Source organism: Delphinus delphis, chromosome 4 (assembly GCF_949987515.2).
Source record: "Delphinus delphis chromosome 4, mDelDel1.2, whole genome shotgun sequence".
Classification (NCBI taxonomy): Eukaryota; Metazoa; Chordata; class Mammalia; order Artiodactyla; family Delphinidae; genus Delphinus; species Delphinus delphis.
The window spans coordinates 109072913-109217091 of record NC_082686.1 but is presented as its reverse complement, the minus strand read 5'-3'; positions in this window follow the sequence as shown (position 1 = coordinate 109217091).

The window sequence follows — 144179 nt, the reverse complement described above, 5'->3', positions numbered from 1 at the left end:
GCCAAGTTTACATTCCGTGTATTAGTGATATCTTATGATGTTTCTTTTCTGTGTGACTTATTTCAGTTAGAATCATCCTACCTGAATCCACTCATTATGCTGCTACGGGCCTGATGACATAGATTTCATTGCTGAGTGATATTGCATTGTACGTAAGTACCACAACTTCTTTACCCAGTTTTCGCTCTCTGCGATATTGAACTTGTACCGTAAATGAGGTTCTAGTAAACAGAGCCGTCCCAAACTTTGGGGTGGCTGTGTCTTTTTGATTTTAATTTCCCTAAGCCTTAGGACCATAAGTGGAAGTGCCCTAGGCTCTGTTGCTTTGTTTTTTCGATGTTTCAGGAAACACCACACACTTCTCCAGAGTGGCGGGTGGCAATTTACATCCCGCCCATCAGCATAACAAGGCCCCCAGTTCTCCATGGACTGTCCTGCCTTTCTGGATTTTACACTTTTTTCAGATGGCCCTTTTGACCGGGGGGAAGTGAGACTTCATTGTAGTGCAGATTGCCTTTGCAAGCTCGCAGGGTTGGCCAAAAAGTGCGTATGCGTTTTTTCCTAGGAAAACGCATACGCTCTTTTTGGCCAAGTGCATCACTGTGGACGTTCTGCCTCTTTTCCTATGCTTTAAATGCAATTCCAGTCTACCTCCTGAAATCGGTTTCCTGCAATTCTGCCCCGCTTTCAAGTCCTCTTGGCAGCCTTACTTCAATATATTTTTGGACGATAGCTGTCATTTATAACTCTGCAGGTTTGTGAATTACAGTGCCCCTGAGCTCCTTTCTTCAACTCGCTTTCTTGTGAGCTGGCCGCAACACCGCAGGATTGCTTCAGGCCCTAATCTGGTTCCGGCACGGCATGCTGAGCCTTTGGTTAATTCCTCTTCCTGGTGGGAAATGAGAGTCAATTTGCCCATCCAGACACCTCCAGCTAGTCTCTCATTGGTTCTCCCTATTCCTTTTCATCCTCCACAGAAATTGCAAACTGGGCCAAACAGGAGGTTCAAGGCACTGACTCTCCAAGTGGGGAGAGTGTTAGTAAAGCGTCTGGAATGTTGCACCCGAGTACCAGGGGACGAAAACTGAGACACATTTGAACACGTTTCCCGATCACACGGTGGATCATACTCTGGGTTCCACATGCATGTTTTAGCTGAAGGAAGAATCCCTTCAACCTGGAGAGTTGAGACCCATGGAATGGCTACCATGCAATATGACTTCAAAGGGTCTGCATTTGCTCACCGAACCTCACCAATCCTATCACTGTTGCATTTATGCCGCTGTACACACACTTCATTCTCTTTCGGAGACATATCCATCCATAGGTTTCAAGATTCTTACTAGTCAGGTATACTCTTAGGCGTTTAATATGGGGTGTTGAGTCCATTTCGTTGAGCAAGGAGTAGCTCTTGTCTATTACATATTTGGCTTATGGAACGGTATCTGTGCTCATTTCAATCTCTGGTTTTATGGAGCACCCTAACTCACCTTTCCCCTTAAGCAAGCATAAGTTGGTTTTCTAAATTTGAGACCCTGTTCTGTTTTGTAATTCACTTCCTGTGTAGCCAAGTTTACATTCCGTGTATTAGTGATATCTTATGATGTTTCTTTTTCTGTGTGACTTATTTCAGTTAGAATCATCGTACCTGAATCCACTCATTATGCTGCTACGGGCCTGATGACATAGATTTCATTGCTGAGTGATATTGCATTGTACGTAAGTACCACAACTTCTTTACCCAGTTTTCGCTTTCTGCGATATTGAACTTGTACCGTAAACGAGGTTCTAGTAAACAGAGCCGTCCCAAACTTTGGGGTGGCTGTGTCTTTTTGATTTTAATTTCCCTAAGCTATAGGACCATAAGTGGAAGTGCCCTAGGCTCTGTTGCTTTGTTTTTTCGATGTTTCAGGAAACATCATACACTTTTCCAGAGTGGCGGGTGGCAATTTACATCCCGCCCATCAGCATAACAAGGCCCCCAGTTCTCCATGGACTGTCCTGCCTTTCTGGATTTTACACTTTTTTCAGATGGCCCTTTTGACCGGGGGGAAGTGAGACTTCATTGTAGTGCAGATTGCCTTTGCAAGCTTGCTTGGTTGGCCAAAAAGGGCGTATGCGTTTTTTCCTGAATATATTCAGGAAAAAACGCATACGCCCTTTTTGGCCATGTGCATCATTGTGGACGTTCTGCCTCTTTTCCTATGCTTTAAATGCAATTCCAGTCTACCTCCTGAAATCGGTTTCCTGCAATTCTGCCTTGCTTTCAATGTCTCTTCATAGCCTTTCCTCAATATACTTTTGGAAAATAGTTGACCTTTATAACTCTGCAGGTTTTTGAATTGCAGTGGCCCTTATCTCCATTTTTCAGCTCTTATTTTTGTGATCTTGCCTCATAACCACAGGATTCCTTCGGGCCCTATTCTTCTTCTGTGGCGCCTTGCTGTGCCTTTGGTTAATTCTTCTTACTGCTGTGAAATTAGAGTGACATGTTCCCATTGAAACCGCTACAGCTAATTTCTCACTGGTTCCCCCTGTTCCCATTCATCCTCCGCACTAACTGCAGACTGTGCGATACCGAAACTTAAAGGCATTGACTCTCCATGTGGGGTTGTTGTTAGTAAAGCGGCTGGAATGTCGATCCGGAGCCCCAGGAGAGGAACAATGAGGTGCGTTTTAGAAACCTCTCCCGATCATATGGTATACCAGTCGCTGGGTTTCCCAAGCATGGTTTAGCTGTAGGAAGATTCCCTTCAACCTGGGGTGTTGGGACCCTTGGAATGAGTAGCATGAAGTATTGCATTAAACTTTCGGCAGTTGCTCACCAAAGCTCACCAATCCTCTCAGCCCCAAATGTCCAGCCTTATGTCTTATCCAGCTGTGGGTTTATATGTGGTCAATCGAGGTTGCATCACAGCCCCTGAGCGAATTTTGTACGAATTTTTCTCTCTTTCATTGTTTCTGCGTTTTGTTTTTAAAATTTATTTCTATAATGGGGTTTAGCTCATTTTCACTGCTGTGTTTGTGCCGCTCTGCACACCCTTGATTCCCTTATGGAGATATATCAATACATGGGTTTTAAGATTCTTATTACTCAGATATATTTCTCTGCGGTGTATAGGGTGTGTTGAGGCCAGTTCATTGAGCAAGGTGTAGATCTTGTCTAATACCTATTTGGTTTATTGAATGGTATCTGTGCTAATTTCAAACTCTGGTTTTATGCATCACCCCACCTCTCCTTTCCCCTTAAGCTGACATAAGTGTGTTTTCTAAATGTGAGACACTGTTCTGTTTTGTAATTCATTTTTTGTGCAGCCATATTTACCCTCCCTCTATAAGTGATATCTTATGATATGTTTCTTTTTCTGTTTGACTTATTTCAAGTAGTATTATCGGACCTAAATCCACTCTTTATCCTTCTACTAGCCTTATTACATTGATTTCATGGTGAAGAGATATTCCATTGTACATAAGTACCACATCTTCTTTATCCGTTGTTCTCTTTCCTGGGATATTTAAGGTGTACTGAAGTTCAGGTTCTTGTAAACAGAGTAGCCCTAAACTGTGGTGTGCTTGTGTCTTGTTGATTTTTAAACTTCCCTAGATATACTCCCATGATTGGAAGTGTCCTATGCTCTGTAGCTCTGTTTTTTAGATGATTTAGGAACCACCATACACTTCTCCAGAGTGGCTCTCGGCAGTTCACACACTGCCCATCAGCGTATAAAGGCTCCCTGTTCTTCATGGCCTGTCCTGCATTTCTGGTTTTTACAATTTTTTAGGATGGCCCTTTTGACCGGTGGGAAATGAGACTTCTTTGTTGTGCACATTTGCATTGCTTGCTTGCTTCATTGCCCATAAGGTGCGTATGCGTTTTTTCCTGGATATAATCAGGAAAAAACGCATACGCCCTTGTGGGCCAACTGCATCATTGTCGAAATTCTGCTGCTTTTCATGTGCTTTAAAGACGAGTCCAATCTATCTCTTGAAATCTGTTTCTTGCAATTCTGTCTTGCATTCAGATCCTCTTCTTTGCCTTACCTCAACATATTTTTGGATGTTAGTTTTCATTTATAACTCTGCAGGTTTGTGAATTGCAGTGACACTGAGCTCCATTTTTTAAGTTGCTCTTTTGTGAGCTGGCCTCAAACCCGCAGGATTGCTTCAGGCCCTATTTTGGCTCCGGCGAGATGGGCTGAGCCTTTTTTTAATTCTTATTCTTAATAGGAAATTAGAGGGATATGTGTCCGTCCAAACCCCTACAACTATTCTCTCATTGGTTCCCCCTCTTCCCGTTCATCCTCCTCACAATTTACAAAATGTGTGAAACAGAAGTTTAAATGTGCTGATTCTCCAAGTGGGGAGATTCTAAGTAACGTGGCTGGAATGGTAAACAGGAGCACCAGGAGAGGATAAATGAGGTGCATTTTAGACACATCTCCCGATCACATGGTGTACAGTCCTCTGGGTTTTCCATGCATGTTTTAGCTGTAGGAAGATCCCTTGAACCTGCAGATTTGGGACCCATTGAATGGTACCAGGTAGTATTACTTTAAAGGGTGTGCATTTCCTCACCCAACCTCACATTTCTCTTAGCGCAAACAGTTTCCAGCTTTATGTCTCATCCTGCTGTGGGTCTAGATGTGTTCAAACCATGTTGCATCACCGTCCCTGAGGAAAAGTTGCAAGAGGTTTTCTCTGTCTCTCTGTCGTTTATTTTTTTCAATTTATTACTATATTGGTTACAGCTGATTTTCAAAGCTCTGTTTCTTGCTGCTGTACATCCACTTGATTCACGTACAGAGAGACATCAATAAATTCTTTTTCAGATTCTTACCAGTCGTATATATTCTTTTCCGGTGACTTGAGTGTGCTGAGTACAGTTCTTTTAGCTACCGTGTAGACCTTGTTGATTATCAGTTTGGTATTTGGAATGGTATCTTTGCTAATTTCAACCTCCTGGATGATGCCTCACCCCTCCCCACCTTTCCCGTTTAGCAGCCTTATGCGTGTTTTCTACATATTTGACTATGTTTTTGTTTTGTAATTTATTTCATGTGTAGCCATTTTGGATTCCACCTTTAAGTGATATCTTATGATATGTGTCTTTTTCTTTTTGAATTATGTCACTTAGAATGATCATACGTAACTCCTCCGGAGTTGTTACAACTGGCCATATTTCATTGATTTCCAGGCTGAATAATATTCCACTCTACCTAAGTACCACATCTCTATCCATTTTTTCCCTCCAGAGACATTTAAGTTATATCCTAGTTGAGGATCTTTAAAACAGAGAGGCGGTAAACATTGGGGTGGCTGTGTCCTCTCGATTTTTGTTTTTGCCAAGATATACGCCCATGAGTGCAAGTGCCCTATGCTCTGTAGTTCATTTTTTAGATGCTTTAGTAAACACAATACACTTCTCCAGAATGGCCGTTGGCAATATACATTTCCACTATAAGTCTCACAGGGCTCCCTCTTCTCCTTGCCCTGTCCTGCATTTCTGTTGTTTACACTTTATGAGGATGGCTCTTCTGACTGATGCGAAGTGATATCTTTTGTAGTATTGATTTCCAGTGCCCACCTGTTTGGTTGGCTAAAAAAGTGTATACCCTTTTCTTGAATATATACAGAAAATAATGCATACACTCTTTTTGGCCAACTGCAATGTTGGCAATGTTCAGCCCCTTTTCTTGTGCTTAATGGCGAGTCCTTTCTACCTCCTCAAATCCCTTTCCTGCCATTCTCCCTTGCTTACAAGTCCTTTTCTCTGACTTTCCTCAAGACATTTTTCAGTGATAGATATTTTCAACTCTGCAGTTTCGTGAATTTTACTGCCCCTGAATTCCATCGTTCAACTTGTGTTTATGGGAACTGGCCACAAAGCAGTGGGGTTTCCTCAAGCCCTATACTGTTTCCATGGGCAAACCTAGCCTTTGGTCAATTCGTCTTCCTGATTGGAAATTAGAGTGACATGTGCCTGTCTGAACACCTAGGACTTGTCTCTCATTGTTCCTCATCCTTCCGCTTCATCCTTTGGACAAATTCCAAACTGTATGCAACAGGATGCTGACAGTGCTGACATCTCCAAGTGGGGAGACTGTTAGTAAAGACGCTGGAGGGGTGAACCCGAGTACCAGGAGATGAGGAGATGAGATGCCTTTTCCAAACTCTTCCCGATCAGACGGTATACCATCCTCTGGGTGTGACAGACATGTTTTAGCAGTAGGAAGAGTCCCATTCATGTAAGGAGAACACCAGGGCTTTTTCAAAATCATTGTCTCCCCGAAACCCAAACTGGGGAATTTTTTAAGCTATGGCTACACATATGTTCATTAAGGGCCTTGGGAAGTAGACAGAGTCCAAACTTTAGATGATTGAAGTCTTCAGAGTCAGAAGCACTCACTACCAGCTTCCCTTAGGTTACACTTTAACTGTCATTGATAGATGATGTCAATAAAAATATCTATTCTTTTTCAAATTATTTCCCCTTGTAGGTTATTGCAAAATGTTGAGTGTAGTTCCCTGTGCTATACAGTAGTTCCTTGTTGATGATCTATTTTATACATAGCAGTGTGTATGTGTTAATCCCAAACTGTTAATTTATCCCTCCTCCCACCTTTCCCCTTTGGTAATAATAAATTATAAGATTTTATACTTCTCAGAAATGGGGGAGCTGAAAGAGAGGTATCATTTTCAATGGAAAAGCATTTAAAACAAGATTGAAGCTTTAACCAAGATTATTAGATGTACATCCTTGGAAAGAAATCACTTCGTTTCTCTAATATTGACCTGACAAATAAGACAAACCTTTTCACTGAACTTGCTTATAATAAAGTGATGGAAATATCAAATGGAAGTGTTAGAAACATCTTATTTTACCCGAGCCTTATACACTGTTCTATGTTAACTACAGTTTGGCTCACACATCTGTTCATTGAAGTTACAATAGTCTCAATTTCTGTTACTGATCCTCCAGAGTGGACCCCAACAAGTGTCCCCCTGCCCAGTGTCATTGGGGCCAACAGATCGAGACTGAGTTTGGTTCACAAGCAAAGGAAACTTTATATTTTGATCAGAGAATGGAGAGGTGAGAGCATGCACTACCCCGTGGGCTGTGGGCTGGGCTGCTGTGTAGAGATCCTGTCAGAGTCAGTGGGAGGGAGGGGGCGGAGCTCTCGAGGGCCGGGCTGGCTGTAGCTCAGGCTCTATATCGCGGAGTCTGCACTGGGCCCCAGGAGCTGAGGTGTCGACCCAGCCATTCTGCACTAGGAAATCTGGTCTGAAGTGCCAGGTGTGGAACCTCTGCATGCGGGACCCTAGGAGCACGTGAAATTAGACAAAGCACAAAGGATAAAAAAGGTTAGACTTGACTTTATTGCCCAGATTCTATTTTTATCTCCCAGGGATTTTTAATGGGCTTTGCTGGGGACAAAACCCTCCTCTGCCTTTTGTCCCGTTCCTCATTCTTGGAGTGCTGAGGGTGCAGACCCTTCTTCTGTAACTGCTGAGTGCTGAGTTGGGAGCCCTCATACCCGGGGGCGAGGGTCAGAACTTCTCCCCAGCAGCCTCCAGGTGACGTTGATTGTCCCCAGGCCCCCTGCCTCCCTGCTCGTCCACCTGAGCACCAGCATTGGAAGTGTTATAGATTCTAATGACCTTTAAGGGTCCAGGAAAGAGATGTGCAGAGACGCTGTGGGGGCCGGTTTCACCCCGCCCCACATTTGTTCGGCCACCTTAGGCTGACCGTTTCTGCCAGCCTAGATGCTCTGACCAGTAGTCTGCGCTTTCTTCAATTAGGCCCCTGAATTAACGTACAAACAGCACCAGGTGTCAGAGCCCTGCCCGCTCAACTCCCAGACAGTCCAGGGTCAGTGGTGATCAAGGACCATGATGGCCACTGAGTCAACAGCCTTTTGAAGTAAACAGGAGTCCAGCCGGTCTTATTGGCCACCATCATCACGGTGTCTGTAGGCTTTTCTATGGTGACAGTGTGATATACGGTTCCCCTGCCAAGATTATTAGCTCCCCTCTGGGTGCAGTAAGTCCTGCAAGCAGTAGTCTACTCTTTTGGGACACACTCTTGTTGTTTTATGAGAGAAACTCCAGGTCAAGTGCTGTTCACACGAGTCGTCATGGTGCCCAGTTGCCCCCGGTTATCTCTCTGGATGTTGGAGTTGGAGGGCCTCCTCACTCGAGGTCGGTGTGCCCACGGAGCGACCCTGCAACTTCAGGGCATGGTTGGTGGTTAGGATCACCACGTGGGGTCCTTTTCCCTTAGGAGGGAGGTGGCCTTTTGGGCTGCTGATTTCCAGGTTTTTAGATACCACCAGTATCTTGGCCAGATGTGGCAGTGTGCCAAACCCCTTGGTGACCGTAGTTTATCCTACCTGAATGGCATTCTTGCGTTGTTCCATTCCAAGTGGTCCCAGTTTTTGCACTAATTCTCCAATGGCGATTCACCTTTCACCGGGAATGTAAAGGTCAAAGGGTTTAGCTAAATTAGGGAGTTCCAGGGCAAGGGTCTGAATTGACTGCTCTTTCCATTCTTGAAAGGCCACTTCTGGATTCTATTCAAAAGGATCATCATCTTTTCCTTTCAGTGTTTCATATAGAGGCCCAGCTAGTAGACTGTAGTTAGGGATCCAGAAGCAGCAAACCCTGGCCTCCCCAGGAACCCCTAAGCTGTCTTCTAGTTTTAGAAAGGGGTAAGGCTGCAAATGGTTTCTTCCCTTTCCTGGGATGGGCTTCTCCGACCTTCTGTGAGAATGAAGCCCAGGCAGGTCACCGCAGTCTGTGATATTTGAGCTTTTTCTTGGACAACTTCTATCCTTTATTGGCTTGGTAGTTCAGAGGCCTCCTTAGTAGGGCTGGCGATCAGAATGTCCTCTGCGTATTGAAGGAGGGTTTCCTTTTCCAGAGGTAGAACTTTTAGGTCTTTAGCTAAGCTTTCCCCAAAGATGGTGTGGGAAGTTTTGAACCCTTGGGGCAAGACGCCCCGGAAGTATTGTTTTAGTTGTATGTTGAGTCCTGCCACTCACCAGCCGAAATTTCTTGTGACTCTGGGACTAATGGAATACAAAAGAAGGCATCATTGAAGACTAATACAGAATACCATGTCCTGGTGGTTGGTAGAATGACCAGCAGGGTGTAGGAATTAGGAGCAACTGGAGGTATATCCTCGGTGGCTTCACTGACTGTCCTGACATCCTTTATCAGGTTCCCAGCAGCCCATGGGGCTCTCGTGGTCAGACCAATCCCAGGATATGGAGCTCACCTGGGCAGGTACCCCACCCCCACCCCAGCCCACAGGGCTCTCATGGTCAGGCCCCTCCCAGGATACAGAGCTACCCTTGCAGGTACCGTGGCAGGGCTGGGCACACAGGAACCATGCACATAGCCCTCATTGCAGAGCACCCCCAGCTCACCTGTCACTCAGCTGACACAGAGCACCTCAGAGCAGGACTTGAAATAACAAACAGCAGCTGCGACAGGTCTGTCACCCTGGGCATCACTCTGTGCGGCCTCCCTCCACCTGGTCTTCCAGAGACTTCCACTGCACCCGGGGCACCAGGCCTCTGTCTCCAACCACGACCCACCCCTCCTCTCCCTGACTCCTGGGTTCCTCTCATTAGGAGAGGGTTTTCTTGAAGTTGTCTCCCACTCATGGGCCAGATAAAATGATTAGAAAACAAGCCAAAGCTGCAGCCCCTTGGCTATCCTGACTCTCAGGAGCCCACACCTGTTCCTTGGACCCGGCCAGTTCAGCAAGTTCCATTTCCTGCAACTGTGAGCCCCTGAGGGGTGATGATTGGCTGACCTGGGCAGCCTTACCGTGCCTGCCAGCCCTCCCCAGGTGTGCCTGGGTTGAGATTAATATAAATGCCACTCCAGGCAGCAAGAGCCCCTGCAGCTGTGCCTGACGCCATTTTGTCTGCCCTGTCAGCAGTCTCCGGGCTGGGCTGGTGGGAGGGAGTGAGAGGCCACGGCTTTGTGGGTGGCCCAGTGTGAGTGGGGCTCTGCTGGACTTTCTGCAGCAGTTGCCAGGCTGCCACCTGCTAAAGAAGAGGATGTGTCACCCATACCTGCTGCTGGAATTTCTCCCTGGGCAGAAGTGAGGAAGGAAAAAAGCAGTGGGGGCAGGGACAGGACGGGTATCTCAGGCAGGGAAACGGAAATCTTCCAGAAGAGCACCCAGGGCCAGGACCATCCTGGCTGGCCTGCAGGCACCAAGTCGGCTGGCATGCTGTCACTCGTGTGGCTCCATGGCCCTTCCTCTAGGCTTTCAAGTCCTTGTACATATTCAGGTGTTTTACCTGGGAAGGGTGGGAACAGTTCAGCAGAAGCTGGCCTGGGGCTCATCTCACGTTTACTCACAGACGCCTCGGCACGGTGCCCCAGGCTTGTAATGAGGACACTCCTTGTGGGGGGGCTGCTGGCTGCATGCAAGATGATTCCCCACCTCTGACCAACTTCAGAATTGTCTACCACTGGAGCAAGTGCCCTGATAGGGTTTTCATCTGTATAACTGGTGAGTTCTGTTTTGTTTTTTTCTTTTTTGGTTCAAGGTAGGTTTTATTCCTCTTTTTTGTACTTATAGATGTAAGCATGGAAATAATTCATTCATATAAATACATGTATGTGAAGGGAATAACTTCTGTTTTTTAAAAAATTTTATTTTTCATTTTATTTTATTTATTTTTTATACAGCAGGTTCTTATTGGTTATCTATTTTATACATATAAATGTATACATGTCAATCCCAATCTCCCAACTCCTCCCACCGCCACCCCCCCCCATGGCTTTCCCCTCTTGGTGTCCATACATTTGTTCTCTACATCTGTGTCTCTATTTCTGCCCTTCAAACTGGTTCATCTGTACCATTTTTCTAGGTTCCACATATATGCGTTAATATACAATATTTGTTTTTCTCTTTCTGACTTACTTCACTCTGTATGACAGTCTCTAGATCCATCGACGTCTCTACAAATGACCCAATTTCATTCCTTTTTATGGCTAATAGTCCATTTTATATATGTACTACATCTTTATCCATTCGTCTGTCTGTGGGCATTTAGGTTGCTTCCATTACCTGGCTATTGTAAATAGTGCTGCAATGAACATTGTGGTGAATGTGTCTTTTTGATTTATGGTTTTCTCTGGGTATATGCCCAGTAGTGGGTTGCTGGATCATATGGTAATTCTATTTTTAGTTTTTTAAGGAACCTCCATACTGTTGTCCATAGTGACTATCAATTTACATTCCCACCAATCGTGGAAGGGGGTTCCTTTTCTCCACACCCTCTCCAGCATTTGTTGTTTGTAGATTTTCTGATGATGCCCATTCTAACAGGTGTGAGGTGATACCTCATTGTAGTTTTGATTTGCATTTCTCTAATAATTAGTGATGTAGAGCAGCTTTTCATGTGCTCCTTGGCCATCTCTACGTCTTCTTGGAAGAAATGTCTATTTAGATCTTCTGCCCATTTTTGTATTGGGTTGTTTGTTTTTTTTAATATTGAGCTGCATGAGCTGTTTATATATATTGGAGATTAATCCTTTGTCCATTGATTCAGTTGCAAATATATTCTCCCATTCTGAGGGTTGTCTTTTTGTGTTTGTAGTTTCCATTGCTTTGCAAAAGCTTTTACGTTTCATTAGGTCCCATTTGTTTAGTTTTCTTTTTTATGGCATTACTCTAGGAGGTGGATCAAAAAAGATCTTGCTGTGATTTATATTAGAGTATTCTTCCTATGTTTTCCTCTAAGAGTTTTATACTGTCCGGTCTTACATTAAGGTCTCTAATCCATTTTGAATTTATTTTTGTGTATGGTGTTAGGGGGTGTTCTAATTTCATTCTTTTACATGTAGCTGTCCATTTTTCCCAGCACCACTGATTGAAGACATGTCTTTTCTCCATTGTATAGTCTTGCCTCCTTTGTCATAGATTAGTTGACCATAGGTGTGTAGGTTTATCTCTGGGCTTCTTTCTTTTTTATTTTCCTTTTACACCTTTATTGGAGTATAATTGCTTTACAATGGAGTGTTAGTTTCTGCTGTATAACAAAGTGAATCAATTATACATATACATATATCACCATATCCCCTCCCTCTTGCATCTCCCTCCCACCCTCCACATCCCACCCCTTTAGGTGGTCGCAAAGCACCGAGCTGATATCCCTGTGCTATGTGGCTGCTTCCCAGTAGCTATCGATGTTACATTTGGTAATGTATATATGTCCATGGCACTCTCTCACTTCGTCCCAGCTTACCCTTCCCCCTCCCCGTGTCCTCAAGTCCTTTCTCTACGTCTGTGTCCTTAATCCTGTCCTGCCCCTAGGTTCTTCATAAACTTTTTTCTTTAGATTCCATATATCTCTGTTAACACACGGTATCTATTTTTCTCTTTCTGACTTACTTCACTGTGTAGGACAGACTCTAAGTCCATCCCCCTCACTACAAATAACTCAGTTTTGTTTCTTTTTATGGCTGAGTAATATTCCATTTATATATGTGCCAGATATTCTTTATCCATTCATCTGTCGATGGACACTTAGGTTGCTTCCATGTCCTGGCTATTGTAAGTAGAACTGCAATGAACATTGTTGTATATAACTCTTTTTGAATTATGGTTTTCTCAGGGCAAATGCCCAGTAGTTGGATTGCTGGGTCACATGGTACTTCTATTTTTAGTTTTTTAAGGAACCTCTATACTGTTATCCCTAGTGGCTATAGCAATTTACATTCCCAGCAACAGTGCAAGAACGTTCCCTTTTCTCCAGTAAGGGCCTCTCCAGCATTTATTGTTTGTAGATTTTTTGATGATTGCCATTCTGACTGCTGGGAGGTGATACCTCACTGTAGTTTTGATTTGCATTTCTCTAATGATTAGTGATGTTCAGCATCCTTTCATGTGTTTATTGGCAATCTGTATATCTCCTTTGGAGAAATGTCTATTTAGGTCTTCTGCCCATTTTTGGATTGGGTTGTTTGTTTTTGTGATATTGAGCTACATGAGCTGCTTGTAAATTTTGGAGATTAATCTTTTGTCATTTGCTTCATTTGAAAACATTTTCTCCCATTCTGAGGGTTGTATTTTCGTCTTGTTTATGTTTTCCTTTGCTGTGCAAAAGCTTTGAAGTTTCATTAGGTCCCATTTGTTTATTTTTGTTTTTATTTCCACTTCTCTAGGAGGTGGGTCAAAAAGGATCTTGCTGTGATTTATGTCATAGAGTGTTCTGCCTATGTTTCCCTCTAATAATTTTATAGTGTCTGGTCTAACATTTAGATCTCTAATCCATTTTGAGTTTATTTTTGTGTATGGTGTTATGGAGTGTTCTAATTTCATTCTTTTACGTGTAGTTGTCCAGTTTTCCCAGCACCACTTACTGAAGAGACTGTCTTTTCTTCATTGTATATCTTTGCCTCCTTTGTCATAGATGAGTTAGCCATACGTACGTAGGTTTATCTCTGGGCTTTCTATCTTGTTCAATTGATCTATATTTCTGTTTTTGTGCCAGTACCATATAGTCTTGATTAATGTAGCTTTGTAGTATAGTCTGAAGTCAGGAAGTCTGGTTCCTCCAGCTCTTTTAATTTCCCTCAAGACTGCTTTGGCTATTCGGGGTCTTTTGTGTCTCCATACAAATTTTAAGATTTTTTTGTTCTAGTTCTGTAGAAAATGCCAGTGTTATTTGATAGGGATTGCATTGAATCTGTAGCTTGCTTTGGGTACTATAGTCATTTTCACAATATTGATTCTTCTAATCCAAGAACATGGTTTATACCTCCATATGTTTATATCATCTTTGATTTCTTTCAGCAGTGTCTTATAGTTTTCTGAGTGCAGGTCTTTTACCTCCTTATGCAGGTTCATTCCTCCGTATTTTATTCTTTTTGTTGCAATGGTGAATGAGATTGTTTCCTTAATTTCTCTTTCTGATCTTTCATTGTTAGTGTATAGGAATGCAAGAGATTTCTGTGCATTAATTTTGTATCCTGTAACTTTACCAAATTCATTGATTAGCTCTAGTAGTTTTCTGGTGGCATCTTTAGGATTCACTATGTGTAGTATCGTGTCATTTGCAAACAGTGACAATTTTACTTCTTCTTTTCCAATTTGTATTCCTTTTATTTCTTTTTCTTCTCTGATTACTGTGTCTAGGACTTCCAAAACTATGTTGAGTAATAGTGGTGAGAGTGGACATCCTTGTCTTGTTCCTGATCTTAGAGGAAATGCTTTTAGTTTTTCACTATTGAGAATGATGTTTGCTGTGGGTTTGTCATATACTGCCTTTATTATGTTGAGGTAGATTCCCTCTATGCCCACTTTTTGGAGACTTTTAATCATAAATTGGTGTTGAATTTTGTTGAAAGCTTTTCCTGCATCTATTGGGATGATCATATTTTTATTCTACAATTTGTTAATATGGTGTATCACATTGATTGATTTGTGTATATTGAAGAACTCTTGCATCCCTGGGATAAACCCCACCTGATCATGGTGCATGATCCTTTTAATGTGTTGTTCAATTCTGTTTCCTAGTATTTTGTTGAGGATTTTTACATCTATATTAATCAGTGATATTGGTCTCTAATTTTCTTTTTCTGTAGTATCTTTGTCTGGTTTTGGTATCAGGGTGATGGTGGCCTCATATAATGAGTTTGGGAGTGTTCCTTCCCCTGAAAAGTTCTGAAGAGTTTGAGAAGATTGGGTGTTAGCTCTTGTCTAAATGTTTGATAGAATTCACCTCTGATGCCATCTAGTTCTGGACTTTTGTTTGTTGGAAGATTTTTAATCACACTTTCAATTTCATTACTTGTGATAGGTCTGTTCATATTTTCTATTTCTTCCCGGTTCAGTCTTGGAAGGTTATACCTTTCTAAGAATTTGTCCATTTCTTCCAGGTTGTCCATTTTATTGGCATAGAGTTGCTTGTAGAGGTCTCTTAGGATGCTTTGTATTTCTGTGGTGTCTGTTACAATTTCTCCTTTTTCATTTCTAATTCTATTGATTTGAGTCCTCTCCCTCTTTTACTTGAGTCTGGCTACAGGTTTATCATTTTTGTTTATCTTCTCAAAGAACCAGCTTTTAGTTTTATTGATCTTTGCTATTGTTTTTATTTCATTTATTTCTGCTCTGATCTTTATGATTTCTTTCCTTCTATTAACTTTGGGTTTCGTTCTTCGTTCTCTAGTTCCTTTAGGTGTAGGGTTAGATTGTTTATTTGAGATTTTTCTGGTTTCTTGAGGTAGGCTTTTATTGCTATAAACTTCCCTCTTAGAACTGTTTTTGCTGCATCCCATAGGTTTTCGATCATCGTGTTTTTGTTGTCATTTGTCTCTAGGTAGTTTTTGATTTCCTCTTTTATTTCTTCAGTGATCTCTTGGTTATTTAGAAACGTATTGTTTAGCCTCCATGTGTTTGTTTTTTACGTTATTTTCCCTGTAATTGAGTTCTAATCTCAGCATTGTGGTCGGAACAGCTGCTTGATATGATTTCAGTTTTCTTAAATTTACTGAGGCTTTATTTGTGATCCAAGATGTGATCTATCCTGGAGAATGTTCCGTGTGCCATGGAGAAGAACTTGTAGTCTGCTGTTTTTGGATGGAATGTCCTATAAATATCCATTAAATCTATCTGGTCTATTGTGTCATTTAAAGCTTGTGTTTCCTTATTAATTTTCTGTCTGGATGATCTCCATTGGTGTAAGTGAGGTGTTAAAGTCCCTTGCTATTATTGTGTTACTGTTGATTTCCTCTTTTATAGCTGTTAGCAGTTGCCTTATATATTGAGGTGTTCCTGTGTTGGGTACATATATATTTATAATTGTTATATCTTGGATTGATCCCTTGATCATTATGTAGTGTCCTTCCTTGTCTCTTGTAACATTCTTTATTTTAAAATCTATTTTATCTGATATGAGTATTGCTACTCCAGCTTTCTTTTGATTTCCATTTGCATGGAATATATTTTTCCATCCCCTCACTTTCAGTCTGTATGTGTCCCTAGGTCTGAAATGGGTCTCTTGTAGACAGCATATATATGGATCTTGTTTTTGTATCCATTCAGTGAGCCTGTGTCATTTGGTTGGAGCATTTAATCCATTCATGTTTAAGGTAATTATCAATATGTATGTTCCTATTATTATTTTCTTAATTGTTATGGGTTTGTCTTAGTGGGTCCTTTTCTTCTCTTGTGTTTCCCACTTAGAGAAGTTCCTTTAGCATTTGTTGTAGAGCTGGTTTCATGGTGTTGAATTCTCTTAGCTTTTGCTTGTCTGTTAAGTTTTTGATTTCTCCATCAAATCTGAATGAGAAAAAAAAAAAAGAAAAAAATCTGAATGAGATACTTGCTGGGTGGAGTACTCTTGGTGGTAGGTTCTTCCCTTTCATCACGTTAAATTTATCATGCCACTCCCTTCTGGCTTGTAGATTTTCTGCTGAGAAATCAGCTGTTAACCTTATGGGAGTTCCGTTGTATGTTATCATTTTTCCCTTGTTGCTTTCAATAATTTTTCTTTGTCTTTAATGTTTTCAGTTTGATTACTGTGTGTCTCGGCATTTTTCTCCTTTGGTTTATCCTGCCTGGGACTCTCTGCGCTTCGTGGACTTTGGTGGCTATTTCTTTTCCCATGCTAGGGAAGTTTTCAACTATAATCTCTTCAGATATTTTCTCGAGTCCTTTCTCTCTCTCTTCTCCATCTGGGACCCCTATAATACGAATGTTGTTGCATTTAATGTTGTCCCAGAAGTCTCTTAGGTTGTCTTCATTTATTTTCATTCTTTTTCTTTATTCTGTTCCATGGCAGTGATTTCCACCTTTCTGTCTTCCAGGTCACTTATCTGTTCTTCTGTCACAGTTATTCTGCTACTGATTCCTTCTAGTGTATTTTTCATTTCAGTTATTGTATTGTTCATCTCTGTTTGTTTGTTCTTTAATTCTTCTAGGTGTTTGTTCCTTAATTCTTCTAGGTCTTTGTTAAGCATTTCTTGCATCTTCTCGATCTTTGCCTCCATTATTTTTCTAAGGTCTTGGATCATCTTCACTATCATTATTCTGAATTCTTTTACTGGAAGGTTACCTATCCCCACTTCATTTCGTTGTTTTTCTGAGGATTTATCTTGTTCCTTGATCTGGTATAAAGTCCTCTGCCTTTTCATTTTCTCTATCTTTCTGTGAATGTGGTTTTCCTTCCACAGGCTGCAGAATTGTAGTTCTTCTTGCTTCTGCTGTCTGCTCTCCAGTGATTGAGTCTATCTGAGAGGCTTGTGCAAGCTTCCTTATGCGAGGGACTGGTGGTGGGTAGAGCTGGGTGTTGCTCTGGTGGGCAGAGCTTTAATCTGCTTGTCTGTGGATTAAATAAAAGTTTAATCCGTTTGTCTGCTGATGCATGGGGCTGGGTTCCCTCCCTGTTGGTTGTTTGGACTGAGGCGACCCAGCACTGGAGCCTACCTTGCTCTTGGTGAGGCTAATGGCGGACTCTGGGAGAGTTCACGCCAAGGAGTATTTCCCAGAACTTCTGCTGTCAGTGTCGTTGTCCCCATGGTGAGCCGCAGCCACACCCCACCTCTGCAGGAGATCCTCTAAAACTAGCAGCTAGGTATGATCATTCACCTATGGGGTGACTGCTCCTTCCCCTGGGTCCTGATGTGCACACTACTTTGTGTGTGTCCTCCAAGAGTGGAGTCTCTGTTGAGACTCTGAGTCTCTGAGTGCAGTTGAGACTCTGAGTGGAGTCGCACAGACTCTGGGTCCTGTGAAGCTTCGATGTTTTGTGGTTCTAGAAATCCTATAGGAGACGGTCCACAGCAGGTGAAGCTAATGCTGTCATAGAGGTGGTGAAACCAAAGATCTGCAGTTCCGACTAGAGGTGCTGATGTACAAACAGGACAAAATCATCTCATGTGAATGTAGTTCAGGCATGTTTAAAATGAATGCAGTCATGTTAATGCCTAACATCTTCTATCTTGTGCCTCTCCTCAAGGACCCCCTCCTCAGTTCCTGAGGCTCCTGTAAGTCATGTACAGGGGAATGGAGAGTGGGCTCTGTCCAGTCTGAGCCCTGAGTTACCCTGTGTGTATCTTAGGATACTTTGTATTTCTGTGGTGGCTCTTGTAACATCATCTCTTTCAGTTCTGATTTATTTGGGCCCTCTCTTTTAAAAAAAATACTACTGTTGTCTTTTATTCTTTACAGAAGTTTAATAAGTGTTTGATCTACTACCCTTACTCTATGTATACTTTTTGCCGTGAGATTTTTACTTTTGTTTGTTTTCTTGTTACTGTCAATAATTAGTGAGAATTCTTTTAAGCTACCTTCAACATTACTTATAAAGCTGCTTTATTAGTGATGACAGAGCTTTAATGGAAGTCGTGTTCTGGTTGTAAACTGGAATGCAATGTGCCAGCAAAAAGTCCCTTAAGTGTATGTCTCATTACTTCTTGTTCTTTTTTTTTCCTTTTTTCTCTCTTTTTTTTCTTGTTCTTTTTTTTAATTTTTATTTTTTATCAGAGCAAATTTGATTAAAATGTTTTGTTTGTTCTAGGTGTGTAAGATGTGGTTCTTTTACACATATACATGTATCTATACTTCTTCAGATCGTTTTCTCATGTAGCTTGTGACACAATGTTGAGTAGTCTTCTCTTGGTATTCCGTAGGTCTTTGGTGATTATATATTTCACATGTGTTTCTATATCTATGTTAACCCCAATATCCTAATATATCCAGTCCTCACACCTTTCCATTTGGTGAACCTTAACTTTGTTTAATGAATCTGTGATTGCCTTTCTCTGTGGAAATATCTTCATTGGTATCAATTTTTAGCTAACACCTATAAGTGATATTATAGGATATGTGTCTTTTGCTGTCAGACTTAGTACAATTTGCCTGATTACCTCTAGAATCATCTACGGTGCTGCAAATGGCATTGTTTCATTTTTTTCCCTAGATAATATTCCATCTGTACATGTACCAGTTCTTCTTTGTCCACTCACCTCTTGATGGACTTTTTGTTGCCCCCATGTCTTGGCTATTGTAATACTGCTGCACTGCACATTTGCCTGCCTGTGTCTTTCCAATTCTGTCTTCTTATGTTATAGGCCCAAGAGTGGGCCTCCTGTATCATATAGTATCTCAGGGTTTACCGTTTAAATGCACCACGATTCTGTGCTCATTAGTGGCTCTTTCCAGGTTACATCCCACTTAAAGTTGAGGGTATACATTTCTCCACAACACCTTCAGCATTTATTTATTTATTTATTTTTAACATCTTTATTGAAGTATAATTGCTTTACAATGGTGTGCTAGCTTGTGCTTTACAACAAAATGAATCAGTTATACATATACATATGTTCCCATATCACTTCCCTCTTGCGTCTCCCTCCCTCCCACCCTCCCTCCCCTCCAGGCGGTCACAAAGCACTGAGCTGATCTCCCTGTGCCATGCTGCTGCTTCCCACTAGCTATCTACCTTACGTTTGGTAGTGTATATATGTCCATGCCTCTCTCTCCCTTTGTCACAGCTTACCCTTCCCCCTCCCCATATCCTCAAGTCCATTCTCTAGTAGGTCTCTGTCTTTATTCCTGTTTTACCCCTAGGTTCTTCATGACATTTTTTTTCTTAAATTCCAGGTATATGTGTTAGCATACGGTATTTGTCTCTCTCTTTCTGACTTACTTCACTGTGTATGACAGACTCTAGGTCTATCCACCTCATTACAAATAGCTCAATTTCGTTTCTTTTTATGGTTTCAGCATTTATTGTTTGTAGTTTTCTTGCTGATGGATATTCTGACTGGTGTGAGCTGATACCTCTTTGTGGTTGAATTTGCATATGACTCATAATCCTTTGAAATTGCGCTTTAAGGCATGTCCTTTTTATTTTTCAAACTGTGATTACAGCTTAGCTCTTCAAAGTGTTTTCTAAAGTATGTGTTACATTTTGAAATTTATTGGCCATTACCTCCCTCAAAACATTTTGAGGGCAGGTTTCATTTACAGCCCTGCAGTACTTGTTCACATGAAGTGACCATTAACACAGGCTTTAAAGCTGTTTTTGCAGGTAACGGCCAGATTGCGGCAGCCTTTCTTTGTTCCCCATGCTGGTACTAGGGAAACAGAGCTTCCGGCCAGTGGTCTTCCTCGGTTATAAATTAGAGTGGAATGTGCCCGGATAAACCCCCAAAGGCTGATGTCTCCTTACTTTTGTTTGTTTTTTAAATTTAATTTATATTTTTATCGGAGTAATATTCCATTGTGTATATGGACCACTTCTTGGTGCATAGCTCTGTTGAGGGACATTTTCATTGCTTCCAAGTGTTGGCTATATTAAATATTGCTGGAGTGCAAGATTGCCAGCCTGTGACTTTTTGATTCTCATTTTCTCAGGTGATAGGCCCAGCAGTGGGTGTGACTGATTGACTAGTGGCTCAATGTTTACCTTTTCAAAGCACCTCCATTGTGTTTTCATTAGTGGCTCTTACCATGTCTCCCTTAGAACCGAGGGTACGAACTTCTCCACAATCCCTTCAGCATTTATAGTTTGCAGCATTTTTGCTAATGGCCAATCTGACTGCTGTGACCTGATAGGTTTTTGTAATTTGGGTTTGCATGACTTTAAAAATTCCTAAAATTCATCATTTTCCACGCCTTTTTCCTTTCTGTTAAAAATCAAGTGTGAGTACAATATATCTCTTGAAGCTGTCTTCTTGGAAGGTTGCCCTCTTTTGAATTTTTGGTGGATATTCGACCCCAGGATTTTTTTGGAGGGCAGATGTCATTACAGAACTGCAAATTTGGTGAATATTTAGTGACCATTAGCACTGGGTTTAAAGCTGCTGTTGTGGGAAACGGTCACAAGGAGGCAGCATTTATCCTTTCCCAAATCTGAGTAGTAGGGCAGCAGAGCCTTTCTGGAAGTCGTGGTCCTAAGTTTTAAGTTAGAATGGAATGTGCCAGGAGGAACGCCCATAAGTTTATGTCTCATTACATCTTGGTTTTTAAAATTTATTTAATCGGGGTAATGATTAGATATTGTTTGTCCAGATGTACACAATCTGGTTCATTTGTACAATATATATGTCTATTCATGTTCAGATCCTCTTCCCATGTAAAATATTACAGTGTTCTGTAGACCTCCCTTGCTATATGGTCCATCTTTTTGAAATATGTTTATTATATGTATTTGTATACGTATGGTAACGTTAATCTTAATTTATCCATTCTGCCCACCTTTCCTTTTAGATAAGCATACTTAATTTCTAAGTCTGTGAGTGTCTTTCTCTGTGGAAATATGTTCATTTGTGTTAGTTATTAGATAACGCCTATAAGTGATATCATAGGATATAGGTCTTTTGCTTTCTGACTTACCTCATATTCTGTGATTATCTCCAAGCTCATCTATGGCACCTCAAATAACAGTGTTTCATTGTTTTCCATGGCTAATATTCTATTGTGAACGTGGACCACTTCTTCTTCATCCATACATCTGTTGATGGACATTTTGGTGGCTTCACTGTCTTGGCTATTGTGAATAAGGCTGCAGTGCAGCTTTTGCAGCCCGCGTCTTCTCGATTCTGGTCTTCTCAGGTGAGAGGCCCAGTGGTGTGACTGCTGCATCAAATGGTATCTCAACTTTTACTTTTAATCGTAGCTCCTTTCTGTTCTCATTATTGGCTCTTACCACGTTACATCTCACCAGCAGCTAGAGGGTACACAGTTCTCTAAAACCCCTTCAGAATTTATTGTTTATAGACCTTTTGCTGATGGTCAGTCGACTGGTGTGAGTTGAACCTTTTTGTACATTAGATTTGCATGAGTCTAATAATTCCTGAGGTTGAGCTTTCACCCATTTTCCTTTTTCTAAACAAGAGAGTGAGTCAAACTTACCTCTTCATACTATCGTCTTGAAAAATTTGTCAGTTTTGAATTTTATTGTCCATTCCCTACCTCAGTACAGTTGTTTAGGGCAGGTGTCCTTTGCAGCCCTGAGTCCTTGTGAATGTTAAGAGAACATTAGCTGTGGGCTTAACGCTGCTCTTGCGGAAAACGGCCACAAGGCAGCAGAATTTCTACATTTCCAACTCTGGGTTTTTGGGTAGCAGAGCCTTCCTGGAAATCGTGTTAGTAGGCTGCAAATTAGAGTGGAATGTGCCAGAGCACATCCCCAAGAGCTTATATCTCCTTACTTCTTGTTTGTTTTATAAACTTAATTTTTATTAATTATCAGAGCAAACTTGATAAAAATATTTTGTTTCTCCTAGGTGTACAGAATCTGGTTCATTATATCAATGTATCTGTCATTTATCTTTGCATTCTTTACCGTGTAGGTTATTACAGAGTGTTGCCTAGACCTCTCTTGGTATTCCATAGGTATTTTGTGATTATATATTTCATATGTATTAGTACATGTCTGTTAACCCTCATAGCCTAATTCACACATTCCTTACACTTTTCCATTTGGTTAAACATACTTTTTTTTTCTTAATCCATGCTTTTCCTTCTCTTGGAAATAAGTTCATGAGTATCAACTTTTAGGTAACACCTAGAAGTGATGTCATAGGATATCTGTCTTTCACTTTCTTTCTTTAATTTGAGTGATTATCTCTAGGTCCTTATATGGTGGTGCAAACGGCACTGTTTCATTGTTTTCCATGGCTAATATTCCATTGTTTACATGGACCACTTCCTCTTTGTGCATTTTTCTGTTGATGGACATTTTGGTTTCTTCCAAGTCTTGGCTATGTTAAATATTCCTGCAGTACAGGATTGCCAGCCTGTGTCCTTTCCATTCTGCTCTGCTCAGGTGATAGGCACATCAAAGGACCTACCAGATCACATGGTAGCTCAATTTTTACCCTTAAACACACCTCCATTATGTTCTCACCACTGGCTGTTACCAGTTTACATCCCCCCAGCAGCTGGAGGGTACACAGTTCTCTGAAACCCCTTCAGCATTTATTCTTTGTAGACTTTTTGCTGAAGAACATTCTGACGGCTGTGAGGTGAACATTTCTGTAATTGGATTTGCATGGCTTTATTCATTGCTGATGTTGCGCATTTTTCAATTTCCTTTTATTTTAAAGAGAAAAAAAAGAAAAGACAAAATGTGCGTAAAATATGCCTCTTGACATTGTCTTCTTGAAATGTTGACGTCTTTTGAATTTTCTGGTCGATTACGATCCCAGGACATTTTTTGAGGCCCGGTGTCCTTTACAGTGCTGCACATATTTTGAATATTAAGTGAACATTACCTCTTGGTTTAAAGCTGCTGTTGTGTGAAACAGCCACAAGGCGGCAGCATTTCTCCTTTACCAAATCTGGTTACCAGGGCAACAGAGCCTTAATGGAAGTCCTGTTCTAGGTTGAAAATTAGAATGGGATGTGCCAGGAAAAATTCCTTTCAGTTTGTGTCTCATTATTTCTTGCTCATATTTTTAATTTAAGTTTTATTTTTTATCGCAGCAAATTTGATTACAATGTGTTTTTTTTTTGTTCTAGGTGTGCAAGATGTGGTTCTTTCACACACATACATATATCTATTCTTCTTTGGAACCTTTTCCCAGGTAGGTTATGACACAATGTTGAGTAGTCTTCTCTTGGTATTCCGTAGGTCTTTGGTGATTATATATTTCACATGTGTTTCTATATCTATGTTAACCCCAATATCGTAATGTATCCAATCCTCACACCTTTCGATTTAGGGAACCATAAGTTTGTTCAATGAATCTGTGATTGCCTTTCTCTGTGGAAATATCTTCATTGTTATCAATTTTCAGGTAACACCTATAAGTGATATACGTTAGGTGTCTTTCGCTTTCTCACTTACTACAAGTTGCATGGTTACCTCTAGACTCATCTATGGTGCTGCAAATGGCATTGTTTCATTTTTCTCCCGAGCTAATATTCCATCTCTACATGTAACAGTTCCTCTTTGTCCACTCATCTGTTGATGGACTTTTGGTTGCTTCCATGTCTTGGCTATTGTAATACTGCTGCAGTGCAGATTAGCCTGCCTGTGTCTTTCCAATTATGTCTTCTTATGTTATAGGCCCAGGAGTGGGCCTGCTGGATCATATAGTAGCTCAATGTTTACCTTTTAAAGGCACCTCCACCCTGTTCCCATTAGTGACTCTTACCAGGTTACGTCCCACTTCAAATTAAGGGTATGCATTTCTCCACAACCTCTTCAGCATTGATCGTTTGTAGTTTCTTTCCTGATGGTTATTCTGAATGGTGTGAGCTGATACCTCTGTGTGGTTGGATTTGCATGTGTCTCCTAATCCTTTGAAATTGAGCTTTCAGGCATGTCCTTTTATTTTTCAAACGGTTATTACAGCTTAGTTCTTCAAATGGTTTTCTTTAAATATGTGCCACATTTTGAAATACTTTGGCCTTTACCTCCCGCAAGACATGATGAAGGCAGGTTTCCTTTACAGCCCTGCAGGACTTGTTCATATGAAGTGAAAATTAGCATAGGTTTTAAAGCTGCTTTTGCACGTAATGGCCAGAGGGTGGAGCATTTCATAATTCTATGAAACGTAACTGAACACACAATATATATTTTTTCTTTTAAATTTCCATTGTTACTTTTTTAAAGTACAATTATAATTGAAGTTCTTTGTAACAAGTGAAATTTAAAAAATTAAAGGAAAAGATAATATTTTACCACTTGCCATCCTTTCCCATTTACTGAAACGACCAGGATAATGTGTAGAGTTCTCATTTTATCCAGGTGTTCTATACATCTGGAATATCATGCTTCTCACTGTAGAAAAACAGATTTAGCTCTCACACTTTTTATAGGCTACATAACAGTCCATAGAACAGAAGTACCAACTATTTCAGACTTAGCTTTTTGAGGGACACTCAGGTTACTTTCTGTTTTATTTTGTTGTTCTTTTTTTTGGGGGGGGGTAGGAGTTTATTATTTATTTATTTATTTTTGTTGTGTTGGGTCTGAGTTTCTGTGTGAGGGCTTTCTCTAGTTGTGGCAAGTGGGGGACCACTCTTGATCTCCGTGCGCGGGCCTCTCACTATTGCGGCCTCTCTTGTTGCAGAGCACAGGCTCCAGATGCGAGGGCTCACTGGTTGTGGCTTATGGACCTAGTTGCTCCATGGCATGTGGGATCCTCCCAGACCAGGGCTCGAACCTGTGTCCCCTGCATTAGCAGGCAGATTCTAACCACCGCACCACCAGCGAAGCCCCCTATTTTGTTGTTCTGCTAGTTTGTTTTAACCCAAGAAAATATTTTTTTAAATACAAAAAACCAAAATTAAGCTAGGGGTAAGGATTAGGGTTTAGGGTAAGGTTTAGGGTTAGGATACAGGTTAGGATTATTGTACGGCTTAGAGTATGGTTTAGGGTTATGGTTATGGTACGGGTTAGTGTTAGGGTACAGTTTAGGGTATGGCTATGGTTTAGTGTTAGGGTACGGGTTAAGGTATGGGTTAGTGTTAGGGTATGGGTTAGGGTTAGGGTATGGTTTACGTTAAGGTTTATGCTTAGGTTTAGTGTATGGGTTAGTGTTAGGTACGGGTTAGGGTAAGGGTTAGGGTTAGGTTTAGTGTTAAGGAGGGGGTACAGTTTAGGATACAGTATAGGGAACAACAAAGGTTTAGGGTTAGGGTACGTGTTAGGGTACAGTTTAGTGTTGGTGTACGGGTTAGGATTAAGGTATGGTTTAGGGTAAGGTTTAGGGTTAGGGTTAGGGAACGGGTATGGTTTGGGGTACAGTTTAGGGTATGACCACGGGTTAGGAGTAGGGTAAGTATTAGGGTACGGTTTAGTGTTAGTGTACAGGTTAGGATTATGGTACGGGATAGTGTAAGGGTTAGGGTTAGGGTTAGGGAATGGGTACAGATTAGGTTACAGGTTAAGGTATGACAACGGGTTAGGGTTAGGGTACGTGTTAGTGTATGGGTTAGGATTAGGGTACGGGTTAGGTTATGGGTTAGTGTTAGGGGATGGGTTAGGATTAGGGTACGGGTTAGGGTACGGTTTAGGGAAAGGGTTAGGATATGGGGTAGGGTTAGGATAAAGTTTAGTGTATGGCTATGTGTTACTGTTAGGGTACATGTTAGCGTATGGGTTAGTGTTCGTGTACAGCTTAGAGTAAGGGTTAGGGTTAAGGAATGGGTACGGTCTCAGGTACAGGTTAGGGTACGGTAGCGGGATAGGGTTAGGGTTAGGGTTAGGATGAGACTTCTTTGTAGTGCAGATTTGAATTTCCCGCTTGCTTGGTTGGCCAAAAAGGGCGTATGTGTTTTATCCTGAATATATTCAGGAAAAAACGCATACGCACTTTTTGGCCAAGTGCATCGTTGCCGAAGATCTGCCGCTTTTCATATGCTTTAAATGCAATTCCAACCTACCTCCTGAAATCTGTTTCCTGCAATTGTGCCTTGCTTTCAAGTCCTCTTCACAGCCTTACCTCAATATATTCTTGGACGATAGTTGTCCTTTATAACTCTGCAGGTTTGTGAATTGCAGTGCCCCTGAGCTCCTTTTTTCAACTCGCTTTCTGTGAGCTGGCCACAAATCAACAGGATTGCTTCAGGCCCTATTCTGGTTCTGGCACAGCATGCTGAGTCTTTGGTTAATTCTACATCCTGGTGGGAAATTAGAGTGAAATGTGCCCGTCCAAACACCTACAGCTAGTCTCTCATTGGTTCTCCCTATTCCCGTTCATCCTCCGCAGAAATTGCAGAGTGTGCCAAACAGGAGGTTACAAGCACTGACTCTCCAAATGGGGAGATTGTTAGTAAAGCGTCTGGAATGGCGAACCCGAGTACCAGAGGACGAATAATGAGATGCTTTTTAGAAACCTTGCCCGATCACACTGTGGACCATCCTCTGGGTTTCCCACACATGTTTTAGCTGTAGGAAGAATCCCTTAAACCTGGAGAGTTGGGACCCATGGAATGGATAGCATGCAGTACTACTTCAAAGGGTTTGCATTTGCTCACCGAACCTCACCAATCCTCACAGCCCCAAGTGTCCAGCCTATGTCTCTCCCAGCTGTGGGTGTAGATGTGGTAAATCCAGGTTTCGTCACAAGCCCTGAACAAATTATTTAAGAATTTATCTCTCTTTCACTGTCTTTGTGTTTTCATTTTGAAATTTATTTTTATAATGGGGTTTACCTGATTTTCACTGCTGTGTTTATGCCGCTCGATGCACACTTGATCCTCTTACGGAGACATATAAACACATAGGTTTTAAGATTCTTACTAGTCAGATATATTCCTCTGCGGTGAATAAGGGGTGTTGAGTCCACTTCGTTGAACAAGGAGTATATCTTGTCTATTACTGGCTTATGGAACGGTATCTGTGCTAATTTCAATCTCTGGTTTTATGCAGCACCCCAACTCACCTTTCCCCTTAAGCAAGCAAAAGTTTGTTTTCTAAATGTGAGACTCTGTTCTGTTTTGTAATTCAGTTCATGTGTAGCCAAGTTTACATTCCCTCTATAAGTGATATGTTATGACTAGTTTCTTTTTCTGTGTGACTTATTTCACTCAGAATCATCGTACCTAAATCCACTCATTATGCTGCTATGGGCCTGATGACATTGATTTCATTGCGGAGTGATATTCTATTCTATGTAAGTACCACAACTTCTTTATCCATTTTTCTCTTTCTGGGATACTTAAGTTGTTCCGTTCTCGAGGTTCTTGTAAACACAGCAGCCCTAAACTTTGGGGTGGCTGTGTCTTTTTGATTTTAATATCCCTAAGCTATAGGACCATAAGTGGAAGTGCCCTAGGCTCTGTTGCTTTGTTTTTTAGAGGTTTCAGGAAACACCATACACTTCTCCAGAGTGGCTGTTGGCCATTTACATCCCGCCCATCAGCATAACAAGGCTCCCTGTTTTCCATGGCCTGTCCTGCCTTTCCGATTTTTACACTTTTTTCAGATGGCCCATTTGACCGGTGGGAAGTGAGACTTCATTGTAGTGCGGATTTCCATTGCACGCTTCCTTGGTTGGCAAAAAAGGCAGTATGCGTTTTTTCCTGGATATATTCAGGAAAAAACGCATATGCATTTTTTGGCCAAGTGCATCATTGTCGAAGTTCTGCCGCTTTTCATGTCCTTTAAATGCAATTCCAATCTACCTCCTGAAATCTGTTTCCTGCAATTGTGCCTTGCTTTCAAGTCCTCTTCGCAGCCTTACCTCAATATATTTTTGGACGATAGTTGTCCTTTATAACTCTGCGGGTTTGTGAATTGCAGTGACCCTGAGCTCCTTTTTTCAACTCGCTTTTTTGTGAGCTGGACGCAAAACGGCAGGATTGCTTCAGGCCCTAATCTGGTTCCATCGTGGCACGCTGAGTCTTTGGTTAATTTTTCTTCTTAGTGGGAAATTAGAGTGAAATGTGCCCGTCCAAACAACTACAGCTAGTCTCTCATTGGTTCTCCCTATTCCCGTTCATCCTCCGCAGAAATTGCAAACTGTGCCAAACAGGAGTTTTAAGGCACTGACACTCCAAGTGGGGAGATTGTTAGTAAAACGTCTGGAATGGCGAACCTGAGTACAAAGTGACGAAAAATGGGATGCGTTTAAGAAACATTGCCAGATCACACTGTGGACCATACTCTGGGTTTCCCATGCATGTTTTAGCTTTAGGAATAATCCCTTAAACCTGGAGAGTTGGGACCAATGGAATGGGTAACATGTAGGATTATTTCAAAGGGTCTGCATTTGCTCACCGAACCTCACCAATTCTCTCAGCCCCAAGTGTCCAGCCTTATGTCTCACCCCGCTGTGGGTGTAGATGTGGTAAATCCAGGTTTCATCACAAGCCTGAACGAATTATTTAAGAATTTCTCTCTCTCTCACTGTCTTTGTGTTTTGTTTTTTAAGTTTATTTTTATAATGGGGTTGAGCTGATTTTCCTGCTGTGTTTATGCATCTCTACACACACTTGATTCTATTATGGAGACATATAAATACATAGATTTTAAGATTCTTACTAGACAGATATATTCCTCTGCGGTGAATAGGGGGTGTTGAGTCCACTTCGTTGAGCAAGGAGTAGGTCTTGTCTATTACATATTTGGCTTATGGAACGGTATCTGTGATCATTTCAATCTCTGGTTTTATGCAGCACCCCAACTCACCTTTCCCCTTAAGCAAGCATAAGTTGGTTTTCTAAATTTGAGACCCTGTTCTGTTTTGTAATTCAGTTCCTCTGTAGCCAAGTTTACATTCCGTGTATTAGTGATATCTTATGATGTTTCTTTTTCTGTGTGACTTATTTCAGTTAGAATCATCGTACCTGAATCCACTCATTATGCTGCTATGGCCCTGATGACATAGATTTCATTGCTGAGTGATATTGCATTGTACGTAAGTACCACAACTTCTTTACCCAGTTTTCGCTTTCTGCGATATTGAACTTGTACCGTAAACGAGGTTGTAGTAAACAGAGCCGTCCCAAACTTTGGGGTGGCTGTGTCTTTTTTATTTTAATTTCCCTAAGCTATAGGACCATAAGTGGAAGTGCCCTAGGCTCTGTTGCTTTGTTTTTTCGATGTTTCAGGAAACACCATACACTTCTCCAGAGTGGCGGGTGGCAATTTACATCCCGCCCATCAGCATAAAAAGGCTCCCTGTTCTCCATGGCCTCTCCTGCCTTTCTGGCTTTTACACTTTTTTCAGATAGCCCTTTTGACCAGTGGGAAGTGAGACTTCATTGTAGTTCAGATCTCCGTTGCAGGCTTGCTTATTTGGACAAAAAGAGCGTATGCGGTTTTCCTGCATGTATTCAGGAAAAAAACGCATACGCCCTTTTTGGCCAAGTGCATCATTGTCGAAGTTCTGCCGCTTTTCATATGCTTTAAATGCAGTTTCCATCTACCTCCTGAAATATATTTCCTACAATTGTGCCGTGCTTTCAAGTCCTCTTGGCAGCCTTACCTCAATATATTTTTGGACGATAGCTGTCATTTATAACTCTGCAGGTTTGTGAATTACAGTGCCCCTGAGGTCCTTTCTTCAACTCACTTTCTTGTGAGCTGGCTGCAACACCGCAGGATTGTTTCAGGCCCTAATCTGGTTTCATCATGGCACGCTGAGCCTTTTGTTAATTCCTCTTCCTGGTGGGAAATTAGAGTGAAATGTGACCGTCCAAACACCTATAGATAGTCTCTCATTGGTTCTCCCTATTCCCGTTCAACCTCTGCAGAAACTGCTAACTGTGCTAAACAGGAGTTTTAAGGCACAGACTCTCCACGTGGGGAGATTTTTAGTAAAGCATCTGGAATGGCGAACTCGAGTACCAAGGGACAAAACATGAGATGCGTTTTAGAAACGTTGCCCGATCACATGGTGTACAATCCTCTGGGTTTCCCATTCATGTTTTAGCTGTAGGAAGAATCCCTTAAACCAGGAGAGTTGGGACCCATGGAATGCGTAGCATACAGTGTTACTTCAAAGGGTCTCCATTTGCTCACCGAACCTCACCAATCCTCTCAGCCCCAAATGTCCTGCCTTATGTCTCACCCAGCTGTGGGTGTAGATGTGGTAAATCCAAGTTTCATCACAAGCCCTGAACGAATTATTTAAGAACTTTCTCTCCTTCACTGTCTTTGTTTTTGAAATTTGTTTTAATAATGGGGTTTAGTTGATTTTCATGGCTGTGTATACTGCTCTACACACACTTGATTCTCTTACGGAGACATATAAATACATATGTTTTAATATTCTTATTGTCAGATATATTCCTCTGCAGTGAATAGGCGGTGTTGAGTCTAATTTGTTGAGCAAGGAGTATATCTTGTCTATTACATATTTGGCTTATGGAATAGTATCTGTGCTAATTTCAATCTCTGGTTTTACGTAGCACCCCAACTCACCATTTCCCTTAAGAAAGCATAAGTTTGTTTTCTAAATGTGAGACTCTGTTCTGTTTTGTAATTCAGTTCATGTGTAGCCAAGTTTACATTCCCTCTATAAGTGATATCTTATGATAAGTTTCTTTTTCTGTGTGACTTATTTCCTTTGAATCATTGTACCTAAATCCATTCATTATGCTTGTACGGGCCGGACGACATTGATTTCATTGCTGAGTGATATTCCATTGTACGTAAGTACGAAAACTTCTTTATCCATTTCTCTCTTTCAAGGATATTTAATTTGTACCGTAGTCGAGGCTCTTGTAAACAGAGCAGCCCTAAACTTTGGGGTGGTTGTTTCTTGTTATTTTAATTTTCCTGACCTATAGTGCTATAAGTGGGTTTAGGGTTAGGGATAAGGTTAGGGTTAGGGAACGGGTATGGTTTAGGATGCAACAATGGTTTAGGGTGAGTGAAAGTGTTAGGGTACAGGTTAGTGTTAGTATACCGTTTAGGATTAGGGTAAGTGTTAGGGTAATGTTTTGGGTTAGGGTTTTGGTAAGGGAACAGGGACGGTTTAGGGTACAGGTTAGGGTACGACGACGGTTTAGGGATAGCGTACATGTAAGGGTAAGTGTTAGTGTTAGCGTACGGGTTAGGATTAGGGGACGGGTTAGGGTAAGGCTTCGGGTAAGGGTTAGGGTTAGCGTTAGGGATAGGGGACGGTGACCATTTAGGGAACAGGTTAGGGTATGACAAAGGTTGAGAGTTAGCATTCGTGTTAGGGTATGCGTTAGAGTTAGCGTATGGGTTAGGATTAGGGGACCGGATAGGGTAAGACTTCGGGTAAGGGTTAGGGGATGGGGAACGTTTAGGGTACAGGTTAGGGTACGACAAGAGTTTAGGGTGAGCGTAGGTGTTAGGGTACGGGTTAGTGTTAGCATACGGGTTAGAATTAGGGGACGGGTTAGGGCAAGGCTTCAGGTGAAGTTTAAGGTTAGGATTAGGGGACTGTGAAGGTTTAGGGTACACGTTAGGGAACGACGAAGGTTTAGGGTGAGTGTACGTGTTAGGGCATGGGTTAGGGTTAGCATACGGGTTAGGATTAGGGGACAGGTTAAGGTAAGGCTTTGGGTAAAGGTTAGGGTTAGGGGACGGGGATGGTTTAGGGTACAGGTTAGGGTACGAAAACGGTTTAAGGTGAGCGTACGTGTTAGGGTATGGGTTAGTTTAGCGTACAGGTTAGGATTAGGGGACGGGTTAGGGTAAGGCTTCGGGTAAGGGTTAGGGGAGGTGGACAGTTTAGGGTGTGACAGTGGTTTAGAGTACAGATTAGGGTATTACAACAGTTTAGGGTCAGTGGACGTGTTAGGATAGGAGTTAGTGTTAGCATACTGGTTAGGATGAGGGGACGGGATGAGATAAGGATTCAGGTAAGTGTTAGGGTTAGGCTTATGGGACGGGGACGGTTTAGGGTACATGTTAGGGTACAACAACGGTTTAGGGTGAACATAGGTATTAGAGTACAGGTTAGTGTTAGGGTATGGGTTAGGATTAGGGGACGTGTTAGGGTAAGGCCTCGGGTAAGTGTTAGGGTTAGGGGACAGGGTCGGATTAGGGTACAGTTTAGGGTACGACAATGGTTAAGGGTGAGCGTACGTTTTAGGGTACAGGATAGTGTCAGCGTACGGGTAAGGTTTACGGGAAAGTTTAGGATAAGGCTTCGAGTAAGGGGTACGGTTAGGGAATGGGGATGGTTTTTAGCACAGGTTAGGGTACAACAACGGTTTAGGGTGAGCGTATGTGTGAGGGCACGGGTTAGTGTTAGCGTACGGGTTAGGATTAGGTGACGGGTTAGGGTAAGGCTTCAGGGAAGGGTTAGGGTTAGGGTTCGGGCTAGGGTTAGGGTTACGGGACGGGGACGGTTTAGGGTCCAGGTGAGGGTACGACAACGGCTTAGGGTGAGCGTACGTGTGAGGATATGGGTTAGTGTTAGCGTACCGGTTAGGATTTGGTGATGTGTTAGGATAAGTATTTTGGTAAGTGTTAGGGTTCTGTTTAGGTTTTGGGGACTGGGGTGGTTTATGGTACAGGATAGTGTATGACAATGGTTTAGGGTGAGTGTACGTGTTAGGGTACAGTTTAGTATTAGCGTATGGGTTAGGATTGGGGACGGGTTAGGGTAAGCCTATGGGTAAGGGTTAGTGTTAAGGTTACGGTTAGGGTTACACGGTTTAGGGTACAGGTTACAGTACGACAACGGTTTACGGTGTGCGTATGTGTTTTGGTTCAGGTTAGTGTTAGCATATGGGTTTGGATTAGGGGACTAGTTAGGGTAAGGCTTCAGGTAAGGGTTAGTGTTAGGTTTAGGGTTAGGTGATGGGGACGTTTTAGGGTACAGGTTAGTGTATGAAAACAGTTTAGGGTGAGTGTACGTGTTTGGATATGGGTTAGTGTTAGCATACGGTTTAGGATTAGGGAGAATGAATGAGAGACTAGCTGGAGGTGTCTGGACGGGCAAATTTAACTCTCATTTCCCACCAGGAAGAGGAATTAACCAAAGGCTCAGCGTGCCGTGCCGGAACCAGATTAGGGCCTGAAGCAATCCTGCGGTGTTGCGGCCAGCTCACAAGAAAGCGAGTTGAAGAAAGGAGCTCAGGGACACTGTAATTCACAAACCTGCAGAGTTATAAATGACAGCTATCGTCCAAAAATATATTGAAGTAAGGCTGCCAAGAGGACTTGAAAGTAGGGCAGAATTGAGGGAAACCGATTTCAGGAGGTAGACTGGAATTGCATTTAAAGCATAGGAAAAGAGGCAGAACGTCCACAATGATGCACTTGGCCAAAAAGGGCGTATGCGTTTTTTCCTGAAGAGGAAAAAACGCATACGCCCTTTTTGGCCAACCAAGCAAGCTTGCAAAGGCAATCTGCACTACAATGAAGTCTCACTTCCCCCCGGTCAAAAGGGCCATCTGAAAAAAGTGTAAAATCCAGAAAGGCAGGACAGTCCATGGAGAACTGGGGGCCTTGTTATGCTGATGAACGGGATGTAAATTGCCACCCGCCACTTTGGAGAAGTGTATGGTGTTTCCTGAAACATCTAAAAAACAAAGCAACAGAGCCTAGGCCCTTCCACTTATGGTCCTATAACTTAGGGAAATTAAAATAAAAAAGACACAGCCACCCCAAAGTTTGGGACGGCTCTGTTTACTAGAACCTCGTTTACGGTACAAGTTCAATATCGCAGAAAGCGAAAAATGGATAAAGAAGTTGTGGTACTTACGTACAATGCAATATCACTCAGCAATGAAATCTATGTCATCAGGCCCGTAGCAGCATAATGAGTGGATTCAGTACGAAGATTCGAAGTGAAATAAGTCTCAGAGAAAAAGAAACATCATAAGATATCACTAATACACGGAATATAAACTTGGATACACATGAACTGAATTACAAAGCAGAGCAGGGTCTCAAACTTTGAAAACCCACTTATGCATGCTTAAGGGGAAGAGTGAGTTGGAGTGCTGCATAAAACCACAGACACGTACGCTCATCCTAAGATGTTGTCGTACCCTAAACTTCACCCTAAACATTCCCCATCTCATAACACTAACCCTAACCCTAACACTTACCCGAAGCCTTACCCTATCTCGTCCCCTAATCCTATCCCGTACGCTAACAATAACCCGTACCCTAATACGTACGCTCACCCTAAACCCCGTCTTACCCTAACCTGTACCTGAAACCGTCCCCATATCCTAACACTAACACTAACACTACCCCTAAACCTTACCCGAAGCCTTACCCTAACCCGTCCCCTAATCTTAACCCGTACGCTCACACTAACCCGTGCCCTCACACGTACGCTCACCCTAAACAATTGTCGTACACTAACATGTACCCTAAACCATCCCCGTCCCCAAACTCTAACCCTAACCCTAACCCTTACCCGAAGCCTTACCATAAACCGTTCCTTAATCCTAACCCGTATGCTATCACTAACCCGTACCCTAAGACGTACACTCAACCTAAACCGTTGTTGTACCCTAACCTGTACCCTAAACTGTCCCCATACCCTAACCCTAACCCTTACCCTAACCCGTCCCGTAATCCTAACCAGTACGCTAACACTAACCTGTACCATAACACATACGCTCACCATAAAACATTGTCGTACCCTATCCTGTACCCTAAGATGTCCCCCGCCAAACCCTAACCCTAACCCTAACCCTTACCCTACCCCGTCCCATAACCCTAACCCGTACTCTAACACTAACCCGTACCCTAACACGTACGCTCACCCTAAACTGTGGTCGTGCCCTAACCTGTACCCTAAACCGTCCCCTAACACTAACCCTTACCAGAAGCCTTACCCTCACCCATCCCCTAATCCTAACCCGTACGCTAACACTAACACATACCCTAACAGGTACGCTCAGCCTAAACAGTTGTCGTACCCTAAACTGTAAACCTAAACCGTCCCCGTCCCCTAACCCTAACCCTAATCGAAACCCTAACCCTTACCCGAAGCTTTACACTTACGCGTCCCCTAATGCTAACCCGTACGCTAACACTAACCCATACCATAACACTTACGCTCACCCTAAACTGTTGTCGTACCCTAACCTGAACCGTAAACCATCCCCGTCCCTTAGCCCTAACCCTAACCCTAACCCTAACCTTAACCCTTACCCGAAGACTTACCCCAACCCGTCCCCTAATCCTAACCCGTACGCTAACACTAACCCACCCTAACACGTATGCTCACCCTAACCAGTTGTCGTGCCCTAAACTGTACCGTAAACCATTCCCATACCCTAATCCCAACCCTAACCCTAACCCTAACCTTAACCCTTACCCGAAGCCTTACACTAACCCCTCCCCTAATCCTAACCCCTACGCTAACAGTAACCCGTACCCTAACTCATATGGTCACCCTAAACCGCTGTCGTACCCTAACCTGTATCCAAAACTGTCCCCATACCTAACCCTTACCCTAACCATAACCCTAAACTTAAACCTTACCCGAAGCCTTACTGTAACCCGTCCCTAATCCCAACCCGTACGCTAACACTAAACCATACCCTAACACGTATGCTCACCCTAAACCGTTGTCGTACTCTAACATGTACGCTAAACAGTCCCCATCCCCAAACCCTATCCCTAAACCTAACCCTTACCCGAAGACTTACCCCAACCCGTCCCCTAATCCTAACCCGTACGCTAACACTAACCTGTACCCTGACACATACGTTCACCTTAAACTACTGTCATACCCTAACTTGTACACTAAGACGTCCCTGTCCCCTAACCCTAACCCTAACCCTAAAACTAACCCTTACCCGAAGCCTTACCCTAACACGTTCCCTAATCCTAAACCGTACGCTAACACTAACCCGTACCTTAAGATGTACACTCAACCTAAACCGTTGTTGTACCCTAACCTGTACCCTAAACTGTCCCCATAACCTAACCCTAACCCTCACCCTAACCCTTACCCGAAACCTTACCCTAACCCGTCCCGTAATCCTAACCAGTACGCTAACACTAACCTGTACCATAACACATACGCTCACCCTAAAACATTGTCATACCCTATCCTGTACCCTAAGACGTCCCCCTCCAAAACCCTAAACCTAACCCTAACCCTAGCCCTTACCCTACCCCGTACTCTAACACTAACCCATACCCTAACACGTACACTCACCCTAAACCGTGGTCATGCCCTAACCTGTACCCTAAACTGTCCCCTAACCCTAACCCTAACCCTTACCAGAAGCCTTACCCTATCCCATCCCCTAATCGTAACCCGTACGTGAACATTAACCCGTACCCTAACACGTATGCTCACCCTAAACCATTGTTGTACCCGAACCTGTACCCTAAACCGTCCCCGTCCCCTAACACTAAAACTAGCCCTAACCCTAACCCTAAAGCTTATCCGAAACCTTACCCTAACCCGTCCCCTAATCCTACCCGTACGCTAACACTAACCCATACCCTAACATATATTCTCATTCTAAACCGTTGCTGTACACTAATCTGTACCCTAAACCGTCCCTATCCCCTAACCCTAAACTTAACCCCAACCCTAACACTAATGCTTACCTGAAGCCTTACCCTATCCCGTCGCCTAATCCCAACCCGTACCCTAACATGTATGATCATCCTAAACCGTTGTCACAACTTAACCTGTAACCTAGACTGTCCCCATCCTTAACCATAACACTAAGCCTAACCCTAATCGTAAACCTAACACTAACCCTAACCCTAAACCTTACCAAAGCCTTACCCTAACCCGTCCTCTAATCCTAATCCGTACGCTAACACTAACCCGTACCCTAACATGTACGCTCACCCTAAAAAGTTGTCATAACCTAACATGTAACCTAGACTGTCCCTGTCCTCTAACCTTAACACTAAGCCTAAGCCTAACCCTAACCCTAAACAGTCACCGTCCCCTAACCCTAATCCTAACCCCAACCCTAAACAATACGCAAAGCCTTACCCTAATCTGTCACTTAATCCTACCCGTACGTTAACACTAACCCATACCCTAACACGTACGCTCACCCTAAACAGTTGTCGTACCCTAACGTGTACCCTAAACCGTGCCCATACCCTAACCCTAACCCTTCCCTGAAGCCTTACCCTAACCCGTCCCCTAATCCTAACCCGTATCCTAACACTAACCCGTACCCTAACACGTATGTTCACCCTAAACTGTTGTTGTACGCTAACCTGTACCCTAAAAAGTCCCCGTCCACTAACCCTAACCCTATCCCTTAACCGAAGCCTTACCCTAACACGTCCCCTAATCCTAACCCGTACGCTAACACTAACACATACCCTAACAGGTACGCTCAGCCTAAACAGTTGTCGTACCCTAAACTGTAAACCTAAACCGTCCCCATCCCCTAACCCTAACCCTAACCGAAACCCTAACCCTTACCCGAAGCTTTACACTTACGCGTCCCCTAATGCTAACCCGTACGCTAACACTAACCCATACCATAACACTTACGCTCACCCTAAACCGTTGTCGTACCCTAACCTGAACCGTAAACCATCCCCGTCCCTTAGCCCTAACCCTAACCCTAACCCTAACCTTAACCCTTACCCGAAGACTTACCCCAACCCGTCCCCTAATCCTAACCCGTACGCTAACACTAACCCGTACCCTAACACGTATGCTCACCCTAACCAGTTGCCGTGCCCTAAACTGTACCGTAAACCATTCCCATACCCTAATCCCAACCCTAACCCTAACCCTAACCTTAACCCTTACCCGAAGCCTTACACTAACCCCTCCCCTAATCCTAACCCCTACGCTAACAGTAACCCGTACCCTAACTCATATGCTCACCCTAAACCGCTGTCGTACCCTAACCTGTATCCAAAACTGTCCCCATCACCTAACCCTTACCCTAACCATAACCCTAAACTTAAACCTTACCCGAAGCCTTACTGTAACCCGTCCCTAATCCTAACCCGTACGCTAACACTAAACCATACCCTAACACGTATGCTCACCCTAAATCGTTGTCGTACTCTAACATGTACGCTAAACAGTCCGCATCCCCAAACCCTATCCCTAAACCTAACCCTTACCCGAAGACTTACCCCAACCCGTCCCCTAATCCTAACCCGTACGCTAACACTAACCTGTACCCTAACACATACGTTCACATTAAACGGCTGTCATACCCTAACTTGTACACTAAGACGTCCCCGTCCCCTAACCCTAACCCTAACCCTAAAACTAACCCTTACCCGAAGCCTTACCCTAACACATCCCCTAATCCTAAACTGTACGCTAACACTAACCCATACCCTAACAAGTACGCTCACCCTAAACCGTTGTCATACACTAACCGGTACCGTAAACCATCCCCGTCCCCGTCCCCTAACCCTAACCCTAACCCTCACCCTAAACCTTACCTGAAGCCTTACCCTAAACTGTCCCCTAATTCTAACCCATACACTAACACTAACCCATACCCTAACACGTACGCTCACACTAAACCGTGGTCGTACACTAACCTGTACCCTAAACCGTACCCTAACTCTAACCCTAACCATAACCCTAACCCAAACCCTAACACTTACCCGAAGCCTTACCTTAAACCATACCCTAATCCAAAACCGTATGCTAACACTAACACGTACCTTAACACGTACACTCACCCTAAACCGTTGTCGTACACTAACCTGTACCCTAAACCGTCTCTGTGCCCAACTCCGTCCCCATCCCCTAACCCTAACCCTTACCCGAAGCCTTACCCTAACCCGTCCCCTAATCATAACCAGTACGCTAACACTAACCCGTACCCTAACACGTACGCTCACCCTAAACCTTTGTCGTACCCTAACCTGTACCGAAAACCGTCCCCATCCCCTAACCGTAACCCTTACCCGAAGCCTTACCCTAACCTGTCACCTAATCCTAACCCGTACGCTAACACTAACCCATACCCTGACACGTACGCTCACCCTAAACCACTGTCACATGCTAATCTGTACCCTAAACTGTCCCCCTCCCCTAACCCTAACCCTTACCCAAAGCCTTACCCTAACCCGTCCCCTAATCCTAACCCGTACACTAAACTAACCCATACCCTAACACGTACGCTCACCTTAAACCGTTTTCGTACCCTAACCTGTACCCTAAACCATCCCCGTCCCCTAACCCTAACCCAAACTTTACCCGAAGCCTTACCGTAACCTGTCCCCGAATCCTAACCCGTATGCTAACCCTAACCCATGCCCTAACACGTACACTCACCCTAAACCATCGTCGTTCCCTAACCTGTACCCTAAACCTTCCCAGTCCCCTAATCCTAAACTTAAACTTCACCTGAAGCCTTGCCCTAACCCGTCCCCTAATTCTAACCCGTATGCTAACACTAAGCCGTACCCTAACACCTACGCTCACCCTAAACTCTTGTCATACCCTAACCTGTACCCTAAACGTTCCCCATCCCCTAACCCTATCCCTAATCCTTACCCGAAGTCTTACCCTATCCTGTCCCCTAATCCTAACCCATACGCTAACTCTAACGCATACCTTAACATGAATGCTAACGCTCAACCTTTGTCATACCCTAACCTGTTCCCTAAACGGTCACCGTCCCCTATCCCTAACGTTAACGCTAACCCTTACCCGAAGCCTTACCCTAACCCGTCCCCTAATCCTAACCCGTACGCCAACACTAATGCTTACCCTTACATGTACGCTATCCCTAAGCCATTGTCGTACCCTAACCTCTACCCTAAACCGTCCCTGTTCCCTTATCATAACCCTAACCCGAAGCATTACTCTAACACTTACCCTAGTCCTAAACGGTACACTAACACTGACCTGTACCCTAACACTTTCACTCACCCTAAACCATAGTTGCATCCTAAACCATACCCGTTCCCTAACCCTAACCTTAACCCTAACCCTAAACCCACTTATAGCACTATAGCTCAGGAAAATTGAAATATCAAGAAACAACCACCCCAAAGTTTAGGGCTGCTCTGTTTACAAGAGCCTTGACTATGGTACAAATTAAATATCCTTGAAAGAGAGAAATGGATAAAGAAGTTTTTGTACTTACGTACAATGGAATATCACTCAGCAATGAAATCAATGTCGTCCGGCCCGTACAAGCATAATGAATGGATTTAGGTACAATGATTCAAAGGAAATAAGTCACACAGAAAAAGAAACTTATCATAAGATATCACTTATAGAGGGAATGTAAACTTGGCTACACATGAACTGAATTACAAAACAGAACAGAGTCTCACATTTAGAAAACAAACTTATGCTTTCTTAAGGGAAATGGTGAGTTGGGGTGCTACGTAAAACCAGAGATTGAAATTAGCACAGATACTATTCCATAAGCCAAATATGTAATAGACAAGATATACTCCTTGCTCAACAAATTAGACTCAACACCGCCTATTCACTGCAGAGGAATATATCTGACAATAAGAATATTAAAACATATGTATTTATATGTCTCCGTAAGAGAATCAAGTGTGTGTAGAGCAGTATACACAGCCATGAAAATCAACTAAACCCCATTATTAAAACAAATTTCAAAAACAAAGACAGTGAAGGAGAGAAAGTTCTTAAATAATTCGTTCAGGGCTTGTGATGAAACTTGGATTTACCACATCTACACCCACAGCTGGGTGAGACATAAGGCAGGACATTTGGGGCTGAGAGGATTGGTGAGGTTCGGTGAGCAAATGGAGACCCTTTGAAGTAACACTGTATGCTACGCATTCCATGGGTCCCAACTCTCCTGGTTTAAGGGATTCTTCCTACAGCTAAAACATGAATGGGAAACCCAGAGGATTGTACACCATGTGATCGGGCAACGTTTCTAAAACGCATCTCATGTTTTGTCCCTTGGTACACAGTTTCGCCATTCCAGATGCTTTACTAAAAATCTCCCCACGTGGAGAGTCTGTGCCTTAAAACTCCTGTTTAGCACAGTTAGCAGTTTCTGCAGAGGTTGAACGGGAATAGGGAGAACCAATGAGATACTATCTATAGGTGTTTGGACGGTCACATTTCACACTAATTTCCCACCAGGAAGAGGAATTAAAAAAGACTCAGTGTGCCGTGATGAAACAAGATTAGGGCCTGAAGCAATCCTGTGGTGTTGCGGCCAGCTCACAAGAAATCGAGTTGAAGAAAGGACCTCAGGGGCACTGTAATTCACAAACCTGCAGAGTTATAAATGACAGCTATCGTCCAAAAATATATTGAGGTAAGGCTGCCAAGAGGACTTGAAAGCACGGCACAATTGCAGGAAATATATTTCAGGAGGTAGATGGAAACTGCATTTAAAGCATATGAAAAGCGGCAGAACTTCGACAATGATGCACTTGGCCAAAAAGGGCGTATGTGTTTTTTTCCTGAATACATGCAAGAAAAAACGCATACGCTCTTTTTGTCCAAATAAGCAAGCCTGCAACGGAGATCTGCACTACAATGAAGTCTCACTTCCCACTGGTCAAAAGGGCTATCTGAAAAAAGTGTAAAAGCCAGAAAGGCAGGACAGGCCATGGAGAACAGGGAGCCTTTTTATGCTGATGGGCGGGATGTAAATGGCCAACAGCCACTCTGGAGAAGTGTATGGAGTTTCCTGAAACATCTAAAAAACAAAGCTACAGAGCTTAGGTTGCTTCCACCTATGGCCCTATAGCGTAGGAAAATTAAAATCAACAAGACACAGCCACCCCAAAGTTTAGGGCTGCTGTGTTTACAAGAACCTCGACTACGGTACAATTTAAATATCCCAGAAAGAGGAAAATGGATAAAGAAGTTGTGGTACTTATGTACAATGGAATATCACTCAGCAATCAAATCAATATCATCAGGCCCGTAGGAGCATAATGAGTGGATTTAGGTACGATGATTCTAAGGAAATAAGTCACACAGAAAAAGAAACGAGTCATAAGATATCACTTATAGAGGGAATGTAAACTTGGCTACACATGAACTGAATTACAAAACAGAACAGAGTCTCACATTTAGAAAACAAACATGTTTGCTTAAGGGGAAAGGTGAGTTGGGGTGCTGCATAAATCCAGAGATTGAAATGATCACATATACCGTTCCATAAGCCAAATATGTAATAGAAAAGACCTACTCCTTGCTCAACGAAGTGGGCTCAACACCCCCTATTCACCGCAGAGGAATATATCTGTCTAGTAAGAATCTTAAAATCTATGTATTTATATGTCTCCATAATAGAATCAAGTGTGTGTAGAGACGCATAAACACAGCAGTGAAAATCAGCTCAACCCCATTATAAAAATAAACTTAAAAAACAAAACACAAAGACAGTGAGAGAGAGAGAAATTCTTAAATAATTCGTTCAGGCTTGTGATGAAACCTGGATTTACCACATCTACACCCACAGCGGGGTGAGACATAAGGCTGGACACTTGGGGCTGAGAGAATTGGTGAGGTTCGGTGAGCAAATGCAGACCCTTTGAAATAATCCTACATGTTACCCATTCCATTGGTCCCAACTCTCCAGGTTTAAGTGATTATTCCTAAAGCTAAAACATGCATGGGAAACCCAAAGTATGGTCCACCATGTGATCCGGCAATGTTTCTTAAACGCATCCCATTTTTCGTCACCTTCTACTCGGGTTCGCCATTCCAGACGTTTTACTAACAATCTCCCCACTTGGAGTGTCAGTGCCTTAAAACTCCTGTTTGGCACAGTTTGCAATTTCTGCGGAGGATGAATGGGAATAGGGAGAACCAATGAGAGACTAGCTGTAGTTGTTTGGACGGGCACATTTCACACTAATTTCCCACCAAGAAGAAGAATTAACCAAAGACTCAGCGTGCCACGATGGAACCAGATTAGGGCCTGAAGCAATCCTGCCCTTTTACGTCCAGCTCACAAAAAAGCGAGTTGAAAAAAGGAGCTCAGGGTCACTACAATTCACAAACCTGCAGAGTTATAAAGGACAACTATCGTCCAAAAATATATTGAGGTAAGGCTGCGAAGAGGACTTGAAAGCAAGGCACAATTGCAGGAAACAGATTTCAGGAGGTAGATTGGAATTGCATTTAAAGCATATGAAAAGCGGCAGAACTTCGATAATGATGCACTTGGCCAAAAAATGCATATGCGTTTTCTCCTGAATATATCCAGGAAAAAACGCATATGGCCTTTTTTGCCAACCAAGGAAGCGTGCAATGGAAATCCGCACTACAATGAAGTCTCACTTCCCACCAGTCAAATGGGCCATCTGAAAAAAGTGTAAAAACTGGAAAGGCAGGACAGGCCATGGAGAACAGGGAGCCTTGTTATGCTGATGGGCGGGATGTAAATGGCCAACAGCCACTCTGGAGAAGTGTATGGTGTTTCCTGAAACCTCTAAAAAACAAAGCAACAGAGCCTAGGGCACTTCCACTTATGGTCCTATAGCTTAGGGATATTAAAATCAAAAAGACACAGCCACCCAAATGTTTAGGGCTGCTGTGTTTACAAGAACCTCGACAACGGAACAACTTAAGTATCCCAGAAAGAGAAAAATGGATAAAGAAGTTGTGGTACTTACATAGAATAGAATATCACTCCGCAATGAAATCAATGTCATCAGGCCCATAGCAGCATAATGAGTGGATTTAGGTACGATGATTCTGAGTGAAATAAGTCACACAGAAAAAGAAACTAGTCATAACATATCACTTATAGAGGGAATGTAAACTTGGCTACACATGAACTGAATTACAAAACAGAACAGAGTCTCACATTTAGAAAACAAACTTTTGCTTGCTTAAGGGGAAAGGTGAGTTGGGGTGCTGCATAAAACCAGAGAGTGAAATTAGCACAGATACAATTCCATAAGCCAGTAATAGACAAGATATACTCCTTGTTCAACGAAGTGGACTCAACACCCCTTATTCACCGCAGAGGAATATATCTGACTAGTAAGAATCTTAAAACCTATGTGTTTATATGTCTCCGTAAGAGGATCAAGTGTGCATCGAGCGGCATAAACACAGCAGTGAAAATCAGGTAAACCCCATTATAAAAATAAATTTCAAAATCAAAACACAGAGACAGTGAAAGAGAGATAAATTCTTAAATAATTTGTTCAGGGCTTGTGACGAAACCTGGATTTACCACATCTACACCCACAGCTGGGAGAGACATAAGGCTGGACACTTGGGGCTGTGAGGATTGGTGAGGTTCGGTGAGCAAATGCAAACCCTTTGAAGTAGTACTGCATGCTATCCATTCCATGGGTCCCAACTCTCCAGGTTTAAGGGATTCTTCCTACAGCTAAAACATGCGTGGGAAACCCAGAAGATGGTCCACAGTGTGATCGGGCAAGGTTTCTAAAACGCATCTCATTATTCGTCCTCTGGTACTCGAGTTCGCCATTCCAGACGCTTTACTAACAATCTCCCCACTTGGAGAGTCAGTGCTTGTAACCTCCTGTTTGGCACACTCTGCAATTTCTGTGGAGGATGAACGGGAATAGGGAGAACCAATGAGAGACTAGCTGTAGGTGTTTGGACGGGCACATTTCACTCTAATTTCCCACCAGGATGTAGAATTAACCAAAGACTCAGCATGCTGTGCCAGAACCAGAATAGGGCCTGAAGCAATCCTGTTGATTTGTGGCCAGCTCACAGAAAGCGAGTTGAAAAAAGGAGCTCAGGGGCACTGCAATTCACAAACCTGCAGAGTTATAAAGGACAACTATCGTCCAAAAATATATTGAGGTAAGGCTGTGAAGAGGACTTGATAGCAAGGCACAATTGCAGGAAACAGATTTCAGGAGGTAGATTGGAATTGCATTTAAAGCATAAGAAAAGCGGCACATCTTCGGCAATGATGCACTTGGCCAAAAAGTGCGTATGGGTTTTTTCCTGAATATATTCAAGATAAAACACATACGCCCTTTTTGGCCAACCAAGCAAGCGGGAAATTCAAATCTGCACTACAAAGAAGTCTCATCCTAACCCTAACCCTAACCCTATCCCGCTACCGTACCCTAACCTGTACCTGAGACCGTACCCATTCCTTAACCCTAACCCTTACCCTAAGCTGTACACGAACACTAACCCGTACTTTAACATGTACCCTAACAGTAACACATAGCCATACACTAAACTTTATCCTAACCCTACCCCATATCCTAACCCTTTCCCTAAACCGTACCCTAACCCGTACCCTAATCCTAACCCATCCCCTAACACTAACCCATAACCTAACCCGTACCCTAATCCTAACCCATACACTAACACGTACCCTAACCCTAACCCGTTGTCATACCTTAACCTGTAACCTAATCTGTACCCATTCCCTAACCCTAACCCTAACCCTTACACTATCCCGTACCATAATCCTAACCTGTACACTAACACTAAACCGTACCCTAATACTTACCCTACTCCTAACCCGTGGTCATACCCTAAACTGTACCCCAAACCATACCCGTTCCCTAACCCTAACCCTAAACCTTACCCTAAACCATACCTTAATCCTAACCCGTACACTAACACTAAACTGTACCCTAACACGTACCCTAACCCTAAACGTTTGTTGTTCCCTACACTGTATCCTAAACTGTACCCCCTCCTTAACACTAAACCTAACCCTAACCCTTACCCTAACCCGTACCTAACACTAACCCATACACTAAACCTAAGCATAACCCTTAACGTAAACCATACCCTAACCCTAACCCATACCCTAACACTAACCCATACCTTAACCTGTACCCTAACACTAAACCATAGCCATACCCTAAACTGTACCCTAACACTAACCCATACCATAACCATAACCCTAAACCATACTCTAAGCCGTACAATAATCCTAACCCGTATCCTAACCCTAAACCTTACCCTAAACCCTAATCCTTACCCCTAGCTTAATTTTGGTTTTTTGTATTTAAAAAAATATTTTCTTGGGTTAAAACAAACTAGCAGAACAACAAAATAGGGGGCTTCACTGGTGGTGCGGTGGTTAGAATCTGCCTGCTAATGCAGGGGACACAGGTTCGAGCCCTGGTCTGGGAGGATCCCACATGCCATGGAGCAACTAGGTCCATAAGCCACAACCAGTGAGCCCTCGCATCTGGAGCCTGTGCTCTGCAACAAGAGAGGCCACAATATTGAGAGGCCCGCGCACGGAGATCAAGAGTGGTCCCCCACTTGCCACAACTAGAGAAAGCCCTCACACAGAAACTCAGACCCAACACAACAAAAATAAATAAATAAATAATAAACTCCTACCCCCCCCCAAAAAAAAGAACAACAAAATAAAACAGAAAGTAACCTGAGTGTCCCTCAAAAAGCTAAGTCTGAAATAGTTGGTACTTCTGTTCTATGGACTGTTATGTAGCCTATAAAAAGTGTGAGAGCTAAATCTGTTTTTCTACAGTGAGAAGCATGATATTCCAGATGTATAGAACACCTGGATAAAATGAGAACTCTACACATTATGCTGGTCGTTTCAGTAAATGGGAAAGGATGGCAAGTGGTAAAATATTATCTTTTCCTTTAATTTTTTAAATTTCACTTGTTACAAAGAACTTCAATTATAATTGTACTTTAAAAAAGTAACAATGGAAATTTAAAAGAAAAAATATATATTGTGTGTTCAGTTACGTTTCATAGAATTATGAAATGCTCCACCCTCTGGCCATTACGTGCAAAAGCAGCTTTAAAACCTATGCTAATTTTCACTTCATATGAACAAGTCCTGCAGGGCTGTAAAGGAAACCTGCCTTCATCATGTCTTGCGGGAGGTAAAGGCCAAAGTATTTCAAAATGTGGCACATATTTAAAGAAAACCATTTGAAGAACTAAGCTGTAATAACCGTTTGAAAAATAAAAGGACATGCCTGAAAGCTCAATTTCAAAGGATTAGGAGACACATGCAAATCCAACCACACAGAGGTATCAGCTCACACCATTCAGAATAACCATCAGGAAAGAAACTACAAACGATCAATGCTGAAGAGGTTGTGGAGAAATGCATACCCTTAATTTGAAGTGGGACGTAACCTGGTAAGAGTCACTAATGGGAACAGGGTGGAGGTGCCTTTAAAAGGTAAACATTGAGCTACTATATGATCCAGCAGGCCCACTCCTGGGCCTATAACATAAGAAGACATAATTGGAAAGACACAGGCAGGCTAATCTGCACTGCAGCAGTATTACAATAGCCAAGACATGGAAGCAACCAAAAGTCCATCAACAGATGAGTGGACAAAGAGGAACTGTTACATGTAGAGATGGAATATTAGCTCGGGAGAAAAATGAAACAATGCCATTTGCAGCACCATAGATGAGTCTAGAGGTAACCATGCAACTTGTAGTAAGTGAGAAAGCGAAAGACACCTAACGTATATCACTTATAGGTGTTACCTGAAAATTGATAACAATGAAGATATTTCCACAGAGAAAGGCAATCACAGATTCATTGAACAAACTTATGGTTCCCTAAATCGAAAGGTGTGAGGATTGGATACATTACGATATTGGGGTTAACATAGATATAGAAACACATGTGAAATATATAATCACCAAAGACCTACGGAATACCAAGAGAAGACTACTCAACATTGTGTCATAACCTACCTGGGAAAAGGTTCCAAAGAAGAATAGATATATGTATGTGTGTGAAAGAACCACATCTTGCACACCTAGAACAAAAAAAAAACACATTGTAATCAAATTTGCTGCGATAAAAAATAAAACTTAAATTAAAAATATGAGCAAGAAATAATGAGACACAAACTGAAAGGAATTTTTCCTGGCACATCCCATTCTAATTTTCAACCTAGAACAGGACTTCCATTAAGGCTCTGTTGCCCTGGTAACCAGATTTGGTAAAGGAGAAATGCTGCCGCCTTGTGGCTGTTTCACACAACAGCAGCTTTAAACCAAGAGGTAATGTTCACTTAATATTCAAAATATGTGCAGCACTGTAAAGGACACCGGGCCTCAAAAAATGTCCTGGGATCGTAATCGACCAGAAAATTCAAAAGACGTCAACATTTCAAGAAGACAATGTCAAGAGGCATATTTTACGCACATTTTGTCTTTTCTTTTTTTTCTCTTTAAAATAAAAGGAAATTGAAAAATGCGCAACATCAGCAATGAATAAAGCCATGCAAATCCAATTACAGAAATGTTCACCTCACAGCCGTCAGAATGTTCTTCAGCAAAAAGTCTACAAAGAATAAATGCTGAAGGGGTTTCAGAGAACTGTGTACCCTCCAGCTGCTGGGGGGATGTAAACTGGTAACAGCCAGTGGTGAGAACATAATGGAGGTGTGTTTAAGGGTAAAAATTGAGCTACCATGTGATCTGGTAGGTCCTTTGATGTGCCTATCACCTGAGCAGAGCAGAATGGAAAGGACACAGGCTGGCAATCCTGTACTGCAGGAATATTTAACATAGCCAAGACTTGGAAGAAACCAAAATGTCCATCAACAGAAAAATGCACAAAGAGGAAGTGGTCCATGTAAACAATGGAATATTAGCCATGGAAAACAATGAAACAGTGCCGTTTGCACCACCATATAAGGACCTAGAGATAATCACTCAAATTAAAGAAAGAAAGTGAAAGACAGATATCCTATGACATCACTTCTAGGTGTTACCTAAAAGTTGATACTCATGAACTTATTTCCAAGAGAAGGAAAAGCATGGATTAAGAAAAAAAAAGTATGTTTAACCAAATGGAAAAGTGTAAGGAATGTGTGAATTAGGCTATGAGGGTTAACAGACATGTACTAATACATATGAAATATATAATCACAAAATACCTATGGAATACCAAGAGAGGTCTAGGCAACACTCTGTAATAACCTACACGGTAAAGAATGCAAAGATAAATGACAGATACATTGATATAATGAACCAGATTCTGTACACCTAGGAGAAACAAAATATTTTTATCAAGTTTGCTCTGATAATTAATAAAAATTAAGTTTATAAAACAAACAAGAAGTAAGGAGATATAAGCTCTTGGGGATGTGCTCTGGCACATTCCACTCTAATTTGCAGCCTACTAACACGATTTCCAGGAAGGCTCTGCTACCCAAAAACCCAGAGTTGGAAATGTAGAAATTCTGCTGCCTTGTGGCCGTTTTCCGCAAGAGCAGCGTTAAGCCCACAGCTAATGTTCTCTTAACATTCACAAGGACTCAGGGCTGCAAAGGACACCTGCCCTAAACAACTGTACTGAGGTAGGGAATGGACAATAAAATTCAAAACTGACAAATTTTTCAAGACGATAGTATGAAGAGGTAAGTTTGACTCACTCTCTTGTTTAGAAAAAGGAAAATGGGTGAAAGCTCAACCTCAGGAATTATTAGACTCATGCAAATCTAATGTACAAAAAGGTTCAACTCACACCAGTCGACTGACCATCAGCAAAAGGTCTATAAACAATAAATTCTGAAGGGGTTTTAGAGAACTGTGTACCCTCTAGCTGCTGGTGAGATGTAACGTGGTAAGAGCCAATAATGAGAACAGAAAGGAGCTACGATTAAAAGTAAAAGTTGAGATACCATTTGATGCAGCAGTCACACCACTGGGCCTCTCACCTGAGAAGACCAGAATCGAGAAGACGCGGGCTGCAAAAGCTGCACTGCAGCCTTATTCACAATAGCCAAGACAGTGAAGCCACCAAAATGTCCATCAACAGATGTATGGATGAAGAAGAAGTGGTCCACGTTCACAATAGAATATTAGCCATGGAAAACAATGAAACACTGTTATTTGAGGTGCCATAGATGAGCTTGGAGATAATCACAGAATATGAGGTAAGTCAGAAAGCAAAAGACCTATATCCTATGATATCACTTATAGGCGTTATCTAATAACTAACACAAATGAACATATTTCCACAGAGAAAGACACTCACAGACTTAGAAATTAAGTATGCTTATCTAAAAGGAAAGGTGGGCAGAATGGATAAATTAAGATTAACGTTACCATACGTATACAAATACATATAATAAACATATTTCAAAAAGATGGACCATATAGCAAGGGAGGTCTACAGAACACTGTAATATTTTACATGGGAAGAGGATCTGAACATGAATAGACATATATATTGTACAAATGAACCAGATTGTGTACATCTGGACAAACAATATCTAATCATTACCCCGATTAAATAAATTTTAAAAACCAAGATGTAATGAGACATAAACTTATGGGCGTTCCTCCTGGCACATTCCATTCTAACTTAAAACTTAGGACCACGACTTCCAGAAAGGCTCTGCTGCCCTACTACTCAGATTTGGGAAAGGATAAATGCTGCCTCCTTGTGACCGTTTCCCACAACAGCAGCTTTAAACCCAGTGCTAATGGTCACTAAATATTCACCAAATTTGCAGTTCTGTAATGACATCTGCCCTCCAAAAAAATCCTGGGGTCGAATATCCACCAAAAATTCAAAAGAGGGCAACCTTCCAAGAAGACAGCTTCAAGAGATATATTGTACTCACACTTGATTTTTAACAGAAAGGAAAAAGGCGTGGAAAATGATGAATTTTAGGAATTTTTAAAGTCATGCAAACCCAAATTACAAAAACCTATCAGGTCACAGCAGTCAGATTGGCCATTAGCAAAAATGCTGCAAACTATAAATGCTGAAGGGATTGTGGAGAAGTTCGTACCCTCGGTTCTAAGGGAGACATGGTAAGAGCCACTAATGAAAACACAATGGAGGTGCTTTGAAAAGGTAAACATTGAGCCACTAGTCAATCAGTCACACCCACTGCTGGGCCTATCACCTGAGAAAATGAGAATCAAAAAGTCACAGGCTGGCAATCTTGCACTCCAGCAATATTTAATATAGCCAACACTTGGAAGCAATGAAAATGTCCCTCAACAGAGCTATGCACCAAGAAGTGGTCCATATACACAATGGAATATTACTCCGATAAAAATATAAATTAAATTTAAAAAACAAACAAAAGTAAGGAGACATCAGCCTTTGGGGGTTTATCCGGGCACATTCCACTCTAATTTATAACCGAGGAAGACCACTGGCCGGAAGCTCTGTTTCCCTAGTACCAGCATGGGGAACAAAGAAAGGCTGCCGCAATCTGGCCGTTACCTGCAAAAACAGCTTTAAAGCCTGTGTTAATGGTCACTTCATGTGAACAAGTACTGCAGGGCTGTAAATGAAACCTGCCCTCAAAATGTTTTGAGGGAGGTAATGGCCAATAAATTTCAAAATGTAACACATACTTTAGAAAACACTTTGAAGAGCTAAGCTGTAATCACAGTTTGAAAAATAAAAAGGACATGCCTTAAAGCGCAATTTCAAAGGATTATGAGTCATATGCAAATTCAACCACAAAGAGGTATCAGCTCACACCAGTCAGAATATCCATCAGCAAGAAAACTACAAACAATAAATGCTGAAACCATAAAAAGAAACGAAATTGAGCTATTTGTAATGAGGTGGATAGACCTAGAGTCTGTCATACACAGTGAAGTAAGTCAGAAAGAGAGAGACAAATACCGTATGCTAACACATATACCTGGAATTTAAGAAAAAAAATGTCATGAAGAACCTAGGGGTAAAACAGGAATAAAGACAGAGACCTACTAGAGAATGGACTTGAGGATATGGGGAGGGGGAAGGGTAAGCTGTGACAAAGGGAGAGAGAGGCATGGACATATATACACTACCAAACGTAAGGTAGATAGCTAGTGGGAAGCAGCAGCATGGCACAGGGAGATCAGCTCAGTGCTTTGTGACCGCCTGGAGGGGAGGGAGGGTGGGAGGGAGGGAGACGCAAGAGGGAAGTGATATGGGAACATATGTATATGTATAACTGATTCATTTTGTTGTAAAGCACAAGCTAGCACACCATTGTAAAGCAATTATACTTCAATAAAGATGTTAAAAGTAAATAAATAAATAAATGCTGAAGGTGTTGTGGAGAAATGTATACCCTCAACTTTAAGTGGGATGTAACCTGGAAAGAGCCACTAATGAGCACAGAATCGTGGTGCATTTAAACGGTAAACCCTGAGATACTATATGATACAGGAGGCCCACTCTTGGGCCTATAACATAAGAAGACAGAATTGGAAAGACACAGGCAGGCAAATGTGCAGTGCAGCAGTATTACAATAGCCAAGACATGGGGGCAACAAAAAGTCCATCAAGAGGTGAGTGGACAAAGAAGAACTGGTACATGTACAGATGGAATATTATCTAGGGAAAAAAATGAAACAATGCCATTTGCAGCACCGTAGATGATTCTAGAGGTAATCAGGCAAATTGTACTAAGTCTGACAGCAAAAGACACATATCCTATAATATCACTTATAGGTGTTAGCTAAAAATTGATACCAATGAAGATATTTCCACAGAGAAAGGCAATCACAGATTCATTAAACAAAGTTAAGGTTCACCAAATGGAAAGGTGTGAGGACTGGATATATTAGGATATTGGGGTTAACATAGATATAGAAACACATGTGAAATATATAATCACCAAAGACCTACGGAATACCAAGAGAAGACTACTCAACATTGTGTCACAAGCTACATGAGAAAACGATCTGAAGAAGTATAGATACATGTATATGTGTAAAAGAACCACATCTTACACACCTAGAACAAACAAAACATTTTAATCAAATTTGCTCTGATAAAAAATAAAAATTAAAAAAAAGAACAAGAAAAAAAAGAGAGAAAAAAGGAAAAAAAAAGAACAAGAAGTAATGAGACATACACTTAAGGGACTTTTTGCTGGCACATTGCATTCCAGTTTACAACCAGAACACGACTTCCATTAAAGCTCTGTCATCACTAATAAAGCAGCTTTATAAGTAATGTTGAAGGTAGCTTAAAAGAATTCTCACTAATTATTGACAGTAACAAGAAAACAAACAAAAGTAAAAATCTCACGGCAAAAAGTATACATAGAGTAAGGGTAGTAGATCAAACACTTATTAAACTTCTGTAAAGAATAAAAGACAACAGTAGTATTTTTTTTAAAAGAGAGGGCCCAAATAAATCAGAACTGAAAGAGATGATGTTACAAGAGCCACCACAGAAATACAAAGTATCCTAAGATACACACAGGGTAACTCAGGGCTCAGACTGGACAGAGCCCACTCTCCATTCCCCTGTACATGACTTACAGGAGCCTCAGGAACTGAGGAGGGGGTCCTTGAGGAGAGGCACAAGATAGAAGATGTTAGGCATTAACATGACTGCATTCATTTTAAACATGCCTGAACTACATTCACATGAGATGATTTTGTCCTGTTTGTACATCAGCACCTCTAGTCGGAACTGCAGATCTTTGGTTTCACCACCTCTATGACAGCATTAGCTTCACCTGCTGTGGACCGTCTCCTATAGGATTTCTAGAACCACAAAACATCGAAGCTTCACAGGACCCAGAGTCTGTGCGACTCCACTCAGAGTCTCAACTGCACTCAGAGACTCAGAGTCTCAACAGAGACTCCACTCTTGGAGGACACACACAAAGTAGTGTGCACATCAGGACCCAGGGGAAGGAGCAGTCACCCCATAGGTGAATGATCATACCTAGCTGCTAGTTTTAGAGGATCTCCTGCAGAGGTGGGGTGTGGCTGCGGCTCACCATGGGGACAACGACACTGACAGCAGAAGTTCTGGGAAATACTCCTTGGCGTGAACTCTCCCAGAGTCCGCCATTAGCCTCACCAAGAGCAAGGTAGGCTCCAGTGCTGGGTCGCCTCAGTCCAAACAACCAACAGGGAGGGAACCCAGCCCCATGCATCAGCAGACAAACGGATTAAACTTTTATTTAATCCACAGACAAGCAGATTAAAGCTCTGCCCACCAGAGCAACACCCAGCTCTACCCACCACCAGTCCCTCGCATAAGGAAGCTTGCACAAGCCTCTCAGATAGACTCAATCACTGGAGAGCAGACAGCAGAAGCAAGAAGAACTACAATTCTGCAGCCTGTGGGAGGAAAACCACATTCACAGAAAGATAGAGAAAATGAAAAGGCAGAGGACTTTATACCAGATCAAGGAACAAGATAAATCCTCAGAAAAACAATGAAATGAAGTGGGGATAGGTAACCTTCCAGTAAAAGAATTCAGAATAATGATAGTGAAGATGATCCAAGACCTTAGAAAAATAATGGAGGCAAAGATCGAGAAGATGCAAGAAATGCTTAACAAAGACCTAGAAGAATTAAGGAACAAACACCTAGAAGAATTAAAGAACAAACAAACAGAGATGAACAATACAATAACTGAAATGAAAAATACACTAGAAGGAATCAGTAGCAGAATAACTGTGACAGAAGAACGGATAAGTGACCTGGAAGACAGAAAGGTGGAAATCACTGCCATGGAACAGAATAAAGAAAAAGAATGAAAATAAATGAAGACAACCTAAGAGACTTCTGGGACAACATTAAATGCAACAACATTCGTATTATAGGGGTCCCAGATGGAGAAGAGAGAGAGAAAGGACTCGAGAAAATATCTGAAGAGATTATAGTTGAAAACTTCCCTAGCATGGGAAAAGAAATAGCCACCGAAGTCCACGAAGCGCAGAGAGTCCCAGGCAGGATAAACCAAAGGAGAAAAATGCCGAGACACACAGTAATCAAATTGAAAAAATTAAAGACAAAGAAAAATTATTGAAAGCAACAAGGGAAAAATGACAACATACAACGGAACTCCCATAAGGTTAACAGCTGATTTCTCAGCAGAAAATCTACAAGCCAGAAGGGAGTGGCATGATAAATTTAACGTGATGAAAGGGAAGAACCTACCACCAAGAGTACTCCACCCAGCAAGTATCTCATTCAGATTTTTTTTCTTTTTTTTTTTCTCATTCAGATTTGATGGAGAAATCAAAAGCTTAACAGACAAGCAAAAGCTAAGAGAATTCAGCACCATGAAACCAGCTCTACAACAAATGCTAAAGGAACTTCTCTAAGTGGGAAACACAAGAGAAGAAAAGGACCCACTAAGACAAACCCATAAAAATTAAGAAAATAATAATAGGAACATACATATTGATAATTACCTTAAACACGAACGGATTAAATGCTCCAACCAAATGACACAGGCTCACTGAATGGATACAAAAACAAGATCCATATATATGCTGTCTACAAGAGACCCATTTCAGACCTAGGGACACATACAGACTGAAAGTGAGGGGATGGAAAAATATATTCCATGCAAATGGAAATCAAAAGAAAGCTGGAGTAGCAATACTCATATCAGATAAAATAGATTTTAAAATAAAGAATGTTACAAGAGACAAGGAAGGACACTACATAATGATCAAGGGATCAATCCAAGATATAACAATTATAAATATATATGTACCCAACACAGGAACACCTCAATATATAAGGCAACTGCTAACAGCTATAAAAGAGGAAATCAACAGTAACACAATAATAGCAAGGGACTTTAACACCTCACTTACACCAATGGAGATCATCCAGACAGAAAATTAATAAGGAAACACAAGCTTTAAATGACACAATAGACCAGATAGATTTAATGGATATTTATAGGACATTCCATCCAAAAACAGCAGACTACAAGTTCTTCTCCATGGCACACGGAACATTCTCCAGGATAGATCACATCTTGGATCACAAATAAAGCCTCAGTAAATTTAAGAAAACTGAAATCATATCAAGCAGCTGTTCCGACCACAATGCTGAGATTAGAACTCAATTACAGGGAAAATAACGTAAAAAACAAACACATGGAGGCTAAACAATACGTTTCTAAATAACCAAGAGATCACTGAAGAAATAAAAGAGGAAATCAAAAACTACCTAGAGACAAATGACAACAAAAACACGATGATCGAAAACCTATGGGATGCAGCAAAAACAGTTCTAAGAGGGAAGTTTATAGCAATAAAAGCCTACCTCAAGAAACCAGAAAAATCTCAAATAAACAATCTAACCCTACACCTAAAGGAACTAGAGAACGAAGAACGAAACCCAAAGTTAATAGAAGGAAAGAAATCATAAAGATCAGAGCAGAAATAAATGAAATAAAAACAATAGCAAAGATCAATAAAACTAAAAGCTGGTTCTTTGAGAAGATAAACAAAAATGATAAACCTGTAGCCAGACTCAAGTAAAAGAGGGAGAGGACTCAAATCAATAGAATTAGAAATGAAAAAGGAGAAGTTGTAACAGACACCACAGAAATACAAAGCATCCTAAGAGACCTCTACAAGCAACTCTATGCCAATAAAATGGACAACCTGGAAGAAATGGACAAATTCTTAGAAAGGTATAACCTTCCAAGACTGAACCGGGAAGAAATAGAAAATATGAACAGACCTATCACAAGTAATGAAATTGAAAGTGTGATTAAAAATCTTCCAACAAACAAAAGTCCAGAACTAGATGGCATCAGAGGTGAATTCTATCAAACATTTAGACAAGAGCTAACACCCAATCTTCTCAAACTCTTCAGAACTTTTCAGGGGAAGGAACACTCCCAAACTCATTATATGAGGCCACCATCACCCTGATACCAAAACCAGACAAAGATACTACAGAAAAAGAAAATTAGAGACCAATATCACTGATTAATATAGATGTAAAAATCCTCAACAAAATACTAGGAAACAGAATTGAACAACACATTAAAAGGATCATGCACCATGATCAGGTGGGGTTTATCCCAGGGATGCAAGAATTCTTCAATATACACAAAACAATCAATGTGATACACCATATTAACAAATTGTAGAATAAAAATATGATCATCCCAATAGATGCAGGAAAAGCTTTCAACAAAATTCAACACCAATTTATGATTAAAAGTCTCCAAAAAGTGGGCATAGAGGGAATCTACCTCAACATAATAAAGGCAGTATATGACAAACCCACAGCAAACATCATTCTCAATAGTGAAAAACTAAAAGCATTTCCTCTAAGATCAGGAACAAGACAAGGATGTCCACTCTCACCACTATTACTCAACATAGTTTTGGAAGTCCTAGACACAGTAATCAGAGAAGAAAAAGAAATAAAAGGAATACAAATTGGAAAAGAAGAAGTAAAATTGTCACTGTTTGCAAATGACACGATACTACACATAGTGAATCCTAAAGATGCCACCAGAAAACTACTAGAGCTAATCAATGAATTTGGTAAAGTTACAGGATACAAAATTAATGCACAGAAATCTCTTGCATTCCTATACACTAACAATGAAAGATCAGAAAGAGAAATTAAGGAAACAATCTCATTCACCATTGCAACAAAAAGAATAAAATACGGAGGAATGAACCTGCATAAGGAGGTAAAAGACCTGTACTCAGAAAACTATAAGACACTGCTGAAAGAAATCAAAGATGATATAAACATATGGAGGTATAAACCATGTTCTTGGATTAGAAGAATCAATATTGTGAAAATGACTATAGTACCCAAAGCAAGCTACAGATTCAATGCAATCCCTATCAAATAACACTGGCATTTTCTACAGAACTAGAACAAAAAAATCTTAAAATTTGTATGGAGACACAAAAGACCACGAATAGCCAAAGCAGTCTTGAGGGAAATTAAAAGAGCTGGAGGAACCAGACTTCCTGACTTCAGACTATACTACAAAGCTACATTAATCAAGACTATATGGTACTGGCACAAAAACAGAAATATAGATCAATTGAACAAGATAGAAAGCCCAGAGATAAACCTACGTACGTATGGCTAACTCATCTATGACAAAGGAGGCAAAGATATACAATGAAGAAAAGACAGTCTCTTCAGTAAGTGGTGCTGGGAAAACTGGACAACTACACGTAAAAGAATGAAATTAGAACACTCCATAACACCATACACAAAAATAAACTCAAAATGGATTAGAGATCTAAATGTTAGACCAGACACTATAAAATTATTAGAGGGAAACATAGGCAGAACACTCTATGACATAAATCACAGCAAGATCCTTTTTGACCCACCTCCTAGAGAAGTGGAAATAAAAACAAAAATAAACAAATGGGACCTAATGAAACTTCAAAGCTTTTGCACAGCAAAGGAAAACATAAACAAGACGAAAATACAACCCTCAGAATGGGAGAAAATGTTTTCAAATGAAGCAAATGACAAAAGATTAATCTCCAAAATTTACAAGCAGCTCATGTAGCTCAATATCACAAAAACAAACAACCCAATCCAAAAATGGGCAGAAGACCTAAATAGACATTTCTCCAAAGGAGATATACAGATTGCCAATAAACACATGAAAGGGTGCTGAACATCACTAATCATTAGAGAAATGCAAATCAAAACTACAGTGAGGTATCACCTCCCAGCAGTCAGAATGGCAATCATCAAAAAATCTACAAACAATAAATGCTGGAGAGGCATTTACTGGAGAAAAGGGAACGTTCTTGCACTGTTGCTGGGAATGTAAATTGCTATAGCCACTAGGGATAACAGTATAGAGGTTCCTTAAAAAACTAAAAATAGAAGTACCATGTGACCCAGCAATCCAACTACTGGGCATTTGCCCTGAGAAAACCATAATTCAAAAAGAGTTATATACAACAATGTTCATTGCAGTTCTACTTACAATAGCCAGGACATGGAAGCAACCTAAGTGTCCATCGACAGATGAATGGATAAAGAATATCTGGCACATATATAAATGGAATATTACTCAGCCATAAAAAGAAACAAAACTGAGTTATTTGTAGTGAGGGGGATGGACTTAGAGTCTGTCCTACACAGTGAAGTAAGTCAGAAAGAGAAAAATAGATACCGTGTGTTAACAGAGATATATGGAATCTAAAGAAAAAAGTTTATGAAGAACCTAGGGGCAGGACAGGATTAAGGACACAGACGTAGAGAAAGGACTTGAGGACACGGGGAGGGGGAAGGGTAAGCTGGGACGAAGTGAGAGAGTGCCATGGACATATATACATTACCAAATGTAACATCGATAGCTACTGGGAAGCAGCCACATAGCACAGGGAGATCAGCTCGGTGCTTTGCGACCACCTAAAGGGGTGGGATGTGGAGGGTGGGAGGGAGATGCAAGAGGGAGGGGATATGGTGATATATGTATATGTATAATTGATTCACTTTGTTATACAGCAGAAACTAACACTCCATTGTAAAGCAATTATACTCCAATAAAGGTGTAAAAGGAAAATAAAAAAGAAAGAAGCCCAGAGATAAACCTACTCACCTATGGTCAACTAATCTATGACAAAGGAGGCAAGACTATACAATGGAGAAAAGACAGTGTCTTCAATCAGTGGTGCTGGGAAAAATGGACAGCTACATGTAAAAGAATGAAATTAGAACACCCCCTAACACCATACACAAAAATAAATTCAAAATGGATTAGAAACCTTAATGTAAGACCGGACAGTATAAAACTCTTAGAGGAAAACATAGGAAGAATACTCTAACATAAATCACAGCAAGATCTTTTTTGATCCACCTCCTAGAGTAATGCCATAAAAAAGAAAACTAAACAAATGGGACCTAATGAAACGTAAAAGCTTTTGCAAAGCAATGGAAACTACAAACACAAAAAGACAACCCTCAGAATGGGAGAATATATTTGCAACTGAATCAATGGACAAAGGATTAATCTCCAATATATATAAACAGCTCATGCAGCTCAATATTAAAAAAAACAAACAACCCAATACAAAAATGGGCAGAAGATCTAAATAGACATTTCTTCCAAGAAGACGTAGAGATGGCCAAGAAGCACATGAAAAGCTGCTCTACATCACTAATTATTAGAGAAATGCAAATCAAAACTACAATGAGGTATCACCTCACACCTGTTAGAATGGGCATCATCAGAAAATCTACCAACAAAAAATGCTGGAGAGGGTGTGGAGAAAAGGAACCCCCTTCCACGATTGGTGGGAATGTAAATTGATAGTCACTATGGACAACAGTATGGAGGTTCCTTAAAAAACTAAAAATAGAATTACCATATGATCCAGCAACCCACTACTGGGCATATACCCAGAGAAAACCATAAATCAAAAAGACACATTCACCACAATGTTCATTGCAGCACTATTTACAATAGCCAGGTAATGGAAGCAACCTAAATGCCCACAGACAGACGAATGGATAAAGATGTAGTACATATATAAAATGGACTATTAGCCATAAAAAGGAATGAAATTGGGTCATTTGTAGAGACGTCGATGGATCTAGAGACTGTCATACAGAGTGAAGTAAGTCAGAAAGAGAAAAACAAATATTGTATATTAACGCATATATGTGGAACCTAGAAAAATGGTACAGATGAACCAGTTTGAAGGGCAGAAATAGAGACACAGATGTAGAGAACAAATGTATGGACACCAAGAGGGGAAAGCCGTGGGGGGGGGGGGTGGCAGTGGGAGGAGTTGGGAGATTGGGATTGACATGTATACATTTATATGTATAAAATAGATAACCAATAAGAACCTGCTGTATAAAAAATAAATAAAATAAAATGAAAAATAAAATTTTTTGAAAAACGGAAGTTATTCCCTTCACATACATGTATGTATATGAATGAATTATTTCCATGCTTACATCTATAAGTACAAAAAAGAGGAATAAAACCTACCTTGAACCAAAAAAGAAAAAAACAAAACAGAACCCACCAGTTATACAGATGAAAACCCTATCAGGGCACTTGCTCCAGTGGTAGACAATTCTGAAGTTGGTCAGAGGTGGGGAATCGTCTCGCATGCAGCCAGCAGCTCCCCCGCAAGGAGTGTCCTCATTACAAGCCTGGGGCACTGTGCGGAGACGTCTGTGAGTAAACGTGAAACGAGCCCCAGGGCAGCTTCTGCTGAACTGTTCCCACCCTTCCCAGGTAAAACACCTGAATATGTACAAGGACTTGAAAGCCTAGAGGAGGGGCCATGGAGCCACACGAGTGACAGCATGGCAGCCGACTTGGTGCCTGCAGGCCAGCCAGGATGGTCCTGGCCCTGGGTGCTCTTCTGGAAGATTTCCATTTCCCTGCCTGAGATACCCGTCCTGTCCCTGCCCCCCACTGCTTTTTTCCTTCCTCACTTCTGCCCAGGGAGAAATTCCAGCAGCAGGTATGGGTGACACATCCTCTTCTTTAGCAGGTGGCAGCCTGGCAACTGCTGCAGAAAGTCCAGCAGAGCCCCACTCACACTGGGCCACCCACAAAGCCGTGGCCTCTCACTCCCTCCCACCAGCCCAGCCTGGAGACTGCTGACAGGGCAGACAAAATGGCGTCAGGCACAGCTGCAGGGGCTCTTGCTGCCTGGAGTGCTATTTATATTAATCTCAACCCAGGCACACCTGGGGAGGGCTCGCAGGCACGGTAAGGTTGCCCAGGTCAGCCAATCATCACCCCTCAGGGGCTCACAGTTGCAGGAAATGGAACTTGCTGAACTGGCCGGGTCCAAGGAACAGGTGTGGGCTCCTGAGAGTCAGGATAGACAAGGGGCTGCAGCTTTGGCTTGTTTTCTAATCATTTTATCTGGCCCATGAGTGGGAGACAACTTCAAGAAAACCCTCTCCTAATGAGAGGAACCCAGGAGTCAGGGAGAGGAAGGGTGGGTGGTGGTTGGAGACAGAGGCTTGGTGCCCCGGGTGCAGTGGAAGTCTCTGGAAGACCAGGTGGAGGGAGGCCGCACAGAGTGATGCCCAGGGTCACAGACCTGTCGCAGCTGCTGTTTGTTAGTTCAAGTCCTGCTCTGAGGTGCTCTGTGTCAGCTCTGAGTGACAGGTGAGCTGGGGGTGCTCTGCAATGAGGGCTATGTGCATGGTTCCTGTGTGACCAGCCCTGCCACGGTACCTGCAAGGGTAGCTCTGTATCCTGGGAGGGGCCTGACCATGAGAGCCCCGTGGGCTGGGGTGGGGGTGGGGTACCTGCCCAGGTGAGCTCCATATCCTGGGATTGGTCTGACCACGAGAGCCCCATGGGCTGCTGGGGACCTGGTAAAGGATGTCAGGACAGTCAGTGAAGCCACCGAGGATATACCTCCAGTTGCTCCTAATTCCTACACCCTGCTGGTCATTCTACCAACCACCAGGACATGGTATTCTGTATTAGTCTTCAATGATGCCTTCTTTTGTATTCCATTAGTCCCAGAGTCACAAGAAATTTTGGCTGGTGAGTGGCAGGACTCAACATACAACTAAAACAATACTTCCGGGGCGTCTTGCCCCGAGGGTTCAAAACTTCCCACACCATCTTTGGGGAAAGCTTAGCTAAAGACCTAAAAGTTCTACCTCTGGAAAAGGAAACCCTCCTTCAATACGCAGAGGACATTCTGATCGCCAGCCCTACTAAGGAGGCCTCTGAACTACCAAGCCAATAAAGGATAGAAGTTGTCCAAGAAAAAGCTCCAATATCACAGACTACGGTGACCTGCCTGGGCTTCATTCTCACAGAAGGTCGGAGAAGCCCATCCCAGGAAAGGGAAGAAACCATTTGCAGCCTTACCCCTTTCTAAAACTAGAAGACAGCTTAGGAGTTCCTGGGGAGGCCAGGGTTTGCTGCTTCTGGATCCCTAACTACAGTCTACTAGCTGGGCCTCTATATGAAACACTGAAAGGAAAAGATGATGATCCTTTTGAATAGAATCCAGAAGTGGCCTTTCAAGAATGGAAAGAGCAGTCAATTCAGACCCTTGCCCTGGAACTCCCTAATTTAGCTAAACCCTTTGACCTTTACATTCCCGGTGAAAGGTGAATCGCCATTGGAGAATTAGTGCAAAAACTAGGACCACTTGAAATGGAACAACGCAAAAATGACATCCAGGTAGGATAAACTACGGTCACCAAGGGGTTTGGCCCACTGCCACATCTGGCCAAGATACTGGCGGTATCTAAAAACCTGGAAATCAGCAGCCCAAAAGGCCACCTCCCTCCTAAGGGAAAAGGACCCCACGTGGTGATCCTAACCACCAACCATGCCCTGAAGTTGCAGGGTTCGCTCCGTGGGCACACCGACCTCGAGTGAGGAGGCCCTCCAACTCCAACATCCAGAGAGATAACCGGAGGCAACAGGGCACCATGACGACTCGTGTGAACATCACTTGACCTGGAGTTTCTCTCATAAAACAACAAGAGTGTGTCCCAAAAGAGTAGACTACTGCTTGCAGGACTTACTGCACCCAGAGGGGAGCTAATAATCTTGGCGTGGGAACCGTATATCACAGTGTCACCATAGAAAAGCCTACAGATACCGTGATGATGGTGGCCAATAAGACTGGCTGGACTCCTGTTTACTTCAAAAGGCTGTTGACTCAGTGGCCATCATGGTCCTTGATCACCACTGACCCTGGACTGTCTGGGAGTTGAGGGGGCAGGGCTCTGACAACTGGTGCTGTTTTTACGTTAATTCAGGGGCCTAATTGAAGAAAGCGCAGACTACTGGTCAGAGCATCTAGGCTGGCAGAAACGGTCAGCCTAAGGTGGCCAAACAAATGTGGGGTGGGTTGAAACCGGCCCCCACAGTGTCTCTGCACATCTCTTTCCTGGACCCTTAAAGGTCATTAGAATCTATAACACTTCCAATGCTGGTGCTCAGGCGGACGAGCAGGGAGGCAGGGGGCCTGGGGACAATCAACGTCACCTGGAGGCTGCTGGGGAGAAGTTCTGACCCTCGCCCCCGGGTATGAGGGCTCCCAACTCAGCACTCAGCAGTTACAGAAGAAGGGTCTGCACCCTCAGCACTCCAAGAATGAGGAACGGGACAAAAGGCAGAGGAGGGGTTTGTCCCCAGCAAAGCCCATTAAAAATCCCTGGGAGATAAAAATAGAATCTCGGCAATAAAGTCAAGTCTAACCTTTTTTATCCTTTGTGCTTTGTCTAATTTCACGTGCTCCTAGGGTCCCGCATGCAGAGGTTCCACACCTGGCACTTCAGACCAGATTTCCTAGTGCAGAATGGCTGGGTCGACACCTCAGCTCCTGGGGCCCAGTGCAGACTCCACGATACAGAGCCTGAGCTGCAGCCAACCCGGCCCTCGAGAGCTCCGCCCCCTCCCTCCCACTGACTCTGACAGGATCTCTACACAGCAGCCCAGCCCACAGCCCACGGGGTAGTGCATGCTCTCACCTCTCCATTCTCTGATCAAAATATAAAGTTTCCTTTGCTTGTGAACCAAACTCAGTCTCGATCTGTTGGCCCCAATGACACTGGGCAGGGGGACACTTGTTGGGGTCCACTCTGGAGGATCAGTAACAGAAATTGAGACTAGTGTAACTTCAATGAACAGATGTGTGAGCCAAACTGTAGTTAACATAGAACAGTGTATAAGGCTCGGGTAAAATGAGATGTTTCTAACACTTCCATTTGATATTTCCATCACTTTATTATAAGCAAGTTCAGTGAAAAGGTTTGTCTTATTTGTCAGGTCAATATTAGAGAAACGAAGTGATTTCTTTCCAAGGATGTACATCTAATAATCTTGGTTAAAGCTTCAATCTTGTTTTAAATGCTTTTCCATTGAAAATGATACCTCTCTTTCAGCTCCCCCATTTCTGAGAAGTATAAAATCTTATAATTTATTATTACCAAAGGGGAAAGGTGGGAGGAGGGATAAATTAACAGTTTGGGATTAACACATACACACTGCTATGTATAAAATAGATCATCAACAAGGAACTACTGTATAGCACAGGGAACTACACTCAACATTTTGCAATAACCTATAAGAGGAAATAATCTGAAAAAGAATAGATATTTTTATTGACATCATCTATCAATGACAGTTAAAGTGTAATCTAAGGGAAGCCGGTGGTGAGTGCTTCTGACCCTGAAGACTTCAATCATCTAAAGTTTGGACTCTGCCTACTTCCCAAGGCCCTTAATGAACATATGTGTAGCCATAGCTTAAAAAATTCCCCAGTTTGGGTTTCGGGGAGACACTGATTTTGAAAAAGCCCTGGTGTTCTCCTTACATGAATGGGACTCTTCCTACTGCTAAAACATGCCTGTCACACCCAGAGGATGGTATACAGTCTGATCGGGAAGAGTTTGGAAAAGGCATCTCATCTCCTCATCTCCTGGTGCTCCGGTTCACCTCTCCAGCTTCTTTACTAACAGTCTCCCCACTTGGAGATGTCAGCACTGTCAACATCCTGTTGCGTACAGTTTGGAATTTGTCCAGAGGATGAAGCGGAAGTGTGAGGAACAATGAGAGACAAGTCCTAGGTGTTCAGACAGGCACATGTCACTCTAATTTCCAATCAGGAAGACGAATTGACCAAAGGCTAGGGTTGCCCATGGAAACAGTATAGGGCTTGAGGAAACCCCGCTGCTTTGTGGCCAGTTCCCATAAACACAAGTTGAACGATGGAACTCAGGGGCAGTAAAATTCACGAAACTGCAGAGTTGAAAATATCCATCACTGAAAAATGTCTTGAGGAAAGTCAGAGAAAAGGACTTGTAAGCAAGGGAGAATGGCAGGAAAGGGATTTGAGGAGGTAGAAAGGACTCGCCATTAAGCATAAGAAAAGGGGCTGAACATTGCCAACTTTGCAGTTGGCCAAAAAGGGTGTATGCATTTTTTCTGTATATATTCAAGAAAAGGGCATACACTTTTTTAGTCAACCAAACAGGTGGGCACTGGAAATCAATACTACAAAAGATATCACTTCGCATCAGTCACAAGAGCCATCCTCATAAAGTGTAAACAACAGAAATGCAGGACAGGGCGAGGAGAAGAGGGAGCCCTGTGAGACTTATACTGGAAATGTATATTGCCAATGGCCATTCTGGAGAAGTGTATTGTGTTTACTAAAGCATCTAAAAAATGAGCTACAGAGCATAGGGCACTTGCACTCATGGGCGTATATCTTGGGAAAAACAAAAATTGAGAGGACACAGCCACCCCAATGTTTACCGCCTCTCTGTTTTAAAGATCCTCAACTAGGATATAACTTAAATGTCTCTGGAGGGAAAAAATGGATAGAGATGTGGTACTTAGGTAGAGTGGAATATTACTCAACCTGGAAATCAATGAAATATGGCCAGTTGTAACAACTCCAGAGGAGTTACGTATGATCATTCTAAGTGACATAATTTAAAAAGAAAAAGACACATATCATAAGATATCACTTAAAGGTGGAATCCAAAAGGGCTACACATGAAATAAATTACAAAACAAAAACATAGTCAAATATGTAGAAAACACGCATAAGGCTGCTAAACGGGAAAGGTGGGGAGGGGTGAGGCATCATCCAGGAGGTTGAAATTAGCAAAGATACCATTCCAAATACCAAACTGATAATCAACAAGGCCTACACGGTAGCTAAAAGAACTGTACTCAGCACACTCAAGTCACCGGAAAAGAATATATACGACTGGTAAGAATCTGAAAAAGAATTTATTGATGTCTCTCTGTACGTGAATCAAGTGGATGTACAGCAGCAAGAAACAGAGCTTTGAAAATCAGCTGTAACCAATATAGTAATAAATTGAAAAAAATAAACGACAGAGAGACAGAGAAAACCTCTTACAACTTTTCCTCAGGGATGGTGATGCAACATGGTTTGAACACATCTAGACCCACAGCAGGATGAGACATAAGGCTGGAAACTGTTTGCGCTAAGAGAAATGTGAGGTTGGGTGAGGAAATGCACACCCTTTAAAGTAATACTACCTGGTACCATTCAATGGGTCCCAAATCTGCAGGTTCAAGGGATCTTCCTACAGCTAAAACATGCACGGAAAACCCAGAGGACTGTACACCATGTGATCGGGAGATGTGTCTAAAATGCACCTCATTTATCCTCTCCTGGTGCTCCTGTTCACCATTCCAGCCACGTTACTTAGAATCTCCCCACTTGGAGAATCAGCACATTTAAACTTCTGTTTCACACATTTTGCAAATTGTGAGGAGGATGAACGGGAAGAGGGGGAACCAATGAGAGAATAGTTGTAGGGGTTTGGACGGGCACATGTCACTCTAATTTCCTATTAAGAATAAGAATTTAAAAAAGGCTCAGCCCGCCTCGCCGGAGCCAAAATAGGGCCTGAAACAATCCTGCAGGTTTGAGGCCAGCTCACAAAAGAGCAACTTAAAAAAAGGAGCTCAGGGTCACTGCAATTCACAAACCTGCAGAGTTATAAATGAAAACTAACGTCCAAAAATATGTTCAGGTAAGGCAAAGAAGAGGATCTGAATGCAAGACAGAATTGCAAGAAACAGATTTCAAGAGATAGATTGGACTCGTCTTTAAGGCACATGAAAAGAACATGAAACCCTAACCCTAACCCTAACCCTAACCCTAACCCTAACCCTTACCCGAAGCCTTATCCTAACCCGTTCCGTAATCCTAACCTGTACGCTAACACTAACCTGTGCCCTCACACGTACGCTCACCCTAAACCGTTGCTGTACCCTCACCTGGACTCTAAACCGTCCCCTTCTCCTAACCCTATCCCTAGCCCGAACCCTAAACCTAAGCCTTCCCCGAAGCCTTACCCTAACCCGTCCCCTAATCCTAACACGTACGCTAACACTAACCCATACCCTCACACGTACGCTCACCCTAAACCGTTGTCGTACCCTCACCTGGAACCTAAACCCTCCCGGTCCCCTAACCCTAACCCTAGGCCTAACCCTATCCCTAAACCTTCCCCGAAGCCTTACCCTAACCCATCCACTAATCCTACCTCGTACGCTAACACTAACCCATGCCCTCACACATACGCTCAACCTAAACCGTTGTCGTACCCTCACCTGGACCCTAAACCGTCCCCGTCCCCTAACCCTAAACCTAGCCCGAACCATAACACTAACCCTTCCCATAAGCCTTACCCTCACCCGTCCCCTAATCCTAACTCGTACGCTAACACTAACCCGTGCCCTCACACGTACGCTCACCCTAAACAGTTGTCGTACCCTCACCTGGACCCTAAACCGTCCCCATCCCCTAACCCTAACCCTAGCCCGAACCCTAACCCTAACCCTTCCCCGAAGGCTTACGCTCACACATCCCCTAATCCTAACCCGTACGCTAACACTAACCCGTGCCCTCACACGTACGCTCACCCTAAACCGTTGTCATACTCTCACCTAGACCGTAAACCGACCCCGTCGCCTAACCCTACCCTAGCCCAAACCCTAACCCTAACCCTTCCCTGAAGTCTTACCCTAACCCGTCCCCTAATCCTAACCCGTACGCTAACACTAACCCATACCCTCACACGTACGCTCACCCTAAAACGTTGTCGTACCCTCACCTGGAACCTAAACCCTCCCCGTCCCCTAACCCTAACCCTAGGCCTAACCCTATCCCTAAACCTTCCCCGAAGCCTTACCTCACCCGTCTCCTAATCCTAACCCGTACGCTAACACTAACCCATGCCCTTACACGTACGCTCACCCTAAACCATTGTCGTACCCTCACTTGGACCCTAAACCGTCCCCGTCCCCTAAACCTAACCCTAGCCCGAACCCTAAACCTAACCCTTCCCCGAAGACTTACCCTAACCCATCCACTAATCCTACCCCGTACGCTAACACTAACCCGTGCCCTCACACAACGCTCACCCTAAACCGTTGTCGTACCCTCACCTGGACCCTAAACCGTCCCCGTCCCCTAACCCTAACCCTAGCCCGAACCATAACACTAACCCTTCCCAGAAGCCTTACCCTCACCCATCCCCTAATCCTAACTCGTACGCTAACACGAACCCGTGCCCTCACACGTACGCTCACCCTAAACGGTTGTCGTACCCTCACCTGGACCCTAAACCGTCCCCGTCCCCTAACCCTAACCCTAGCCCGAACCCTAACCCTAACCATTCCCCGAAGGCTTACGCTCACACGTCCCCTAATCCTAACCCGTACGCTAACACTAACCCGTGCCCTCACACGTACGCTCACCCTAAACCGTTGTCATACTCTCACCTGGACCGTAAACCGACCCCGTCGCCTAACCCTACCCTAGCCCAAACCCTAACCCTAACCCTTCCCCGAAGCCTTACCCTAACCTGTCCACAAATCCTACCCCGTACGGTAACACTAACCCGTGCCCTCACACGTATGCTCACCCTAAACCGTTGCCGTACCCTCAACTGGACCCTAAACCGTCCCCATCCCCTAACCCTAACCCTAGCCTGCACCCTATCCCTAACCCTTCCCCGAAGCCTCACACTCACCCGTCCCCTAATCCTAAACGGTACGCGAACACTACCCCGTGCCCTCACACGTACGCTCACCCTAAACTGTTGTCATACCCTCACATGGACCCTAAACTGTCCCCATCCCCTAACCATAACCATAGCCCGAACCCTAACCCTAAAACTTCCCCGAAGCCTTACACTAACCCGGCACCTAATCTTAATCCATACGCTAACACTAACCCGTGCCCTCACACGTACGCTCACCCTAAACTGTTGTCGTACCCTCACCTGGACCCTAAACCGTCACCGTCCCCAACCCTAACCCTAGCCCTAACCCTAACCCTAACCCTTCCCCGAAGCCTTACCCTACCCGTCCCCTAATCCTAACCCGTACGCTAACACTAAACCGTGCCCTCACACGAAAGCTCACACTAAACCGTTGTCGTACCCTCACCTGGACCGTAAACCGTCCCCGTCCCCTAACCCTAACCCTAACCCGAACCCTAAACCTAACCCTTCCGCGAAGCCTTACACTAACCCGTCCCCTAATCCTGACCAGTACGCTAACACTAACCCGTGCCCTCACACGTACGCTCACCTTAAACCGTTCTCGTACCCTCACCTGGACCCTAAACCGTCCCCATCCCCTAAGCCTAACCCTAGCCCGAACACCAACCCTAACCCTTCCCCGAAGCCTTACCCTCACACGTCCCCGAATCCTAACTCGTACGCTAACACTAACCCATGCCCTCACACGTACGCTCACCCTAAACCGTTGTCGTACCCTCACCTGGACCGTAAACCGTCCCCGTCCCCTAACCCTAACCCTAGCCCGAACCCTAAACCTAACCCTTCCGCGAAGCCTTACACTAACCCGTCCCCTAATCCTGACCAGTACGCTAACACTAACCCGTGTCCTCACACGTACGCTCACCCTAAACCGTTGTCGTACCCTCACCTGGACCCTGAACCATCCCCGTCCCCTAACCCTAACACTAGCCCGATACCTAACCCTAACCCTTCCCCGAAGCCTTACCCTAAACCGTCCCCTAATCCTAAACCGTACCCTAACACTAACCCATGTCCTCACACGTACGCTCACCCTACACCATGTTGTACCCTCACCTGGACCCTAAACCATCCCCGTCCCCTAACCCTAACCACAGCCTGAACCCTAACGCTAACCCTTCCCCGAAGCCTTACCCTAACCCATCCCCTAATCCTAACACGTACGCTAACACTAACCCGTGCTCTCACACGTACGCTCACCCTAAACCGTTGTCATACCCTCACCTGGACCCGAAACCGTCCCCGTCCCCTAACCCTAACCCTAGCCCGAACCCTAACCCTAATCCTTCCCCAAAGCCTTACCCTCAACTGTCCCCCAATCCTAACCCGTACGCTGACACTAAACCGTGCCCTCACACATACGCTCACCCTAATCCGTTGTCGTACCCTCACCTGGACCCTAAACCGCCCCTATCCCCTAACCCTAACCCTAGCCCGAAACCTAACCCTAACCCTACCCCTTCCCCGAAGCCTTACCCTCAACGGTCCCGTAATCCTAACCCATACGCTAACACTAACCCGTGCCCTCACACGTACGCTCACCCTAAACCGTTGTCGTACCCTCACCTGGTCCCTAAACCGTCCCCGTCCCCTAAACCTAACCCTAGCCCGAACGCTAACCCTAACCCTTCCCCGAAGCCTTACCCTAACCCGTCCCCTAATCCTACCCCGTACGCTAACAGTAACCCGTGCCCTCACACGTACACTCACTCTAAACCGTTGTCGTACCCTCACCTGGACCCTAAACCATCCCCGTCCCCTAGCCCTAACCCTAGCCAGAAACCTAACCCTAACTCTTCCCCGAAGCCTTACCCGCACCAGTCCCGTAATCCTGACCCGTAGGCTAACACTAACCCGTGCCCTCACACGTACGCTCACCATAAACCGTTGTCGTACCCTCACCTTGACCCTAAACGGTCCCCGTCCCCTAACCCTTACCCTAGCCCGAACCCTAACCCTAACCCTTCCCCGAACCCTTACCATCACCCGTCCCCTAATCGTAACGCATACGCTAACACTAATTCGTGCCCTCACACGTACGCTCACCCTAAACCGTTGTCGTACCCTCACCTGGACCCTAAACCGACCCCGACTCCTAACCCTAACCCTAGCCCGAACCCTAACCCTAACCCTTCCCCGAAGCCTTACACTCACCCGTTCTCTAATCCTAACCCGTACGCTAACACTAACCCATGCCCTCACACGTACGCTCACCCTAAACCGTTGTCGTACCCTCACCTGGACCCTAAATCGTCCGCATCCCGGAACCGTAACTCTAGCCCAAACCTAACCCTAACCCTTCCCCAAAGCCTTGCCCTCTCCCGTCCCCTAATCCTACCCCGAACGCTCACACTAACCCGTGCCTTCACACGTATGCTCACCCTAAACTGTTTTCGTACCCTCACCTGAACCCTAAATTGTCCCCATCCCCTAACCCTAACCCTAGCCCGAATCCTAACCCTAACCCTTCCCCTCATCCCTACCCTCACCTGTCCCCTAATCCTAACCCGTACGCTAACACTAACCCGTGCCCTCACATGTACTCTCACCCTAAACCATTGTCATACCCTCACTTGGACGCTAAACCGTCCCCATCCCCTAACCCTAAACCTAGCCCTTACCCTAGCCCTAACCCTTCCCCGAAGCCTTACACTCACCCGTCCCCTAATCCTAACCCGTACGCTAACACTAACCCGTGCCCTCACACGTACGCTCACCCTAAACCGTTGTCGTACCGTCACATGGACCCTAAACCATACCCGTCCCCTCACACTAACCCTAGCCCGAACCCTAACCCTAACCCTTCCCCGAAGCCTTACCCTAACCCGTCCCCTAATCCTAACCTGTACGCTAACACTAACCCGCGCCCTCACACGTACGCTCGCACTAAACAGTTGTCGTACCCTCAACTGGACCATAAATTGTCCCCGTCCCCTAACCCTAGCCCGAACCCTAACCCTAAGCCTTCCCCGAAGCCTTACCCTCACCCGTCCCCTAATCCTAACCCGTACGCTAACACTAAACCGTGCCCTCACACGTACGCTCACCCTAAACCGTTGTCGTACCTTCACCTAAACCTAAACCCTCCTCATCCCCTAACCCTAACCCTAGCCCGAACCCTAACCCTAACCCTTCCCCGAAGCCTTGCCCTAATCGTAACCTAATCTTAACCCGTACGCTAACACTAACCCGTGCCCTCACACGTACGCTAACCCTAAACCGTTTCGTACTCTCACCTGGACCCTAAACCGTCCCCGTCCCCTAACCCTAACCCTAGCACGGACCCTAACCCTAACCCTTCCCCGACCCTTGCCCTAACCCGTTCCCTAATCCTAACCCGTACAGTAACACTAACCCGTGCCCTCACATGTACTCTCACCCTAAACCATTGTCATACCCTCACCTGGACGCTAAACCGTCCCCATCCCCTAACCCTAAACCTAGCCCTTACCCTAACCCTAACACTTCCACGAAGCCTTACACTCACCCTTCCCCTAATCCTAACCCGTACGCTAACACTAACCCGTGCCCTCACACGTACGCTCACCCTAAACCATTGTCGTACCGTCACCTGGACCCTAAACCATACCCGTCCCCTCACACTAACCCTAGCCCGAACCCTAACCCTAACCCTTCCCCGAAGCCTTGCCCTAACCCGTCCCCTAATCCTAACCCGTACGCTAACACTAACCCGCGCCCTCACACGTACGCTCGCCATAAACCGTTGTCGTACCCTCACCTGGACCCTAAATTGTCCCCGTCCCCTATCCCTAGCCCGAATCCTAACCCTAAGCCTTCCCCGAAGCCTTACCCTCACCGGTCCCCTAATCCTAACCCGTACGCTAACACTAAACCGTGCCCTCACACGTACGCTTACCCTAAACCGTTGTCGTACCCTCACCTGGACCCTAAATTGTCCCCATCCCCTAACCCTAGCCCGAACCCTAACCCTAAGCCTTCCCCGAAGCCTTACCCTCACCCGTCCCCTAATTCTAACCGGTACGCTAACACTAACCCGTGCCCTCACACGTACACTCACCCTGAACCGTTGCCGTACCCTCACCTGGATCCTGAACCGTCCCCGTCCCCTAACCCTAGAGCAAACCATAACCCTAAATCTTCCCCAAAGCCTTACACGCACCCGTCCCCTAATCCTAACCCGTACGCTAACACTAAACCGTGCCCTCACACATACGCTCACACTAAACCATTGTCGTACCCTCACCTGGACCCTAAACCGCCCCCATCCCCTAACCCTAACCCTAGCCCGAAACCTAACCCTAACGCTAACACTTCCCCAAAGCCTTACCCTCACCCGTCCCGTAATCCTAACCCATACGCTAACACTAACCCGTGCCCTCACACGTACGCTCACCCTAAACCGTTGTCGTACCCTCACCTAAACCTAAACCCTCCTCATCCCCTAACCCTAACCCTAGCCCAAACCCTAACCCTAACCCTTCCCCGAAGCCTTGCCCTAATCGTAAACTAATCTTAAACCGTACGCTAACACTAACCCGTGCAATCACACGTAAGCTCACCCTAAACAGTTGTCGTACCCTCACCTGGACCCTAAACCGTGTCCGACCCTAACCCTAACCCTAGTCCAAACCCTAAACCTAACCCTTCCCCGAAGCCTTGCCCTCACACGTCCCCTAATCCTAACCCGTACGCTAACACTAACCCATGCCCTCACACGTACGTTCACCCAAAACCGTTGTCGTACCCTCACCTGGACCCTAAACCGTCCCCGTCCCCTAACCCTTACCCTAGCCCGAACCATAACCCTAACCCTTCCCCGAACCCTTACCATCACCCGTCCCCTAATCGTAACCCATACGCTAACACTAATTCGTGCCCTCACACGTACGCTCACCCTAAACCGTTCTCGTACCCTCACCTGGACCCTAAACCGACCCCGACTCCTAACCCTAACACTAGCCCGAACCCTAACCCTAACCCTTCCCCGAAGCCTTACACTCACCCGTCCCCTAATCCTAACCCGTACGCTAACACTAAACCATGCCCTCACACGTACGCTCACCCTAAACCGTTGACGTACCCTCACCTGGACCCTAAATCGTCCCCATCCCGTAACCGTAACTCTAGCCCAAACCCTAACCCTAACCCTTCCCCGAAGCCTTGCCCTCTCCCGTCCCCTAATCCTAACCCGTACGCTCACACTAACCCGTGCCTTCACACGTATGCTCACCCTAAACTGTTTTCGTACCCTCACCTGAACCCTAAATTGTCCCCATCCCCTAACCCTAACCCTAGCCCGAACCCTAACCCTAACCCTTGCCCTCATCCCTACCCTCACCCATCCCCTAATCCTAACCCGTACGCTAACACTAACCCGTGCCCTCACATGTACTCTCACCCTAAACCATTGTCCTACCCTCACCTGCACGCTAAACCGTCCCCATCCCTTAACCCTAACCCTAGCCCTTACCCTAATCCTAACCCTTCCCCGAAGCCTTACACTCACCCATCCCCTAATCCTAACCCGTACACTAACACTAACCCGTGCCCTCACACGTACGCTCACCCTAAACCGTTGTCGTACCATCACCTGGACCCTAAACCATACCCGTCCCCTCACCCTAACCCTAGCCCGAACCCTAACCCTAACCCTTCCCCGAAGCCTTGCCCTAATCGTAACCTAATCTTAACCCGTACGCTAACACTAACCCGTGCCCTCACACGTTCGCTCACCCTAAACCGTTTCATACCCTCACCTGGACCCTAAACCGTCCCCGTCCCGTAACCCTAACCCTAGCCCGCACCCTAACCCTAACTTTTCCCCGACCCTTGCCCTAACCCGTTCCCTAATCCTAACCCGTACTGTAACACTAACCCGTGCCCTCACACGTACACTCACCCTAAACCGTTGTCGTACCCTCACCTGGACCCTAAACCGTCCCCGTTCCCTAACCCTAACCCTAGAACGAACCCTAAACCTCATCTTTCCCCTAAGCCTTGCCCTAATATGTCTCCTAATCCTAACCCGTACGCTAACACTAACCCGTGCAATCACACGTAAGCTCACCCTAACAGTTGTCGTACCCTCACCTGGACCCTAAACCGTGTCCGACCCTAACCCTAACACTAGCCCAAACCCTAACCCTAAACTTCCCCGAAGCCTTGCCCTCACACGTCCCCTAATCCTAACCCGTAAGCAAACACTAACATGTGCCCTCACATGTACGCTAACCCTAAACCATTGTTGTACCCTCACCTGGACCCTAAACCGTCGCCGTCCCCTAACCCTTACCCTAGCCCGAACCCTAACCCTAACCTTTCCCCGAACCCTTACCATCACCCGTCCCCTAATCGTAACCCATACGCTAACACTAATTTGTGCCCTCACACGTACGCTCACCCTAAACCGTTGTCGTACCCTCACCTGGACCGTAAACCGACCCCGACTCCTAACCCTAACCCTAGCCCGAACCCTAACCCTAACCCTTCCCCGAAGCCTTACACTCACCCGTCCCCTAATCCTAACCCGTACGCTAACACTAACCCGTGCCCTCACACGTACGCTCACCCTAAACCGTTGTCGTACCCTCACCTGGACCCTAAATTGTCCCCGTCCCCTAACCCTAGCCCAAACCCTAACCCTAACCCTTCCCCGAAGCCTTACCCTAACTCATCCCCTAATCCTAACCTGAACGCTAACACTAACCCGTGCCCTCACACGTATGCTCACCCTAAACCGTTGTTGTACCCTTACCTGGACCCTAAACCGTCCCTTTCCCCTAACCCTAACCCTAGCCTCAACCCTAACCCTAAATTTTCCCCGAAGCCTTACCCTATCCCGTCCCTTAATCCTATCCCGTACGCTAACACTAACCCGTGCCCTCACACGTACGCTCAACATAAACCGTTCTTGTACACTCATCTGGACCCTAAACCGTACCCGTCCCCTAACCCTAACCCTAGCCCGAACCCTAACCTTAACCCTTCCCCGAGCCTTACCCTCACCCGTCCCCTAATCCTAACCCGTACGCTAAAATTAACCCGTGCCCACACACGTTCGCTCATCCTAAACCGTTGTCGTACCATCACCTGGACCCTAAACCGTCCCCGTCCCCTAACCCTAACCCTAGCCCAAACCCTAACCCTAACCCTTCCCCGAAGCCTTACCCTACCCGTCCCCTAATCCTAACACGTACGCTAACACTAACCCGTTCCCTCACACGTAGGCTCACCCTAAACCGTTGTCGTACCCTCACCTGGACCCTAAACCGTCCCCGTCCCTTAACCCTAACACTTCCCCGAAGCCTTACCCTCACCCGTCCCCTAATTCTAACCCGTACGATAACACTCACCCATGCCCTCACACGTACGCTCACCCTAATCCGTTGTCTCACCCTCACCTGGACCCTAAACCGTTCCCGTCCCCTATACCTCACCCTAGCCCGAATCCTAACCCTAAATCTTCCCCGAAGCCTTACCCTCACCCGTCCCCTAATCCTAACCCGTACATAACACTAACCCGTGCCCTCACACGTAAGCTCACCCTAAACCGTTGTCGTACCCTCACCTGGAATCTAAACCGTCCCCAACCCCTAACCCTAACCGTAGACCGAACCCTAAACCTAACCCTTCCACGAAGCATTAACCTCACCCGTACCCTAAATTAACCCATACGCTAACACTAACCCATACCCTCACACGTACCCTCACACTAAACTGTTGTCGTACCCTCACCTGGACCCTAAACAGTCCCCGTCCCCTAAACCTAACCCTAGCCCGAACCCTAACACTAACCCTTCCCCGAAGCCTTACCCTCACAGGACCCTAATCCTAGCCCGTACGCCAACACTAACCTGTGCCCACACACGTATGCTCACCCTACACCGTTGTCGTACCCTCACCTGGACCCTAACCGGCCCCATCCCCTAACACTAACCCTAGTCCGAACCCTAAACATAACCCTTCCCCGAAGCCTTACCCTAACACGTCCCCTAATCTTAACCCGTATGCTAACACTAACCCGTGCCCTCACACGTACGCTCACCTGAAACCATTGTTGTACGCTCACCTGGACCCTAAACCATCCCCGTCCCCTAACGCTAACCCTAACCCTAACCCTAAACCGTCCCCGTCCCATAACCCTAAACCTAGCCCGAACCCTAGCCCTAACTCTTCCCCGAAGCCTTACCCTCACAAGTCCCCTAATCCTAACCCGTACGCTAACACTAACCCGTGCCCTCACACGTACGCTCACCTTAAACCGTTGTCATACCCTCACCTGAACCCTAAACCGTCCCCGTCCCCTAACCCTAACCCTAGCCCAAACCCTAAACCTAACCCTTCCCCGAAGGCTTACCCTCACTCATCCCCTAATCCTAATCCCTACGCTAACACTAACACGTGCCCTCACACGTACGCTCACCCTAAACCATTGTCGTACCCTCACCTGGACATTAAACCGTCCCGGTACCCTAACCCTAACCATAGCCCAGACCCTAACCCTAACCCTTCCCAGAAGCCTTACCCTACCTATCCCCTATTCCTAACCCGTATAGTAACACTAACCCGTGCCCTCACACATACGCGCACCCTAAAACATTGTCGTACCCTCACCTGGACCCTAAACCGTCCCCGTCTCCTAACCCTAACCCTAGCCCGAACCCTAACCCTAACCCTTTCCCGAAGCCTTACCCTCACCCGTGCCCTAATCCTAACCCATATGGTAACACTAACCCGTCCCCTCACACGTACGCTCACCCAAAACCGTTGTCGTACCCTCACCCGGACACTAAACCGTCCCCGTCCCCTAACCCTAACCCTAGCCCGAACACTAACCCTAACCCTTCCCCGAAGCCTTACACTCACCCGGTCCCTAAACCGTCCCCGTCCCCTATCCCTAAACCTAGCCCGAACCCTAACCTTAACCCTTCCCAGAAGCCTTACCCTCACCCATCCCCAAATCCTAACCCGTACGCTAACACTAACCAGTGCACACACACGTACGCTCACCCTAAAACGTTGTCGTACCCTCACCTGGACCCTAAACCGTCCCCGTCCCCTAACCCTAACCCTAGCCCAAACCCTAACCCTAACCCTTCCCCGAAGCCTTACCCTACCCGTCCCCTAATCCTAACCCGTACAGTAACACTAATCCATGCCCTTACACGTAGGCTCACCTTAAACGGTTTTCATTCCCTCACCTGGACCCTAAACCGTCCCCGTCCCCTAACCCTAGCCCAAACACTAACCCTTACCCTTCCCAGAAGCCTTACACTCACCCGGACCCTAAACCGTCCCCGTCTCCTAACTGTAACCCTAGCCCGAACACTAGCCCGAACCCTAACCCTAACCCTTGCCCGAAGCCTTACCCTAACCCGTTCCCTAATCCTAACCCGTACGCTAATACTAACTCGTGCCCTCACACGTTCTCTCACCCAAAACCGTTGTCGAACCCTCACCCGGACCCTAAACAGTCCCCGTCCCCGAACCCTGACCCTAGCCCGAACCCTAACCCTAACCCTTCCCCGAAGCCTTACCCTCACTCGTCCCCTAATCCTAACCCGTACGCTAACACTAACCCGTGCCCTCACACGTACGCTCACTCTAAACCGTTCTTGTACCCTCACCTGGACCCTAAACCGTCCCTGTCCCCTAACCCTAACCCTAGCCCGAACCCTAAACCTAACCCTTCCCCGAAGCCTTACCTTCAGAGGAGCCTAATCCTAACCCGTACGCTAAAACTAACCCGTGCCCTCACACGTACGCGCACCCTAAACCATTGTCGTATCCTCACCTGGACCTTAAGCGTCCCCGTCCCCTAACCCTAACCCTAGCCCGAACCCTAACCCTAACCCTTCCCCGAAGCCTTACCCTCACCTGTCCCCTAATCCTAAACCGTACGCTAACACTAGCCCATGCCCTCACACGTACACTCACCCTAAACCGTTGTCGTACCCTCACCTGGACCCTAAACCTTCCCCGTCCCCTAACCCTAACCCTACCCCGAACCCTAACCATAATCATTCCCTGAAGATTTACCCTCACCCGTTCCCTAATCCTAACCCGTACCCTAACACTAACCCATGCCCTCACACGTAAGCTCACCCTAAAACGCGGTCGTACCCTCACCTCGACCCTAAACCGTCCCCATCCCCTAACCCTAACACTATCCCAAACCATAAACCTAACCCTTTCTTGAAGCCTTACCCTACCCGTCCCCTAATCCTAACCCGTACAGTAACACTAACCCGTGCCCTCACAGGTACGCTGAACCTAAACCGTTGTCGTACCCTCACCTGGAACCTAAACTGTCCGCGTCCCCTAACCCTAACCCTAGCCCGAACCCAAACCCTAACCCGTCGCCGAAGCCTTACCCTCACAGGACCCTTAACCCTAACCCGTACGCTAACACTAACCCGTGCCCTCACACGTACGCTCACCCTAAACCGTTGTCGTACCCTCACCTGGACCCTAAACTGTCCCCTAACCCTAACACTAGCCCAAACCCTAAACCTAACCCTTCCCCGAAGCCTTACCCTACCCGTCCCCTAATCCTAACCCGTACAGTAACACTAACCCGTGCCCTCACACGTACGCTCACCCTAAACCGTTGTCGTACCCTGACTTGGACCCTAAAACGTCCCCGTCCCCAAACCCTAACCCTAGCCCGAACCCTAACCCTAACCCTTCCCCGAAGCCTTACACTCACCCGTCCCCTAATCCTAACCCGTACGCTAACACTAACCCTTGCCGTCACATGTACGCTCACCCTAAACCGTTGTCGTACACTCACCTGGACCCTAAACTGTCCCCGTCCCCTATCCCTAACCCTAGCCCGAACCCTAACCTTAACCATTCTCAGAAGCCTTACCCTCACCCGTCTCCAAATCCTAACCCGTACGCTAACACTAACCAGTGCCCACACACGTACGCTCACCCTAAAACGTTGTCGTACACTCACCTGGACCCTAAACCGTCCCCGTCCCCTAACCCTAACCCTAGCCCAAACCCTAACCCTAACCCTTCCACGAAGCCTTACCCTACCCGTCCCCTAATCCTAACCCATCCAGTAACACTAGCCCATGCCCTAACACGTACGCTCACCCTAAACGGTTTTCATACCCTCACCTGGACCCTAAACCATCCCCGTCCCCTAACCCTAGCCCGAACACTAACCCTTACCCTTCCCAGAAGCCTTACACTCACCCGGACCCTAAACCGTCCCTGTCTCCTAACCGTAACCCTAGCCCGAACCCTATCCCTAACCCTTGCCCGAAGCCTAACCCTAACCCGTCCCCTAATCCTAACCCGTACGCTAACATTAACTCGTGCCCTCACACGTTCGCTCACCCTAAACCGTTGTCGTACCCTCACCCAGACCCTACACAGTGCCCTTCCCGAACCCTGACCCTAGCCCGAACCCTAACCCTAACCCTTCCCCGAAGCCTTACCCTCACCCGTCCCCTAATCCTAACACATACGCTAACACTAACCCGTGCCCTCACACCTACGCTCACCCTAAACCGTTGCTGTACCCTCACCTGGACCCTAAACCGTCCCTGTCCCCTAACCCTAACCCTAGCCCGAACCCTAAACCTAACCCTTCCCCAAAGCCTTACCTTCACAGGAACCTAATCCTAACCCGTACGCTAACACTAACCCGTGCCCTCACACGTACGCGCACTCTAATACGTTGTCGTATCCTCACCTGGACCCTAAGCGTCCCCATCCCCTAACCCTAACCCTAGCCCGAACCCTAACCCTAACACTTCCCCGAAGCCTTACCCTCACCCGTCCCCTAATCCTAACCCGTACGCTAACACTAACCCGTGCCCTCACACGTACACTCACCCTAAACCGTTGTCGTACCCTCACCTGGACCCTAAACCTTCCCCGTCCCCTAACCCTAACCCTAGCCCGAACCCTAACCATAATCATTCCCTGAAGACTTACCTTCACCCGTTCCCTAATCCTAACCCGTACCCTAACACTAACCCATGCCCTCACACGTACGCTCACCCTAAACCGCGGTCGTACCTTCACCTCGACCCTAAACCGTCCCCGTCCCCTAACCCTAACACTATCCCAAACCCTAAACCTAACCCTTCCCTGAAGCCTTACCCTACCCGTCCCCTAATCCTAACCCATACAGTAACACTAACCCGTGAACTCACAGGTACGCTCATCCTAAACCGTTGTCATACCCTCACCTGGAACCTAAACTGTCCGCGTCCCCTAACCCTAAACCTAGCCCGAACCCTAACCCTAACAATTCCCCGAAGCCTTACCCTAACCCGTCCCCTAATCCTGACCCGTACGCTAACCCTTGCCCTCACACGTACGCTCACCCTAAACCCTTGTCCTACCATCACCTGGACCCTAAACCGTCCCCGTCCCCTAACCCTAACCCTAGCCCGAACCCTAACCCTAACCCTTCCCAGAAGCCTTACCCTCAACCGTCCTCTAATCCTAACCCGTACGCTAAGACTAACCCATGCCCTCACACGTACGCTCACCCTAAACCGTTGCCGTACCCTCACGTGGACCCTAAACCGTCCCCATCCCCTAACCATAACCCTTGCCCGAACCCTAACTCTAACCCTTCCCCAAGCCTTACCCTCATCCGTCCCCTAATCTCAACCGTACGCTAACACTAACCCGTGCACTCACATGTACGCTCACCCTAAACCATTGTCGTACCCTCACCTGGACCCTAAACCGTCCCCGTCCCTTAACCCTAACACTTCCCCGAAGCCTTACCCTCTCCCGTCCCCTAATCCTAACCCGTACGCTAACACTAACCCATGCCATCAAATGTATGCTCACCCTATACCGTTGTCGTACACTCACCTGGACGCTAAACCGTTCCCGTCTCCTAAACCTAACCCTAGACTGAACCCTAGCCCTAACCCTTCCCGAAGCCTTACCCTAACCCGTCCCCTAATCCTAACCCGTACGCTAACATAACCCATGCCTTCAAACGTACACTCACCCCAAACCGTTGTCGTACCCTCACCTGGACCCTAAACCGTCCTCGTCCCCTAACCCTAACCCTAGCCCAAGCCCTAACCCTAAACCTTCCCCGAAGCCTTACACTAACCCGTCGCCTAATCCTAACCCGTACGCTAACACTAACCCGTGCCCTCACATGTACGCTCACACTAAACCGTTGTCGTACCCTCACCTGGACCCTAAACATTCCCCTTCTCCTAACCCTAACCCTAGCCCAAACCCTAACCCTAACCATTCCTCGAAGCCTTACCCTACCCGTCCCCTAATCGTAACCCGTACGGTAACACTAACCCATGCCCGCACACGTACGCTCACCCTAAACCGTTGTCGTACCCTCACCTGGACCCTAAACCGTCCCCGTCACCTAACCTTAACCCTAACCCAAACACTAACCCTAACCCTTCCCTGAAGCCTTACCCTCACCTGGACCCTAAACCATCCCCATCACCTACCTCTAACCCTAGCCCGAACCCTAACCCTAACCCTTCTCCGAAGCCTTAACCTAACCCGTCCCCTAATCCTAGGCCGTACGCTAACACTAACCCGTGCCCTCACACGTACGCTCACCCTAAAACATTGTCATACCCTCACCGGGACCCTAAACCATCCCCGTCCGCTAACCCTAACCCTAGTCCGAACCCTAACCCTAACCGTTCCCCGAAGCCTTACCCTAACACGTCCCCTAATCCTAACCCGTACGCTAACACTACCCCTTGCCCTCACACCTACGTTCACCGTAAACCGTTGTCGTACCCTCACCTGGACGCTAAACCGTCCCCGTCCCCTAACCCTAACCCTAACCCTAGCCCGAACCTTAACCCTAACACTTCCCCGAAGCCTTAGCCTACCCGTCCCTAATCTTAACCCGTACTGTAACACTAAACCGTGCCCTCACACGTACGCTCACCCTAAACCGTTGTACCCTCACCTGGACACTAAACCCTCCCCGTCCCCTAAACCTAACCCTAGCCCGAACACTAACTCTAACCCTTCCCCGAAGCCTTACACTCACCCGGACCCTAAACACTCCCCATCCCCTAACCCTAACCCTAGCCCGAACACTAACTCTAACCCTTCCTAGAAGCCTTACCCTAACCCGTCCCCTAATCTTAACCCGTACGCTAACACTAACCCGTGCCCTCACACGTACGCTCCCCCTAAACCGTTCTTGTACACTCACCTGGACCCTAAACCGTCCTCGTCCCCTAACCCTAACCCTAGCCCGAACCCTAACTCTAACCCTTTCCCGAAGCCTTACCCTAACCCGTCCCCTAATCCTAACCTATACACTAACACTAAACCGTGCCCTTACAAGTACGCTCACCCTAAACCGTTGTCGTACCCTCACCTGGACCCTAAACCGTCCCCGTCCCCGAACCCTAACCCTAACCGAACCCTAAACCTAACCCTTCACCGAAGCCTTACCCTAAACCGTCCCCTAATCGTAACCCGTACGCTAACACTAACCCGTGCCCTCAAACGTACGCTCAACCTAAACCGTTGTCGTACCCTCACCTGGACCCTAAACCGTCCCCATCCCCTAACCCTAACTCTAGCCCGAACCCTAAACCTAACCCTTCCCCGAAACCTTGCCCTAACCCGTCCCCTAATCCTAACCCATACGCTAACACAGACCCATGCTCTCACACGTACGATCAACCAAAACCGTTGTCGTACCCTCACCTGGACCCTAAACCGTCCCCGTCCCCTAACCCTAACCCTAGCCCGAACCCTAACCCTAACCCTTCCCTGAAGCCTTACCCTAACCCGTCCCCTAATCCTAACCCGTACGCTAACACTAACCCGTGCCCTCACACATACGCTCACTGTAAACTGTTGTCATACCCTAACTTGTCCCCTAATCCGTCCCCATCCCCTAACCTAACCCTAACCCTAACCGTAACCCTAACACTTACACGAAGCCTTTCCCTAACCGTCCCCGAATCCTAATCCGTATGCTAACAGGAACCCATGCCCTCACACGTACACTCACCTTAAACCGTTGTCGTACACTAACCTGTCCCCTAAACCGTCCCCATCCCCGTCCCCTAACCCGAACCCTAACCCGAACCCAAACCCTTACCCGAAGCCTTACCCTAACCCTTCCCTTAATCCTAACCCGTATGCTAACACTAACCCGTGCCCTCACACGTACACTCAACCTAAACCGTTGTCATACCCTAACCTGTCCCCTAAACCGTCCCCGTCCCCTAACCCAAACCCTAACCCTAACCCTAACACTTACCAAAAGCCTTGCCCTAACCCGTCCCCTAATCCTAACCCGGACGCTAACACTAAGCCATGCTCTCACCCTTATGCTCACTATAAACGGTTGTCGTACCCTAACCTGTACCCTAAACCGTCCCCATCCCCTAACCCTAACCCTACCCGTAACCCTACCCCTAAACCTTACTCGTAGCCTTACCCTAAACTGTCCCCTAATCCTAACCCATACGCTAACACTAACACATGCCCTCACACGTACGCTCACATTAACCGTTGTCGTACGCTAACCTGTACCCTAAACCGTCCCCGTCCCCTAACCCTAACCTAACCCTAAGCCGTCCCCTAATCCATATCCGAACGCTAACACTAACACGTGTCCTCACACATACGCTCACCCTAAACAGTTGTCGTACCCTAACCTGTCCCCAAAACTGTCCGAGTCCCCTAAACCTAGCCCTAACCCTAACCCTTCCCGAAGCCTTAACCTCACCCGTCCCCTAACTGTAACCCGTACCATAAAACTAACCCGTGCCATCACACGTACGCTCACCCTAAACCGTTGTCATTCCCTCACCTGGACCCTAAACCGTCCCCTAACCATAACCCTAACCCTAGCCCGAACCCTAACCCTAACCCTTCCCAGAAACCTTACCATAACCCGTCCGCTAATCCTAATCCATACGCTAACACTATCCTGTGCCCTCATACGTAAGCTCACCCTAAACCGTTTTAGTACCCTCACCTGGACCCTAAACCTTCCCCGTCACGTAACCCTAACCCTAGCCCAAACCCTAACCCTAACACTTCCCCGAAGCCTTACCCTAACCCGTCCCCTAATACTAACCCGTACGCTAACAATAACCCATGCCCTCACACGTACGATCAACCTAAACCACTATTTACCCTCACCTGTACCCTAAACCATCCCCATTCCCTAACCATAACCCTAGCCCAAACCCTAACCCTTCCCCGAAATTTTATCCTAACCCGTCCCCTAATCCTAACCTGTACGCTAACAGTAACCTGTGCCGTCACGCGTACGCTCACCCTAAACCATAGTCATACACTCACGTTTACCCTAAACCTCCCCATCCCCTAACCCTAACCCTAGGCCGAACCCTAACCCTAACCCTTCCCTGAAGCCTTACCCTAAACCGTGCCCTAATCCTAACCAGTACGCTAACACTAACCCATGCCCTCACATGTACGCTCACCCTAAACCATTGTCGTACCCTCACCTGGACCCTAAACCGTCCCCGTCCCCTAACCCTAACCCTAGCCCGAATCCTAACCCTAACCCTTCCTCAAACGCTTATCCTCACCTGTCCCCTAATCCTAACGCGTACGCTAACAGTAACCCCTGCCCTCACACGTACGCTCACCCTAAACCGTTGTCGTACCCTACCTGGAACCTAAACCGTCCCCATCCCCTAACCCTAACCCTAGCCCGAACCCTATCCCTAACCCTTCCCAGAAGCCTTACCCTCACCCGTCCCCTAATGCTAACCCGTACGCTAACACTAACCCGTGCCCTCACACGTACGCTCACCGTAAACCGTTGTCATACCCTAACTTGTCCCCTAATCCGTCCGCATCCTCTACCCTAACCCTAACCCTAACCGTAACCCTAACACTTACCCGAAGCGTTACCCTAACCCGTCCCCGAATCCTAACCCGTATGCTAACACTAACCTGTGCCCTCACACATACACTCAACCTAAACCGTTGTCATACCCTAACCTGTCCCCTAAACCGTCCCCGTCCCCTAACCCAAACCCTAACCCTAACACTTACCCGAAGCCTTGCCCTAACCCGTCGCCTAATCCTAACCCGTACACTAACACTAAGCCATGCCCTCAAACTTACGCTCAACATAAACTGTTGTCGTACCCTAACCTGTACCCTAAACCGTCCCCATCCCCTAACCCTAACCCTAACCGTAACCCTAACCCTAACCCTTACTCATAGCCTTACCCTAAACTGTCCCCTTATCCTAACCCATACGCTAACACTAACACATGCCCTCACACGTACGCTCACATTAACCATTGTCGTACCCTAACCTGTACCCTAAACCGACCCCGTTCCCTAACCCTAACCCTAACCCTAACCCGTCCCCTAATCCTAATCCGTACGCTAACACTAACCCGTGTCCTCACACATACGCTCACCCTAAACCGTTGTCGTACCCTAACCTGTCCCCTAAACTGTCCCCGTCCCCTAACCCTAGCCCTAACCCTAACCCTTACCCAAAGCTTTACCCTAACCAGTCCCCTAGTCCTAACCCGTAAGCTAACGGTAACGCATGCCCTCACACGTACGCTCACCCTAAATCGTTGTCGTACACTAACCTGTCCCCTAAACCGTCCCCGTCCCCTAACCCTAACCGTACCCCTTACCCGAAGCCTTACCCTAACCCGTCCGCTAATCCTAAAACGTACGCTAACACTAACCCGTGCCCTCACACGTACGCTCACCCTAAACCGTTGTCGTCCCCTAACATGTCCCCTAAACCGTCCCCATGCCCGTCCCCGTCCCCTAACCCTAACCCCAACCCCAACCCCAACCCTAAACCTAACACTAACCATATCCCTAACCCTCTAACACTAACCGTAACCCTAACCCTAACCCTAACCACCTAGCACTCTAACCCTAAACCTAACCATAACCCTAACTCGTAATCCTAAACCTAACACTAACCCTAACCCTAAATCCTAACCCTAAACCCTAACCCTAAACCCTAACCCTAACCCTTACCTGTGCCCTAATCCTAAACCTAACCCTACCCCTCTAACCTTGACACATGCCCTAACCCTAACCAGTGCCCTAACCATAACCAGTGCCCTAACCTTAACCCGTTCCCTAACCGTAACCCTAACCCGTGCCCTAACAGTAACCCGTGCCCTCACACGTACGCACACCCTAAACCATTGGCATACCCTAATCTGTACCCTAAACCATCCCCGTCCCCGTCCCCTAACCCTAACCCTAACCCTAGCACTTACCCGAAGCCTTACCCTACCCATCCCCTAATCGCAACACGTAGGCTAACACTAACCCGTACCCTAACTCGTACGTTCACCCTAACCGTTGTCGTACCCTAACCTGTACCCAAATCTGTCCCCGTCTCCTAACCCTAACCCTTACCCGAAGTCTTACCCTAACCCGTCCCCTAATCATAACCCGTACGTTTAGACTAACACATACCCCAACAAATACGCTCACCCTAAACTGTTGTCATACCCTAACCTGTACCCTAAACCATCCCCTAACCCTATCCTTAACCCGAACGCTAACCGTTACCTGCAGTCTTACCCTAACCAGTCTCCCAATCGTAACCCGTACGCTAACACTAACCCATACCCTAACACGTACGCTCACCCTAAAAAATTGTCGTACCCTATCCTGTACCCTAAACCATCCCCGTCTCCTAACCCTAACCCTAACTCTCACCCTAACACTTACTCGAAGCCTTACCCTAACCCATCAGCTAATCCTAATCCGTATGCTAACACTAACCTGTACCCTAACACGTATGCTCACCCTAAACCATTGTCGTACCCTAAACTGTAACCTAAACCGTCCCCGTCCCCTAACCGTAACCCTAACCCTAACCCTTACCTGAAGCCTTACCCTAACCCGTCCCCTAATCCTAACCCATACGCTAACACTAACCCATACCCTCACACGTACGCTCACCCTAAACCGTTGTCGTACCCTCACCTGGAACCTAAACCCTCCCCGTTCCCTAACCCTAACCCTAGGCCTAACCCTATCCCTAAACCTTCCCCGAAGCCTTACCTCACCCGTCCCCTAATCCTAACCCGTACGCTAACAGTAACCCGTGCCCTCACACGTACGCTCACCCTAAACCGTTGTCGTACCCTCACCTGGACCCTAAACCGTCCCCGTCCCCAACCCTAACCCTAGCCCTAACCCTAACCCTAACACTTCCCCGAAGCCTTACCCTCACCCGTCCCCTAATCCTAACCCGTACGCTAACACTAAACCGTGCCCTCACACGAAAGCTCACCCTAAACCGTTGTCGTACCCTCACCTGGACCGTAAACCGTCCCCGTCGCCTAACCCTAACCCTAGCCCAAACCCTAAACCTAACACTTCCCCGAAGCCTTACCCTAACCCGTCCACTAATCCTACCCCGTACAGTAACAGTAACCCATGCCCTCACACGTACGCTCACCCTAAACCGTTGTCGTACCCTCAACTGGACCCTAAACAGTCCCCGTCCCCTAACCCTAACCCTACCCCTAACCGTAACGCTAACCCTTCCCCGAAGCCTTACCCTCACTCGTCACCTAATCCTAACCCATACGCGAACACTGAACCGTGCCCTCACACGTACGCTCACCCTAAACCGTTGTCGTACCCTCACCTGGACCCTAAACCGTCCCTGTCCCCAACCCTAACCCTAGCCCTAACCCTAACCCTAACCCTTCCCCGAAGCCTTAACCTCACCCGTCCCTTAATCCTAACCCGTACGCTAACACTAAACCGTGCCCTCACATGAAAGCTCACTGTAAACCGTTGTCGTACCCTCACCTGGACCGTAAACCGTCCCCGTCGCCTAACCCTAACCCTAGCCCAAACCCTAACCCTAACCCTAACCCGAAGCCTTACCCTAACCCATCCACTAATCCTACCCCGTACGGTAACAGTAACCCGTGCCCTCACACGTATGCTCACCCTAAACCGTTGTCGTACCCTCACCTGGTCCCTAAACCGTCCCCGTCCCCTAACCCTAACCCTAGCCCGAACGCTAACCCTAACCCTTCCCCGAAGCCTTACCCTAACCCGTCCCCTAATCCTACCCCGTACGCTAACAGTAACCCGTGCCCTCACACGTACACTCACTCTAAACCGTTGTCGTACCCTCACCTGGAGCCTAAACCATCCCCGTCCCCTAGCCCTAACCCTAGCCCGAAACCTAACCCTAACTCTTCCCCGAAGCCTTACCCGCACCCGTCCCCTAATCCTGACCCGTAGGCTAACACTAACCCGTGCCCTCACACGTACGCTCACCATAAACCGTTGTCGTACCCTCACCTGGACCCTAAACCGTCCCCGTCCCCTAACCCTCACCCTAGCCCGAACCCTAACCCTAACCCTTCCCAGAATCCTTACCGTAACCCGTCCACTAATCCTACCACGTACGCTAACAGTAATCCGTGCCCTCACATGTACGCTCACCCTAAACTGTTGTCGTGTCCTCACGTGGACCCTAAACCGTCCCCGTCCCCTAACCCTAACCCTAGCCCGAACCCTAACCCTAACACTTCCCCAAAGCCTTACCCTAACCCATACCTTAATCCTAACCCGTACGCTAACACTAACCCGTGCCCTCACACGTACGCTCACCCTAAACCGTTGTCGTACCCTCACCTAGACCCTAAACCGTCCCCGTCCCCTAACCCTAACCCTGGCCCGAACTCTAACCCTAACCCTTCCCCGAAAACTTACCCTAACAAGTCCCCTAATCCTAACCCGTATGCTAATACTAACCCGTACCCTCACACGTACTCTCACCATAAACGGTTGTCGAACCCTCGCCTGGACCCTAAACCGTCCCCGTCCCGTAACCCTAACCCTAGTCGGAAACCTAACCCTAACCCGTCCCCGAAACCTTACACTAACCCGTCGCCTAATCCTAACCCGTACGCTAACACTAACCCGTACCATCACACGTACGCTCACCCTAAACCATTTTTGTACCCTCACCTGGACTCTAAACTGTCCCAATCCCCTAACCCTAACCCTAGCCCGAACTCTTAGCCTCACCCATCCCCTAATCCTACCCCGTACACTAACAAAACCCGTGCCCTCACAATTACGCTCACTCTAAACCGATGTCATACCCTCGCCTGGACCCTAAACCGTCCCCGTCCTCTAACCCTAACCGTAGCCCGAACCCTAAACCTAACCCTTCCCCGAAGCCTTACACTCACCCATCCCCTAATCCTAACCCGTACGCTAACACTAAACCATGCCCTCACACATACGCTCACACTAAACCATTGTCGTACCCTCACCTGGACCCTAAACCGCCCCCATCCCCTAACCCTAACGCTAGCCCGAAACCTAACCCTAACGCTAACCCTTCCCCGAAGCCTTACCCTCACCCGTCCCGTAATCCTAACCCATACGCTAACACTAACCCGTGCCCTCACACGTACGCTCACCCTAAACCGTTGTCGTACCCTCACCTAAACCTAAACCCTCCTCATCCCCTAACCCTAACCCTAGCCCGAACCCTAACCCTAACCCTTCCCCGACCCTTGCCCTAACCCGTTCCCTAATCCTAACCCGTACTCGAACACTAACCCGTGCCCTCACACGTACACTCACCCTAAACCGTTGTCGTACCCTCACCTGGACCCTAAACTGTCCCCGTTCCCTAACCCTAGCCCTAGCACGAACCCTAAACCTCATCTTTCCCCTAAGCCTTGCCCTCATATGTCTCCTAATCCTAACCCGTACGCTAACACTAACCCGTGCAATCACACGTAAGCTCAACCTAAACAGTTGTCGTACCCTCACCTGGACCCTAAACCATGTCCGACCCTAACCCTAACCCTAGTCCAAACCCTAACCCTAACCCTTCCCCGAAGCCTAACCCTCACACGTCCCCTAATCCTAACCCGTACGCAAACACTAACACGTGCCCTCACATGTACGCTCACCCTAAACCGTTGTCGTATCCTCAGCTGGACCCTAAACCGTCCCCGTCCCCTAACCCTTACCCTAGCCCGAACCCTAACCCTAACCCTTGCCCGAAGCCTTACCCTCACCCGTCCCCTAATCGTAACCCGTACGCTAACACTAACCCATGCCCTCACACGTACGCTCACCCAAAACCGTTGTTGTACCCTCACCTGGACCCTAAACCGTCCCCATCCCCTAACCCTTACCCTAGCCCGAACCCTCACCCTAACCCTTCCCCGAACCCTTACCATCACCCGTCCCCTAATCGTAACCCATACGCTAACACTAATTCGTGCCCTCACACGTACGCTCACCCTAAACCGTTGTCGTACCCTCACCTGGACCCTAAACCGACCCCGACTCCTAACCCTAACCCTAGCCCGAACCCTAACCCTAACCCTTCCCCGAAGCCTTACACTCACCCGTCCCCTAATCCTAACCCGTACGCTAACACTAAACCATGCCCTTACACGTACGCTCACCCTAAACCGTTGTCGTACCCTCACCTGGACCCTAAATCGTCCCCATCCCGTATCCGTAACTCTAGCCCAAACCCTAACCATAAGCCTTCCCCAAAGCCTTGCCCTCTCCCGTCCCCTAATCCTAACCCATACGCTCACACTAACCCATGCCTTCACACGTATGCTCACCCTAAACTGTTGTCGTACCCTCCCCTGAACCCTAAATTGTCCCCATCCCCTAACCCTAACCCTAGCCCAACCCTAACCCTAACCCTTCCCCTCATCCCTAACCTCACCCATCCCCTAATCCTAACCCGTACGCTAACACTAACCTGTGCCCTCACATGTACTCTCAGCCTAAACCATTGTCATACCCTCATCTGGACGCTAAACCGTCCCCATCCCCTAACCCTAACCCTAGCCCTTACCCTAACCCTAACGCTTCTCCGAAGCCTTACACTCACCCGTCCCCTAATCCTAACCCGTACGCTAACACTAACCCGTGCCCTCACACGTACGCTCACCCTAAACCGTTGTCGTACCGTCACCTGGACCCTAAACCATACCCGTCCCCTTACCCTAACCCTAGCCCGAACCCTAACCCTAACCCTTCCCCGAAGCCTTGCCCTCACACGTCCCCTAATCCTAACCCGTACGCAAACACTGACCCGTGCCCTCACACGTACGCTCACCTTAAACCTTTGTCGTACCCTCACCTGGACCCTAAACTGTCCCTGTCCCCTAAACCTACCCCGAACCCTAACCCTAACACTTCCCCGAAGCCTTACCCTTACCTGTCCCATAAACCTAACCCGTACGCTAACACTAACCCATGCCCTCACACGTACGCTCACCCTAAACCGCTGTCGTACCCTCACTTGGATCCTAAACCGTCCCCGTCCCCTAACCCTAACCTTAGCCAGAACCCTAACTCTAACCCTTCCCCAAGCCTTACCCTTAGCCGTCCCCTAATCCTCAACCGTACGCTAACACTAACCCGTGCACTAACACGTACGCTCACCCTAAACCGTTGTCGTACCCTCACCTGGATCCTAAACCCTCCTCATCCCCTAACCCTAACCCTAGCCCGAACCCTAACCCTAACCCTTCCCCGAATCCTTGCCCTAACCGTAACCTAATCTTAACCCGTACGCTAACACTAACCCGTGCCCTCACACGTTCGCTCACCCTAAACCGTTTCGTACTCTCACCTGGACCCTAAACCGTCCCCGTCCCCTAACCCTAACCCTAGCCCGCACCCTAACCCTAACCCTTCCCCGACCCTTGCCCTAACCCGTTCCCTAATCCTAACCCGTACTCTAACACTAACCCGTGCCCTCACACGTACACTCACCCTAAACCGTTGTCGTACCCTCACCTGGACCCTAAAACGTCCCTGTTCCCTAACCCTAACCCTAGCACGAACCCTAAACCTCATCTTTCCCCTAAACCTTGCCCTCATATGTCTCCTAATCCTAACCCGTACGCTAACACTAACCCGTGCAATCACACGTAAGCTCACCCTAAACAGTTGTCGTACCCTCACCTGGACCCTAAACCGTGTCCAACCCTAACCCTAACCCTAGCCCAAACCCTAACCCTAACCCTTCCCCGAAGCCTTGCCCTCACACGTCCCCTAATCCTAACCCGTACGCAAACACTAACACGTGCCCTCACATGTACGATCACCCTAAACCGTTGTCGTACCCTCACCTGGAACCTAAACCGTCCCCGTCCCCTAACCCTTACCCTAGCCCGAACCCTAAACCAACCCTTGCCCGAAGCCTTACCCTCACCCGCCCCTAATCGTAACCCGTACGCTAACACTAACCCATGCCCTCACACGTACGCTCACCCAAAACCGTTTTCGTACCCTCACCTGGACCCTAAACCGTCCCCGTCCCCTAACACTTACCCTAGCCCGAACCCTAACCCTAACCTTTCCCCGAACCCTTACCATCACCCATCCCCTAATCGTAACCCATACGCTAACACTAATTCGTGCCCTCACACGTACGCTCACCCTAAACCGTTGTCCTACCCTCACCTGGACCCTAAACCGACCCCGACTCCTAACCCTAACCCTAGCCCGAACCCAAACCCTAACCCTTCCCCGAAGCCTTACACTCACCCGTCCCCTAATCCTAACCCGTATGCTAACACTAACCCATACCCTCACACGTACGCTCCCCCTAAACCGTTGTCATACCCTCACCTGGACCCTAAATCGTCCCCATCCCGTAACCGTAACTCTAGCCCGAAACCTAACCCTAACCCTTCCCCGAAGCCTTGCCTTTTCCCGTCCCCTAATCCTAACCCGTACGCTAACACTAACCCGGGGCCTCACATGTACGCTCACCGTAACCGTTTTCGTACCCCCACCTGGAACCTAAACCGTCCCCATCCCCTACCCTAACGCTAGCCCGAACCCTAACCCTAAAACTTGCCCGAAGCCTTACCCTTACCCATCCCGTAATCCTAAACTGTATGCTAACACTAACCCATGCCCTCACACGTACGCTCACCCTAAACCCTTGTCGTACCCTCACCTGGACCCTAAACCGTCCCCGTCCCCTAACCCTAACCCTAGCCCCAACCCTAACCCTAAACCTTCCCAGAAGCCTAACCCTCACCCGTCCCCTAATCTTAACCCGTACACTAACACTAACCCGTGCCCTCACACGTACGCTCACCCTAAACCGTTGTCGTACCGTCACCTGGACCCTAAACCATCCCCGTCCCCTTCCCTAACCCTAGCCCGAACCCTAACCCTAACCCTTCCCCGAAGCCTTACCCTTACCCGTCCCCTATTCCTAACCCGTACGCTAACACTAACCCGTGCCCTCACACGTACGCTCACTCTAAACCATTGTCATACCCTCACCTGGACCCTAAACCGTCCCCATCCCCTAACGCTAACCCTAGCCCGTACCCTAACCATAAGCCTTCCCCGAAGCCTTACCCTAACACGTCCCCTAATCTTAACGCTTACGCTAACACTAACCCGTGCCCTCACATGTACGCTCACCCGAAACCATTGTTGTACGCTCACCTGGACCCTAAACCGTCCCCGTCTCCTAACCCTAACCCTAACCCTAACCCTGAACCATCCCTGTACCCTAACCCTAACCCTAGCCCGAACCCTAACACTAACCCTTCCCCGAAGTCTTACCCTCACCCGTCTCCTAATACTAAGCCATACGCTAACACTAACCCGTGCCATCACACGTACACTCAACTTAAACCGTTGTCGTACCCTCACCTGGACCCTAAACCGTCCCCGTCCCATAACCCTAAACCTAGGCCGAATCCTAGCCCTAACCCTTCCCCGAAGCCTTACCCTCACCAGTCCCCTAATAGTAACCCGTACGCTAACACTAACACGTGCCCTCACACGTACGCTCACCCTAAACCATTGTCGTACCCTCACCTGGACCTTAAACCGACCCTGTCCCCTAACCCTAACCATAGCCCGGACCCTAATCCTAACCCTTCCCCAAAGCCTTACCCTCACCCGTCCCCTAATCCTAACCCGTACCCTAACACTAACCCGTGCCCTCACACCTACGTTCACCGTAAACCGTTGTCGTACCCTCACCTGGACCCTAAACCGTCCCCGTCCCCTAACCCTAACCCTAGCCCGAACCCTAACCCTAACCCTTTGCCGAAGCCTTACCCTCACCCGTCCCCTAATCCTAACCCGTACGCTAACACTACCCCATGTCCTCACACGTACGCTCACCTAAACCGTTGTCGTACCATCACCTGGACCATAAACCTTCCCCGTCACCTAACCCTAAACCTAGCCCGAACCCTAAGCCTAACCCTTCCCCGAAGCCTTACCCTCACCGTCCCCTAATCCTAACCCGTACGCTAACACTAACCCGTGCCCTCACATGTACGCTCACCCTAAACCGTTGTCGTACCCTCACCTGGACCCTAAACCGTCCCCGTTCCCTAACCCTAACCCTAGCCCAAACCCTAACCCTAAACCTTCCCCGAAACCTTGCCCACGCACGTACGCTCACCCTCAACTGTTGTCGTACCCTCACCTGGACCCTAAACCGTGCCGGTCCCCTAACCCTAACTTTACCACGAACCCTAACCCTAACCATTCCCCGATGCCTTACCATTACCCGTCCACTAATCGTAACTCGTACGCTAACACTAAACCTTGCCCTCACACGTACGCTCACCCTAAACCGTTGTCGTACCCTCACCTGGACCCGAAACCGTCCAGGTCCCCTAACCCTAACCCTAGCCCGAACACTACCCTAACCCTTCCCCGAAGACTTACCCTCACCCGGACCCTAAACCGTCCCATAAACCTAACCCTAACCCTAGCCCGAACCCTAACCCTAACCCTTCCCCGAAGCCTTACCCTAACCCATTCCCTAATCGTAACCCGTACGCTAACACTAACCCGTGCCCTCACATTTATGCTCACCCTAAACCGTTGTTGTACACTTACCTGGACCCTAAACCATCCCTGTCCCCTAACCCTAACCCTAGCCCGAACCCTAACCCTAAATTTTCCCCGAAGCCTTACCCTATCCCGTCCCTTAATCCTAACCCGTACGCTAACACTAACCCGTGCCCTCACACGTACGCTCAACCTAAACCGTTCTCGTACACTCATCTGGACTCTAAACCGTACCCGTCCCCTAACCCTAACCCTAGCCCGAACCCTAACCCTAACCCTTGCCCGAAGCCTTACCCTCAACCGTCCCCTAATCGTAACCCGTACGCTAACACTAACCCATGCCCTCACACGTACGCTCACCCAAAACCGTTGTCGTACCCTCACCTGGACCCTAAACCATCCCCGTCCCCTAACGCTAACCCTAACACTAACCCTAAACCGTCCCCGTCCCATAACCCTAAACCTAGCCCGAACCCTAGCCCTAACCCTTCCCCGAAGCCTTACCCTACCTGTCCCCTAATCCTAACCCGTATACTAACACTAACCCGTGCCCTCACACATACGCACACCCTAAACCATTGTCGTACCCTCACCTGGACCCTAAACCGTCCCCGTCTCCTAACCCTAACCCTAGCCCGAACCCTAACCCTAACCCTTTCCAGAAGCCTTACCCTCACCCGTGCCCTAATCCTAACCCATACGGTGACACTAACCCGTCCCCTCACACGTAACCTCACCCAAAACCGTTGTCGTACCCTCACCCGGACACTAAACCGTCCCCGTCCCCTAACCCTAACCCTAGCCCGAACACTAACCCTAACCCTTCCCCGAAGCCTTACACTCACCCGGTCCCTAAACCGTCTCTGTCCCCTAACCCTAACCCTAGCCCAAACCCTAAAACTTTCCCGAAGCCTTACCCTAACCCATCCCCTATCTTAACCCGTACATTAACACTAACCCGTGCCCTCACATGTACGCTCACCCTAAACCGTTGTCGTACCCTGACCTGGACCCAAAACGTCCCCGTCCCCAAACCCTAAATCTAGACCGAACCCTAACCCTAACCCTTCCCCGAAACCTTACCCTCACCCGTCCCCTAATCCTAACCAGTACGCTAACACTAACCCTTGCCCTCACACGTACGCTCACCCTAAACCGTTGTCGTACACTCACCTGGACCCTAAACTGTCCCCGTCCCCTATACCTAACCCTAGCCCGAACCCTAACCTTAACCCTTCCCAGAAGCCTTACCCTCACCCATCCCCAAATCCTAACCCATACGCTAACACTAACCAGTGCCCACACACGTACGCTCACCCTAAAACGTTGTCGTACCCTCACCTGGACCCTAAACCGTCCCCGTCCCCTAACCCTAACCCTAGCCCAAACCCTAACCCTAACCCTTCCCAGAAGCCTTACCCTACCCGTCCCCTAATCCTAACCCGTACAGTAACACTAACCCATGCCCTAACACGTACGCTCACCCTAAACGGTTTTCGTACACTCACCTGGACCCTAAACCGTCCCCGTCCCCAAACCCTAGCCCGAACACTAACCCTAACCCTTCCCCAAAGCCTTACACTCAACCGGACCTTAAACCGTCTCCGTCTCCTAACCGTAACCCTAGCCCGAACCCTAACCCTAACCCTTGCCCGAAGCCTTACACTATCCCGTCCCCTAATCCTAACCCGTACGCTAACACTAACTCGTGTCCTCACATGTTCGCTCACCCTAAACCGTTGTCGTACCCTCACCTGGACCCTAAACCGTCCCCGTCCCCGAACCCTAACCCTAGCCCGAACCCTAACCCTAACCCTTCCCCGAACCCTTACCGTCACCCGTCCCCTAATCCTAACCCGTACGCTAACACTAACCCGTGACCTCACACGTACGCTCACCCTAAACCGTTGTTGTACCCTCACCTGGACCCTAAACCGTCCCTGTCCCCTAACCCTAACTCTAGCCCGAACCCTAAACCTAACCCTTCCCTGAAGCCTTACTTTCACAGGAACCTAATCCTAACCCGTACGCTAACACTAACCCGTGCCCTAACACGTACGCGCACCATAAACAATTGTCGTATCCTCACCTGGACCCTAAGCGTCCCCGTCCCCTAACCCTAACCCTAGCCCGAACCCTAACCCTAACCCTTCCCCGGAGCCTTACCCTCACCCGTCCCCTAATCCTAACCCTTACGCTAACACTAACCCGTTTCCTCACACGTATGCTCACCCAAAACCGTTGTCGTACCCTCACCTGGACCCTAAACCGTCCCTGTCCCCTAACCCTAACCCTAGCCCGAACCCTAACCCTAACACTTCCCCAAAGCCTTACCCTCACTCGACCCCTAATCCTAACCCGTACGCTGAAACTAACCCGTGCCCTCACACGTACACTCACCCTAAACCGTTGTCGTACCCTCACCTGGACCCTAAACCGTCCCCATCCCCTAACCGTAACCCTAACCATAATCATTCCCTGAAGACTTACCCTCATCCGTTCCGTAATCCTAACCCGTACCCTAACATTAACCCATGCCCTCACACGTACGCTCACCCTAAACCGCGGTCATACCCTCACCTCGACCGTAAACCGTCCCAGTCCCGTAACCCTAACCGTAGCCCGAACCCTAACCCTAAGCCTTCCCCGAATCCTTACCCTCATCCAACCCCTAATCCTAACCCGTATGCTAACACTAACCCTTGCCCTCATCATACGCTCACCCTAAACCGTTGTCGTACACTCACCTGGACCGTAAACTGTCCCCGTCCCCTATCCCTAACCCTAGCCCGAACCCTAACCTTAACCCTTCCCAGAAGCCTTACCCTCACCCATCTCCAAATCCTAACCCGTACGCTAACACTAACCAGTGCCCACACACGTACGCTCACCCTAAAACGTTGTCGTACCCTCACCTGGACCCTAAACAGTCCCTGTCCCCTAACCCTAACCCTAGCCCAAATCCTAACCCTAACCCTTCCCCGAAGCCTTACCCTACCCGTCCCCTAATCCTAACCCGTACAGTAACACTAACCCATGCCCTAACACGTACGCTCACCCTAAACGGTTTTCATACCCTCACTTGGACCCTAAACCTTCCCCATCCCCTAACCCTAGCCCGAACACTAACCCTTACCCTTCCCAGAAGCCTTACACTCACCCGGACCCTAAACCGTCCCCGTCTCCTAACCGTAACCCTAGCCCGAACCCTAAACCTTACCCTTGCCCGAAGCCTTACCCTAACCCGTCCCCTAATCCTAACCCGTACGCTAACACTAACCCGTGCCCTCACACGTACGCTCACCCTAAACCGTTGTTGTACCCTCACCTGGACCCTAAACCGTCCCTGTCCCCTAACCCTAACCCTAGCCCGAACCCTAAACCTAACCCTTCCCCGAAGCCTTACCTTCACAGGAACCTAATCCTAACCCGTACGCTAACACTAACCCGTGCCCTCACTCGTACGCGCACCCTAAACCATTGTCGTATCCTCACCTGGACCCTAAGCGTCCCCGTCCCCTAACCCTAACCCTAGCCCGAACCCTAACCCTAACACTTCCCCGAAGCCTTACCCTCACCCGTCCCCTAATCCTAACCCGTACGATAACACTAACCCGTGCCCTCACACGTACACTCACCCTAAACAGTTGTCGTACCCTCACCTGGACCCTAAACCTTCCCCGTCCCCTAACCCTAACCCTAGCCCGAACCCTAACCATAATCATTCCCTGAAGACTTACCCTCACCCGTTCCCTAATCCTAACCCGTACCCTAACACTAACCCATGCCCTCACACGTACGCTCACCTTAAACCGCGGTCGTACCCTCACCTCGACCCTAAACCGTCCCCGTCCCCTAACCCTATCACTATCCCAAACCCTAAACCTAACCCTTCCGTGAAGCCTTACCCCACCCGTCCCCTAATCCTAACCCGTACAGTAACACTAACCCGTGACCTCACAGATACGCTCATCCTAAACCGTTGTCGTACCCTCACCTGGAACCTAAACTGTCCGCGTCCCCTAACCCTAAACCTACCCCGAACCCAAACCCGAACCAGTCCCCGAAGCCTTACCATCACAGGACCCTTAACCCTAACCCGTACGCTAACACTAACCCGTGCCCTCACACGTACGCTCAACCTAAACCGTTGTCGTACCCTCACCTGGACCCTAAATCGTCCCCGTCCCCTAACCCTAACACTAGCCCAAACCCTAAACCTAACCCTTCCCCGAAGCCTTACCCTACCCATCCCCTAATCCTAACCCGTACAGTAACACTAACCCGTGCCCTCACACGTACGCTCACCCTAAACCGTTGTCGTACACTCACCTGGACCCTAAACTGTCCCCGTCCCCTATCCCTAACCCTAGCCCGAACCCTAACCTTAACCCTTCCCAGAAGCCTTACCCTCACCCGTCCCCAAATCCTAACCCGTACGCTAACACTAACCAGTGCCCACACACGTACGCTCACCCTAAAACGTTGTCATACCCTCAGCTGCACCCTAAACCGTCCCCGTCCCCTAACCCTAACCCTAGCCCAAACCCTAACCCTAACCCTTCCCCGAAGCGTTTCCCTACCCGTCCCCTAATCCTTACCCGTACAGTAACACTAACCCATGCCCTAACACGTATGCTCACCCTAAACGGTTTTCGTACCCTCACCTGGACCTTAAACCGTCCCCGTCCCCTAACCCTAGCCCGAACACTAACCCTAACCCTTCCCCAAAGCCTTACACTCACCCGGACCCTAAATCGTCCCCGTCTCCTAACCGTAACCCTAGCCTGAACCCTAACCCTAACTCTTGCCCGAAGCCTTACCCTAAACCGTCCCCTAATCCTAACCCGTACGCTAACACTAACTCGTGCCCTCACACGTTCGCTCACCCTAAACCGTTGTCGTACGCTCACGTGGACCCTAAACAGTACCCGTCCCAGAACCCTAACCCTAGCCTGAACCCTAACCCTAACCCTTCCCCGAAGCCTTACCCTCACCCGTCCCCTAATCCTAACCCTTACGCTAACACTAACCCGTTTCCTCACAGGTATGCTCACCCTAAACCGTTGTCGTACCCTCACCTGTACCCTAAACCGTCCCCGTCCCCTAACCCTAACCCTAGTCCGAACCCTAACCCTAACACTTCCCCGAAGCCTTACCCTCACCCGTCCCCTAATCCTGACCCGTACGCTAACCCTTGCCCTCACACGTACGCTCACCCTAAACCCTTGTCGTACCATCACCTGGACCCTAAACCGTCCCCGTCCCCTAACCCTAACCCTAGCCCCAACCCTAACCCTAACCCTTCCCAGAAGCCTTACCCTCAACCGTCCTCTAATCCTAACCCGTACGCTAAGACTAACCCATGCCCTCACACGTACGCTCACCCTAAACCGTTGTCGTACCCTCACGTGGACCCTAAACCGTCCCCGTCCCCTAACCATAACCCTTGCCCGAACCCTAACTCTAACCCTTCCCCAAGCCTTACCCTCTTCCGTCCCCTAATCTCAACCGTACGCTAACACTAACCCGTGCACTCACACGTACGCTCACCCTAAACCATTGTCGTACCCTCACCTGGACCCTAAACCGTCCCCGTTCCTTAACCCTAACACTTCCCCGAAGCCTTACCCTCTCCCGTCCCCTAATCCTAACCCGTACGCTAACACTAACCCATGCCATCAAATGTACGCTCACCCTATACAGTTTTCGTACACTCACCTGGACCCTAAACCGTTCCCGTCTCCTAACCCTAACCCTAGACTGAACCCTAGCCCTAACCCTTCCCCGAACCCTTACCCTAACCCGTCCCCTAATCCTAACCCGTACGCTAACATAACCCATGCCTTCAAACGTACGCTCACCCCAAACCGTTGTCGTACCCTCACCTGGACCCTAAACCGTCCTCGTCCCCTAGCCCTAACCCTAGCCCAAGCCCTAACCCTAAACCTTCCCCGAAGCCTTACACTAACCCGTCCCCTAATCCTAACCCGAACGCTAACACTAACCCGTGCCCTCACATGTACGCTCACACTAAACCGTTGTCGTACCCTCACCTGGACCCTAAACATTCCCCTTCTCCTAACCCTAACCCTAGCCCAAACCCTAACCCTAACCATTCCTCGAAGCCTAACCCTACCCGTCCCCTAATCCTAACCCGTACGGTAACTCTAACCCATGCCCGCACACGTACGCTCACCCTAAACCGTTGTAGTACCCTCACCTGGACCCTAAACCGTCCCCGTCACCTAACCTTAACCCTAACCCGAACACTAACCCTAACCCTTCCCTGAAGCCTTACCCTCACCTGGACCCTAAACCGTCCCCATCCCCTACCTCTAACCCTAGCCCGAACGCTAACCCTAACCCTTCTCCGAAGCCTTAACCTAACCCGTCCCCTAATCCTAGGCCGTACGCTAACACTAACCCGTGCCCTCACACGTACGCTCACCATAAAACGTTGTCATACCCTCACCGGGGCCCTAAACCATCCCCGTCCGCTAACCCTAACCCTAGCCCGAACCCTAACCCTAACCCTTCCCCTAAGCCTTACCCTAACACGTCCCCTAATCCTAACCCGTACTCTAACACTACCCCTTGCCCTCACAATTAAGCTCACCGTAAACCATTGTCATACCCTCACCTGGACGCTAAACCGTCCCCGTCCCCTAACCCTAACCCTAGCCCGAACCCTAACCCTAACCCTTTCCCAAAGCCTTACCCTAACCCGTCCTCTAATCCTAACCCATACACTAACACTAAACCGTGCCCTTACAAGTACGCTCACCCTAAACCGTTGTCGTACCCTCACCTGGACCCTAAACCGTCCCCGTCCCCGAACCCTAACCCTAACCGAACCCTAAACCTAACCCTTCCCCGAAGCCTTACCCTAAACCGTCCCCTAATCGTAACCCGTATGCTAACACAAACCCGTGCCCTCACACGTACGATCAACCTAAACCGTTGTCGTACCCTCACCTGGACCCTAAACCGTCCCCGTCCCTTAACCCTAACCCTAGCCCGAACCCTAACCTTTACCCTTCCCTGAAACCTTACCCTAACCCGTCACCTAATCCTAACCCGTACGCTAACACTAACCCGTGCCCTCAAACGTACGCTCAACCTAAACCGTTGTCGTACCCTCACCTGGACCCTAAACCGTCCCCATCCCCTAACCCTAACCCTAGCCCGAACCCTAAACCTAACCCTTCCCCGAAACCTTGCCCTAACCCGTCCCCTAATCCTAACCCATACGCTAACACAAACCCGTGCTCTCACACGTACGATCAACCAAAACCGTTGTCGTACCCTCACCTGGACCCTAAACCGTCCCCGTCCCCTAACCCTAACCCTAGCCCGAACCCTAACCCTAACCCTTCCCTGAAGCCTTACCCTAACCCGTCCCCTAATCCTAACCCGTACGCTAACACTAACCCGTGCCCTCACACGTACACTCACCCTAAACCATTGTCGTAACCTCACCTGGACCCTAAACTGTCCCTGTCCCCTAACCTTAACCCTAGCCCGAACCCTAACCCTAACCCTTCCCCGAAGCCTTACACTAACCCTTCCCCTAATGCCAACCCGTACACTAACACTAACCAGTGCTCTCACACGTACGCTCACCATAAACCGTTGTCGTACCCTCACCTGGACCCTAAACCGTCCCCGTCCCCTAACCATAACCCTAGCCCGAACCGTAACCCTAACCCTTCCCCGAAGCTTTACCCTCACCTGTCCCCTAATCCTAACCCGTATGCAAACACTAACCCATACCCTCACACGTACGCTCACCCTAAACCGTTGTCGTACCCTCACCTGGAACCTATACCGTCCCCGTCCCCTAACCCTAACCCTAGCCTTACACTAACCCTAACCCTTCCCCGAAGCCTTACACTCACCCGGACCCTAAACCGTCCCCGTCCCCTAACACGAACCCTAGCCCGACCCCTAACCCTAACCCTTCCCCGAAGCCTTACCCTAACCTCTCCTCTAATCCTAACCCTTACACTAACATAACCTGTGCCCTCACACGTACGCTCACCGTAAACCATTGTCATACCCTCACCTGGACCCTTAACCGTCCCCGTCCCCTAACCCTAACTCTAACCCTAACCCTAAGCCTAACTGTCCCCGTCCCCGTCCCCTAACCCTAGCCCGAACCCTAACCCTAACCATTCCCCGAAGCCTTACACTCACCCATTCCATAATTCTAACCTTTACGCTAACACTAACCTGTGCCCTCACACGTACGCTCACCCTAAACTTTTGTCGTACTCTTACCTGGACCCTAAACCTTCCCCGTCCCCTAACCCTAACCCTAGTCCGAACCCTAACCCTAACCCTTCCCTGAAGCCTTACCCTAACCTGGCCCCTACTCCTAACCCGTACGGTAACACTAACCCGTGCCCTCACACATACGCTCACCGTAAACCGTTGTCATACCCTAACTTGTCCCCTAATCCGTCCCCATCCCCTAACCTAACCCTAAACCTAACCGTAACCCTAACACTTACCCGAAGCCTTTCCCTAACCCGTCCGCGAATCCTAATCCGTATGCTAACAGGAACCCATGCCCTCACACGTACGCTCACCTTAAACCGTTGTCGTACACTAACCTGTCCCCTAAACCGTCCCCATCCCCGTCCCCTAACCCGAACCCTAACCCGAACCCAAACCCTTACCTGAAGCCTTACCCTAACCCGTCCCCTAATCCTAACCCGTATGCTAACACTAACCCGTGCCCTCACACGTACACTCAGCCTAAACCGTTGTCATACCCTAACCTGTCCCCTAAACCGTCCCCGTCCCCTAACCCAAACCCTAACCCTAACCCTAACTCTTACCAGAAGCCTTGCCCTAACCCGTCCCCTAACCCTAACCCGTACGCTAACACTAAGCCATGCCCTCACCCTTACGCTCAATATAAACTGTTGTCGTACCCTAACCTGTACCCTAAACCGTCCCCATCCCCTAACCCTAACCCTAACCGTAACCCTACCCCTAAACCTTACTGGTAGCCTTACCCTAAACCGTCCCCTAATCCTAACCCATATGCTAACACTAACACATGCCCTCACACGTACGCTCACATTAACCGTTGTCGTATGCTAACCTGTACCCTAAACCGTCCCCGTCCCCTAACCCTAACCCTAACCCTAACCCGTCCCCTAATCCATATCCGAACGCTAACACTAACACGTGTCCTCACACATACGCTCACCCTAAACAGTTGTCGTACCCTAACCTGTCCCCGAAACTGTCCCAGTCCCCTAACCCTAGCCCTAACCCTAACCCTTCCCCGAAGCCTTACCCTCACCCGTCCCCTAACTGTAACCCGTACCATAAAACTAACCCGTGCCATCACACGTACGCTCACCCTAAACCGTTGTCATTCCCTCACCTGGACCCTAAACCGTCCCCTAACCATAACCCTAACCCTAGCCCGAACCCTAACCCTAACCCTTCCCAGATGCCTTACCATAACCCGTCCGCTAATCCTAATCCGTACGCTAACACTATCCTGTGCCCTCACACGTATGCTCACCCTAAACCGTTTTAGTACCCTCACCTGGACCCTAAACCATCCCCGTCACGTAACCCTAACCCTAGCTCGAACCCTAACCCTAACACTTCCCCGAAGCCTTACCCTAACCCGTCCCCTAATACTAACCCGTACGCTAACAATAACCCATGCCCTCACACGTACGATCAACCTAAACCACTATTTACCCTCACCTGTACCCTAAACCATCCCCATTCCCTAACCATAACCCTAGCCCAAACCCTAACCCTAACCCTTCCCCGAAATTTTACCATAACCCGTCCCCTAATCCTAACCTGTACGCTAACAGTAACCTCTGCCGTCACCTGTACGCTCACCCTAAACCATAGTCATACCCTCACGTTTACCCTAAACCATCCCCATCCCCTAACCCTAACCCTAGCCCGAACCCTAACCCTAACCCTTCCCTGAAGCCTTACCCTAAACCGTGCCCTAATCCTAACCCGTACGCTAACACTAACCCATGCCCTCACATGTACGCTCACCCTAAACCATTGTCGTACCCTCACCTGGACCCTAAACCATCCCCGTCCCCTAACCCTAACCCTAGCCCGAACCCTAACCCTAACCCTTCCTCAAACGCTTACCCTCACCTGTCCCCTAATCCTAATGCGTACGCTAACACTAACCCCTGCCCTCACACGTACGCTCACCCTAAACCGTTGTCGTACCCTCACCTGGAACCTAAACCGTCCCCATCCCCTAACCCTAACCCTAGCCCGAACCCTATCCCTAACCCTTCCCAGAAGCCTTACCCTCACCCGTCCCCTAATCCTAACCCGTACGCTAACACTAACCCGTGCCCTCACACGTACGCTCACCAAAAACCGTTGTCATACCCTAACTTGTCCCCTAATCCGTCCGCATCCCCTACCCTAACCCTAACCCTAACCGTAACCCTAACACTTACCCGAAGCCTTACCCTAACCCGTCCCCGAATCCTAACCCGTATGCTAACACTAACCTGTGCCCTCACACGTACACTCAACCTAAACCGTTGTCATACCCTAACCTGTCCCCTAAACCGTCCCCGTCCCCTAACCCAAACCCTAACCCTAACACTTACCCGAAGCCTTGCCCTAACCCGTCGCCTAATCCTAACCCGTACGCTAACACTAAGCCATGCCCTCAAACTTACGCTCAACATAAACTGTTGTCGTACCCTAACCTGTACCCTAAACCGTCCCCATCCCCTAACCCTAAGCCTAACCGTAACCCTAACCCTAACCCTTACTCATAGCCTTACCCCAAACCGTCCCCTTATCTTAACCCATACGCTAACACTAACACATGCCCTCACACGTACGCTCACATTAACCGTTGTCGTACCCTAACCTGTACCCTAAACCGTCCCCGTTCCCTAACCCTAACCCTAACCCTAACCCTAACCCGTCCCCTAATCCTAATCCGTACGCTAACACTAACCCGTGTCCTCACACATACGCTCACCCTAAACCGTTGTCGTACCCTAACCTGTCCCCTAAACTGTCCCCGTCCCCTAACCCTAGCCCTAACCCTAACCCTTACCCGAAGCTTTACCCTAACCAGTCCCCTAATCCTAACCCGTACGCTAACAGTAACGCGTGCCCTCACACGTACGCTCACCCTAAATCGTTGTTGTACACTAACGGTCCCCTAAACCGTCCCCGTCCCCTAACCCTAACCGTACCCCTTACCCGAAGCCTTACCCTAACCCGTCCGCTAATCCTAAAACGTACGCTAACACTAACCCGTGCCCTCACACGTACGCTCACCCTAAACCGTTGTCGTACCCTAACATGTCCCCTAAACCATCCCCGTGCCCGTCCCCGTCCCCTAACCCTAACCCCAACCCCAACCCCAACCCTAAACCTAACACTAACCATATCCCTAACCCTCTAACCCTAACCGTAACCCTAACCCTAACCCTAACCACCTAGCACTCTAACCCTAAACCTAACCATAACCCTAACTCATAATCCTAAACCTAACACTAACCCTAACCCTAAATCCTAACCCTAAACCCTAACCCTAACCCTTACCTGTGCCCTAATCCTAAACCTAACCCTACCCCTCTAACCCTGACACATGCCCTAACCCTAACCAGTGCCCTAACCATAACCAGTGCCCTAACCTTAACCCGTTCCCTAACCGTAACCCTAACCCGTGCCCTAACAGTAACCCGTGCCCTCACACGTACGCACACCCTAAACTGTTGGCATACCCTAATCTGTACCCTAAACCATCCCCGTCCCCGTCCCCTAACCCTAACCCTAACCCTAGCACTTACCCGAAGCCTTACCCTACCCATCCCCTAATCGCAACCTGTAGGCTAACACTAACCCGTACCCTAACTCGTACGTTCACCCTAACCGTTGTCGTACCCTAACCTGTACCCTAAACTGTCCCCGTCTCCTAACCCTAACACTTACCCGAAGTCTTACCCTAACCCGTCCCCTAATCCTAACCCGTACGCTTAGACTAACACATACCCCAACAAATACGCTCACCCTAAACTGTTGTCATACCCTAACCTGTACCCTAAACCGTCCCCTAACCCTAACCTTAACCCGAACGCTAACCGTTACCTGCAGTCTTACCCTAATCCGTCTCCTAATCGTAACCTGTACGCTAACACTAACCCATACCCTAACACGTATGCTCACCCTAAAAAATTGTCGTACCCTATCATGTACCCTAAACCATCCCCGTCTCCTAACCGTAACCCTAACCCTCACCCTAACACTTACTCGAAGCCTTACCCTAACCCGTCAGCTAATCCTAATCCGTATGCTAACACTAACCTGTACCCTAACACGTATGCTCACCCTAAACCATTGTCGTACTCTAAACTGTAACCTAAACCGTCCCCATCCCCTAACCGTAACCCTAACCCTAACCCTTACCCGAAGCCTTACCCTAACCCGTCCCCTAATCCTAACCCGTACACTACCACTAACCCATACTCTAACACGTACCCTCACCCTAAACCGTTGTCGTACGCAAACCTGTACCCTAAACCGTCCCCGTCCCCTAACCCTACCCTAAACCTAACCCTTACCCGAAGCCTTACCCTAACCCGTCCCCTAATCATAACCAGTACGCTAACACTAACCCATACCCTAACACGTACGCTCACCCTAAACCTTTGTTGTACCCTAACCTGTACCGTAAACCGTCCCCATCCCCTAACCCTAACCCTTACCCGAATCCTTACCCTAACCCGTCCCCTAATCCTAACCCGTACGCTAAACTAACCCATACCCTAACACGTACGCTCACCTTAAACCGTTTTCGTACCCTAACCTGTACCCTAAACCATCCCCGTCCCCTAACCTTAACCTTTACCTGCAGCCTTACCTTAACCTGTCCCCTGATCCTAACCCGTATGCTAACCCTAACCCATGCCCTAACACGTACACTCACCCTAAACCATCGTCGTTCCCTAACCTGTACCCTAAACCTTCCCAGTCCCCTAATCCTAACCTTAAACTTCACCTGAAGCCTTGCCCTAACCCGTCCCCTAATTCTAACCCGTATGCTAACACTAACCCGTACCCTAACACCTACGCTCACCCTAAACTCTTGTCGTACCCTAACCTGTACCCTAAACGTTCCCCATCCCCTAACCCTATCCTTAACCCTTACCCGAAGTCTTACCCTATCCGGTCCCCTAATCCTAACCCATATGCTAACTCTAACGTATACCCTAACACGAATGCTAACTCTCAACCTTTGTCATACCCTAAACTGTTCCCTAAACGGTCGCGTCCCCTTTCCCTAACGCTAACCGTAACCCTTACCCGAAGCCTTACCCTAACCCGTCCCCTAATCCTAACCTGTACGCTAACACTAACCCTTACCCTTACATGTACACTATCCCTAAACCGTTGTCATACCCTAACCTCTACCCTAAACCGTCCCCGTTCCCTTACCATAACCCTAACCCGAAGCATTACCCTAACACTTACCCTAATCCTAAATGGTACACTAACACTGACCTGTACCCTAACACTTTCACTCACCCTAAACCATTGTTGCATCCTAAACCATACCCGTTCCCTAACCCTAACCTTAACCCTAACCCTAAACCCACTTATAGCACTATAGCTCAGGAAAATTAAAATAACAAGAAACAACCACCCCAAAGTTTAGGGCTGCTCTGTTTACAAGAGCCTCGACTATGGTACAAATTAAATATCCTTGAAAGAGAGAAATGGATAAAGAAGTTTTCGTACTTATGTACAATGGAATATCACTCAGCAATGAAATCAATGTCGTCCGGCCCGTACAAGCATAATGAATGGATTTAGGTACAATGATTCAAAGGAAATAAGTCACACAGAAAAAGAAACTTATCATAAGATATCACTTATAGAGGGAATGTAAACTTGGCTACACATGAACTGAATTACAAAACAGAACAGAGTCTCACATTCAGAAAACAAACTTATGCTTTCTTAAGGGGAATGGTGAGTTGGGGTGCTACGTAAAACCAGAGATTGAAATTAGCACAGATACTATTCCATAAGCCAAATATGTAATAGACAAGATATACTCCTTGCTCAACAAATTAGACTCAACACCGCCTATTCACTGCAGAGGAATATATCTGACAATAAGAATATTAAAACATATGTATTTATATGTCTCCGTAAGAGAATCAAGTGTGTATAGAGCAGTATACACAGCCATGAAAATCAACTAAACCCCATTATTAAAATAAATTTCAAAAACAAAGACAGTGAAGGAGAGAAAGTTCTTAAATAATTCGTTCAGGGCTTGTGATGAAACTTGGATTTACCACATCTACACCCACAGCTGGGTGAGACATAAGGCAGGACATTTGGGGCTGAGAGGATTGGTGAGGTTCGGTGAGCAAATGGAGACCCTTTGAAGTAACACTGTATGCTACGCATTCCATGGATCCCAACTCTCCTGGTTTAAGGGATTCTTCCTACAGCTAAAACATGCATGGGAAACCCAGAGGATTGTACATCATGTGATCAGGCAACGTTTCTAAAACGCATCTCATTTTTTGTCCCTCGGTACACGGGTTCGTCATTCCAGATGCTTTACTAAAAATCTCCCCATGTGGAGAGTCTGTGCCTTAAAACTCCTGTTTAGCACAGTTAGCAGTTTCTGCAAAGGTTGAACGGGAATAGGGAGAACGAATGAGAGACTAGCTATAGGTGTTTGGACGGTCACATTTCACTCTAATTTCCCACCAGGAAGAGGAATTAACAAAAGGCTCAGCATGCCGTGATGAAACCAGATTAGGGCCTGAAGCAATCCTGTGGTGTTGCAGCCAGCTCACAAGAAAGCGAGTTGAAGAAAGGACCTCAGGGGCAGTGTAATTCATAAACCTGCAGAGTTATAAATGACAGCTATCGTCCAAAAATATATTGAGGTAAGACTGCGAAGAGAACTTGAAAGCACGGCACAATTGCAGGAAATATATTTCAGGAGGTAGATGGAAACTGCATTTAAAGCATATGAAAAGCAGCAGAACATCGACAATGATGCACTTGGCCAAAAAGGGCGTATGCGTTTTTTTCCTGAATACATGCAGGAAAAAACGCATACACTCTTTTTGTCCAAATAAGCAAGCCTGCAACGGAGATCTGCACTACAATGAAGTCTCACTTCCCACCGGTCAAAAGGGCTATTTGAAAAAAGTGTAAAAGCCAGAAAGGCAGGACAGGCCATGGAGAACAGGGAGCCTTTTTATGCTGATGGGCGGGATGTAAATGGCCAACAGCCACTCTGGAGAAGTGTATGGAGTTTCCTGAAACATCTAAAAAACAAAGCTACAGAGCTTAGGTTGCTTCCACCTATGGCCCTATAGCTTAGGAAAATTAAAATCAACAAGACACAGCCACCCCAAAGTTTAGGGTTGCTGTGTTTACAAGAACCTCAACTACGGTACAATTTAAATATCCCAGAAAGAGGAAAATGGATAAAGAAGTTGTGGTACTTATGTACAATGGAATATCACTCAGCAATGAAATCAATATCATCAGGCCCCTAGGAGCATAATGAGTGGATTTAGGTACGATGATTCTAAGGAAATAAGTCACACACAAAAAGAAACTAGTCATAAGATATCACTTATAGAGGGAATGTAAACTTGGCTACACATGAACTGAATTACAAAACAGAACAGAGTCTCACATTTAGAAAACAAACATGTTTGCTTAAGGGGAAAGGTGAGTTGGGGTGCTGCATAAATCCAGAGATTGAAATGAGCACAGCCACCGTTCCATAAGCCAAATATATAATAGACAAGACCTACTCCTTGCTCAACGAAGTGGACTCAACACCCCCTATTCACCACAGAGGAATATATCTGACTAGTAAGAATCTTAAAATCTATGTATTTATATGTCTCCATAAGAGAATCAAGTGTGTGTAGAGACGCATAAACACAGCAGTGAAAATCAGTTCAACCCCATTATAAAACTAAACTTCAAAAACAAAACACAAAGACAGTGAGAGAGAGAGAAATTCTTAAATAATTCGTTCAGGCTTGTGATGAAACCTGGATTTACCACATCTACACCCACAGCTGGGTGAGACATAAAGCTGGACACTTGGGGCTGATAGGATTGGTGAGGTTCGGTGAGCAAATTCAGACCCTTTGAAGTCATATTGCACGGTACCCATTCCATGGGTCCCAACTCTCCAGGTTTAAGGGATTCTTCCTTCAGCTAAAACATGCATGGGGAACACAGAGGATGGTTCACCGTGTGATCAGGAAACGTTTTAAATGCATCTCAGTTTTCATCCCCTGGCATTCGGGTTCACCATTCCAGACACTTTACTAACAGTCTCCCCACTTGGAGAGTCAGTGCCTTAAACCTCCTGTTTGGCCCAGTTTGCAATTTCTGCAGAAGATGAACAGGATTAGGGAGAACCAATGAGAGACTAGCTGGAGGTGTCTGCACGGGCAAATTTAACTCTCATTTCCCACCAGGAAGAGGATTTAACCAAAGGCTCAGTGTTCCGTGCCGGAACGAGATTAGGGCTTGAAACAATCCTGCAGTTTTGCGGCCAGCTCACAAGAAAGCGAGTTGAAGAAAGGAGCTCAGGGGCACTGTAATTCACAAAGCTGCAGAGTTATAAATGACAGCTATCGTCCAAAAATATATTGAAGTAAGGCTGCAAAGAGGACGTGAAAGCGGGGCAGAATTGCAGGAAACCGATTTCAGGATGTAGACTGGAATTGCATTTAAAGCATAGGAAAAGAGGCAGAACGTTGACAATGATGCACTTGGCCAAAAAGGGCTTATCCGTTTTTTCTGAATATATTCAGGAAAAAAACGAATACGCCCTTTTTGACCAACCAAGTAAGCTTGCAAAGGAAATCTGCCCTACAATGAAGTCTCACTTTCCCCCGTTCAAAAGGGCCATCTGAAAATAGTGTAAAATCCAGAAAGGCAGGCCAGGCCATGGAGAACTGGGAGCCTTTTTATGCTGATGGGCGGGATGTAAATTGCCAACAGCCACTCTGGACAAGTGTATGGTGTTTCCTGAAACATCTAAAAACCAGAGCAACAGAGCCTAGGGCACTTCCACTTCTGGTCCTATAGCTTAGAGAAATTAAAATCAAACAGACACAGCCACCCAAGTGTTTGGGACGGCTCTGTTTACAAGAACCTCGTTTACGGTACAAGTGAAATATCCCAGAAAGCGAAAAATGCATAAAGAAGTTGTGGTACTTACATACAATGCAATATCACTCAGCAATGAAATCTATGTCATCAGGCCCATAGCAGCATAATGAGTGGATTCAGGTACGATGATTCTAAGTGAAATAAGTCACACAGAAAAAGAAACATCATAAGGTATCACTACTACACGGAATGTAAACTTGGCTACACATGAACTGAATTACAAAACAGAACAGGGTCTCAAATTTAGAAAACCAACTTATGCTTGTTTAAGGGGAAAGGTGATTTGGGGTACTGCATAAAGCCAGAGACTGAAATTAGCACAGATACCGTTCCATAAGCCAAACATGTAATAGACAAGACCTACTCTTTGCTCAACGAAATGGACTCAACAATGAGGTATCACCTCACACCTGTTAGAATGGGCATCATCAGAAAATCTACAAACAACAAATGCTGGAAACGGTGTGGAGAAAAGGAACCCTCTTCCACTATTGTTGGGAGTATAAATTGATACAGTCACTATGGAGAACAATATGGTGTTTCTTAAAAAACTAACATCGAATTACCATATGATACAGCAATCCCAGTACTGGACATATACTTAGACAAAACCGTAAATCAAAATGAGACATTCACCGCAATGTTCATTGCATCACTATTTACAATATCGAGGTAATGGAAGCAACCTAAATGCCCATAGACAGATGAATGCATAAAGAAGTGGTACATATATAAAATGGAATATTACTAAGCCATAAAAGGAATGAAATTGGGTCATTTGTAGAGACGTCGATGGATCTAGATTCTGTCATACAGAGTGAAGTAAGTCAGAAAGAGAAAAACAAATCTTGCATATTCATGCATATATGTGGAACCTAGAACAATTGTACAGATTAACCGTTTTGCAAGGCATAAATAGAGCAACAGATTTGGACAACAAACGTATGGACACCAAGGGGGGGAAAGCTGTTGGGGGCGTGGTGGTGGGAGGAGTTGAGAGATTGGGATTGGCATGTATACATTTATATGTATAAAATAGATAACCAATAAGAACCTGCTGTATAAAACTATAAAATAAAATTCAAAATTAAAAAGAAATAAAATTTTAAAAAGTAAAACAGAAAAAAAATATTCCCTTTACATACATGTATTTATATGAATAAATTATTTCCATGCTTATATCTGTAAATACAAAAAAGACGAATAAAATCTACCTTGAACCAAAAACCAAAAAACGAAAAAAAATACCAGAACCCACCAGTTACACAGAGGAAAACCGTATCAGGGCACTTGCTCCAGTTGTAAACAATTCTGAAGTTGGTCAGTGGTGGGGAATCGTCTCCCATTCAGCCAGCAGCCCCCACGCAACAAGCGTCCTCATTGCAAAGCTGGGGGACCGAGCCGAGGCATCTGTGAGTAAACGAGAGCTGAGCCCCAGGCCAGTTGCTGCTGAATTGTTCCCACCCTTCCCAGGTAAAACACCTGAATATGTACAAGGACTTGAAAGCCTAGAGGAAGGGCCATAGAGCCACACGAGCGACAGCATGTCAGCCGACTTGGTGCCTGCAGGCCAGCCAGGATGGTCCTGGCCCTGGGTGCTCTTCTGGAAGATTTCCATTTCCCTGCCTGAGATACCCGTCCTGTCCCGGCCCCCACTGCTTTTTTCCTTCCTCATCTCTGCCCAGGGAGAAATTCCAGCGGCAGGTATGGGTGACACATCCTCTTCTTTAGCAGGTGGCAGCCTGGCAACTGCTGCAGAAAGTCCAACAGAGCCACACTCACACTGGGCCACCCACAAAGCCGTGGCCTCTCACTCCCTCCCACCAGCCCAGCCCCGAGACTGCTGACAGGGCAGAGAAAATGGCGTCAGGCACAGCTGCAGGGGCTCTTGCTGCCTGGAGCAGTGTTTATATTGATCTCAACCCAGGCACACCTGGGGAGGGCTGGCCGGCACAGTCAGGCTGCCCAGGTCAGCCAATCATCACCCCTCAGGGGCTCACAGTTGCAGAAAATGGAACTTGCTGAACCGGCCAGGTCCAAGGAACAGGTGTGGGCTCCTGACAATCAGGATAGACAAGGGGCTGCAGCTCTGGCTTGTTTTCTAATCATTTTATCCGGCCCATGAGTGGGAGACAACTTCAAGAAAACCCTCTCCTAATGAGAGGAACCCAGGAGTCAGGGAGAGGAGGGGTGGGTGATGGGTGGAGACAGAGGCCTGGTGCCCCGGGTGCACTGGAAGTCTCTGGAAGACCAGGTGGAGGGAGGCCACACAGAGTGATGCCCAGGGTCACAGACCTGTCGCAGCTGCTGTTTGTTAGTTCAAGTCCTGCTCTGAGGTGCTCTGTGTCAGCTCTGAGCGACAGGTGAGCTGGGGGTGCTCTGCAATGAGGGCTATGTGCACGGTTCCTGTGTGCCCAGCCCTGCCATGGTACCTGCAAGTGTAGCTCTGTATCCTGGGAGGGGCCTGACCACGAGAGCCCCATGGGCTGGGGTAGGGGTGGGGTACCTGCCCAGGTGAGCTCCATATCCTGGGATTGTCCTGACCACGAGAGCCCCATGGGCTGCTGGGGACCTGGTAAAGGATGTCAGGACAGTCAGTGAAGCCACCGAGATATACCTCCAGTTGTTCCTAATTCCTACACCCTGCTGGTCATTCTACCAACCACCAGGACATGGTATTCTGTATTAGTCTTCAATGATGCCTTCTTTTGTATTCCATTAGTCCCAGAGTCACAAGAAATTTTGGCTGGTGAGTGGCAGGACTCAACATACAACTAAAACAATACGTCCGGGCCGTCTTGCCTCGAGGGTTCAAAAATTCCCACACCATCTTTGGGGAAAGCTTAGCTAAAGACCTAAAAGTTCTACCTCTGGAAAAGGAAACCCTCCTTCAATATGCAGATGACATTCTGATCGCCAGCCCTACTAAGGAGGCCTCTGAACTACCAAGCCAATAAAGGATAGAAGTTGTCCAAGAAAAAGCTCAGATATCACAGACTGCGGTGACCTGCCTGGGCTTCATTCTCACAGAAGGTCGGAGAAGCCCATCCCAGGAAAGGGAAGAAACCATTTGCAGCCTTACCCCTTTCTAAAACTAGAAGACAGCTTAGGGGTTCCTGGGGAGGCCAGGGTTTGCTGCTTCTGGATCCCTAACTACAGTCTACTAGCTGGGCCTCTATATGAAACACTGAAAGGAAAAGATGATGATCCTTTTGAATAGAATCCAGAAGTGGCCTTTCAAGAATGGAAAGAGCAGTCAATTCAGACCCTTGCCCTGGAACTCCATAATTTAGCTAAACCCTTTGACCTTTACACTCCCAGTGAAAGGTGAATCGCCATTGGAGAATTAGTGCAAAAACTGGGACCACTTGAAATGGAACAACGCAAGAATGCCATCCAGGTAGGATAAACTATGGTCACCAAGGGGCTTGGCCCACTGCCACATCTGCCCAAGATACTGGTGGTATCTAAAATCCTGGAAATCAGCAGCTCAAAAGGCCACCTCCCTCCTAAGGGAAAAGGACCCCACCTGGTGATCCTAACCACCAACCATGCCCTGAAGTTGCAGGGCTCGCTCCGTGGGCACACCAACCTCAAGTGAGGAGGCCCTCCAACTCCAACATCCAGAGAGGTAACCGGGGGCAACGGGGCACCATGACGACTCCTGTGACCATCACTTGACCTGGAGTTTCCCTCATAAAACAACAAGAGTGTGTCCCAAAAGAGTAGACTACTGCTTGCAGGACTTACTGCACCCAGAGGGGAGATAATAATCTTGGCGTGGGAACTGTATATCACACTGTCACCATAGAAAAGCCTACAGACACCATGATGATTGTGGCCAATAAGACCGGCTGGACTCCTGTTTACTTCAAAAGGCTGTTGACTCAGTGACCATCATGGTCCTTGATCACCACTGACCCTGGACTGTCTGGGAGTTGAGGGGGCAGGGCTCTGACACCTGGTGCTGTTCTTACGTTAATTCAGGGGCCTAGTTGAAGAAAGCGCAGACTACTGGTCAGAGCATCTAGGCTGGCAGAAACGGTCAGCCTAAGGTGGCCGAACAAATGTGGGGCGGGGTGAAACCGGCCCCCACAGTGTCTCTGCACATCTCTTTCCTGGACACTGAAAGGTCATTAGAATCTATAACACTTCCAATTCTGGTGCTCAGGCGGACGAGCAGGGAGGTAGGCGGCCTGGGGACAATCAACGTCACCTGGAGGCTGCTGGGGAGAAGTTCTGACCCTCGCCCCTGGGTATGAGGGCTCCCAACTCAGCACTCAGCAGTTACAGAAGAAGGGTCTGCACCCTCAGCACTCCAAGAATGAGGAACGGGACAAAAGGCAAAGGAGGGGTTTGTCCCCAGCAGAGCCCATTAAAAATCCCTGGGAGATAAATATAGAATCTGGGCAATAAAGTAAAGTCTAACCTTTTTTATCCTTTGTGCTATGTCTAATTTCACGTGCTCCTAGGGTCCCGTGTGCAGAGGTTCCACACCTGGCACTTCAGACCAGATTTCCTAGTGCAGAATGGTGGGGCGACACCTCAGCTCCTGGGGCCCAGTGCAGACTCCGCGATATAGAGCCTGAGCTGCAGCCAACCCGGCCCTCGAGAGCTCCGCCCCCTCCCTCCCACTGATTCCGACAGGATCTCTACACACCAGCCCAGCCCACAGCCCACGGGGTAGCGCATGCTCTCACCTCTCCATTCTCTGATCAAAATATAAAGTTTCCTTTGCTTGTGAACCAAACTCAGTCTCGATCTGTTGGCCCCAATGACACTGGGCAGGGGGACACTTGTTGGGGTCCACTCTGGAGGATCAGTAACAGAAATTGAGACTATTGTAACTTCAATGAACAGATGTGTGAGCCAAACTGTAATTAACATAGAACAGTGTATAAGGCTCGGGTAAAATAAGATGTTTCTAACACTTCCATTGGATATTTTCATCACTTTATTATAAGCAAGTTCAGTGAAAAGGTTTGTCTTATTTGTCAGGTCAATATTAGAGAAACGAAGTGATTTCTATCCAAGGATGTACATCTAATAATCTTGGTTAAAGCTTCAATCTTGTTTTAAATGCTTTTCCATTGAAAATGATACCTCTCTTTCAGCTCCCCCATTTCTGAGAAGTATAAAATCTTATAATTTATTATTACCAAAGGGGAAAGGTGGGAGGAGGGATAAATTAACAGTTTGGGATTAACACATACACACTGCTATGTATAAAATAGATCATCAATAAGGAACTACTCTATAGCACAGGGAACTGCACTCAATATTTTGCAATAACCTATAAGGGGAAATAATCTGAAAAAGAATAGATATTTTTATTGACATCATCTATCAATGACAGTTAAAGTGTAACCTAAGGGAAGCTGGTGGTGAGTGCTTCTGACCCTGAAGACTTCAATCATCTAAAGTTTGGACTCTGTCTACTTCCCAAGGCCCTTAATGAACATATGTGTAGCCGTAGCTTAAAAAATTCCCCAGTTTGTGTTTCGGGGAGACACTGATTTTGAAAAAGCCCTGGTGTTCTCCTTACATGCACGGGACCCTTCCTACTGCTAAACATGCCTGTCACACCCAGAGGATGGTATACCGTCTGATCGGGAAGAGTTTGGAAAAGGCATCTCATCTCCTCATCTCCTGGTGCTCGGGTTCACCCCTCCAGCGTCTTTACTAACAGTCTCCCCACTTGGAGATGTCAGCACTGTCAGCATCCTGTTGCGTACAGTTTGGAATTTGTCCGGAGGATGAAGCGGAAGGATGAGGAACAATGAGAGACAAGTCCTAGGTGTTCGGACAGGCACATTTCACTCTAATTTCCAATCAGGAAGACGAATTGACCAAAGGCTAGGGTTGCCCATGGAAACAGAATAGGGCTTGAAGAAATCCTGCTGCTTTGTGGCCAGTTCCCATAAACACAAGTTGAACAATGGAACTCAGGGGCAGTAAAATTCACGAAACTGCAGAGTTGAAAATATCTATCACTGAAAAATGTCTTGAGGAAAGTCAGAGAAAAGGACTTGTAAGCAAGGGAGAATGGCAGGAAAGGGATTTGAAGAGGTAGAAAGGACTCGCCATTAAGCATAAGAAAAGGGGCTGAACATTGCCAACATTGCATTTGGCCAAAAAGGGTGTATGCATTTTTTTCTGTATATATTCAAGAAAAGGGCATACACTTTTTTAGCCAACCAAACAGGTGGGCGCTGGGAATCAATACTACAAAAGATATCACTTCGCATCCGTCAGAAGAGCCATCCTCATAAAGTGTAAACACCAGAAATGCAGGACAGGGCGAGGAGAAGAGGGAGCCCTGTGAGGCTTATAGTGGAAATGTATATTGCCAACGGCCACTCTGGAGAAGTGTATTGTGTTTACTAAAGCATCTAAAAAATGAGCTACAGAGCATAGGGCACTTGCAATCATGGGCGTATATCTTGGGAAAAACAAAAATCGAGAGGACACAGACACCCCAATGTTTACTGCCTCTCTGTTTAAAAGATCCTCAACTAGGATATAACTTAAATATCTCTGGAGGGAAAAAACGGATAGAGATGTGGTACTTATGTAGACTGGAATATTAGCCTGGAAATCAATGAAATATGACCAGTTGTAACAACTCTGGAGGAGTTACGTATGATCATTCTAAGTGACATAATTCAAAAAGATAAAGACACATATCATAAGATATCACTTAAAGGTGGAATCCAAAAGGGCTACATATGAAATAAATTACAAAACAAAAACATAGTCAAATGTGTAGAAAACCCACATAAGGCTGCTAAACGGAAAGGTGGGGAGGGGTGAGGCATTATCCAGGAGGTTGAAATTAGCAAAGATACCATTCCAAATACCAAATTGATAATCAACAATGCCTACACAGTAGCTAAACGAACTGCACTCAGCACACTCAAGTCACCGGAAAAGAATATATACGACTGGTAAGAATCTGAAAAAGAATTTATTGATGTCTCTCTGTACGTGAATCAAGTGGATGTACAGCAGCAAGAAACAGAGCTTTGAAAATCAGCTGTAACCAATATAATAATAAATTGAAAAAAATAAACGACAGAGAGACAGAGAAAACCTCTTACAACTTTTCCTCAGGGACGGTGATGCAACATGGATTGAACACATCTAGACCCACAGCAGGATGAGACATAAGGCTGGAAACTGTTTGCGCTAAGAGAAATGTGAGGTTGGGTGAGGAAACGCACACCCTTTAAAGTAATACTACCTGGTACTATTCAATGGGTCCCAAATATGCAGGTTCAAGGGATCTTCCTACAGCTAAAACATGCATGGGAAACCCAGTGGATGGTATACCATATGATCGGGAAAGGTTTCTAAAACGCACCTCAATTTTCCTCTCCTGGAGCACCGGATCGACATTCCAGCCACTTTACTAACAACATCGCCACATGGAGAGTCAATGCCTTTAAGTTCCTGTATCGCACAGTCTGCAGGGAGTGCAGAGGATGAGTGGGAATAGGGGGAACCAGCAAGAAACTAGCTGTAGCAGTTTCAATGGGCACATGTCACTCTAATTTCACATCAGGAAGAGGAATTAACCAAAGGCACAGCAAGGCACCCCAGAACAAGAATAGGGCCTGAAGCAATCCTGTGGTTATGAGGCAAGATCACAAAAATAAGAGCTGAAAAATGGAGCTCGGGCCACTGCAATTGAAAAACCTGCAGAGTTATAAAGGCCAACTATTTTCCAAAAGTAAATTGAGGTAAGGCTATGAAGAGGCATTGAAAGCAAGGCAGAATTGCAGGAAACCGATTTCAGGACGTAGACTGGAATTGCATTTAAAGCATAGGAAAAGAGGCAGAACGTCAACAATGATGCACTTGGCCAAAAAGGGCGTATCCGTTTTTTCCTGAATATATTCAAGAAAACACGCATACACACTTTTTGGCCAACCAAGCAAGCGTGCAATGGAAATCCACACTACAATGAAGTCTCACTTCCCCCCTGTCAAAACGGTCATCTGAAAAAAGTGTAAAATCCAGAAAGGCAGGACAGGACATGGAGAACAGGGAGCCTTGTTATGCTGATGGGCGGGATGTAAATTGCCAACAGCCACTCTGGACAAGTGTATGGTGTTTCCTGAAACATCTAAAAAACAGAGCAACAGAGCCTAGGGCACTTCCACTTATAGTCCTATAGCTTAGGGAAATTAAAATCTAAAAGACACAGCCACCCCAAAGTTTGGGACGGCTCTGTTTACAAGAACCTCGTTTACGGTACAAGTGAAATATCGAGAAAGCGAAAAATGCATAAAGAAGATGTGGTACTTAGGTACAATGCAATATCACTCAGCAATGAAATCTAAGTCATCAGGCCCATAGCAGCATAATGAGTGGATTCAGGTACGATGATTCTAAGTGAAATAAGTCACACAGAAAAAGAAACATCATAAGGTATCACTAATACACGGAATGTAAACTTGGCTACACATGAACTGAATTACAAAACAGAACAGGGTCTCAAAATTAGAAAACCAACTTATGCTTGCTTAAGGGGAAAGGTGAGTTGGGGTGCTGCATAAAACCAGAGATTGAAATTAGCACAGATGCCGTTCCATAAGCCAAATATGTAATAGACAAGACCTACTCCTTGCTCAACGAAATGGACTCAACACCCCATATTCAACGCCTAGAAATATACCTGACTAGCAAGAATATTAAAACCTATGGATTTATATGTCTCCATAAGAGAATCAAGTGTGTGCACAGTGGCATAAACGCAGCAGTGAAAATCAGCTAAATCCCATTATAAAAATAAATTTCTTAAACAAAACACAATGACAGTGAAATAGAGAGCAATTCTTAAATAATTCATTCAGGGCTTGTGATGCAACCTGGATTTACCACATCTACACCCAGAGCTGGGTGAAACATAGGGCTGGACACTTGGGGCTGATAGGATTGGTGAGGTTCGGTGAGCAAATGCAGACCCTTTGAAGTCATATTGCATGGTACCCATTCCATGGGTCCCAACTCTCCAGGTTTAAGGGATTCTTCCTTCAGCTAAAACATGCATGGGGAACCCAGAGTATGGTCCACCATGTGATCGGATAACGTTTTAAATTCATCTCAGTTTTCGTCCCATGGTACTCGGGTTCATCATTCCAGACGCTTTACTAACAGTCTCCCGACTTGGAGAGTCAGCGCCTTTAACCTCCTCTTTGGCCCAGTTTGCAATTTCTGCGGAAGATGAACAGGAATAGCGAGAACCAATGAGAGACTAGCTGGAGGTGTCTGTAGGGGCAAATTTAACTCTCATTTCCCACCAGGAAGAGGAAATAACCAAAGGCTCAGCGTGCCGTGCCGGAACCAGATTAGGGCCTGAAGCAATCCTGCGGTGTTGCGGCCAGCTCAAAAGAAAGCGAGTTGAAGAAAGGAGCTCAGGGGCACTGTGATTCACAAAGCTGCAGAGTTATAAATGACAGCTATCGTCCAAAAATATATTGAAGCAAGGCTGCCAAGAGGACTTGAAAGCGGGGCAGAATTGCAGGAAACCGATTTCAGGAGGTAGACTGGAATTGCATTTAAAGCATAGGAAAAGAGGCAGAACGTCCACAATGATGCACTTGGCCAAAAAGGGCGTATGCGTTTTTTCTGAATATATTCCGGAAAAAACGCATACGTACTTTTTGGCCAATCAAGCAAGCTTGCAAAGGAAATCTGCACTACAATGAAGACTCACTTCCCCCTCAGTCAAAAGGGCCATCTGAAAATAGTGTAAAATCCAGAAAGGCAGGCCAGGCCATGGAGAACTGGGAGCCTTGTTATGCTGATGGGCGGGATGTAAATTGCCAACAGCCACTCTGGACAAGTGTATGGTGTTTCCTGAAACATCTAAAAACCAAAGCAACAGAGCCTAGGGCACTTCCACTTCTGCTCCTATAGCTTAGGGAAATTAAAATCAAAAAGACACAGCCACCCCAAAGTTTGGGACGGCTCTGTTTACAAGAACCTCGTTTACGGTACAAGTTCAATATCGCAGAAAGCGAAAAATGGATAAAGAAGTTGTGGTACTTACGTACAATGCAATATCACTCAGCAATGAAATCTATGTCATCAGGCCCTTAGCAGCATAATGAGTGGATTCAGTACGAAGATTCGAAGTGAAATAAGTCTCAGAGAAAAAGAAACATCATAAGATATCACTAATACATGGAATATAAACTTGGATACACATGAACTGAATTACAAAGCAGAGCAGGGTCTCAAATGTAGAAAACCCACTTATGCATGCTTAAGGGGAAAAGTGAGTTGGAGTGCTGCATAAAAACACAGACACGTACAGACACGTACATCCTAAGACGTTGTCGTACCCTAAACTTTACCCTAAACATTCCCCATCCCATAACACTAACCCTAACCCTAACCCTTACCCGAAGACATTCCCTAACCCGTCCCCTAATCCTAACACGTACGCTAACAGTATCCCGTACCCTAACATGTACCCTCAAGCTAACACGTTGTCATACCCTAACCTGTACCCTAAACCTTCCCCATCCCCTAACCCTTACCCTAAACCTTACCCGAAGACTTTCCCTAACAGGTCCCCTAATCCTAAACCATCCGCTAACAGTAGCCCGTACCCTAATACGTACACTCACCCTACAATGTTGTCCAACCCTAACCTGAATCCTAAACTGTCCCCGTCCTCTAAGCCTAACCCTAACCTTAACACTTACCCGAAGCCTTACGCTAACCCGTCCCCTAATCCTAACCCATACGCTAACACTAACACGTACCACAACACTTACGCTCACCCTAAACCGTTGTTGTAACATAACCTGTACCCTGAACCGTCCCCGTCCCCGTCCCCTAACCCTAACCCTAACCCTAAAACTAACCCTTACCCGAAGCCTTACCTTAACACGTCCCCTAATCCTAAACCATACGCTAACACTAACCCGTACCCTAACACGTACACTCACCCTAAACCGTTGTCATACACTAACTGGTACCCTAAACCGTCCCCATCTCCGTCCCCTAACCCTAACCCTAACCCTCACCCTAAACCTTACCTGAAGCCTTACCCTAAACTGTCCCCTAATTCTAACCCATACGCTAACACTAACCCGTATCCTAACACGTACGCTCACCCTAAACCGTGGTCGTACACTAACCTGTACCCTAAACCATACCCTAACTCTAACCCTAACCATAACCCTAACCCAAACCCTAACCCTTACCCGAAGCCTTACCTTAAACCATACCCTAATCCGAACCCGTACGCTAACTCTAACACGTACCCTAACATGTACGCTCACCCTAAACCGTTGTCGTACACTAACCTGTACCCTAAACCGTCCCTGTTCCCAACCCCATCCCCGTCCCCTAAACCTAACCCTTACCCGTAGCCTTACCCTAACCCATCCCCTAATCCTAAACCGTAGGCTAACACTAACCCGTACCCTATACGTACACTCACCCTCAACCGTTGTCATTCACTAACCTGTACCCTAAACCGACCCCATCCCCAAACATAACCCTAACCCTATACCTAACCCTAACCCTTACCCGAAGCCTTACACTAACCCGTCCCCTAATCTAACCCGTACACTAACACTAACCTGTACCCTAACATGTATGCTCACCCTAAACCGCTGTCGTACACTAACCTGTACCCTAAACCAACCCCGTCCCCTAACCCTAACCCTAAACCTAACCCTAAACCCTACCCGAAGCCTTACCCTAACCCGTCCCCTAATCCTAACCCATACACTAACACTAACCTGTTGCCTAACATGTACGCTCACACTAAACCGTTGTCGTACACTAACCTGTACCCTAAACCATCCCCGTCCCCTAACCCTAACCCTAAACCTAACCCTAACACTTGCCTGAAGCCTTACGCTAACCCGTCGCATAATCCTAACCCATACGCTAACACTAATCCCTACCCTAACACGTACGTTCAACCTAAACCGTTGTCGTACCCTAACCTGTACCAAAAATCTTCCCCATCCCCTAACCCGAATCCTAACCCTAACCCTAATCCTAACGCTTAACCGAAGCCATAACCTAAACCGTCCCCTAACCCTAACCAGTACGCTAACAATAAACTGTACCCTAACACGTATGCTCACCCTAAACAGTTGTCACATGCTAACCTGTATCCTAAACCGTCCCTGTAACCTAACCCTAACCTGAACCCTAACACTACCCCTAAGCCTTACCCGAAGCCTTACATTAACCCGTCCCGTACTACTAAACCGTTCGCTAACACTAACCCGTACCGTAACACATACTCTCACCCTAAACCATTGTCGTACACTAACCTATACCCTAAACCTTCCCCGACCCCAAACCCTAACCCTAACACTAACCCTAACCCTTACCCGTAGCCTTACCCTAACCCGTCCCCTATTCCTAACCCGTACGCTAACACTAACCCGTACCCTCACACGTAGGCTCACCCTAAACCATTGTCGTACCCTAACCAGTACACTAAACCGTCCCCGTCCCCTAACCCTAACCCTCAACCTAAACCTAACCCTAACCCTAACCCTTACCCAAAGCCTTACCCTAACCCGAGCCCTAATCCTTACACGTACGCTAAAACTAACTCCTACCCTAATATGTACGCTCACCCTAAACTGTTGTCGCACCCTAACCTGTACCCTAAACTGTCCCCGTCCCCATCCCCTAACCCTATCCCTAACCCTGACCCTTACCCGAAGCCGTACCCTAAACCGCCCCCTAATCCTAACCCTTCCGCTAACACTAACTCGTACCCTAACACGTACGCTCAACCCAAACCGCTGTCACACCCTAATTTATACCCTAAACCGTCCCCGTCACCTAACCCTAACCCTAACCATAACCCTTACCCGAAGCCTTACTCTAACCTGTCACCTAATCCTAACCCGTACGCTAACACTAACCCATACCCTAACAAGTACACTCACACTAAAACGTTGTCGTACACTAACCTGTACCCTAAACTGTCCCCATCCCCTAACCCTAACCGTAAACCTAACCCTAATCCTAAACCTTACCCGAAGCCTTACCTTAACCCGTCCAATAATCCTAACCCGTACGCTAACACTAACTCATACCCTAACACTTACGCTCACCCTAAACCGTGGTCGTACCCTAACCTGTACCCTAAACCATCCCCGTCCCTTAACCCTAACCCTAACCCTTACCAGAAGCCTTACCCTAACCCGTCACCTAATCCTAACCTGTACGCTAACAATAATCAGCACCCTAACACGGATAATCACCCTAAACCTTTGGCATACCCTAACCAGCACCCTAAAACGTCCACGTCCCCTAACCCTAACCCTTACCCGAAGCCTTAACCTAACCCGTCCCCTAATCCTAACCCGTACGCTAACACTAACCCATACCCTAACACGTACGCTCACTCTAAACTGTTTTTGTACCCTAACCTGTACCCTAAACCGTCCCCGTCCCCTAACCCTAACCTTATCCCTAACCCTTACCCGAAGACTTACTCTAACCCGTCCAAGAATCCTAACCCGTATGCTAACACTAACCCATACGCTAACACATAAGCTCACCCTAAACCGTTGTCGTACCCTAACCTGTACCCTAAACCGTCCCCGACCCCGTCCCCTAACCCTCAGCCTAAACCTAACCCTAACCCTAACCCTTACCCAAAACCTTACCCTAACCTGTCCCCTTATCCTAACCCGAACGCTAACACTAACCCGGGCACTAACATGTACGCTCACCCCAAACCGTTGTCTCACCCTAACATATACCCTAAACCGTCCCCATCCCCTAACCCTAACCCTAACCGTAACCCTAACACTTACCCGAAGCCTTACCCTAACCTGTCCCCTAAACCTAATCCATACGCAAACACTAACCCTTACCCTAACACGTATGCTCACCCAAAACCGTTGTCATACACTAACCTGTACCCTAAACCATTCCCATCCCCTAAACCTAACCCTAACCCTAAACAAAGCACTAAACCTTATCCGAAGCCTTACCATAACCCATCCCCTAATCCTAATCCATACGCTAACACTAACCCTTATCCTAACACGTACGCTCACCCTAAACCATTGTTGTACCCTAACCTGTACACTGAACAGTTCCCATCCCCTAACCCTCACCCTATCCCTAACCCTAAACCTAACCCTTACCCGAAGACTTACCCTAACCATCCCCTAATACTAATCCATACGCTAACACTAACCCTAATCCTAACACGTAGGCTCACCCTAAAACTTTGGCGTACCCTAACCTGTACCCTAAACCATCTCCATCCCCTAACTCTAAACCTACCCTAACCCTTACCAGAAGCCTTACCCTAAACCCTACCCTAATCCTAACCTGTACGCTAACACTAACCCATACCCTGACACATATGCTTACCCTAAACCGTTGTCGTACACTAAACTATACCATATACCATCCCCGTCCCCTATCCCTAACCCTAAACCTAACCCTAAACCTTATCCGCAGCCTTACCCTAACCCGTTCCATAATCCTAACACGTACGCTCACACTAACCTGTACCCTATCACGTACGCTCACCCTAAACCTTTGTCGTACTCTAACCTGTACCCTAAACCGTCCCCATCCCCTAACCCTAACCCTAACCAGAAACCTAACCCTAACCCTTACCCGAAGCCTTACCCTAACCCGTCCCCTATTCCTACCCGTACGCTAACACTAACCCATACCCTAACACGTACGCTCACCCTATAATGTTGTCGTACCCTAACCTGTACCCTAAACCATCCCCATCCCCTAACCATAACCCTAAACATAAGCCTAAACCTAAACCTTACACGAAGCCCTACCCTAACCCCTCCCCTAATCTTAATCCGTATACTAACACTAACCCATACCCTAACACGTACGCTTACCATAAACCGTTGTCGTACCCTAACGTGTACCGTAAACTGTCCCCATCCCCTAACCCTAACCCTTACCCGAAGTCTTACCCTAACCCATCTCCTAATCCTAACACGTACGCTAACACTAACCGGTACCCTAAAACGTACACTCAACCTGAACCGTTGTCGTACCCTAACCTGTACAATAAACCATCCCCATCCCATAACCCTAACCCTAAGTCTAAACCTTACCCAAAGCCTTACCCTAACCCGTCCCCTAATCCTAACCCGTACGCTAACACTAACCTCTACCCTAACACGTACCCTCACTCTAAACTATTGTCGTACCCTAACCAGTACCCTAAACCATCCCCGTCCCCATCCCCTAACCCTAACCCTAACCCATACCCGAAGCCTTACCCTAACCCGTCCCCTAATCCTAACCCGTACGCTAACATTTACCCATACCATAACATGTACGCTCACCCTAAAACGTTGCCTTACCCTAACCTGTACCCTAAATCTTCCCCGTCCCCTAACCCTAACCCTAACCCTAACCCTAACACTAACACTTACCCGAAGCCTTACCCTAACCCATCCGCTAATCCTAACCCGTACACAAACCCTAACCCATACCCTAACACATACGCTCACCCTAAAACGTTGTGGTACCCTAACCTGTACCCTAAACCGTCCTCGTGTACTAACACTAACCCTAACCCTAACCCTAGCCCTTACCCGAAGCCTTACCCTAACACGTCCCCTAATCCTAACCCTTACGCGAACACTTACCCGTACCCTAACAAATATGCTCACCCTAAACCGTTGTCGTACCCTAACCTATACCCTATACCATACCTGTCCCCTAACCCTAACCCTAACCTTAACCCTAACACTTACCCGAAGCCCTACCCTAACCCGTCCCCTAATCCTAACCCGTACACTAACAGTAACACGTATCCTAACACGTACGCTCACCCTAAACCGTTGTCGTAGTCTACCCTGTACACTAAACTGTCCCCGTCCCCAAACCCTAACCCTAACCCTTACCCGAAGCCTTACCCTAACCCGTCCCATAGTCCTAACCTGTACGCTAACACGAACCCGTACCCTAACAAGTACGCTCACCCTAAAACTTTGTCGTACCCTAACCTGTGCCCTAAACGGTCCCCGTTCCCTAACTCTAACCCTAAACCTAACCCTTACCCGAAGCCTTACGCTAACACGTCCCCTAATCCTAACCCGTACGGTAACACTGACACGTACTCTAACATGTACACTCATCATAAACCGTTGTCGTACTGTAACCTGTACCCTAAACCGTCCGTGTCCCCGTCCACTAACACTAACCCTAACCCTAACCCTTACCCGAAGCCTTACCCTAACCCGTCCCATAATCCTAACCCATACTCTAACACTAACCTTTACCCTAACACGTAAGCTCACTCTAAACCGTCCCCGTCCCCTAACCCTAACCCTAACTGTAACACTAACTCTAACACTTACCTGAAACCTTACCCTAGCCAGTCCCATAATCCTAACCCGTACGCTAACACTAACCCATATCCTAACACTTATGCTGAACCTAAACCGTTGTTGTACTCTAAACTGTACCCTTAACTATCCCCGTCCCCTAAACCTAACCCTAACCCTAACCCTTACCCGAAGCCTTACCCTAACGCATCCCCTAATCCTAACACGTATGCTTACAGTAACCCATACCCTAACACGTACGCTCACCCTAAACCGTTGTCATACCCTAACCTGTACCCTAAGCCATCCCCTTCCCCTAACCCTAAACCTATCCCTAACCCTTATGGGAAGACTTACCGTAACCCGTCCCCTAATCCTAACCCTTGCGCTAACACTAACATATACCCTAACTCGTATGCTCACACTAAACCATTGTTGTATCCTAACCTGTACCCTAAACCATCCCCGTCCCCTAACCTTAACCCTAACCCTAACCCTAACCCTAACCCTAACCCTTACAAGAAGCCTTACCCTAACCCATCCCCTAATCCTAACCCGTACGCTCACACTAACCCATACCCTAACATGTACGCTCACACTAAAACATTCTCGTACCCTAACCTCTACCCTAAACAGTCCCCGAACCCTAACACTAACCTTAACCTTAACCCTAACACTTACCCGAAGGCTTACCCTAACCCGTTCCCTAATCCTAACCCGTTCGATAACACTAACCTGTATCCTAACACGTACGCTGACCCTAAACCGTTGTCGTACCCTAACCTGTACCCTAAACCATTCCCGACCCCTAACCCTAACCCTACCCCTGACCCTAACCGTTACCCGAAGCCTTACCCTAATCCTTCCCCTAATCCTAACCCGTATGCTAACACTAACCAGTATCTAACACGTACGCTGACCCTAAAACGTTGTCATACCCTAAGCTGTACACTAACCCATCCCGTACCCTAACCCTAACCATAAACCTAACCCTGAACCGAAGCCGTACACTCACCCATCCCCTAATTCTAACCGGTACGCTAACCCTAACACGTAGCCTAATACGTACGCTCACCTTAAACAGTTGTCATACTCTAACCTCTACCCTAAAGCTTCCTCGTCCCCATCCCATAACCCAAACCCTAACCCTAACCCTAACCCTTACCCAAAGCCTTACCCTAACCCGTCCCCTAATCCTAACCCATACGCTAACAGTAACCTATACCCTAACACTTACGCTCATTCTAAACAGTTGTCGTACTCTAACCTGTACCTTAAACTGTCCCCGTCCCCTAACCCTAAACGTAACCCTAACCCTTACCCAAAGCTTTACCATAACCTGTCCCCTAATCCCAAACCGTACGCTAACACTAACCCATACCCTAATACGTACGCTCACCCTAAACTGTTGTCGTACCCTAACCTGTACCCTAAACCTTCCCCGCCCCCTAAACTTAACCCTAACCCTTACCCTAACCCTAACCCTTACAAGAAGCCTTACACTAACACGTCCGCTAATCCTAACCCGAACGCGAACACTAACACATACCCTAACACGTATGATCATTCTAAACCATTGTCGTACCCTAACCTTTACCCTGAAACGTACCCTAAACCTAACCCTAAACCTAACCCTAACCATAACCCTAACACTTAAACGAAGCCTTACCCTAACCCGTCCCCTAATGCTAACCAGTACGCTAACCCTAACACGTACCCTAACACGTACGCTCACCCTAAACTGTTGTCGTACTCTAACCTGTACCCTAAACCATCCCCATCCCCTCACCCTAATACTAATCCTAACACTAATACTTATCCGAGGACTTACCATAACCCATCCCCTAATCCTAAACAGAACACTAACACTAACCCGTACCCTAACATGTACGCTCACCCTAAACCGTTGTCGTACGCTAACCTGTACCCTAAAGCGTCCCCATTCCGTAACACTAACCCTAACCCTAACCCTTACCCGAAGCCTTACCCTAACCCGTCCCCTAACCCTACCCGTACGCTAACACTAACACATACTCTAACACGAACGCTCACCTTAAAATTTTGTCGCACCCTAACTTGTACCCTAAACTGTCCCTGTCCCCTAACCATAACCCTAAGCCTAACTCTTACCTGAAGCCTTACACTAACCGGTCACTTAATCCTAACCCGTACGCTAACACTAACCCATACACTAACACGTATGCTCACCCTAAAACATTGTCATGCACTAACCTATAACCTACACCATCCCCGTACCCGAACCCTAACCTTAACCCTAACCATAACCCTAACCATTACCCGAATCCTTACCCTAACCCGTCTCCTAATACTAACCCGTACGCTAACACTACGCCATACCCTAACTCGTACGCTCACCCTAAACCATTGTCATACCCTAACCTGTACCCTAAACCGTCCCCATCCCCTAACCCTAACCCTAACCCTAATACTTACACGAAGCCTTACACTAACTCGTCCCCTAATCCTAACCCGTACGCTAACGTTAACACATACCCTAACAGGTACGCTCACCATAAACCGTTGTCGTACCCTAACCTGTACCCTAAACCGCCCCTTCCCCTAACACTAACCATAACTCTAACCCTAACCCTAACCCTTACCCGAAGCCTTACCCTAACTCGTCCCCTTATCCTAAACCGTACGCTAACACTAACCCGTACCCTAACATGTACACTCACCCTAAACCGTTGTTGTACCCTAATCTGTACCGTAAACCATCCCCGTTCCCTAACCTTAAGCCTAACTCTAACCCTAACCCTACCCTAACTCTAACCCTTACCCGAAGCCTTACCCTAATACGCCCCATAATCCTAACCCGTATGCTAACACTAACCCATATCCTAACATGTACACTCACCCTAAACCATTGTTGTACTCTAACCTGTACCCTAAACCGTCCCCGTCCCCTAACCCTAACCCTAAACCTAACCCTTACCCGAAGCCTTACCCTAACCCGTCCCCTAATCCTAACCAGTACGCTAACACTAACCCGTATCCTAACATGTACGCTCACACTAAAATGTTCTCATACCCTAAACTTTACCCTAAACAGTCCCCGTACCCTAACCCTAACCCTAACCCTTACCCGAAGCCTTACTCTAACCGGTCCCCTAATCCTAACCCATACGCTAACACTAACCGATACCCTAACATGTATACTCACCCTAAACCATTGTCGTAATCTAAACTGTACCCAAAACTGTCCCCATCCCCTAACCTTAACCCTAACACTAACACTTACCGGAAGCCTTACACTAACCCGTGCCCTAATCCTAACCCGTACGCTAACACTAACCCATACCCTAACACGTACGCTCACCTTAAACCGTTGTCGTACCCTAACCTGTACCCTAAACAATCCCCGTCCACTAACCCTAACCCTAACCTAACCATAACACTTACCCGAAGCCTTACCCTAACCCGTCCCCTAATCTTAACCCGTATGCTAACACTAACCCGAACCCTAACACGTACGCTCACCCTAATCGTTGTCATACCCTAATCTGTACCCTAAACCATTCCCGTCCCCAACCATAACCATAAACCTAACCCTTACCCGAAGCCTTACCCTAACCCGTACTCTAATCCTAACCCATACACTAACAGTAACCCATACCCTAACGCGTATGCTCACCCGAAACTGTTGTCGTACCCTAACCTGTACCCTAAACCGTCCCCGTCCCCGAACCCTAACCCTAACCTTAACCCTAACCCTAATCCTTACCCGAAGCCTTACCCTAACCCGTCCCCTAATACTAACCCGTACGCTAACACTACGCCATACCCTAAATCGTACGTTCACCCTAAACCATTGTCGTAACGTAACCTATACCCTAAACCTTCCCCATCCCCTAACCCTAACCCTAATACTTACACGAAGTCTTATACTAACCCGTCCCCTAATCCTAACCCATAAGCTAACACTAACACATACCCTAACAGGTACGCTCACCATAAACCGTTGTCGTCCCCTAACCTGTACCCTAAACCGCCCCTTCCCCTAACACTAACCATAACTCTAACCCTAACCCTACCCTTACCCTAAGCCTTACCCTAACCCGTCCAGTTATCCTAACCCGTATGTTAACACTAACCCGTACCCTAACATGTACGCTCACCCTAAACCATTGTTGTACCCTAATCTGTACCCTAAACCATCCCCGTTCCCTAACCTTAAGCCTAACGCTAACCCTAACCCTAACCCTAACTCTAACCCTTACCCGAACCCTTACCCTAATACGCCCCTTAATCCTACCCCGTACGATAACACTAACCCATATCCTAACATGTACGCTCACCCTAAACCGTTGTTGCACTCTAACCTGTACCCTAAACCATCCGTGTCCCCTAACCCTAACCCTAACCCTAACCCTAACCCTTACTCAAAGACTTACCCTAACCCATCCTCTAATCCTAACCCGTACGCTAAAACTAACCCGTACCCTAACACGTACGCTCACCCTAAACCATTGTCATACCCTAACCTGTCCCCAAACCATCCCCGTCCCCTAACCCTAACCCTAACCCTGACCCTAACACTTACCCGAAGCCTTACCCTAACCGGTCCCCTAATCCTAACCCGTACGCTAACACTAACTGATACCCTAACACGTACGCTCACCCTAAACCATTGTCGTAATCTAAACTGTACCCTAAACCGTCCCCATCCCCTAACCTTAACCCTAACCCTAACCCTCACTGGAAGCCTTACACTAACCCGTGCCCTAATCCTAACCCGTACGCTAACACTAACCCGTACCCTAACACGTACGCTCACCTTAAACCGTTGTCGTACCCTAACCTGTACCCTAAACCATCCCCGTCCCCTAAACCTAACCCTAACCCTAAACCTAACCATAACACTTACCCGAAGCCTTACCCTAACACGTCCCCTAATCCTAACCCGTACACTAACACTAAAGCGTACCCTAACATGTACGCTCACCCTGAACCGTTGTCGTATTCTAACCTGTACCCTAAACCATCCCCGTCCCCTAACCCTGACCCTAACCCTAACCCTAACCCTAAACCTTACCCATAGCCTTACCCTAACCTGTACACTAATGCTACCCCGTACGCTAACACTAACCCATACCCTAACACGTACACTCACCGTAAATCATTGTTGTACCCTAACCTGTACCCTAAAGCATCCCCGTCCCCTAACCCTAGCCCTAACCCTATGCCTTACCCGAAGCATTACCCTAACCCGTCCTCTTATCCTAACCTGTAGACTAACAATAACCCGTACCCTAACACATATGCTCACCCTAAACTGTTTTCGTAACCTAAACTGTACCTTAACCTGCCCCATCCCCTAACCCTTACCCTAAACCTATCCCTAACCCTAACCCTTACCCGAAGCCTTACCCTATCCCGTCCCTAATCCTGACCCGTACGCTGACACTAACCCGTACCCTAACACGTACACTCACCCTAAACTGTTGTCGTACTCTAACCTGTACCCTAAACATTCCCCATCCCCTAACACTAACCCTAACCCTAACCCTATCTCTTACGCTAAGCCGTACCCTAACCCCTCCCCTAATTCTAACCCGTACGCTAACAGTAACCTGTACCCTAACACGTACGCTCACCCTAAACCATTGTCATACCCTAACGTGTACACTAAACCATCCCCGTCCCCTAACCCTAACACTAACTCTAAACCTAACAGCTACCTGAAGCTTTACACTAACCCGTACCCTATTCCTATCCCGTACGCTAACAATAAACCGTACCCTAACACGTACACTCACCCGAAACCATTGTCGAACCATAACCTGTACCTTAAAGTGTCCCCGTGCCCTAACCCTAACCCTAACCCTTACCTGAAGCCTTAACTTAAGCCGTCCCCTAATCCTAACTCCTACGCTAACAATAACCCATGCCATAACACGTACGATCACCCTAAACTGTTGTCATACCCTAACCTGTACCCTAAACCATCCCCTAACACTAACCCTAACCCTAACACTAACCCTTACCCGAAGCCTTACACTAACCCGTACCCTCATCCTATCCTGTACGCTAACACTAAACCATACCCTGACACATACGCTTACCCTAAAACATTGTCGTACCCTAACCCGTAACCTAAACCATCCCCGTCCCCTAACCCTAACCCAAACCATAACCATAACCCTAACCCTTACCCGAAACCTTACCCTAACCCGTCCCCAATCCTAACCCGTATGCTAACACTAACCTGTATCCTAACACATACGCTCACCCTAAACCGTTGTCGTACTCTAACCTGTAACCTTAACCATCCCCGTCCCCATCCCCTAACCCTAACCCTAACCCTTACCTGAAGCCTTACCCTAATCTGTCCCCTAATTGTAACCCGCATGCTAACACTAACCCGTACCCTCACACGTACGCTCACCCTAAACCGTTGTCGTACCCTAACCTGTACTCTAAACCATCCCCGTCCCCTAACCCTAACCCTAGCCCTAACCCTAACACTAACCCTAGCCCTTACAAGAAGTCTTACACTAACCCATCCCGTAATCCTAACCCAAACGCTAACACTAACACATACCCTAACATGTACATTCACCCTAAACTGTTGTCATACCCTAACCTGTACAATAAACCTAACCCTTACCCAAAGCCTTACACTAAGCCGTCCCATAATCATAACCCGTATGCTAACACTAACCTGTACCGTAACACGTACGCTCACCCTAAACCATTGTCGTACTCTAACCTGTACCCTAAACCGTCCCCGTCCCCTAACCCTAACCCTAAATCTAACCCTAACACTTACCCGAAGCCTTACACTTACCCGTCCCCTAATCCTAACACGTACGCTAACAGTAACCCGTACCCTAACACGAACGCTCGTCCTAAACTGTTGTCGTTCCCTAACCTGTACCCTAAACTGTCCCCTAACACTATCTCTAACCCTAACACTAACCCTTACCCGAAGCCTTACACTAACCCGTACCCTAATCCTATCCTGCACGCTAACACTAAACCGTACCCTATCACATACGCTTACCCTAAAACGTTGTCGTACCCTAACCCGTACCCTAAACCGTCCCCGTCCCCTAACCCTAACCCTAACCCTAACTATAACCCTAACCCTTACCTGAAGCCTTACCCTAACACGTCCTCTAATCCTAACCCGTACGCTAACACTAACCCGTATCCTAACATGTACGTTCACCCTAAACTGTTGTCCTACTCTAACCTGTACTCTTAACCATCCCCGTCCCCATCTCCTAACCCTAACACTAACCCTTACCTGAAGCCTTACCCTAACCCGTCCCCTAATTCTAACCCGTACGCTAACACTAACCCGTACCCTAATACGTACGCTCACCCTAAACCGTTGTCGTACCCTAACCTGTACCCTAAACCATCCCCGTCCCCTAACCTTAACCCTAACCCTAACCATAACACTAACCCTAACCCTTACAATAACCCTTACACTAACGAATCCCATAATCCTAACCCGAACGCTAACACTAACACAAACCCTAACATGTACGCTCTCCCTGAACTGTTGTCATACCGTAACATGTACCCTAAACCATCCCCATCCCCTAATGCTAACCATAACCCTAAACCTTACCCGAAACCTTACTCTAACCCTAACCCTAACACTAACCTGTACCCTAAAACGTACGCTGAACCCAAACCGTTGTCGTACCCTAACCTGTACCCTAAACCGTCCCCGTCCCCTAAACCTAACCCTAACTCTAACCCTAAACCTTACCCGAATCCTCACCCTAACCCGTCCTCTAAACATAATCCATACGCTAACAATAACCCATACACTAACACGTACGCTCACCCTAAACCGTTGTCGTACCCTAACCTGTACCCTAAAAAATGCCCGTCCCTATCCCCTAACCCTAACCCTAACCCTAACCTTAACACTACCCCTAACCCTACCCCTTACCAGAAGCCTTACCCTAACCCGTCCCCTAATCTTAACCCGTACAATAACACTAACCCGGACCCTAACACGTACACTCACCCTAAACCGTTGTCGTATCCTAACCTCTACTCTAAACCTTCCCTGTCCCCTAACCGTAACCCTAACCCTTACCTGAAGCCTTACCCTAACCCGTCCCCTAATCGTAACCCGTACGCTAGCACTAACCCTTACCCTAACACGTACGCTCACCCTAAAATGTTGTCGTACCCTAGCCTGTACCATAAACCGTCCCCGTCCCCTAACCCTAACCCTTACCCGAAGCCCTACCGTAACCCGTCCACTAATCCTAACCCATATGCTAACACTAACCCATACCCTAACACGTACGCTAACCTTAAAACTTTGTCGCACCCTAACTTGTACCCTAAACTGTCCCCGTCCCCAACCCTAACCCTAACCATAACACTAAGCCTAACACTTACCCGAAGCCTTACCCTAACTGGTCCCCTAATCCTAACCCGTACGCTAACACTAACCCGTACCCTAACACGTACACTCATCCTAAACCGTTTTCGCACCCTAACCTGTACCCTAAACCCTCCCTGTCCCTGTCCCCTAACCCTAACCCTAACCCTTACCCTTACCCGAAGCCTTACCCTAACCCATCCCCTAATCTTAACCCGTACGCTAACACTAACCACTACCCTAACACACACGCTCACCCTAAACAGTTGTCGCACCCTAACTTGTACCCTAAACCGTCCCCTAACCCTAACCCTAACCCTAACCCTTACCCGAAGCCTTACCCTAACCCTTCCCCTAATCCTAACCCATACGCTAACACTAACCCGTACACTAACACGTATGCTCAACCTAAACCATTCTCGTACCCTAACTTGAAACCTAAACAGTCCTGGTCCCCTAACCCTAACCCTAACCCTAACCCTAACCCTAACCCTTACCGGAAGCCTTACCCTAAGCCGTCATCTAATCCTAACTCGTACGCTAACTCTAACCCGTACTCTAACACGTATGCTAACTCTAAACCGTTGTCGCACCCTAACTTGTACCCTAAACCGTCCCCGTCCCCAATTGTAACCCTAACCTTAACCCTAAACCCTACCTGAAGCCTTACCCTAACCCATCCCCTAATCCTAACCCATACGCTAACACTAACCCGTACCCTAACACGTACGCTCACCCTAAACCGTTGTCGTACCCTAACCTGTACTGAAACCATCCCCAATCCTTACTCCTAACCCTAACCCTAAACCAAACCTTTACCCAAAGCCTTACCTAACCCGTCCCCTAATCCTAACCCATACTCTAACACTAACCAGTACCGTAACATATCCACTAACACTAAACCGATTTCATACCCTATGCTGTACCCTAAATGGTTCCCTTTCCCTAACCCTAACCAAAACCCTAACCCTAAAACTTACCCGAAGCCTTACCCTAACCGGTCCCCTAATCCTAACCCATACACTAACACTAAACCATACCCTAACACTTATACTAACCCTAAACCGTTGTCGTACCATAACCTGTACCCTAAACTGTCCCCATTCCCTAACCGTATCCCTAACCCTAACACTAACACTAACCCTTACCCGAAGCCTTACCCTAACACTTCCCCTAATCCTAACCCATACACTAACACTAACCCATACCCTAACAGGTATGCTAAACCTACTCCATTGTTGTACCATTACCTGTACCCTAAACCATCCCCGTTCCCTATTCCTAACCCTAAACCTAACCCTTACCTGAAGCCTTACCCTAACCCGTCCCCTAATCCTAACCCTTACGCTAAAACTAACCCATACCCTAACACGTACGCTAAACCTACTCCGTTGTCGTACCATTACCTGTACCCTAAACTGTCCCCATTCCCTATTCCTAACCCTAACACTAACCCTTACCCGTACCCTTATCCTAACCCGTCCCCTAATCCTAACCAGTACACTAACACTAAACTGAACCCTAACACGTATGCTAACCCTCATCCGTTGTCGTACCCTAACCCCTACCTAAACCGTCCCCATTCCCTAACCGTAACCTTAACCCTAACCCTAAAGCTAACACTTACCTGAAGCCTTACCCTAACCCGTCCCCTAATCCTAATCCGTACACTAACACTAATCCATACCCTAACACGTCTGCTAACACTAAACCGTTGTCGTACCATTACCTGTACCCTAAACCATCCCTGTTCCCTATGCCTAACCCTAACCCTAACCCTTACCTGAAGCCTTACCCTAACGCGTCACCTAATCCTAAACCGTACACTAACACTAACCCATACCCTAACATGTATGCTAAACCTAAACCGTAGTCATAATCAAAAGTGTATCCTAAACCGTCGCTGTTCCCTAAACCTAACCCTTACCCAAAGTCTTACCCTAACCATTCCCCGAATCCTAAACCATACACTAACACTAACCCATAACCTAAAACCTACGCTAACCCTAAACCATTGTCATACCATAACCTGTACTCTAAACCATCCCTGTTACCTAATCCTAACCCTTGCCCAAACCCTTACCCTAACCCGTCCCCTAATCCTAACCAGTACACTAACACTAAACTGAACCCTAACACGTATGGTAACCCTAATCCGTTGTCGTACCATAACCTATACCTAAACCGTCCCCATTCCCTAACCGTAACCTTAACCCTAACCCTAAAGCTAACACTTACCTGAAGCCTTACCCTAACCCGTCCCCTAATCCTAACCCGTACGCTAACACTAACCCGTACCCTAACACGTACGCTAACCCTAAACTATGTCGTACCCTAACCTGTACCCTAAACTGTCCCTGTTCCCTAACCCTAACCCTAAACCTTACCCGAAGCCTTACGCTAACCCGTCCCCTAATCCTAACCCGTACACTAACACTAACTCGTACCCTAAGACGTACGCTAACCCTAAACTGTTGTTGTACCCTAATGTGTTCCCTAAACCGTCCCTGTGCCCTAACCCTAACCCTATCCCTAAACCTAACCCTTACCCAATGCCTTACACTAACCCGTCCCTTAATCCTATCTCGTACACTAACACTAACCCGTACCCTAACCCATACGCTAAACCTAAAACTTTGTCGTACCCTAATCTTTACCCTAAACCGTCCCAGTTTCCTAACCCTTACCCTAACCCTAACCATTATCCTAAAACTTACCCGAAGCCTTACCCTAACCCGTCCCCTAATCCTAACCCATACACTAACACTAACCCCTACCCTAACACATAGGCTAACCCTAATCCATTGTCATACCATAACCTGTACCCTAAGCCATCCCCATTCCCTAACCCTAACCATAACCCTAACCCTAACCCTTACCCAAATCCTTACCCTAACCCGTCCCCTAAACCTAACCCGTACACTAACACTAACCCGTACCGTAACACGTATCCTAATGCTAAACCATTGTATTACCCTAACCTGTATCCTAAACCATCCCCATTCCTTAACCCTAACCCTTTTCCAAAGCCTTATCCTAACCCGTCCCCTAATCCTAACCCGTACACTAACACTAACCGTTACCCTAACACGTACGCTATCCCTAAACCATTGTCGTACCCTAACCTGTAACCTAAACCGTCCCTGTTCACTACCCCTAACCCTAATCCTAACCCGTTCACTAACACTATCCCGTACCCTAACACGTACGCTAACCATAAACCATTGTCATTCACTAATGTGTTCCCTAAACCTTCCCTGTTCCCTAACCCTAACCCTGTCCCTAACCATAATCCTAACCCTTACCCGAAGCCTTACCCTAAGCCGTCCCCTAATCCTAACCCGTACACTAACATTAACCAGTCCCCTAACACCTACCCTAATTCTAAACTCTTTTTATATTCTAACCTTTACCCTAAACTGAACCTGTTCCCTAACCCTATCCCTAACCCTAACCTTAACCCTTACCCTAACCCATAAGCTAAACCTAACCCATACACTAACACTAAATCGTACCCTAACCCGTACCCTAATACTACCACATATAGTAATACTAACTGGTACCCTAACACATACCTTAACACTAACCAATAGCTTATCCTAAACAGTACCTTAAACCTTAACCATACTCTAACACGAACACGTACCCTAACCCCAAACCATACCCTTACCCTATCCCATACACTAACTGTAACCAGTACCCTAACCGTAAACCGTACCCTAACCCTAACCCATACCCTAAACCCAACCCATTGCCATACCCTAACCAGTACCCTAAACCGTGTTCTAACCCTAAACCTAAACCTAACCCTAAACTGTACTCTAACCCGTACCCTAATACTAACCCATACCCTAACACTAACCTGTACCTTAACCCATACCATACCACTGACTCGTAGTCATACCCTAAAAGGTACCCTAACACTTACCCATACCCTAACACTTACCCGTACCATAACTCTAACCCATACACTAACCCTAACCCATACCCTAACCCGTATTCTCAGTCGTATCCTAACCCGTACACTAACCCATACCCATAGCCATATCCTAAACTGTACCCTTACCCTAACACGTACCCTAACCCTGAGCCTAACACTAACCCTAAACCGAACCGAAACCCGTACGCTAATCCTAACCCATACTCTAACAATAACACATACCCTAACCCATAACCTAACCATAAACCATAGCTATACCCTAAACTGTACCCTAAATTTAACACGTACCCTAACCCTACACTATACCTTAACACATACTCTAACCGTAACCCGTAGCCGTATCCTAACCTGTACCCTAACCCTAACCGTCACCTGTACCCTAAACCTAACCAATACCCTAACACCTACCCTAATCCTTACCCATTGTCATACCCTAACCTTTACCCTTAACCTTACCTCTTCCCTAATCCTAACCCTAAACTTAACCCTAAACGTTACCCTAAACTGTACCCTAATCCTGACCCATACGCTAACACTAACACATACCTTAACACGTACCCTAACCCATTGTCATACCCTACCCTGTGCCCTAACCTGTACCCATTTCCTAACCCTAACCCTTACCCTAAACCGTACCCTAATCCTAACCCATACACTCACACTAACCAGTACTGTAACACGTACCCTAATCCTAACGTGTTTTGTACCCTATGCTTTACCCTAAACTGTACCTGTTCGCTAACCCTAACCCTAAACCTTACCCTAAACCGTACCCTAATACTAACCCGTATACTAACACTAACCCATACCCTAACACGTACCCTAACCCTAACCTGTTTTCGTACCCTAGCCTGTAACCTAAACCGTACCCATTCTCCAACCCTAACCCTAACCCTAACCCTTACCCTAACCCATACTCTAAACCTAACACATACACTAACACTGATCTGTACCCTAACATGTACCCTAACCCTAACCCATTGTCGTACCCTAACCTGTACTCTAAACTGTACCCGTTCCCTAACCATAACCCTAACCCTTACTCTAAGCCTTACTCTAACCTGTACCCTAATCCTAATCTGTACACTAACACTAACGCATACCCTAACCCATACCCTAACCCGTAACCTAACCCATATCCTAAACCCTAATCCTTACCCCTAACTTAATTTTCTTTTTTTTTTTTTTGTATTTTAAAAAATATTTTTATGTGGTTAAAAAAAATTAGCAGAACAACAGAATAAAACAGAAAATATCCTTAGTGTCAGTCAAAACGCTAAGTCTGAAATACTTGCTACTTCTCTTCTATGGACTGTTATGAAGCCTATAAAAAGTTTGAGAGTTAAATCTGTTTTTCTACAGTGAGAAGCATGATGTTCCAGATGTATAGAACACCTGGATAAAAATCTACACATTATGCTTGTCATCTCAGTTAATGGGACAGGATGGCAAGTGGTAAAATATTATCTTTCCTTTAATCTTTTAAAATTGCACTTGTTAGTAAGAACTTGAATTATAATTGTACTTTAAAAAAGTAACAATGGAAATTTAAAAGAAAAAATATATTGTGTGTGTTCAATTACATTTCATAGAATTATGAAATGCTGCCGCGCTCTGGCCGTTACCTGAAAAAGTAGCTTTAAAACCTATGCTAATGGTCACTTCATATGAACAAGTACTGCAGGTCTGTAAATGAAACCTGCCCTCATCATGTCTTGAGGGAGGTAAAGGCCAAAATACTTCAAAATATGGCACATATTTCAAGAAAACCATTTGAAGAAGTAAGCTGTAATAACAGTTTGAAAAATAAAAGGACATGCCTGAAAGCTCAATTTCAAGGGATTATGAGACACATGCAAATCCAACCACACAGAGGTATCAGCTCACACCATTCAGAATAACCATCAGGAAAGAAATTACAAACAATCAATGCTGAAGAGGTTGTGGAGAAAT